Source organism: Xiphophorus couchianus, chromosome 3, assembly GCF_001444195.1.
Source record: "Xiphophorus couchianus chromosome 3, X_couchianus-1.0, whole genome shotgun sequence".
NCBI lineage: Eukaryota > Metazoa > Chordata > Actinopteri > Cyprinodontiformes > Poeciliidae > Xiphophorus > Xiphophorus couchianus.
In genome coordinates, this window is record NC_040230.1 from 23,495,530 (window position 1) to 23,636,811 (window position 141,282).

Sequence of the window (141,282 nt, forward strand, 5' to 3'; positions counted from 1 at the left end):
TTAGACAGTTATGCAGACTATAACCGAACGGCTGATGTGTGAATGAACAAACCACTCGATCACCATGACTGTCTGGGGAAAGTGGAAGCATGGAAATAGTTGAAACATTAGTTGTAATTCCTCCGAATTTTAATCACAATGCATCTGATTTTTATCCATCCATCCATCCATTTTCTGTTCACCCTTGTCCCTAATGGGGTCGGGAGGGTTGCTGGTGCCCATCTCCAGCTACGTTCCGGGCGAGAGGCGGGGTACACCCTGGACAGGTCGCCAGTCTGTCGCAGGGCAACACAGAGACATACAGGACAAACAACCATGCACACACACACTCACACCTAGGGAGAATTTAGAGAAACCAATTGACCTGACAGTCATGTTTTTGGACTGTGGGAGGAAGCCGGAGTACCCGGAGAGAACCCACGCATGCACAGGGAGAACATGCAAACTCCATGCAGAAAGACCCCGGCCGGGAATCGAACCCAGGACCTTCTTGCTGCAAGGCAACAGTGCTACCAACTGCACCACTGTGCAGCCCCTGATTTTTTATATGTACATATATTTTTTTTATGCAGATCATGGCTTGCAACACTTCCTCTTTTTCTCGGAGTTTTCATTGAAAGCAGCAGAGAGCACTGAAATAAAGGACTTGCAAGAGGATTTACACCACAAAAGTTTACGCTGCGTAACTGTGGCAACACATGAGTGTATTCCTGGTAGAGTGGCTGTCTTAAGTGCGTTATGTCAATAGATAAATCTGTTTGGGCTAAACTCTCTCATTGTTTGAAAGCTCAGAGTGTGACCACACGGCAGCAATCTGTGTCTTCAAAATAAACTGACCTGAAATAGCAAGGATTACAGACGTCTGTGGTCCATAAATCCAAATTGCCTCGGCTTTAAGGGTTTGTGGAGCTTTTGACACAGTATAGCTCAAATCATAACCCATCTCTCTGGGCAATGACTCACTCCATGGAAAAAAAAGAAGAAGAAGAAGAAGTCAGTGGTAGAAAATCATAGGAATTTATCCAGCTTTGTCTGACTCTTCTCTGGAAGTGAAGCTTGTTTTGGGCTGTAAGTCTCAGCAAGCTTAGTCAAGCACAGAATTGCCCCGCCGCCCCCACCCCCACCCCTCCAACCCCAGGGCACCAGCGCGAGGCCATCTAAAGAGAAATGACAGAGTGACAGGCCGGTGCACATGCAGCCCAAACTTCACAACGGAACAACAAGGAGGAGATTTTTTTGGGGAGAAACCGTGGAATCGGAGCAATATCTGGTGCTGCGAGGCGTGAGGAGGCGCCAGCGGCCATTATCGTTTCAACAAAGAAGATTTTAATACCTTTTTTTTTCTTCTTCTTTTTACTCCTCTGCAGAGCTGGGAAGACTGATGAAAATGTTCTTCAGCAGTTTCCCATTGATTTAATAAAAAGGGCCTTAACTGAGCAAACACTGATGAAAGGGAATCATTATCCGGGCTTGTATGAGGTCCAGAGCGCTCCGATTCTTCCATATTTATTGCCAGTGGTTTGTCTCATCTGCAGCCCTCGAGATGTTTTTGGAAAACACCACACACATTTTACAGGGGGTGAGGGGGGGACTGTTATAAATTAAACTAAGTATGGACTATTTACAGTGACTTTCAAACTATTTCCTAGCACTTGTTGTTGAGATTGACCAACACAACGCAGTGCACCATGGGGTTAAAGGAAAAAATTGCATTTCAAAATTATTTACAAATAATCTGAAAAGATACTTGTGCAAAAATCATTCAACTGTATAATTATGAAAAAATTTGTGTCACCAAAAGCTCATTTAAAACTTGTAGTTATAAGAAAATGGAAAAAAAAAAAAAAAAAAGTGAAAACGGTACATTTTTGCAAAGCCCTGAAAGGGGAGCAGTTACATAAAGTTAAGCACAGACTGAACTCTCAGTTACTTTTGAAAAGACATTTCACTTTACTAAGGTGAAACATTTCCCCTCCCATTCACCACGCACACAAATCAGTGAGACTTAACCCCCTTGTGTATTCCTTCTATTAAATCAGGAGAAGATAATCATTTGGTGATACGAGGGACGCAACAATGGTAGTGGGCGGCAACGGTATTTTTGATCTTTTCTCTCTTTTTTTCTCTTTTCTTTTTCTTTTTGCTCCTGTATGAAAAAAAAAGAAGCTTTGCAGCAGCGTCGACTTTTAATATAACTTGTTGCCTGCAGGCAGACATTAATGAGTCCTTTTTTGTCAAGGTGAAGGAACAGAGACAGCAGGCAATATGCCCAAGCTTAAAAGGATGCAATCACAGAAGTGAATGGGTGTAATGTGTGGGTGATGAGTTGAGACTGCTTTGCGTTCAAAGCAAAGACGCTAAGCTTTTTCTCTCTCTCTCTCTCTCTCTCTCTCTCTCTCTCTCTCTCTCTCTCTCTCTCTCTCTCTCTTTACAAAACAAGATCTGTGACACAGCTGAAACACGCTTATTTGTTGGGAGTCTCAAAGTAAAAGCTAACCAGCAGCGTCCGCAATAAATCTATTGTTTGATTGCTGACGATAAAAGCAAATCAAACTTTCCAAGCAGTTTTGCTTGGTATGTTCTTGGTATTGGTTTTTGACGGCGCAGCCACTAGATGGTGCTGTTTAGTTGCTGCTCTGTGTGAGAAAGTTTTCCTGGCTGCAATGCCGGGATTGTCATCACTTATCATCTATTAGCCGGCTAATATTTAACCTTAACGTTAGGGCGCTTGCTTTTGCATCAGACGCAGCACGCAAACTGTATCGTTTTGAGACTAAGCCGCGGATTCACACGCTGAATAAAAGCCTGTGCCCACGTGTAGCTCAAGCAGCGCATTGTGTCTGATTTGCCATGCTCGGTACAAAAGCTGTGGTACAAGGAAAACACGGCTTATCTGTAAAACTCGATGGCTGAAAGCGCTTTTTTTTTATTGTTTGTTTTTGTTGCTTTTCTTTTCTCTGCCCACATTTTCAGGAACACGCTTTGATTCCTCTCCAGCTGTAAAGGGGAACGAGCAGACAATCCCATTGCCACCTTGTGTGGACGTCCTCCACAAAAAGCCTGAGCAGATCGGGGCCTTTTTCTACCTCAGGGAGGGAAACACAAAACAAACGGGGATGGAAATTAGTTTTTTAAAAAAAAAAAAAAAAAAAAAAGCGCAGCCGAAGGGAAAAGCGAGCATCTTTTTGCTCAATAAGAGTTCTCATGAACACCATCTGTAAAAAAGTGAGGCCAGATCCTTCATTTCTTTTTTCCTCAGCTTGACTCCCAAACATCCCAATGAACCTGAAGCGACTTGTTTGTAAATCAGAGCAAGAATATTGTGTCCCTTCTTGTTGAATGCCAGGCTCCTAATTTCTCTGTTTATGTTGCTTCGACTGTAACATAATCTTGTTTTTTTTTTATACCCCTGTGAGCTGCTGCAACCAGCCTGCCAGAGCGAGCAGACAGCAAAAAAAGAGTGTTATAAAGTACTGATACAGTCATGTACCGTGACAGAGATACAGACGACAGAAAGGCAAGCTACATAGGTGAAAGGGGAGATCACGTCAACTTGACACAGACATTGAGGAGGAAGGTTAGAAAGAAAGACGTTTAGGTGATGGAGTCAGTCGGATTCTCAGAAAGTTCTCTTCCATGTCACATGCGAGTCTGCGGCGCTGTTTTCCAAAGAGAGCGGCTCTATTTTTAGGGGAAGGAATGCACGCAGGCCTCGCGGAAAGAGACCGTAACAACAAACAGTGTGCAGCACTCTGCCTGCAAAGAGAGAGAAGCACATGCAAGTCGCACAGCATCACCACAACAACGAGGAAAAGAAAGTACAGCAGAATGCCAAGATGTCTTTTTTTTTCTTTAATCTGACCTTGTTTTAAAGAGGGCACCCTCTGCAGAAAACAACCAAGACAACAAAAATACGAGGAGACAGGTAAGAGATGTTTGGGAGGATGGTTTTATGATCAGGAATGTGGCATTTCATGTGTTTTATAGAGAAACTGAATAATTTTTTTCCAGACAAAGTGTAGTACTGATGGATTGCATTTTTATTATTATTTTTTATTTGCATAAAACAACACGTTCCTGCATTTTAATAAAGCATAAAATGAAAAAGGCAGAGACATTTTGAAACACACCAGTGACAGTGTTTAAGCCAGAAATCCGGATGAGTAACTCAGTCTGATCAGATATGCACAACCACTTTAAAAATATATATATATTCAGTACAGACCAAAAGTTTGGACACACAGTTGTGTACAAACTTTTGGTCTGTAGCTACTGTATATACTGTATATCTTAAAGCAGAAGTGCTGAAAGTGCCTGTAAAAACAAACTACAAGACTGCAAGTGTTTTTGCACAAGCTCAGCGGTGTTCAAGACGTAGTTAAAGCACCACAGGTGGGACTTAGGTTATTTGGTAGCTGAAATTTAAATGCTACATTATCTTAGCAGAGCTTAAAAGCACCAACGGTCAAAATACTGATTTGATTAAGCAAATTAGTATTTGCCTCAACAGAAACTAGTCAAGAGAGAAGTGCAGTGGAGAACAGGAACTCCATGTAAACTAAAGCTGACCAGTAACAAGTGCTGTTCATGTTCAATGTGCTTTTGAAGATTAAATATTGGAAATGAGAATGACATTTAGGTCATGTTACAAATCAAAGTCAGAAAAACATTAGAATTTGCTCATTTATACATTAAGTAGCCATGCTAGTTCATGTTAGCAATACAAGCTAATAACCAAGAATTTTCTTCTTTACTTACTTTTTTAAATTGCTTTGGCAACATGTTCAACACAAGTGGGTGTGAAAAAAGAGAACTCTTCTGAAGGGCAAAAAAACCGTTTCGGAAAGCAGCCATCTTGGATTTTTAAGGTTGATAAGAAACCTCTGACTTTCCCACATTTTGTTAATTACTACAATTTGAAACTTGAAAACGAGTGAACTGGTTAAACTCAATTCCTCACACAAAAACATTTAGCTCTTTTTGGTTTACAGCAGCTTTAAAAGGCCCGTCAGAAAGGGGGTGCTTGAGAAACTTGGTAATTCCTACTGTGGAACTTGTCATAAAAAATTTGAAAACCACTGTATTTGACATTTGCGATGAAGATACAAGGAATCCAATAAATCCAGGTGACTGTCCAGAATGCTGGTTAGTTTAGGAAACAGGCAGTGAAAAATGAAGGGATGCTAGCATGTTTCTAAGAATGAAGTTCTATTCAGTCTGTTAAAGTTATCGTAATTTTTCTCTAAAATTACATGAATTATTTAATGTCATCTGCAACAATAGGAAAAACAAAATCTTTACCATCAAACTTTATAATTTAAGCTCTGAAATGCTGAGCAATACCTCAGAACAAGCGTGTGAAACCATAAGGGCGGAACAACACATACAAGCATGAAACCAAATGGGTTGGCATGATCTGTTCTCAGCATGGATCCACCTGGTGCTGAGGTCCTTCACTACAGTGATGAGGAACAGTCCTCCACCCTGCTTCTGCAGCTGCACAAACTGAGGGCGGAGAACATCCTGACAGACGTCATCCTGTGTGCTGGTCACACTGAAATCCCCTGCCACCGTAACGTCTTGGCGTCCAGCAGCGCCTACTTCCGAGCCATGTTCTGCAACAACTTCATGGAGACGCGACAAACCAAGTTTGATATGAAAGGAGTTGGACCTGTCATTCTGACCAGTATTGTGGACTATGTTTACACAGGACGCATTAGCATCAGCCTGGATAATGTGCTTCATCTAATGCAGGCGGCGTCCATGCTGCAATTTGGCCGTCTTTTTGAGGCCTGCTCCTGTTTCCTTCAGTCACAGCTGAGACCGGACAACTGTTTGAGCATGTTCAGACTCTCAGATGTGATGAACTGTGACAGTCTGAGAAAAAAAGCAAAAGAGATGGCCATGGAGAGCTTTACTGACGTGTCCTCGTCTGAGGACCTATGCGAGCTTTCTTTACAGGAACTAATGGGGTACCTGGAGGATGACAGCCTTTGCGCTCAGGAGGAGCAGGTTTTTGAGACACTTATTGGTTGGATCCGTCATGATCCCGTCTCCAGGCGGGGGACCATAAGCAGCCTTTTCAAAAAGGTCCGTCTTCGACATTTACACCCTACCTACCTCTTCCAGTTCATTGCAAACGATCCTCTGATCCAGTCCTCCACCCTCTGCACCGAGATCATTGAATCTGTAAGGCGTCTCATGTTTTCGATTGGCACAAGAAGCATCAGGGACTTTGTGGTTGACTTTAAACCTCTCTGGGCTGCACCACAGCGCTGCAGCTATGATGACACCTTGGTGGTGGTTGGAGGAAGAAGGAATAACGAGCTGACTTCGAGGGAGGCGCTGGTTTTCGATGAGAAGAAGCAGAAGTGGCAGCGGCTCACCAAGCTGCCTGTACGTCTTTACAAAGCCTCCTACGTAGCCCTTCACAGCATACTGTACGTTCTGGGAGGCTTGACCACAAACACAAGCAGCAGCCAAGTCAGCCGGATGGTGTACACCCTCTCCCTCAAGACCAACCAGTGGAGGACAGCAGAACCCATGCTGGAGCCTCGCTTTGCCCACCAGAGCGTTTTCTACCTGCACTTCATCTTCGTCCTGGGTGGGCTCGGGTCTGATAGACAGCTGACAGCCAGTGTTGAAAGGTGAGACCTTAGTCAAAGCCTTCTGGTGGTAATAAAAGTGAGGTGTCAACAGTAAAACCATTCACAAACTATCTCCCAACATTGTTTTAAGGTACAACAGTATGTTCAACCAATGGGAAGCCGTGGCACCAATGCCAGAGACGGTGCTGTATCCTGCGGTTGCCGCTACCAACCAGAGAATCTACATGTTTGGAGGACAGGATGCCACACACAACCCTGTCAGACTGATACAGGTGAACTTAGGGGACAAACTTCTCCTTGTTACTTTGATTTCTCCTTTTGTCCCCATTCATCGACTCATCTATTGTCTCTCCCCTCCCTCCAACCATAGGTATATCACATTGGCAGGAACATGTGGTGTACGATGGAGAACAGAACAGTGAAGAACGTGTCTGCTCCTGCTGTTGTTCTGGACGAAAAAATCTACATCATTGGCGGTAGGTAAATGGAGCAAATACTTTTTAAAACCAAAAACAGAAGATAGAACTATACTTTGGAAAACATGGTTTACAAAAATAGTAAGGCTTCTGTAGTTAGAATGACTATAATAAATGTTTGAAAAACGTCAAACATTGCTAAAGTCGACAGCAACCTTTGGTCTGGGAGCGTTAGCAGGGAGCTGTCAGCAGGGGACCTTCTGGGTCAATAAGGCGACGATGTATTCAGAGGCCAGGCCATTTAAACCTTTGAAGGTGAGAGAGAAGATTTAGAAATCAATTCAGAATCTATCAAGCAACCAGTGAAGGGAGGAGAGCAAGTACAGCTTTCATGTCCTTTAGACCTGTAATGAGTTTAGCTGCAGCAGGTTGAGGCAGCTTGGAGAGAGGGGAAGCAGCTTTGACTAATATCTGAGTAAACTGCATTTCAGACTTTAAGGTGAAGGGAGACGCAACTGTAAAGCTGAAGGAAATGACCGGATATTTGAGGCTGCCAAGGTGGAACCAACAAGGCCGAGTGACGGCTTTAAATTAAGAATCAAACTTAAGCTTAGGATCAAATATGGCTGTTTGATTCATAGCAGCATGAGCAACTTTAACTAACAGATGATATTTGATAGAATAGCACTGAAATAATTAGGTGGGACAACCAAAAATCACATTGATAAAATTTAGGAAAATTTTGGGCCAGTTTAGAATGTAATGGCAAGAAGACAAACTGCAGCTTTTATTTCATGGGCATCCAAGTATCATCCTCGTGAATGGTGCACCATCTAAATACTAACAAAAGGAATAATGTAATGGAGAATAGAATTGGCCCAAATATTGGTCCCTGAGGGACACCAGAACTCAATTCAGCTACCATCCATCCATTTTCTAACACCCTTGTCCCTAGTGGAGTCAGGAGGGGTGCTGGTGCCTGTCTCCAGCGAACGTTTTGAGCGAGAGGCGGGTTCACCCTGGACAGGTCGCCAGTCTGTCGCAGCAATTCAGCCACTAATGTATGGTTAAAATGAAGAAACCCAAAACTGTGTAAAGTGATGTAAATCAATAGGTGAGTCCTCGATACCATTGCACAGCTGTAGAAACAACAACACTAGAGTTGTAACTGAACGAATCGAAACTGATGCACCAGCCCCAAATAATGGACACTGCATTTTACAGAGTTCAATAACGAGAAAAAAGTGCAATTAAATCCAAAATTACTCAGAACCCTAATAGATTTAGATTTGAATTAACCTATTAATTTTACCAATGAAAAAAATCTCTAAAGAACCTTCTTACAAAGTTTTCTGGCATTTCGCCAATAGAAATAATTCCAGTAATTTGAACTGTCCTAAATCAAGAAAAGTGTGGTCGGGTTTAACTTCCGGCAATGAGAAAAAAAACAAAAAAAACTTGTATGTGTCCTTTTATTCTGTGTATGTAAGTATTTGCTTTCACCTGAAATTGTAGATGCTTATAGTTGTTTCTGAAATATGTTTGCCCGTTTAAAAACGATCTCTTGGGGTTCAGCATACGAAGGAAAACATATTACGCGCACGTTTGGTTTTAAATGCCTCTGTGGATTGCGACACTGTCCTGGAGCGCCTCGTGCTGCACCTCTCTCTCTCATATTAATGCCTCTGCTGTCACAGGATACACCAGGCGAGTGATGGCCTATGACACCGAGGCCAACAGGTTCGCTAAGTGTGCCAGCCTGAAGGAGCGGAGGATGCACCACGCTGCCACCGGCCTCAACAACAAGCTCTACGTAACAGGCGGACGCTACGTCAGCGGCCATGACGCTGTAGAGGACACGGACACTTTCGAGTGCTTTGACCCAAAGACAGACACTTGGACATCTAAAGGGAGGTTGCCCTTTAAACTGTTTGACCACGGCTGCCTGACTCTGACATGCGTCACGCAGAATTGGAAGAAATCATAATGAAGGCAGAAGACTTTTTCAATTTTTTGAGTAGTAAGATATGCTTATTAAATTGATTTAAAGCGCGTTTATTGAAAAAAATTGACCAACGCACCCTTTTTTTAAAAAAAAAGAAAAAAGTCTGGCATCTCTTTGCGAGAGGTTTCTTTTCAACAACTGCACCTTTAAAAGAGAAGTGATCCGCTGTTCTTAACCTGTATAACTTCACAAAGGGTGAAAGTGCTATTTTCAGCACCTCTGAATCATGAAATGTTTGTTTGAATCCCGGAGGCTCTTTGGTTTCAGCTCTCAGGTCCCTCTGACTGCAGCACATGTGTCTGGCAAAGATTATCCCAGCCTTTAATGAAGGCGGAAAATCAAATGGCTGCGATAAGATTTTTAACGTTTCTTTTATGAAACGCTACGAATAACCAAAATTTAAGTCAGTCTTTGTTCAACAGAGGCTTTCAATCTAGGCCCTTTGATTTTTGATGAATGGATGGATGGATGGATGGATGGATGGATTTGATTTAGCATCATTTCTTTCCCATTTGAAAGCTGTTTTTATGGAAATTTTCTGTTTTTTTTTTAAATTTTGTTTTGTTTTTAGCTTTGAAATAATAAAATTTGATTCCAAACATGCGACTTCTCTTTATGTCTCAGCGTCTCACAGAGAAATACAGTGACTTGAAAAAGATTCTCAGCAGTAAGTGTCTGTTTGATCCTCTGCTTCACGCTCAATGCACATGTATCCATGTTCTGTCCCTCCCCACAACTAAAGAATTCAAAAAGTTAAACGAAAACGATTTCTCTCTGATACGCGTTCAGCATCAGGATTTGTTAGTGCTGACTTCACAGAATCTGCAACAAATATCTAATATAAATTACACCGCAAAGGCACGATTAGCAACATGCGGTGTTCATCCCCATAATTAAGCGTCAATCAGTCAATCAGTTTATTAACTCAATTTATCAAATTTCATCAGTAATTAATTCACAAACATATTCCCTTACAACTCAACAGATGTATTGTCACAAGTAGTTATTTATATTTTAACTAAATCATATTTAAATTTCCATGTTGTGTCTTAGAGAAGCACTTTCTGATCTATATCTGGGGCTGTACTTCCTCTTCCCAGCCACGCACTGTTTTATGTCGGTCATCTCTAATAAGATGCATTGAAGTTCGTAGCTCTTATGAGAAAAATGTGAGAAGGTTTGATCTCTGTGCGCACTTAAAGCTGAAAAAAGTAAATATGAACATATTAGATTAAAGTCTCTGTCAAACCGCAACTCACGACGTGTTTCTGCGACGCGCTTTCAGGAAGGTGAGGCCAGACCGCAGTCTGTGGAAGGGCCAGCAAGGGTGGGGAGGAGAGCAAGGCTGGAAAAACTACAGGTGATCTGACGTTATTTTGAGTAACAAACAAGGAGGCAAATGTTACACCATGTGAATCATGCGGCTCTGACGGTGAGCTGGCAGATGTCAGAGAGAGAGCAGAGACAGAGAGAAACTCATGAGCCGTGTTTCACAACAGAGAATCTGAGCGAGTGATGAAACTCAGCCACAAGACGCAGCAACAGGTGTATGTTTGAGCAATCGTGTGCGGGTGTGTGTGTGTGTGTGTTTGTTCCTGTGATTAAGGTTCTTAGCGGGTCGGGCAGGACCGACCAGCTGTTGTGTCTTATCAAAACAAAAACAGAGATAGTGGAAATGAGAGCCAAAGTGATATTAGAAACAACCTCCCAGAATAAAGTTCATACACTCCTGCAACAGGGTTTAAATGTTTATCACTGATTCTACATTACCTATTTTAACAGGCTGTAGGTCAGGGGTGTCAAACTCATTTTCGTTTTGGACCACATCAAGAAAGGGTTGTGGTAAAGAGTTTTTGTTTTGTCAAAAATATTAATAAATGTCTGTCTCTGCATTTGATAAGAACCTCTTGAAATTAAATAATGTTAATCGTCCTTTGATCTTGATCTAATTTGGCAGAATACGGATAAAACTACTGATTTGACTAATGAAATAACACTTAAGCACACAAATGTAATGCTAAAAGTTTTGTTTCTAGTGTCTAGAGAGCCACGTAAGAAACATCTGGTGGGCACATGTGCTGAAGGAAGATCTCAACTAAAATGTTCCTAACAGCAACAAAGTCATAAATACCACGGTGAAAATATTCCAATTATTAGTTTGAGTTAAGAATAGCTGGTGCTGAAGAAAGTAAACAGTGTTTCCAATTTTCAAAGATCTTCTGACACAATGTTTTCAAAATATAAACAAAAATAAAAAAAAGATAATTAAAGCCACAAAACCTGATTTTGTAGTGGTGCGGCAACAAAATCCAAAGTATTTTATGGCAAAAATTCCACATTTCAGTTCTGGACACAAGAGGAGTGGAAAACACATTGCTGTGAATGGACCATCCTCACCTGTAACACATGGTGTTGGCAGCATTAGGCTGTGGGCTGCTTCTCTTCAGAAAGAACAAGGAAGTTAGTCAGACTTGATAGGAAGAAAAATAGACTCCAATAGAAAACCTGTAAAAACTGATCAAAGCCCAAAACTGAATCCAAATGAGAACTTGTGGTAAAACTGGACAATTTATGTTTACACTCAGTCTGATCTGAAGCTATTTAGATGTGTAAAGTTTTGGTTTAGCTTATTCTGAAATGCAGTTTTTTGCTAACAGACACTGCTACTTGTTTATGTTATTTGAAGTTGAATTAGGTTGTTTTTATGGAGCATGAAATCAAATTGTGCTCGTTATTCTCTAACCAAAAGATAAATAATCTCATGTTGGTCCACTTCGTAAACAGGAACTATTCAGTCTCTGAGAACATAGCTTAGTCACCCACTGACCAGAAACTTGCTGGGACTTTCAATGTCATCCTTTTTTTTTTTTTTTGAGCCTGTTCCATAAATAGAATTAAACTGTCCCTAGGAGCAGATGGCAGCGTATTATTTACTAAATGTTCTTCAAGTTCTCACTGTCATGCATTGTCAGCCTTAAAGTTCTCTTTTTTTTTTTCTTTACAAATATAACACCGTCTCAGTTAACCACAAAGGAAACTATTTCAGCCTTCTCCATCTGAAGTGTGAGTGCAATCATATGTAGGCGGTGGACTGCATGGCCACATACAGAGCGTACAGCGATCTTTCTTGTTTTGTTGACTCCTTATGAATATTATAGCACTTCATGAAAGTATACACACCCCTTGGAAATTTCATCATTTAAATTATACCAATGTACTTAGCAGGGATTTTGCGTGACACACCAACACTGAGTACAATATGCATTTGTACTCAGCCCTCCTGGTTCAGTTCTTTGTAGAACCAACTTTGTCCTCAGCCTCCTCAGAAGTTGCCTTGAAAGTTCGTTAAAAGTGCCAACTTTGCATGAAAGTGTCATTATTTACAAAATAATGCAAAGTTGGCACTTTTAATGGACTTTCAAGGCAATGTCTAGAGCAACTTTGCATTAAAAGTGTCATTGTTTACCTAATGACACTTCATGACAACAGTCATAGACGATTCCTTCATGACACGTGTTATGTGATGTTTATGACAGTGTCATGTCAGTCTTATGCACACCCCATCAAATAAAGTGTAACCAAATAACCTGCCAGTGGAACTAGTACTTTTTTTTAAAAGTCAGTATTAAGGAATTACTGATTTAAGACAAGCTCTGTGTTTTTGCAGTGCATCAACTCTGACCAGCTTCCTGCTAAACAGTAGCATCCCACAGCATGATGCCGCCACTCCCATCTGCCACAGTGGGGATGGTGTACGAAATTAACTGAAAGCTATCATTTTCTGCTCTTTTCACAGTGATGCACTTCTTTATGTCGGCCATCGCATAAAGTATCAACAAAAAAAAAACATTGAATTTTATGTTAGCAAAGTGACAAAATGTGAACAAAAGTCAAACACGTCACTAATGAAGCCCTGCAGAAAAGGATGCAGCCACCAGTGCATTGTGTGCAGTAAAAAAAAAACCACGTCAGCCACATGTGCTAAACTGGTCGCCCTCAAGAGACAGGACATAGCACAACTCACACGCAGAAGGTGAGCTAAAAATTGCCCGTTGCTTCTTGTAAAGGTTTATCTGATGTGCACAGTGGCTGACATGTTTTCGTGATCACAGAGTGTGCCAGGAGTTAAGGGGAAGAAGAAACATTTACTCGTCCACTAGCCTGTATTTCAGTGCCACATTTTCCCTATGCTAACATTCTTAGTTTAAAAAAAAAATCACATCGTCCTTTGTGGCCTTTTGACCTGAATGAATGAATCAGCTCCATTTCTGATGTGCAGGATGACTTTGAGAACGTAGCTGAAGATGAGGACAGCTAGACTGTGTGCATTTCCCTTGATTGAGATAGTAAAGGCAAAGTTAATGTTTATTAATAACACAAGATCGAATAACAGTGTAAATTAATCAACAAACACTTGCAATTATATAATTAAGTCTAATGACAGAGGTCAAAATCAATCAAGCAGCCCTAGACGGGTTGTTGTTTTTTTCTGGATCATTGTTAAGAAAAAACTTCAAATATCACAAAAATAAAGTGTTGCTACTTTCTCAGCACTTAAACAACTTCTGCATTCGGTTCTGTACATATGCACACAGTCATGCTCACTAAATTAAAATATGCTTTCCATTGAGGCTCATTTATCAGATTAAAAGTACTGTTTGAAAACTGACAACCTTGAAGCAGGCATTAAGCATACTTCTCATTAAGCTCTGTCATAAATAGCTCTATTAACAACGTTTTTGATTGGTCCGATGTAACATTCTAATTCTAAATATCTTGCTTTCATTAACTGTCAGCGGAAAATCATCCAAATGAACACAGATAAAGGCTTCCGAACATGAATAATCTATATAACGTGTTTCACTTAGTGATAAAGTTCTTGATGGAAATGGACTTCTCAATAATGTTCAAATGTATTGTATGTATTGTTAATGGGTGTGCTGGGACACATGAACATACCAACCCTCACACACACTCTCGTATAATGCGCCCAACATGGATACACGGGTGCAGGCACAACATGCAGACACAGAAAGGGAACAATAAAAATATGCCTGCTAAATAAATAAATAAATACACTAGAAACCCTTCACTCAATAAAAGCACAATCTGCATTGCAACCAAATGCTCTGGAAGAATCTAAAGCACAAGTCAATCTATTTATAAACTCATGATTGACAAAGAGGACTGGCGGGCTTCACTGCCAGTTCACTGGATGTGTTTTCATACTAATATTTACACTCGTTTCCCCCTAACATGTATACATGATGTGTTATAAAAATGTAGCCAATCACGCCTCAGTAACCCCCAGGCAGGGTCTTATTGTGGAAATATGCATTAATCAGAACTGGATTCTGAATTTAATCCCAGCCGACATATGCATTTAGGCCAAAGAAGAGTCTAAATAAATTCAGCAAAAATAAGATGGGACTTTTACATCTTGTATTAAAAATAGCATGAAAACTAAAACGTCGGGACAAAATGCAACCCGCATACTAAACTCAACTGCTTCTTCCCAGACAGTAAACATCATAGTAAGTATGTGTTTCAAAACATTCATGCTTCGACGCGTTTTTTAAAAAAAAAACACTCTCAGATGAATCTGATCGGTGTCCTGTGCTCCTATCTTTCCATGACATCGGAAAAATCCTCGCTCCTCCTCTCCTTTCTCCGCGCGCTGTCGCAACGCTGAGGTTGATAAACAAAGCCACGTGTTGCGAGGAAGTTTCCAAAGTGGGCGGAGCTTCGCTGCTTCCGGGTTCTGAGTCGGAGGATAAAAGGCGAGCTGCGCAGAGTCAACACAAGCACACAAACGCACTTAACATTAAGCAGGAACGCTCAGTTTAGCCAAGCAGAGGCCTGCGTGTCTTTCTACGGCTTTTCTCTTCGACGTGCGGCTGTTAGTAACCAAGCCGACATGCCTTTTCTCGGACAGGACTGGAGGTCACCGGGTCAGAACTGGGTGAAAACCGATGAAGGATGGAAAAGGAGGACAGCAGACGACAAAAACAACAACGTCTCTGTGGAGAGGTTGGTTGTTTGAACGGCCTGGCCTGAGAAAATGTAGCAGTCTTGACAGAGTTAGTTTGTTGCTTAGTGTTAGAAATATGACGGGGCGGGGGAGGAAGATGAGGGAGATGTTTTGAAACGGGTCCAAACTGCATTGCAAACAAAAGGCAGAGTGAGGGGCCTTCGTGTAAGTTTCCATCAGTGTTTTTTCTCTCTGGTTGCCAAGTTCCTTTTCAGGCTAATCACCGAGCTAATAATAACCTGACAACAAGTCAGGGGATTAACAAACGTCTGCTGAACCTGGCCACTTTCCAAAATAACAGCATTCGCTTTCTAAAACACACACCCCCCCAAAAAATAAAAAATCCACATTTGATCATGGGCCAGCGTTGCATCCAGTCAGAATTAACTTCTGCATCATTCTCTTCACTTTTGTGTGGCTCACATGTGAACTCTGTTCCCCTCCCCAGCTTCTGCAAGGACAACGAGCCGGAGTGTTTCAACAAGGAGAACCTGCTGCTCTCGCTCAGCTATGAGATGTCTGCCAAGAAGAGGAAAAAGGATCTGATGAACAACAACGCCAAGGTCCCCTGTGAGTTCCTGCGAAGAGAGACCAGAATAAATGAGTTGTGTAATAAGGCGCGAGAAATGCGGTCCAGATCAGAAGCAGAATGTGTCAGGGCTTTTTGTTTTTCCCCTTTTATTTAATTTTGATACAGCGGCGCACAAGTTGTTCAGCCAGAAATCGAAACATTCAAAATATACTGTGTCTAACAATATCACCAGATCAGAGGCTGCACTTTGTTTTCTTTTTTTTCCACAATGGTAAAGTAGATAATTTATAGATTGGTTCATTCGATTTGCCTTGAAGCCGGAGCTCAGGTCTAGGATTAGCAGGGACACTCCGGTGGGATTTGATATGAATTTAGCACTACTGGTTTAATGCGACGAGTTTATACCTGCAGCTTCAATCAGTTTTTTTTTTTTTGGTTTGTTTTCTGCAACTATACAGGATGCTGACTTTTTATAGAGTTTCAGTTTTTCCAGCCAACAAAGCATTTTTTTTACCCCCCCTTTTCTGACATGGAACCCGGATTTTCGGACTTCCAAGAACAAAGGGCATAAATCTCAGCCTCAAAAGTTAAAGATATTTACTTTAATCCCAATGTGATCTCTTGTTATTTATCCCCAGAAGCAGTAGTACATTATTTTATGTGTTCTAGTCCTTTAGAAATAAAACCGGCAACCAGAAATCTGTACCGGCTGTGAAAAGCGTGCTTGCTGCATCTCTAAATTTGGAGCATTTCATTACCATTTTGTCAACAACTACACCAGCTCTGAAACTGTATCTTATTTGCGTCGCGTGCTCGTGCATTTATCCCAGAGCTTATTAGCAGCTCTCATAAGCAAGGCCACTAACGTAAAACACTTTCTTCCTGGTTTCTCTCCGTCTTCCAGATTTCCATAGGGAAAAGTGGATTTATGTTCACAAAGGAAGCACCAAGGAGGTAAGACCGCCTCAATTAGCTCTCTATCAACTTTCGCAATCACAGTTGCTAATGTACACAACTCGGCGCTCTTGCGCAGGATTGCAGCCTAATACTCTGATAATTAAATTCTCCCAGCGCCATGGATATTGTACGCTGGGAGAGGCCTTCAACCGCTTGGATTTCTCCAGCGCCATCAAGGACACGAGGAGATTTAATTACGTTGTCAGAGTGAGTCCTCCTCTTTTCTTTGCTTTTTAGTCGCTTCTGTCTCTTTGTGTTTGCCAGGGGAGGTGTTTTTTTGTCGTCAGGCTGAGAACAGGGCCGGGGGAGGGTTAAAGTTAAACAGGGTGGCTCTTATCAAGGCTCTGCAGACTGTGGTGATGATACTGAGGAAAGTTTGCGTTATTTATGATTACTGAAAACTCCCCGTCATCCCCTACATCTACTTCAAACAGGGATTTTATAAAAAATCTGGGTCTGTTTTTCTCAAACTCATTTTTATTTCCCACACAAACCGTCAAGGTTTACACTAGGAATGGCAAACGGCTCATCCTTGTTACATTAGTGCAGAAAATTTTGTTTCATTTCCACTTTTTTCCCCCTTCTTGATGCTGTTGCACACTGCCTCCCCCCTCTTTACCCGTTATGTGAACATGAAGTGTCACCCTGTGCTGTGCAGTGGGGGGAGGAGGCGTGAGGACGTTTGTGACAGCTGTGCGGTGCGGTGAGGTGTGAACCCCCGTCAGGAGTTTATGAAATCAGACCTGATGCTCGTCAGGTGATTCAGACCCCTAGACACGTACACACACTCGAATCTACCCGATTAGGCCTGCTGTCTCCTCTGTCCCGTCTGGTTTTGGTCTCATTCTCATCGGTCACTGGTGCAGTTTGCCTGCTTACTGGGGATGCAAGTTATCGATTTATACGTTGATTTAAAGGAGACTGAATCGATTGACTGACGATTAATGTATAAGAGGCCATTTTCTTAAAAACCCGAGTTTTGTATCAAGAGGATCCATAGCAAAATGCTACATTTTTTTATAATATGGAGAATAATAAAAAAAGAAGCAAACAAATATATTCTAATGATTTCTTGTATTATGGTGATAAATTAAGAAACTTCTCGACTGTTTATTTCAAAACAGAACCGCATAAGTACATTTTATGTCCCATACCGGACCGTTTCTCTTTCCAGTTCTGGTATGGCGCCTCCTTCTTTGTTTCTATACCAGCAGGCTCTGCTCAAGAGTACTAGTGGTGCCCTCTTCTGGATGGCGCCCAAACTACAACGCTGAAAGATCTGAGCTGACATTCTTAATTGACTGGAAGTCATTTTGATCCAATAAACCTTTAATCAGCAATTAGTCATAAGTTGATTGTTTGCCTCATTACTGCTTACTCAAGTTTCATCCCAATTAATCTCAAACTCGCAGAATTTAAAGATTTAGCTGAGAAAAAGTCATTAACATGACGGTTCTGATTTTGTTTGTCATTGATTCAAATCGGCAGGGTTCTTTTGCTCGGCCACAAGTAGTTCTGGAGCTGTCTGGTTTTGAGCGGGTTCTAGATAGCCGTGTGTTAGGCCCACAGAACAATAAGAGTGTAACTCTAGCATCCAGCCGGTGTCGGAGCCGGGTCACCGCTCCTCGCCATCTGATGACATTTTAGGGTTCGTTTAACTCGTTCTCAGTTACACAGATCATCTTCTTGTTCAGCACAGATGAGATTCTTTGTTTCCAAGTCGGACAAACTAAATGAATCAAACTAAACCTTTTAAAAGCTACATTTGGCTCTTTTGACATCGACTATAATAGTTCTTAAATGCTTTTTAACTTTAATTCCTAGATGTGTATCGACTAAAACTACAAATGTCAATTGGAAGTCTGGGGTTGTTTTCTCAAATAGTAATTGTGTATATATAGAATGTTGATAATTAAATTTGGTGATTGGTCATGTATTTCTTGTCATCTAATGGCCCCACTCCTTTAGCTGAAAAGTTTTGTATGAATCTGAAATATGGTGAGAGAGAAATTAAGTTTAAGATTACTTCTAACCCAAAGTTTGGTTAAAACCAAAAGTACTTGAGGTTTTTGCAATCTGCATTACGGGTCTAGTTTATCTCCATAGAAACGGCGTGCATAGGGGTCAGAAAGTGGATGCGGAAGCACACGCCGTTCTGCCCGACTGAACTCTTCTGAGCAACGAAAAGAAGGGGTATTAGGAATGAAGAAGAATGGCATGTGGAAAGTTTGAATCTGCCAAATCTACAATTTGTTATAAAAACACTTTTGCTACATTAGGAGCCCGTAAAACTAAATCTGACATCAACGTTATGGGACAAAAAGTGGCTAACTTTTCTGTTTATGCCTCGGATGTTTTGGGTCAGATCTGAACATGGCTCTAATTTGAGTTTCTCCATGACGTCACAGCACCTGTCAGATGACAGTCGAGCCTCTCTTTATCCCACTGTTTGTCTGTGAGCCAGTGGCAACAACTACACACACACACACACACACACACACTCTGAGAAGTGAGTCGGCTAGTTCGCAAGGCTGGATGATCAGGGGTCAAATAACTTCAAGCTTATGTTTTCATCAGCCAACGTTGTTGACTCCAGTCTAGGCTGTTGCCCAACACTCTTCTAGAAGCTTCACCTCCGCAAGGCGACTGATCAAAACAAATCAGAGCTGAGGCTAATGGTCCTTTAGTCGAGAGCAATAACCAGGTGGACAGCTCCCAGTTTTGTTACAAATGTTCAAGCGTGGAATTTGTTTTTCTAAGAATCCAGCAGCCTTACTAAACACAAAGTAAGGAGGCGGTGGAACAGAGCGTCTCGGAGGCTGACGGGGAGAAATTTATGATTCTATTTTTTCTTTTTCTGCTGCAGCTCCTGGAGCTTATTGCCAAGTCGCAGCTCCCCTCGCTCAGCGGCGTGGCGCAGAAAAACTACATGAATATTCTGGAGAGGGTTGTTCAGAAAGGTGAGCCCCGTCACGCCTCTGGTGCGTGTGTGTGTGTACATCCGTGCACTTGGGTCTCTCGGGGTGGGGGGGAACATTAGTAAAAAACGTCGCACAAGCAAACGTGAAAATCTACTTTCCCTCTTTGCCCTTTTCCGTTTCCTTGTATCTGTATCTCTTAGAATTTATCTTGACTATTTTTGACCTGCTTCAAAGTGACTCCATGTATTTCTTAAAGGCAATAAGTGAAGCGAAGTTACTTCAAAGGAATTTGCGGAAGTGTCACCTCTTGAAAGGTTTACTGTTTTTATCGCATTACAGCCACAAGCAGCAGCTGTAATTGTGGTGAAATGGGGTTATGAGAAGCATCAACCTGGGTGGAGACTTGACTATCAAAATACATTAAAGTTTGTGCTTAAAGTGCGACAAAACATGGGTTGTGAAGAATTTCTTTTGTGTTTATTATTGTAGGTGAGAAAATGAGCCAGGACAGCTTGGACTTGGCTCTCTAACTTCGCTGTGTAGATCCCTGACAGTCAGCAGACCCCTCTGCAAGCTGCAGTGTAAACTAAATGTTCCTTCAGCTAAACAGACTTCGGTTGTTTGGGGAGCGTCGCAAAACCTTCTGGCCAAATCGCATACATGCAACTGAGAAGATCGCAGCCACTCTAAAATGAGTGGCTGCGATCTGTAGTTAAAAATCTGTTGTTTTTTTTATTTTTAGCTTCAGATTCAAACTATACTATTGAATTTCCATGCAACATCCTAAAGAGCATCCTAAAGATTTGAATTATTTATCTTTTTTAACATCACGATTAATGATCCGTTTCAGTTCTCAACGACCAGCAGAATGTCCGTCCCATCAAAGAGCTGCTGCAGACGCTGTACGTGTCGCTGTGCGGCCTCGTTCAGGACATGGGCAAGTCGGTGCTGGTGGGGAACATCAACATCTGGGTCCACCGCATGGACAACATCCTGCAGTGGCAGCAGCGGCTGGACAACATCCAGATCAACAGAGTGAGCAACTGTCTGCGTCGCACATCCCGACACGGTTGCGGTCACGACTCTGTTTCTAACGCGTCTCGCCCTCCTGCAGCCTGCAGCCACAGGCCTGGCGCTGACCGACCTGCCTGCCAGTCTGCAGCTGAACATCATGCAGCGGCTGACGGACGGCAGGGACCTGGTCAGCCTGGGCCAGGTGTGTCCGGAGCTGGGCGCCCTGACGGAGGACCGCCTGCTGTGGAAGAAACTCTGCCAGTACCACTTCACAGACAGACAGGTACCAAGACGACGAGGGGAGGAAAACATTTGACTGGCATTGGTATGGAGGACGGGTTCTGACATGGAAATAAACAGTCTGATAAAGTCGTTTGTGGGCCAGTTCGCAGATAAACAGAAACTTAAAACTTATTTTTATACTACAGCATTTAATAAAATCTACCATTTTATTCCTTCTTTAGTTGTTTTACTTATTTTGTTTTTAGTATTTTATTATTTACATTGGGGATTTGTGTTTGATCTTCTGCTCTCTTTGGTGCAGTTGCATACTGTTTGTAAAGAGTTGTGTAAATAAATTTGACCTGACTAATGGACGGCGGCAATACAGGAGAAAATAAATAGATGCATTAAAAAGGTCACGGTAAAAAGAGATAAATATTGGAACAATAAGGAAAAAATGACTCCAAAAAAAAGAAAACTAATAAAATCAAGAATGGAAATAAAGTGGAAAATTAAACGATTATTAAATTAATAAACAAATATGTCACACTAATCAAATACGTTCTCTATTGGATTCAATATTTGGCACATGAATTACCCGATCAATTTATTTCTATGCTTACTGCGTATTGTCAGGATCCGTCCTCCATGCATTGCAGTTTATATTGTAACCTTTAGTGGAAGGTTGGCTGTATTGGTGATCTTATTAAAACAATACACTGACAGGCAAAGACGGGAAATCCTTCATCAGAAAGATAGTAAAGGAGTCCAGAGTCTTTACCAAAGCATTGCAGGTTCCTCCTGGTTCTCTACATTCAACATGTATGTAGTTTGGCAAAAAATATCTTAAGACTACTACCAACTTCCTCCTGGGTTTTTGTAGCTGTGAATCTTTTCACGTTTTCTTTAAGCAGTCTGCATTCCTCCTTTTAGATCCGCAAGCGTCTGATGGTGTCAGAGAAGGGTCACCTGGAGTGGAAGAAGATGTACTTCAAGCTGAGCCGCTGCTATCCTCACAGAGAGCAGTACAGCGACACCCTGCACCTCTGCACACACTGCCACATCCTCTTCTGGAAGGTACATCTCCGTCTTCCACTCTGATTCGGAGCAAAGGAAGCGTTTTGACTCGCCGTCTAACGTCTGTCTCCGCTTTTGTTCTTAGGATACGAACCATCCCTGCACGGCCAACAACCCCGAAAGCTGCACCACATCCCTCTCACCTCAGGACTTTATCGATCTGTTTAATTTCTGATCTCTGCAACACACACACACACACACTCCCCTACTTCTTCAGAAAACTCCAGAAGTACGGACTGGACTGTACATACTGTTCTTGTACATAGATTATTTTTTTTCTTGTTTCATCTTGTCCTGGATGTACATTTATTTGCACGGACCTGGAGAGGACGCAGGCTGTGGACGACTATGCAATTTTATTTGGTTTGAATATTTGGATGAGATCAAATGAAGCATTTGAAAGTGATTGAATGTGATGGAGAATGAAAAGACTGTAGTGAGGAGGGGGGGAGGAAATGAATATTTGGCTGAAGTTTATAGTTTTAATATGGTCTATTCCCTTCTTTGTGAGATTTAAGTTCTATTTTTGTTAAAATTTAATAGTTAACTTTTTTTATTAAATCGGAAAGGGATTAAAGTAGTGATGTTAAAAGGCCTCCATTCTTGGGAAGGTGCAATATGTTTCATGTGGAGCTGCGGTCTGCTTTAATTGGGAGGCGGAAATGCATACAAGAAAGAGAAGCCAGATGTTTTGTTTTTATGCTTTTTCACTTTTATATTGATTTGTTATGTTTTCTTTTATTCTGCTTTGGCAGTCATAGCAGCAGCTAAGTGCAGTATTACCAAACGTAACCAAAGCCAGTGTAACTGTGGTGTGCCTTTACAAAACTTGAAGCAATACCGGCAAAATGTCTGTCTTGTTTGCATCTTTTCTAAACCCTGATTGTTGTTGTTATATTTTTTCTGTGTTTAATTTTACGGAGGAGTTAATTAAGGTGCGACGCTCTGAAACCAAAGGTCGATGTTTAACTTTTTTTTTTTTGTGAAGACTCCTGCATGTTTTCAAACACCCAACTGATTGTGTTATTTACATATTTATTTCTTGAGACTTTTGGTGACTGGTTGAACTTTCACACTTTAGGTTTAAAGAAGTGGACGTTTTGAGTGTGAAAGGGGCCTTTGTCACTGCTCAGACTTTGAGGAACGATGTACATGCTATGCAATGCAGTCTGTTTTTGTTTAATAAATAAACTGATCAGTGCTTTCTGTTTTGTAGGACTGAGAGCTTACTTAAAAACATGAATTCATCAGTATTATGCAAAGTTTAATAACCAAACACTTCATTCTGTGGTTGAAAACATGGGACTTATCGGCGTTGAACTGGCTTTAGAAGTAGTTTGTAACGGCAAAAGTGTGCCATCTATCGGCCAAAGGGGGAACTGTAGCACTGAATTGATAGGTGTTGCTGTTCAGTAAGCATATTGTGGTTGTCCAATTTTTTATTTTTTTTATTTTTAAAACAATGCAAAAATATTAGACATGTTTCCTTTTTTAAGCACTACTTTTTGGGTTCAGATATGAGGGCCATTATCAAAACGGATGTGTTGCAAATATTTGACATAAGCTTTGACACCAAAAAAAAAAAAAAAAAATAGTATTGCAGTTTTTTGATTTTTATACTATTATTTCACTCCGTCACAAAACATTTCAAACTTTGTGGCTTGCAAAAGATTTTATTGCTCTTACTGAGGTAGGAAACCTGTCATTCAGAAGACTGTGCTCATACGTCTGTGGAGGCGTATTCTATTTATCTGCGACACTCTGCGGGTCAAGTTGGGATGACTGGGTCAGGCTTTTATGCTGCAGAGATGTGCTAATCTCTGTGGAGCCAGCAGATAACTCTGGAATGGAGCACAGACATTCCCAAGACACATACACACACACACACACCCCCACACAGTCTCTCCTGTATCTCTCCAGCAGTTATAACGTCCCGTTAGTCTTGGTCGCTGTTTTAACCTTGTGTCATCTACTGTATGTCGATGCATCTAATGTCGCTGATTCGGAGAGGAATCAGCGAGTCGAGTCTCCCTAATCGAAACGAACACCCAAATACGCGCTTTTTTGAATTTTTAACACACTCGAGCTCATCACACCCGATGTCAGAACCATAAACTTCACTTGCCGTTCTTTGTCAAATAACAGCTCCATCTCAGTCAGACTGGAAGGACGGCATCGATAAACATTTTCAACCTTTTCCTGCAAATTCTCAATTGGACTTTGGAGTGTTTTAACACCTACAGTATCACTACAGACAATGGAAAGTTTTGAATGTAATATTCAAAACTTGAATATTACATGAGATCAATAACAAAAGATACTTTAAGTAAAAAAAGTATCTTTTTGTGTCAGGCTTCTGACAGGTATGTTCGTTCCTACGCACACACTATTTGGTTGGTCCTCCTGTTGCATGAATTACTGGGCTGCCCCTAATCTAATCTACCGGTACATTGTAGCCGTATGTTTGCTTAAGAACAGCGATGGGGGTGGTGTGTTTAGGGTGACGTGTGCTGCTAGTTTTCAGCCACATGCAGACTTTTCCTTGTAAGCAAGCAGCTCAGTTTCAGTCTCATTTCATCTCTACGTTCTCACTGACCTGTCTGGTGTGGCCTTTGGCTTACACTTTTTCACTATTTTATAGTCAAACCATCAGTTTGGCTTTGGGTCAGTGTTCATACTTGCTTTGTTTTTATTTTTATGTGTGAACAACTGTTTTATATTTCAGTAAAATTGGAACTCATTATCTTTTCGAAACGACAGGCCGGTTTCGATCAAACGTCACTCATCGTTTTCACTTCTGCTTTAATTATTTTAGCGTCTCTTGCATTGCAGCCAGGCAAAGGTTGCGCTTCAAAACAAAAAAGTATACAATTTTTTTTTCTATGCAACACAAAATGAAAGCAGTAGCATTCACTAAATACATTTTTAAAATATAATTTATACAAATATGCTATATTTACTGCTATCCAGAAACATGTTTTAGCACATTAGTCAGTCACAGTGTGCATCACCTGCACATACAGTACTGCTCCTGGTCTCCAGGATACGTAGGTTGCATCTATGGATAAGCGCGTCGTTTGGAAGCATGAGGTGTATGACTGGCAAAGGCATGAAACCAAAACACTGGTGTCGCTTTAAGGCCAGTTAACTGCGAACATTTGCCCACCTTGAACACCACCGTGTCTTCCTCTTCACCTGTTCTTGGTAAGTTTCCAAAACGCTCATTGGTGTTAAATATCAGATGAAGGCAATGTTGATGGTACAGTCCGGTATTTCATTCATAACCGTTTTTTTTTTTTTTTAGATCCATCATATCTTTTTTTTCTCCAAAGTCCTTCATGTTTTGCAAAATTGTGCAAGATTTGTACTTTCCATGTTGGTTTCAGACCTGGATGACCACATATTGTTCTATTTTCAACATATCCCCTGGGATGGTGCATAATCTAAGCTGTATTGGTGTGACTCTACAAAGGTGATCTTAAAATAATCTGCCTTTCAACTTGATTATAATCGATAAGCGTTAAATTTATTATTCAGGAGGAATATTTGACCACTCAAACTGGTGGATTTCCTGAGACAGAGTTAGCTTTTAAATGCATCCTATCCATTTTTTAATTGTGCCGAGGCTTAATGCTAAGCTGTTCTAGCCATTTTAAAACTACCTTTAACAGAACATTCAACGGTGTCCAATTCGGACATTTGGGTGTTGTGTCAAGACATAGTTGAATAATTCGAAGATCACGTCTTCCGACAGTTGCATAAAAATACCAGTGGGGGAGGAGGGGCAAATCAGTCCCACAGCATGATGGTACCACCACCCTGCTTGCAGTGTTTTCAGTTACGAATGCACCATCTTGGCTACTTTTTGTCATTGTGGCCAAATGGGTCCTTCTTTGTCTTATCTAATCATATTTATTTTGTATGGGAAACGATTGGATTGTCCGAGCAGCTGCAAAATTCAGTCGAGTGTCAATTTTGGAGAAGTAGTTTCTTTTTGAATAAATACTATTAGATAAGACAAAGATGGAGTTCTCTGGCCACCATCTTATTAGTGAGCTTGCCTCATGTTATCCAGTGACGCTGGTCGCAACGTGATCCAAGCTAATCAGAACCAAAACACTGACGCTGGCGTGGCTACACTTTAACACTAGGAAATGCTTAATGTTGCTGAAGACTGACATATAAAGCTGATGTTGCACATGAAAAATATTGGCGATCCAGGACTGAAACTAATGCAACAAATGTAAACCATGCCCAATCCGTAATATAACATTTTTGTCCAGTGTAACACAAAATAAGCACCAGTAACGTCTCCATATTTTAACCCGTTTCCCACTGTAGGAGTTTTCATATAGTATCAAACTAGTCCAAATAAAGCCTTTGAGACAGTTGCATAATAACAATACACTGCACCTTGTTTAAGAAAAACAAAACAGTGGTGTGTACCTCCTTGTTGCGTCCGTCTTCTATGTTGAGGATTTTTCTTAAAGTGTCACTTCATAAGTACAATATTGACATTCAAGATAGCAAAGTCTGCTAAGTTTGTTTTAGTTGACACAAGTCTCTGTTTTGTTGCCATGTGGTTTAACCGTTATTGGATTATAAATGATGAGCTAGAAATGAGTCACAACCGCCAAACCTGGCAACGCAGTCCCAGAAAGTTTCAAGAACTGTTTCTGCTATGGCAAACGTTTAGTTTCCTTCACATGAAAGAACCATCTGCAGAGGACCGGAAGATGTTGAGACTCTCCCCACATGCCCTTTCAGGTTGGAGGAGCAGCTGAGGAAAGCAGTCGTCAGTGGATCTGGAGTCCTACGGTACGAATAACAGAACATGTTTTATGCTTTCTTTTGGGGATCCAGTAGAAAATGTCTAAAGGAAGGGAGAGTTACCAGTGTTAGTAAATGTCACAGAGTGGTACATTGTCCCCTTCAGAGTTCTGAATCACCCACTCAATAGCGTCCCAGCCCTAAGGATCGACAAAAGACAATGAGCACAAACATACAAAATACTGTAAGAAATGCTATGAATATTAATGTTCCCTTCTCTGGCATCTAAAGTGTTGCTGCAAAAAGCAAAGTAACCAAAACATGACTTTATATGTACGCAAAAGTCATAGGGGTTAGGATAACACATCTTTATTGTTTCATGTAATGAAGTGACAAGTATCACCCTTTCTAAAAATTCTCATTTTTAGTTCAAGTTAAATCTTCCAGTTCTCGTGTGGACATTTTCATCAAGCAACAGACGCCTATCTCAGCAGGATTATTTAGCTCTCCTGCACACAGTGTGAGTGTCTAGTGATGAAAAGATATTAAAACTGGAAAACTGTGAGAGCCATGTTCATCTTACACCTCTCTGTGGAAATTATGCTTAAGATCGTCTCAAAACTGCAGGAGTCATTTTCAGTTTGTTCATAAAATAGCGCCACGTTTGCCAGGAGTATGTTACTGCATTTATAAGCATCTGCATAAAATTTTTAAAAAAATGCTCCGTGTGCATCTGGTTATGAAAAATGTCCAAACCATGATCCATCCACCCTCATTGGAGAAGGGTTCTTTGTTTTTCTTCTTCCAAAATAATCACTGTTTTGTGAACATTTTTGCTTCAAGAGCAGGATGATTGACTTATCTGTCCAGCAAATCTTTTCAACAAAACAACTTGATGCACAACATTCTTGCGAGCTGATTGTTGGGAACTGTGGAAAAAGCCTCCTGTCACAGACCTAAATCCAATTTTTAAATCAGTGGCAGGACTGAATATTCAAAGCCTGAATAAATGAATATCAGGCTTTTGAGTTTTGCAAACCGTGTCTCCAGACTCTTGTCTTTCAATTTTACAAATATGTGACACATTCTGTTGCTCTATTACATACAATCCCAATAACAAACATAAAGTTTTTGGTTGTAGCGTTACAAGATATGAACAATGCAAAGGATGTGAATGCTTCTGCAAGGCAGTATTTAACTAAAGGCCTTCATTCAAAGAGAAACTATAAATAAAAAGGATTTATTTTCGTCTTACCTTCCGGGCGTTGGCAGACATGCTCCTGACCATCAGGCCCTCCAGGTAGCTGCTCAGACTGACTCCCTTCACCGTGATGATGGCTTCCTGTGTCAGTACAGTACTGCGGAGCAGACACGGACACATGCAGAAAGATCAAGCATGGTCACTGTGACATCTTGGACGATGTCGCATCTTATTTTCGTCCTAAACTTTGTGTAACATGCACTCTCTGACAACAATCTTCAAGAAATTAAGCGAAAAATGGAGAGACGATCACTTACACCTCTGGGTTTTCTGGGTGTGGTGTGTAAACAAGCCTCTCATCTACGGATATCAGGTTGGTGAGAGTAATCTGGGGGATGCAATTTATTCAAAATATGTTACAACTGCGACATTTATATACATTTTTATACTGGAGAAATAATGATTGCAAAGAGGTGCAAACTATGCCACAGTGCGCCCACTCAGATTGGCAGATTTTCAAGTTCAAAGGGAGGATATTTCTGAAAAAAATGTTGGTACTGACTCACATTTGTTGAGCACAACTCCATCTTTTTCACCTCTGGGTCGACTATAGAATGCTCCTTCACGTATGTCTGTGTGTGGTTGGTCCCCAGTATCTACACACACATAAATAATCAAGCCAGTTTGAGGGAAGATGCTTCAAGAACAGTGATAGGACTAATGTTGATCGTGACTTAACTCCCTGTTTATGACCTAAATGTAGATATGTTTCTGAACATCTCTGTGGTTTTGACTGACCGCTCGTACAATAGACGGTAGCCCCCACTCTGTGCTGAGGAGTCTGTGGCTGTGAAGGCGTCCCTCTGAGTCCAGACTGCGATCCAGCACATCCACGCCAACCACATTGGGATTCATGGGGTTGGGGTATTTCCTCATGGCAGCTTTGATCACAGTCTCCCACGGGTAACTGCACACGAATCGGGGCATAATTAGTCAGAAGCTAGAAGATGGAAGACATCAAATATGTGCTTTTGTGGGACAAAATAGGATTTGCTCTGTGTTGAAGGAAAAAAAAAAAGAATTCAATCTACCTGTGTTACATAAAATGATGCAAGCACATCTATAACATTCACAAGTCTCTGATGCTTTTGTCCATCTTTGGGTAATGTTTATGTTACCAAGATGGCAGCCTTGCCCTGTATATACCCATTTTCTCCTTTTTATAATATCAAATATCCAAAATAAACCAAACTAAATTTTCCTTTTCCCTGCTATCACATCTTTGGGGGCTCGTCCGGGATGCACCACAACAAATCAGGATGCTAAGGAAGAGCTTGCAAGATTTGTGCAACATACTTCAAATCCAGATCATGTTATTTGCAGCAGCTTTGCTATGTTTTTTCAAAAGGGATCAGAGATAACATTACGTCCATTGAGAGGTGACGTTAACAAAAATGATTGTTCATTAGTCATGACACATGTTAGTGGGCGGGCTCTGTTACAGCCTCAGAGAGTGACAAATGACAGTGAAAAGTGACAGTTTTCCACCATTTGGGGTGATCCCAACACACGAGACACAATAGCGATGGCGCCGTCAAAAGTTGAACATTTTTCAACTTTCTTGTGTTGCGTCGCTTGCCCACCTGTGCACCTCCATATGTACGAGCACGAAATTTCACACGCACAAATTTTGTCCGCCACTTGACAGGAGGTGGGCAAATTGTCGCCTCATCACTCAGGTTCCATAGGAAATGAATGGAGAGGTAGCGACATCGCCTCCCGTGACTATCCCATTAGTCAGCAAGTGAACATTGTGTCTTAAAAGCTGTTCTGTTAAAATCAGGAACAATTTAGATGAGTGTAGGGATTTGAGCAAGTTTCACAAATTGCCTGTACACTTTGGCCCATGCAGAGTCAAATTGTAACAACTGGATGACTGGGTCACATCATCTGGAAAACTCCAGCTCTGCCAGGGGTTTCCTGGTCTGCAATGTATTTATAAAAGTAGGTTTATTTTGTTGTTGCTTCTTTGTTTTGTTGCCAATATGGATTCCCTTTTTTGGTTCAGAAGGAGGGGCTTGCCCAGGGCATCATTAATGCAAAAACCGCCACTGCCCATTGGTCAAACAGGACTTATTGACTGAAAAACAATAATTATGAAGCTACATATTTCACAATCGCAGAACTACAATAACATACAGATTCAACCTGCTTTAATAAAGCTCCAAACAACAAATCTCAGCGGTGCCAACCTGAAAATATGCTCGGTGCTCCAAATCTTCATCATACCAGGGATCGTGTTCTCCTCACTGTTGGAAAAAAGAAAATCCAAAACTACACCTTATCGGACCATCATTACCATCACATAAGGAAATAGATCCGAGATGTTGGGACCGGGCCTGAAAAGCTGTGGATGAGCTCACGACAGGCAATGAGACGAGCCCAGAGGATCCATCACCGTGGTTCCTGTCATGTCTGGGCCGTGTAAAAGCTGCGCAAAAATCCTCTGCTGATTCACAGCCAGAAAACAGATAAAGGGATAAAGAATGGCTGGGGAAAGAGCCGGTGCAGGAGCCGATTAACTAAGTGTCAAGAGTCACCGAGTAACATGCGGCATTCTACTCAGCAGTGCCAAAATAAAACGTCGCTGGCCTCTTTAATCAACGTTTTATTGAAATGTCAAGCCCAGAAATATCATTTGGATTCAAAAAACAGACGGATATCAACCACGCGTGATGCGGCTACAGCTCTGAATGATGTTCATCCCAGTAAAACGACGTCGCGATACTTTTACTGTGGTGAACCCGCGGACAACTGCCCCACTGCTCCTTCCTGTCTGCGCCGTCCGGCTGACGTGATGCAGCTGATGCTTTGCTGCTGCATCCGCCTCCCTTTGTGCGCATGCGCATAGCATCTTCACTCCCTCTCCCTCACTCAGCCCGGCACGAGTGGAAGAAAAGAGGCGCGCGGTGTCAAGTCACTCAAGGACAACACGAACCGCACCGGAAATTCATCAAACGACCTTCAAATAATAATAAAAAAATAAAAATATAAAAGGTCACTAGTGATACACACGCACGCCCACCCCCACCCACACACACAAACATTTCTAATACTAAAATCTGGACCTTAAATTGACAAAAGCATTGTCCTGAACGATGAAACCCTTAACTAAATATCACAATTATTATTATTTATTATATAATATAAGATCAAAATAAATTAAATAAAAATTCTTTCTACTTAAGAAAAAGAGTTGGATTTCCAATGTTTTTTACATATGGCTGTAAAAATGATCTTTTTCCTACAGAGTTGAAGGAGATTAAATCAAGTAACAAAACACAGATTAACAAGTGTTTACAAACTGTTAACTCAAAAGACTAAATTAAACTAAAGAAATACCCAAAAACTGTTTGGTAGCGCAGAAAAAAAAATCTGATGGTAAATAAAATATGCATTTAAAAATTATTTAAAAGGAAAAAAAAATGTATTTAGCAAGTTTATCTCCCTTGGGAGATTGCTGCAGATCAATTCTGCAAGGTCCAAAAATATCAAACCTCTTTGGTTGTCAGATGAGAGCATAGCACAACCAACATGGCTTTGGATGAGGAATTTATTTGGCCAGGGACTTATGGTGTTAGGAGATCAGAGAGGTATACATTGGTGTAAACTGTTAGTCATCAACAAGATCTTATAATCAAGTAAAAAAATTACCCCTAACTAATGAAGAGAAGCTAAACTGTGAGTAATGTGCTCTCTTTGGATGCCTAGTCTGTCTTTTTGATGTATCATCTGGTAATTCATCTCTGTTCCCTTGTTCTCCCTATAAAACACTTTAAATCACCTCATGTATTAATATGAAACTGGATACCAACATGGTATGGGTATTAAAGTCGCACTATGGGTGCAGACGGCATCCCTCAGACTTAAAATCTGCAATAAAAACTGAAAAGGATCCAAGTGCACAACCCTGAGATGCGTGACACTTCATCTTTCTTGACAATACTTCTCAAGGATCTTTCTCTAAGTCCTTCAAATACGAATAAGTCGCCTAAAAACCGTAACACAAGAAACAACCCAGTGAGACACAGTGATAGTATAATAAAATGGATTCAGAGAGTTTCAGATTTCATCATAAAAAGGCTCTGTATCTCAACCACCTAACAAGCAGCTTTAGGCGCCTCTATTTTTTATTATTTCCAACAAACGCCTGTGCATTCTTTTGAAAAATAAACCGGAAGTGTAAGATAGGAGGGTGTGTGACTTTCCCTCCCCTTCCACGGGTCTGCAATTCTTAGAAGCAGCCTCGCATTGGAGGATAGGATGGTACCTTGAGGAGAAATTCGCTGTTGGACCAGCGGCCCCGTCCATTTCACTCTGGGTGCAGATTCAATAGTTTGCTCTGAGCGGGATCGGCAAACAGTAGCGTTTCCAGCTGCATCTGCGTGACCTTGCGCTGACTGTAATATCAGAGGGATTTCAGAAAGCAGCCGCGCGGTAAGGTAAAGAGCATCCCTACAGGCGCAGGGCAACAGAAGGCGAGACCGACTGTTATTGTGTTTTAATGCGTGCTTCACACACATAGGCAAAATAGTGAAAAATAATAATAATAATAATAATAATAATAATAATAAAAACTATATATAGACCGTTTGTTTTGATTCGGAAGTTTAAGCTTTTGGTCACTCTGGGATGAAATGTAAGGGAATCAGATTGGAAGCAGGCCTGCTCCTGTATTGCAGTTTTAAGGCCGCGCTGCCTCCCGCTGAATGTAAATTCTAAGACATACAATAAAGCTCCTTCAATATATATGAGCCAAACATATAATATGACTTTGCCACCCGTTTATTCAGATGGTGATGAGGATCCTGTGCTTAGTTTATCGGTAGAGCGCATGGTGGATGGCAGATGCTGCAGTAGCGCTTGATCCGCTCGGGAGAGGAGGAGGAAAGGGCTGATTCTTTTTTTTTTTTTTTTTTTTTTTGGTGAACCAAAAAAAAAAAAAGAAGAAGCCCCTTGTGTGTGCTACGCAGTGTTTTTTTTTTGTTTTTTTTTCCAGTTTGACTTGTCGGGATATGATCTGTTTTACTGGAGCCTGACACAACCACCCTCCACCCCAAACCCTTTCTCTCCTCCCGCTGGTGGTCGTGTTTAGGCCAGAGATGCGCTGACACATGCGCTCTGCAGACCGGGGTTCCCGTGTGCGCAGTGAAGTCTGTGGGTCATCAATCAGAGCCTCGTGGGACAACAGCCTTATTAAAAAGACCACCTGATTGCCTTTGACTATCGGACACCTATTAACGGGTTACTATTTGAGAACAACGCAAATGGAAAACAGAAGGAACCAAACGATTAGATTCAGCGCGACATTGGCAACGACTGCTCTTCAGACTCAGCAGATTATGAGCTAAGCTAAAAAAATTTTCTTACCCGTCTCTTTGATTGCAGGTCGTTACCATGGAGATTGTCAAGCATTTAATAAACGACACCATAGAGTTCTACAAATGGACCCTGACTATTGCAGGTAATACTGAGCAGCATGTTGCCGGCTCCGAGGGTGGGATCCATGATAGAGATTCTGTTTTGTGAATGTGCAGGTGTGTAGGTTTGATTTGATTGACCCAAAAGAGTCATAAAGAACCCACTGAAAGATTTTTTGGGAAAAAAAGAAGTTAATGCTGGGGCTTTGTCAGGTGTATGAATATGATTGGGTTTAAGTGGATATATTTTGAAACCCCCAAAACCCGTTGGCCCTGGAAAGTCATTGTTGAAATCTGCACCGCAAATAAAAACCGTTTCTAATTTACGGTAAAATACCGGCAACTGTGGTTGCCATAATTTTACCGTATTCCGTAAATTAGAAACGTTTTTTTGTTGTTGTTGTTTGTTTTTTTTTGCTGTGTGGGATATTTACAAAATATAATGTGAACAAAGTAAACTTAATGTGATGCTTACAGTCACAAATTAGATGGTGTTTAGTTAAAATACAGGAGGAAATCATTAATTATTTTTAGGCTGGTTCTTTAAAGCAGATATATTTTAAAGTGAACACAAGAGGCAGGCTGCAGGGAAAAGTTATTTAAATGGGGGAAAAAAAAAAAAAATCAGGTGAAGAGATGGCAGAACTGACCCATTCAGTAACCTGGCTATCAATGCGTCTCAATGTTTGTGTTTAAATTTACAAAAGAGGTCAGTTAAATTTATTGGGAGACACATTGGTATCTGGTAAAAATATCATAGCTGCTGCTAAGTTTTCATAAAAAGCAAATACGACCTAGACTGGTTTGGTTTTACTACTGAACTTATCCTCAACATTGTAATTATTTATTATAGAAAGAACAATACAATGGCTGACTTGTTGAAGACGTGATGCTCAAGAAACTTTATGGCGGACTTCTCAAATATCGTCTTGTGCTGCTAAAAATGTAAAATGAGTCTGTGACACACGTCACTGTTATTTTCTCAAGGACAACGTCTAAAGCTTCAGCTTTCAGACTTGGTTCATGCTTGGAGGAAATCAGCTGGTGATGGCACTGAAATTAAATCTTATGTTACTGTAAGAAAGATGGGGAGGAAAAAAAAAAAAAGAAACCTCCTGTAAGCTTTCTGACAGCAGGTCCTATAATGTGAACATTTAGCATTTAGCATGCTTTATGTGTAAGCGGGAATGTGTGTCCTGCAGATAAGCGAGTGGAGAAATGGCCTCTGATGGACAACCCGCTCCCCACGCTGGCTATCAGCAGCTCCTATCTGCTCTTCCTCTGGCTGGGCCCCAAATACATGAAGAACAGAGAGTCTTTCCAGCTCCGCAAGACGCTCATTGTTTACAACTTCAGCATGGTCTTCCTCAACTTCTTCATCTTTAAAGAGGTACATGCTACCCATTTTTGTTGAAACAGATTTAGCCGAAAATTGGTATTGCGCAGCGATGATGAGCCTTTTGCTCTCTTTGTTCTTTCAGCTCTTTATGGCAGCTCGGGCAGCACAGTACAGTTACATATGTCAACCTGTGGACTACTCTGACGATCCGAATGAAGTTAGGGTGAGTGTTGTGGAGTCTTGAAAGCTGAAAAACATTTTTTCTTTAAAACCAACCACATGCACGCTATCTTACAAAATACTGTATCTTGCTAATGTATTCCCACCTCTATTCTACATGTTGTTACACTTCTACCACAATTCTCAGAGTTTTTATTAAGATTTATTGTCATACACACACACACACATGCACACCCCCACACACGCACACACATATAATATAGAGTAAAATGGAAGAAAATGGATCATTGGTTTTCAGAATGATTTTGCAAATAAAAAAGTTGTGTCTATTGGCAAGACTTGCTAAGTCTTTAGTGGTATGTCTATAGCATCTTTAAAGATCCAGAGGAATTAGCCCATTTTTCTTCGCAAAACATCTTGAGTCCAGACAGAGCATCAAATTCCCCCTCTTTCCCCTACTGGGGTTTAGGTCAGGGGTTTTACAGGGTCATCCTCACAACATGAATATGTTTCAAGTTTTCCTTCCAGGATTTCTCAGAATTTACTCCACTTCATTGTCGAGATGTTGTGCCCCGTCAGTTTTCCGTCTGTAATAGCATTTTGTACGTTGGGCAAGATGTATCGACTCAGCTAGGCCAAACACAAATGCATGCTTACACTTCTGAAATTTTTTTATTTCTAAAAAATATACAATCTTTTAATTCTCCCACCTTAGAATATAACTGCATGCACTGAAGTTTTAAGCTGCCACAAAAGGTCAAACAGTTTTGAATACAGAGTACATTTAGTCTCTCAGAATTCATTCCAACTGTTGAATAACTTACTTGCAAGCTTGACAAAGTTTCTAAAAGGTATCTAGGACTAATTTTTGCACATGTTTTGACATTTGCTGCATACAAAGTTCTAATGTACCAAAAGTGATTAGGATGGCCAACGCGAGCCTCTCATTGTCACTTCACTTTCTGGCGTTGGAAACCCGATTAGCGTCCGTTCAGCTGGACTGCGGAAGAGCGCGAGAGCCGACGGAGGAGTTGGTGTTCTGTTTCACCTCACTCTCTGTTGCTCCATGACATAGATACAAGCTTGACACAGAACCCGTGAGCACATTGTTCTCATGTTTACGCCGAGGTTAGGATGTCAAAGATGAGAGGGAAACAGAAACACGTTTCCCTCACACACGTTTGGCTTCCAGTTTTATTAAAGTCGGGATCTCTGAATACAGTCTGCATTTGTTATCGCTTTAGCTCCGTTTGTGTTCAAGTGTTTTTTACCTTCACCTCCCTGATTCGCCACGTGTTGCTGTGGGAGACAGGTGGCAGGAGCTCTCTGGTGGTATTTCATCTCCAAAGGCATTGAGTACCTGGACACAGTGTTTTTCATTCTGAGGAAAAAGTTCAACCAGGTCACCTTCCTGCACGTCTACCACCACTGCACCATGTTCACGCTCTGGTGGATCGGCATCAAGTGGGTGGCCGGAGGACAGTGTGAGTTGCTCACAACGTCACGAGTTTTTGCAGTTAATGCAAAATCCACACTTTTTAAGCAATTCATAAGTAATGATTATGTCGAGCTTTTAAAAATAATGACTAAAAAGCTTCTTCAAACTTAAAGCGTCAGTATTTGACTTAGTAGATCGCTGCGGAGGAAGACGTGGAGTTGCAAACGGAGCTCAACAAATTGTGAAAAATTCAGTATGTTGGCCTTTCAAAATGATGGTCACTCTTCAAAATAAAAGTTTTTGTAGCGTTTATGATTGCGACACATAGGTTAAACATTACTAATGGAACTAAACTAATCTAGAAAAAAAAATCGTGTTGATTTTTCAAAATGAATTCAAGATTGCTCTTCAAAACAAAAGCCTCAGCATTTTGTGGGATATATTACAGCAACAGGATATTACGTTAATCATGAAACTGAACCAGACATGAGAAGGGGATTATGTTGAGTTTTGAAAATGAACCTTGAAGATATTCTCCAAAATAAAAGCTTGGAGATCTAATTGAGTAGATTACTGTAAAACAACATCCCACGTTACTAATATAACTCATCCAATCATTAAAACAGGACTATACTGACCTGTCTGAATAGAGCTGTGAAATGACTAATGTTTTTGTAAATGAATAAAACGCAACAAAAATACTGAAGAGAGACAAAATTCAGTCATATCGGGTGGAAAAGTTGGGGGGAAAATAGCCAGACTTAATCTAAAAATGTTTCAAAAGATAATACAAAATCTATTTGCTTTAGAGTGAAGCTTAACTTTAATTCAATTCCATCCTTTGTTATACATGTCATCAGATATAAAAAATACTTCCACAGAGATATGAGGCCTTAAGAAATTAGTTGACTAGAACTAGGCTAAAACTAAAATGATAAGAAATGGCTAATTGTGATCAAAATGAAATCAAATTCCAATTAAAATACTTCGACTCAGTTTCAAATAAAATATGCTGTCTAAATGAACTCTGCTCCAAAGGGGCCTTTTGCTGAAGTTGTACTAAAACTCTTTGTTGCGTTAATGGAAAAGAACAAGAAGTGTTCATAGATACCCTGACTTTACTTTGCTTATGTCCCTGCAGCATTCTTTGGTGCACACATGAATGCACTGATCCACGTCTTGATGTATCTGTATTACGGCTTGGCCTCCTGTGGACCGAAGATCCAAAAGTACCTGTGGTGGAAAAAGTACTTGACCATCATTCAGATGGTAAGAAACAAAGGCCTTTTGGGGAAAGAATATGTAGGTTGGATTTCATTTTATTTTTTTTAGAGTAATGGATTTTTTTAAACAAACGCCTCAGGTCCAGTTCCACGTCACCATCGGCCACACCGCCCTGTCGCTGTACGTCAACTGCGACTTCCCCCACTGGATGCACTACTCCCTCATCTGCTACGCCATCACCTTCATCGTCCTGTTCGGCAACTTCTACTACCAGACATACCGCCGCCAGCACCCCGCACGCCGCGACGCCGCCTCCTCTTCGAAGGCGGGCAAGGCCGTCCCCAACGGCAACCTGAACGGCCTGAGCCGAGCCGCCAACGGAGCGCCGCTGATGGGGAGCAAAGAGGAGAAGCCCCAGGAGAACTCTGGCAGGAGAAAGAGGAAAGGACGTGCTAAAAGAGATTAGACAGGGGAGGTGAGGCGAAAGGTGGGCTGGGGTCTCTACTCGAAACATGAAACACTTAATTTGAGGAGGATTTAGACGGACGTGTTCGGGTAAGGTTTATTTCTTTAAGTCATGTCGACCTGAGTTGTTCTTGATAAAAATAATTTTAAAAAAAAGAGATCTTCTGTGGGAGGAAATTGATCTGTCTAACAGTAGGGGTCAAAGGTCAGACGCGAGATGGCCACTAATAACCCAAAAATATTGTCGAGGGGGGTTTGGATATATCGTATTATTCTGTCTTTTTTATCGTGGTTTAGATCTGGTACGAAAAGGAGCATTAAGTTTCCCCGACATAGAGAATGAGAAGGAAACGTCTCACGGATCCATCTCGGCGGTGCCGCAGCAGCTCCTTCAGAGGAAGTCTGAGGCTGTAAATAGCAAACACTGTAATGAGACAGGAATACAGATGGCAACACACGCACAAACGTTTCAGTTTCTACTTGAACTTAGAGTTTGTTTGTTCATCGTCTTTTTAGCTATAAAAATGACAACAATGTCGTTTTGTCCTCCTTTTCCAAGCTCGTTGAAAATGAGACATCTTTAGATTTATTTGTTTAGATGTGTTTTTTTTTTTTTTTTAAATCACTGTTCACTTTCATGTGGGGAATCTAACTTTGAGAATGCCATCTATTTACACGCAGCAAAGAGTAAAAATGTACATAGAAACAAAAAAAGAAACGAGAGCGGGATGAGGTTCCGTCTTTGCTCACCAGGCGGGATAACGATCGTCTGCTTTGTCTGTATATCACTAGAACTGATTTTTGTATATCCATACTTGTTTGTCATGTGATGAAATGTTACCAATGTTCTCTGATGAGATTCTCTGTCCCCCCCTGTTGACAGAAAAACGGGTGGATTTTTGTCGTTTGACATGTTTTCCTGTCTTTTTTTTTTTTATATTATAAATTTTCCTCATCTCGCGGTTTTGTCTTGGAACCGGGAAGGAAGGCGACGTCGCGGTTCTGGGTTCGCTTTTGCGTTTACACGGATTTTGGGTCTCTGTGACTACCTTTTAGCACTGCTTCTCTTCTAATAAAATATCTTTGAGCTTCTCTTCTGTTTGCAGCCAAACGCTCAGGCTTCCTTTCATGCCCTGAGCTAAGTTGAATGTAAATTTATCTACAAAAGACTCGGATTGAAAGAGGCGGGCAGCCCTTTCCCTCTTTTCAGTCCAAGTCTGTCTTCTATTTAAAACTAGAGCTGGTGACAGGTACGTTATTTTACTTTAAGGAAAAGAAAAAAAACAACAACTTTGCATTGCCTGTCAGATACAGTGTACATCGGCTCTATATCAGCAATCAGCCAATGCATTTATTATTATTTATTATCAAATATTTAATCTTATGTAAATACCTGTTTCCATCTAGTTGAGCGTGATCGTCTGTGTACTTGTCTAATTTTTGTGATGTACATATTTCATTGTGATATTTTGTACTCCGCTCATTTAAGAGTGGACATTTATGCGTGGCACATGGCTAATGTTTATTTTTATTTTTTGCTTTTCTTTTTGAATCATATCTTTGAACTTTCTTTAAATTTAATTAAAATAAACAACTTACAACTGTACAACGTATTTACCCGTCTAGATTTTGTGTAGCGCAATACATTTTCACGAACACTAGAGGGCACTGTAGCAACACAGCTATCGCAAGCTGAAATTTCATAAACAAGACGCTGAATCCCCGCGTTTAAATCATTTATTGTAATAGCGGATTGGACTTTTTCATTAAAAAAAAAAACTTTTCATATTAGTTTAGTGCAATATCTGTGAATGATATGATGAAACATTGGTTCTCTAGTCTTAATGATGGAAGAAAATGTTTCTCAAACTGTTTTTCAAATACTACTTGGGTCACAAGGTGATATTACAGGTTAGAAAAATACATGTAATAATTCACACAATCTATCTTCAAAACATCCAAACCCTGTACAACTGAAAGTTGTGAACAGACTTTGACTTCCTGCCTTTAGAAATAAAACCATTCCTTGATTCATTGAAAAAGGTGCGCTGGTCATTTGATAGTGTTTGTTAAACGTAAGTGGATCTTTATATTTTTATTACAGGAAATACTACGCATTGTCAACCTTTAAAATAATTCACGGCAATTAACAATTTTATCATAAGAATTTTTATAACACCGCAGACAAACATTGAATCAACATGCTCTCTAAAACAGGCTGTGGAATACTTTGTAAAATATTTAATACGATAAAAATTGCTGAAGTGCAATTAAGCTTATCACTACGTTATACAGAGAAGACTCCAGCATTTCTAATTGGATTTTAATTGTTATCTGTCCCCTGATTCTTAGACTAAATATGGAAAGCATATACACCACGTCCTTTAATTAGTAATAAAATCTCAATTGATAATGTTTATGTTTTTTTTTTTTTTACCCCTTTCTTATATATATAACAAACTAAGCAGGGCCAAAATGTATGGAAACATGGTTGCACCTATAAAACTTATACTAAATAAATAACGAGTCCTATTTTGCGCTATAGTTCCTGCTGCCACTGTGTTATTTGTACAAATGAGCTGAAAAAAGCCATGTGTTTCAAATTAAGTTTATTGACTTGCTCTTGTGCCAGTCCCAAATTTAGACGACTTGTTATTTCTGAGGTTTGTTGTCAAATAACACCCAGGTGTCTGATAGTGGTCTGAATAGGTGGGAATTAAACACGATCGCATAAAAACACGCATGGCACCGTGAAAGAAATGAAAAACTCTTTTGTGTCTTCTTTCTTTTTTTTGTTTTGTTCTTCCAAATGCCCCTCCCATTTTGATGAATTTAGACAAAGGTTTCCATGGTTACTTCACACAGCAGCTGTGCGCCTGCCCCCACCTCACGGGCAGAAAGAAACCCTCCCTACCCAACCCCTCATCGCCTCTCTCCTACAAACCTTTTCTCCCTACATCAGCTGGCATCTACATGGGAAAGCACACCAGTGCAATAAACTATTAAAAAGGGTTCGCGTGTGTGTGTGTGTGTGGATTGGTGGGTGGGTGTGCGGTTGGAGCAGTCAGAGAAGGTATTTTGTTGTGTGTTAGATTGTGAAACTTGTTCTCCATGCATGTTTGCCCTGCACCCCCATAGAGTTTCAGAGTGGGAGGCCTGTGATTGCAGGGCTATTTTATGGATGGTGTTTGCGTTTTAGTTCAGATTTCACAACTTGTTGATTCAGTTCCACTGTTTCAGCAGCAGCATTTTTTTTTTTTTTGGACTACAGTCGTGTCTCTTTTCCCACAACCTGTTTGGGTGCAAAAAATAAAAATAAAATAAAAAGACATTTTAAAACCTAAAAACACTATTTCTGACCATAACTAATATGCTTAAGTAAGTATGAATGTAGCTTTTGCATGCAGATAAATGAAGTATACTTTCCCAGAGGAAGCGGATGTTTTCAATGCTAAGTGTAAGCCTATTAGAGTGAATCGGATCTAAGCTTATAATGCAACTTCTTTTTGTTGTATGAACCCATCAGATTCATAAACACAGTAATCCCACAGTTGTTCCTGCCTCAAAGTTGGAATATGCAGAATAGAAAAAAAAACCCAACGTGATCAGCCCAAGCAAAGCTGTTTGATGTATCTGACTAAAAACACGTGCATGTGATTAAAAAGAGAAATCTCAACACGTCTGTTTGTTTCACGTGGTTGAAAAGTGAACGCTAAAGTCCTCGTGCGGTCTAAATGTGGTTGACGAGCTGTTGATGAAATGAGGCTCACTACTTGTGGTTTTGTTTTTAAAGGCGTCACAAAACCATCTATCTTGAAATATTTGCTTAGTGAAATCTTTTCCCCCCTTTTAGCTGCTTTGAAGGGTTGACCTCGCATGTTGCGCTCCGTTTCTCCAGGATGAAATGAAACACGTTTGTCTCCGGTCTTTGTTGACCTATACGCACAGCTTGTGGCAGAGATCTGTGCCGATACAGTCAAATACTTCAAATGATTTCCATCGGATCAGCACTGATGGACTCGTTCTGAGTTCTGCTGAATGGTGTGCGCTCTCTGTCTTATATTTATTTACTGGGTTTATGTTAGTCCTCTTAGTTAATGCAGTGTGTGAACAATTCCACAGCTAATTTTGTTGTCATTCCAGACCGGGATTAACACTAAATGCCATCTTAATGAGATGAAGCTCGAGCTCATTAAGCAACACATAATGTAATAATTAACATCTTACTGTGTGGGGTTTCTACACCGGCTGAACCTGATATTTGAAAGCCCCTGCAAGGAATTTCAAAAGTTAAAAATCCTTAGATAAATGTTGAGCTAAAAGATGCTGAATTAGCAATGAGCTAAAATAGAGCTATGCGTGGGAAAACACTTTTAGATTTTTCTGACATTATCCTGCTTTGAAAGAAAAAAAAAGAAAACACCAAAATACACTGGCACTACTGTGTGCTGCCAGTTGGGTATTTATTTTTTCTTAAAATACATTTCAAGTTTGAATTTAGCTTTTGTTCCAAAATATTACCATGCTACTCCTAAGATGGTTTTGAATAACAAAGACATCTTAAAGCTCTTAAATATGCTGTATTGTGTACATCATATCATTTCTAAATATCCCCGTAACACAGAGTATTTGAGTTTAGTAAGTGAGAAAAATCTGCTTGATCAGTTGAGAAGTCTCACTCAGTTCCCTTTTTGGCAATTGTGTGAAAGCAAGTTATGTGGGGCAGAACAGCAAACCTTTCTAAATAGACACAGTGCATTATGGGGAGGAAGGAATGACAGATACACTGTCTGAATACGGTTTACTTGAAAATAAAAATCCACTCAGAGTCGGTCCTACTACATTAACAGTGAACACAGAGCAAGTTGAACAACTGTCGAGAACTGAGCTGCATCAGATTAGATCTCTGCAAAAGACACAATTTCTCACTGTGGTAGTTTCTCACCTGCTAAACAGCAGTCAGGCTAAAACAAACACTGTTCATGAATCCATTCTCATGCCATGAGTCAACATGATCATCTCTGATTATGCTACGTATAGGGCAGGCTAGTAGACAAAGGCCTCCGTGATGCAGACATCTGTCCCTGAAAATGAATGAATGGCCGCGGTTTAAATGTGGGGGATGTGGCCAATGTGCAATGTGACCCCGAGCATCTGTCGTCCTATTCAAAGAAAACGGATCTTCATCCTTACCCAAGATCTTGCTTATTGGTCCTGCAACATTACCCCCCCCCCCCCCCCCCCCCCCCCCCCCCCCCGCTAATTAAACTGAGATTACAAGAGAGAGAGAGAGAGCAGCCTGACTTTTTCACAGATAAGGATAGAGTGTTTCCACAATCTGCAGAGACAGAAGGTAGATGGACTACAAGTCAGTACAGGGCCAAGAGGTGTGGCCTCACTGAAGCCTTGACAGGAGTTAAAATCTAAGCTGTAAAACATTCGGGGCAGAGCAAATCCCAGCTGCAGACTTTGTTTCACTCACACACACGAAGCAGTGAATCGTGTGTTCAACAACAAGCCAGCAACCAAGAGTAGTAGGCCTACCTATCAACCATGAGTAATGTGGCAAACTCTTAGTTGGATTATCCCGACTCAGACAGTCAGGACACATCAATCAATAAAAGTGACGGACTCTGGTCTGTTTCCAAACGCAATACAGCTTCTTGTTTTTGCGACATTTGCTGCGTGTAGCAACACTAAACAAGGCTTTATTTCTTTGTTGACTCTTTGACACGGAGTCATTTTGTGCACTCTGAGATTCCAAGAGGAAACGTAAGGTTGACCGTTGGTTTGCAAAAGTATTCATGCTACCTGAAATGTTTGCACGTTTTTCACATTGCAACCATAGACTCGGTGTGTTTTGGAGGGAATTTCATCTGGAAGTGAAATATAAAGAGTAAGGAAAACGATCCGTGAGTTTCTAAATCACTCACAATTGAAATTTAAAACGTGGCTATGCATTCAACCCCCTTTACTTTGATACCCCTAAATATAACCCAGTGAAGCCAAATATAGTCAGAAATGACCTAATTACTAATTATTAGACACCATTTGTGTGCAATCTCGGTATAAATACAACTGTTTGGAAAGTCTTTAGTGACGTCACCTGCAGCTGTAATTGCAGTGGTTCGGAAATCATTTTCCAGAATTATGACTAATCAACTACACAAGACAGATGTATTTTCTCAGCGTGCTCAGTACTTTTATTTCTTTATTTTTGTAAATATTCTGGCCTTCCCCCTCTCCAGCTTCCACCCAGAGCCTCGTTAGGCTAAAAGTCCTGCAGTTGGGAAAATGTCAGAACTCCATGTGTCCAACGTCAGTGCGCATCTCGTAACAGTCCGCCGGTTCGGAGCAGCGAACGCTCGCGTCCAATCAGGATGGGACAGACACGGAGGACAGCAGGACCCGTAACGTCCCGTCTCTCCTTCCAATGAGAGCAGCCGGCCGCCTGCGCCTCCATCCCCGGCCGCGGCCCTCCCAGTGATGATGTAATGTCATGAATATTGAACCAGGTTGGCTGGAGCTCGGGAGGCGCTCCAGTCAGCATCTCCTCTCTCCTCTCCATCGCCACTACCTGCCCGAGAGTCGATAAAGCGGAACAGAAAAGGTAAGAAATTGATTCCCGGATGACTATTTTCAGAATTAAAGGTTTTGTTTGTTTGTTTTGTTTTGGGGTTTTTTTAAAAAGAAAAGAAAATCTAAGAAAGCACCCAGGTTTTCCATGAATTAGGCAGCAGTAACCGGGATGAAGGACAACGTTGGACTGTTGTCCATATTGTTTTCTGTAGCTGCTGTCAGGCCGGCAACGTGGCTGGTTTGCTGTTGCTTCTCCAAGTATGTGCAACGGAGTTGCGCTGTCTCTTTATTCAGACTCATGTAATGTCGCTCGGTTGATCTGCGCTGAATCAATGGATAAGACAGAAGCTCTTCATTATTAGAGCTTTAAAATACCCCCCCCCCCCCTCTCCCCCTCACACACACACACACACACACACACACACACACACACACACACACACACACACACACAAACTAAATAAATCATGTTCGCAAGGAAATAGACTAAAAACAAAAAAAAAAAGATATTTGTTTTCCCATCAAGTGGCCACTTCTGTTCATCTGCTCCTCCATCCATTCGAGTCGGCTTACTGAGTCATCCGGCATGTAGGATGTGGCGGATAAAATGATGGCTGACAGGAAGCAGCTCCACTCTGATGAGTTGGTGCTTCTTGTCCAGCGTCGAGCTGCTTTGTTTGCCGTCGAATCCGATCGGAGCCGTTTCACTGACATCAGCGCTCTGGTGTCAGGGAAATGGCAGCGAGGTTTAACTGGCTGTCTGCCGCCTCAGGTCAGTGACATTACATCTCCCTCTCTCTGCCCGCTCATTGGGCGCATCTGACGCAAACGTCTAATTACCCGAGCCGCAGCTGATCTCACACAAAAGGCAGGAATCAAACGGGACCCAAAAGGGCTGACTGCATAATCATTGGTGATCACATTGATCCCCCCCGCCCCTCCGTCTTTTGCTGGCAACTTTCCACTAACAAGAGCCCAACCTTATTAACTTCGATTGGGTTCATGGGGAACCATTCTTCTTCTTCTTTCCCTAATTCATTGTTTTCCACAGGGCAAGACAAAGAAACTTGGCAGACATTGGTGGACCTGTAGAGCGATCTCTACAGATTCTCATTAATCTGGACACAGATGGAGAGGGTGGATCCTCCTGAGAATGAACTGATCCTCTGACACCATGATGAACCCATCCTCTGCCGACTCCTTTCGGCAGCCAGACAATAGCAGCCGGAAGCAGGCGCGTTCGTCGTCTCCGGCCGGCGTCAAGGAAACTGGATCTAAAACTGCGCAGAAGGGCAGCGGCTCGGCTAAGCCCGTCACACCAAAGCAAGCGGCAGCAGGAGGGGGAGGAGGCAGAGGTAGTCGAGGTCACTCTCCCGTTTCCACAGGCAGGGAGCGGCCGGCCGGAAGCGCTCCTCCCAGCAGAGGCGCGGCCGCTGTCCAGTCTGCTGGTGCTGAAAGCCCGACACCGAGCAGGCCCGCGGCGGCGCAGGCTACAGAAGACTCCGCCCGCCCCACCGCCGCCGCCGCCGCCGGCGACGCCTCCTCGCCCTCCAGAGCCGATTCGAGCCGCGTTGTCTCCGACCAGCCGTGCGCATCCAAGTCCCCGAAACTGAGGAGCAAAAACCCGAGAGGCGCAGAGTCCGCCTCAGCTGGAGGCGGCGGCAGCAGCACCAGCAGCAATAAGAAGAGCTCTAAAAGCATTGTCGGATGCGGACCCGGTTTCTGGAAAGAGGGATGCTTGCAGTCCGAGCTGATACAGTTTCACTTGAATAAAAGCCTGGGGAAGAAAGGAGCCAAGATGCAGGCGAAGTCCGCATCTCCGCCAGCGTCGGAGCCTGAGCCGGAGCTGTCCCCCGAGCCCGCCGCTCCACAGCCGACTGCACAGCCCGACGAGAGGCTGCAAGACGAAATCGAGAGGCTGGAGGACGAAAATGAAGATTTAAAGGTACATATAGCTAAAGATGCACACACACACACACACACACACACACACACACACACACGAGCCGCAGCATCAGCTACACCTGTTGTATTTGCATGCATGCTGCATGGGCAGCACCGCGCTAGCACTGGCTTATTTTCTATATGTGGGGGGCCTTGTCATTTTTATTTGCTGGATGTAATGATCTAATAAAGCATTGATTCGCTGTTTTCTAGACTGAGATTGAGGAGATGCGGGCAGAGATGGATGAGATGCGGGACACTTTCTATGAAGAGGACGCCTGTCAGCTGCAGGACATGCGCAGAGAGTTGGAGAGGGCCAACAAAAACTGTCGCATCCTCCAATACCGGCTGAAGAAGGCCGAGAGGAAGAGGCTGAGGTTTAATGACGGCGGCCAAGTGGATGGAGAGCTCCTCAGAAGTCTGGAGCAAGACCTGAAGGTAAGTCCGTGGTGCCTGTAATCTGCCCTTATGTATGAAAAACAGCTTTTTGCCCTTAAACTTATACTGTTTATTCATATTTTTGCCAAGTTACACCTGTTTAATGTGACAGATCAACACAAAATAGTGTGTTATTGTAAAGATTGTGGACTGATTTTCACAATTTGTTACAAATTAAACCTTGCAAAGAATCACATGTTTTGTATTTAGCAGCTTTGCTGAGTCACTTCTGGCTACATTAACATTTTGGACTCAAATGTATCGAAGCAGAGTCCTAAACCAGCGCTATCGACCGTGGTCATCAGGGCCCAGTGTCCTGCATGTTTTATTGATTCCCTGCTGTCACACACCACCGGACTTAAATAAACGACCGTTAGCCTGGCGTTTACGAATACATTCAAGGCACTGTGTTTTCGTCCTTCTTGGCCTCTTCCTGCAGGTGGCAAAGGATGTGTCAGTGCGCCTGCACCACGAACTGGAGAATGTCGAGGAGAAGAGGACAAGGACGGAGGAGGAGAACGAGAAGCTGAGGCAGCAGCTGATAGAAGTGGAGGTCACCAAACAGGCCCTGCACAATGAGCTGGAGAAAGCCAAAGAGGTGAGAAAGAAAGTCAAGGCCACGCGTTTGTTCGTTTTTCTACTTCAGTGGGTCGGTCGGTGACGCGGAGGAAAATTAAACTTGATCAAAATCGATTTGGATGGCAACGGAGTGGGAATGGGGAAAGACAGTGTGTAACAGTAAAAAAAAAAAAAATTAATAAATAAAAAGCAGATAAAGGGTGCAATTTCAAGTATGATACACAAAAGTGACAAGGCAGGATGCAGTGAAGGTGGCTAGAAAGAAATGTTTCATACTGTAATAAGCAACTGTAGAGCCCTGAAACTATGCTAGGAATAGGTATGTTGATTTTATTGGTCAAGGATTTATTTCATTTAGCATTTGGTTGAACCATTCATTTAGAACGAATGGTTTAATTATGAATATGTACTATTTACCAATATATATAGTACATATTTATGGCTAACTAAAACTACTTAATTTTTAAAACTTATTTCATAGATTTCTGTGGAAATAATCCCTCCTGAAGAGCGACAAAATGCATGATGGGAGTATAGAAAGTTCATGACCCGTGATTTTGTACTGTAAAGAGAGAACTACACACACTGTACGCTCGAATCGTGGATTTTGTTTAATAAAGTTGGACAAAGGCGAAAATCTGTATGCGTGTTTAAGATCTTTTTAAGGGTGAAACACAACCTTTCACTGGTTTATGGGACTGAATTATGTTTTCAAGGATTTTCAGTAAAGCACAAAACCAAAAATGCATAAAATACGTCAAACTTAAGTAGCATCGCCTGCTTGTTTGTGCATTTTTCTTTTCCAGAAGAACTCCTCTCACTTAATTGTAACAGAACACATTTTTTGACCCCGTAAATTGTTCTTGGGGATGTTTCTGATTGTGTGCTTCAGAAACAGAAAATAAAATCTGAGAAGCCTGATTTATATTGTAAAATTTTGCCTAGTGATAGGAGGTATTAATTGGGGAGAGTTTTTTTTCTGTAAATAAACTTGGTATTGTAAAAATCTGGATTAAATCACCACTTTCAGTTTGAAAACAATATGATATAATTGCCATTGCTTCTGTGTAGCTCTCCCTGAAAAGAAAAGGAAGTAAGGACGCACAGAGAACTGAGAAAAAGATGCCGCAGACGCCCGCTGAGGTGAGTCATGTCTTGTGTTTACTCAACCACTGAGTACTAAACCTCCATGGATATTTTATAGGACGGTCTAAATTGCACAATTCCCAGACAATTAGTAATCCCCTATAAGGTGTTTCACATTTTGTTCCACTGAATCTGCTGTATTCACATTTAACGTGACCAACAAAACAGCATGGTGTAATTGTTCCGCAACGAGAAGAAGGAAGCATTATTTTTAAAAGCTTTTTCCAAATAAAATCAAGTGTGCTGTGCATTTGTATTTTGACCCGAAGTCAACTTTTTCTAGAATCACCAAGCGTTTGGGGTTGTCCGCCTGGAAAGTGAACCTGTAACATTTTCTTATGCCTTTTTCCATCCATCTTTCTGAAAACTCCCTGTCTCTGCTGCAGAAAATAATCCCATAACATCACATTGACTTTACTGTAATGAAAGTTATAGGTGCTTAAGACAAAAAGAAGTCGTAGAAGCCAGAGCAAGTAAAAAGCAACATTACCTTTGTGCAGGAAGAAAATGAGGACCTGAGGTGCCAGCTAGCCTTCATCAAGGAGGAAGCCGTCTTAATGAGAAAAAAGATGGCGAAGATCGACAAAGAGAAGGATCGTCTTGAGCAGGAGCTGCACAAGTACCGCTCCTTCTACGGGGACGTGGACAGCCCGCTGCCCAAAGGCGAGGCCGGGGGGCCTCCCACCACCCGGGAGTCTGAGCTGAAGCTCCGCTTACGCCTGGTGGAGGAAGAGGCAAACATCCTGGGGAGGAAGATTGTGGAGCTGGAGGTGGAGAACAGAGGACTGAAGGCTGAACTGGATGACATGAGAGAGGACAGGTACCCTCATTTCAATCAACACTCTAGATGTTAAAAATGTGATGGGAATTTGAAAAGTGAAGAATTTTATTTGATATTTGAAAGGTTGTCCTTTTGATTTTTTTTTTTATTTTTTAAATAAAGCCAGCACACCTAAACTTATATTTACCTGTTTTTTTTCAGTCTGGCAGCAGCAGGAGGAAATGGCACTGGCGGCGGCGGCCAGCAGAGCAGGGAGCAAGGCGAGGCTTTGTCTGAACTAAGGCAGCAGCTGCAGCTGGTGGAGGATGAAGCAGAACTCCTCCGCAGGAACTTAGCTGATGTAGAAGAAGAAAACAAAAAGGTTTGTTGGGCAGGTTGGTGCTGCCAACTGGTGCTGTTTTACACCAATTAAATCCCAAACCTTCTGCTGTTTCACCAGCCACCTCACCAAAGATTGCATTTATATTTCCTCAGGTAACAAATGAGCTCAATAAGCTCAAATACAAGGCTGGGTCCCATGAGGCCGGATCAAGACATGGAGGAGGTTTGTTTTCTTTTCTAAATGAAAACTACGTTGCACGGCATAAAAAACTTTTCACTTGAAAGTAGGGCTGGGCAATATGGCTGAAAAGCATGTCATGACACAAGCATTTCACATCAGGTGCCGATAATTATTGATTTGTTTTAAAAATATGAATTACTGCCAAACTGGTTATGTGACCTTTCCTGTTTTAGCCACAATTTCTTCTGGAGCTGTTGTATTAATTTTCACCTGAAACTGCTGCTGTGCAAGTTATTCAACAGGTTGTTGCTAGGTAACCAAAGAGGGAGTGAGTTAGTTGATGCCACTCTTTGCTTAGCTGACTTTGAGAGGTTGAGCAGCTAAAGCCTTTCTTCTGCTTACATCCCCCATAATTCTGTTCTGCGAAATTGTTTAACATAATATCCGATGTACTTTCTATTGATATCGATCTCGTGTCTATCACAATATATATTGCTATCGATTTATTGCCCAGCCCTACTTGAGAGATCACTTCCTTGCTATTTACCAGTGTAGCAGTAGGAACGATCCCATATGTCTTCCAATGGCATCATTGAATTATGCTAATGCTTGAAGTTCATTCTCACCTTGACTCGCCTTCAGGTGGGGGTGATCAGGCTAAACTGGAGGCGCTCCAGGAGGAGCTGAAAGCGGCACGCCTGCAGATCAATGAACTGAGCGGCAAAGTCATGCAGCTCCAGTACGAAAACCGCGTGCTGCTCTCCAACATGCAGCGCTACGACCTGGCCTCCCACCTGGGCATCCGCGGCAGCCCTCGGGACAGCGACGCGGAGAGCGACGGGGGCCGGGACGACGACACCCCATCGACCTCCGCCGCTTCCCCTCGCCTCCTCCCGCCGCACCGCAAGCGCGAGGGCCCCGTCGGCGGAGAGAGCGACTCCGACGAGGTGAGAAACCTCCGCTGCCTCACCCCGACGCGCTCCCTTTACTCGCCAGTAGATAGCCGTTTTTTATCCAGAAGCCTGCGGGACCGGCAGCAGATGATAGATATCCGCATCGAGGCCGAGAGGCTGGGCCGGACCATCGACAGGCTGATCGCTGACACCAGCACTATCATCGCTGAGGCCCGAGTGTACGTAACTAACGGGGAGCTGTTTGCCAGGCTGGATGAGGATGAAGAAGGTGGCAGGTAATAAAGAAATCACTAGATTGCATTGTGAAAGCCCTGGATTCAGCTTTTCCACGTTTGCTCTGCAGGATTAGAGAGCATGAGCTGCTGTATCGAATCAATGCCCAGATGAAAGCTTTTAGGAAAGAGCTACAGACCTTCATAGACCGTCTGGATGTCCCCAAGCAGGACGACAAACAGCCAGAAGAACCGCTGTCTGTAAGCCACCGCAGACGAATGCCATCTCTGTTGTTTCCTTGTAGAGTTTTCTCATTCTGATCACCTGCAATCCTGCTCTTCACCCCTTCACATCCACCCAGATGTTTCAACCCATTATTTTGCTCATCCTCATCCTCGTTCTGTTTTCCTCACTCTCTTATGCCACCATTTTCAAACTGGTATTTCTTTTCACCCTGTTCTTTGTTCTGTAAAGCACACGCTCGAGATCTCACAGTTTTCTTTTTCATTTTGCTTGCTACATTACTCATTCAGTTTAAGTTCTGTTCTGCTACGTTCGACGCATCGCATAAGGTCACTAAAGGTACAGGACAGTTCCACTTCCCAACTACAACTGCAATCATCCGTCTACTGCGAAGGCTTGCCGCACCCTGGACGCAGCATAGCTTAGGAGTGATGCTGGAGAGTTAGGTGAGTGTTGTCGCGTATGATTTCACTTTCAAGCACACACTGAAAAACTCGAGCCCACTGTGTTTAACGCAAGCTCTGGGATCGTTGCAAGAAAGGGAAAAAAAAAAGAATCTGTTTACCAAACTGTGAACAGCTTGAAACCACAGTGTGTAGACTGTACTCGGTTTATTTTTATGTAGTTCATCCACTGGGGGGTTTTGAATGGGTCGACAAAACAACAGTTTCTGAGATTTTCCCAACTCGTCTGACATTTGCTGTACATCTGGGTGCGGACAGAGCTATGAGGGAACGGTGCATGCTGAGGTTTGGGTTGCAGCAGCAGTGGTGCGATGCAGTGAAAATGCATCCAGTAACTCCAGCTCATGCCCACAATAACAGTGACGGTTATTGTCAGTGCTACATTTGTAAGGCCCAGGTTTCCTGAAAGCTCCTCTGTGCTGAGTCAGTCAGCTGATGATATGATGTGTAACTCATCGTCTTTTGTAACACAGTAGGTTCAAAACACAAACATACAGACAGACCACACAATTTGTGGGGTCTTCGTGTACTTGTCATTCTTTGTAATGTTCTGCTCAATGTTTCCCTCTGTAAAAAGGTTTTAAAAAATGGCTCTCTTCTTACCACTCTTCCATAAAGGTCATATTTGTGGAGTCCTCTGAAGTCTTCACAAAACAGTTTAATCCAATTTCACACTCCCTATCAATTAATTCAGTGACTTCTGACAGCGACTGGTTACGCCAAACTTTAATTCAGGATATCATCAGATTAAAGGAGGCTGAATTAAAATGGATGCCACACATCTACTTTTTTTTATGTTATTGTTTTACAATTGCAGAACCATGTATCGCTTTCTTTCAACGTCCCAATCATGTGGCACTTTTCATTTGGCTTATCACATGAGATCCAAATATAATGTAATTAACCATGGTTGTATTTTGACAAAATGCAAATAGAGAAAAAGAAAAAAAAATCTATAACTTTGTAAGTCACTGTGCGTTTGTTGAAAGATTCCCTGTGCCGAGTCACTTAGCGGCTGACCTTACGTACAAGAAATTGTCTATTGGTCATTTACAGAAAAAAAAGACAAATATGTCGGCATTGTGTGCAGATTTTTTCAATTTTTTCTTTAATTATTCTATGTGTCCTTCTCTTTTTGCATCACGTTATGGTATTTGTCCATATCTTCAAGGTCACTAAACCTGATGCTACCCCTTGATATCATTTTTGTTTTTTGTGCATTTAAAAAAAAAAACCAAAAAAACATTTTTCCATTCTCATTCTCTAAAAGCTATGCATTTTGTTATGAGAGTACAAGTTCATCATTACAAAAGCTTTCAGCCCTCCACATAGTCAGAGAGACTGGCGTTTTACCTATTTGGATTGGGGGTTTTTGCAGCAATAGACTCTTTAAAAATAGCCACGGGTGGGGTCTGCAGACCCAGCACAAAAATGTGCAGATGGGGGGACTTGTCTGGCCACCAGGATGGGAGGTGGACTCGGTCCTCTTCTTTTATCCCACCGGTGGGATGTTGCACGTCACACACTGTCTTAGGGCCAGCTGTGGGAGGAAGAGGAGGAGAGACACGAGTAGGAGGGAGAAAGGAAGAGAGGAAGGGGAATTTTATTTAATGAAAGCATCATTTTAACTGCAGGCACTCCCCTCTCTGCAGTTGTTTTTAACAGTGCTGTTGCGTCCCGGCCCAGACCACGTTCAAGTGCTTCAGCTGTCCGAAACGTAGCGGGGCAATTGGTGGCTGTTTTTAAATAAGGACGACCACTTCCACATCCCAGAGTCTTGCAGGACGCACGGTAAGGCTGCAAGCAACGTGTGCTTCGTACGAGTGAAGACTTTAGACCGCGAACTTTAAAGGCAGCTAGCTGGTCTGTTGCTTACGAGGTTACGACTCGGATAAGGTGACGGTTATGAACGAATGAATATCGTTTTCATGTAGAGTTGTGTGGCTGTCTGCTCTCTAGATTAATAAACGCCCACCCGTCTTTGCTCTCCTCGTGACAGTCAGCCTCCTCTCAGACTCCAGCTAACAGCAGAAACAAACCCGCGTTGTTTACAGCGACGCTAAAGATAATTTGCTGTGCAAAAGTAGCAGCTTGTTAAACGCTTCCCCTTCTTGGCACTCAAAATGGGTCGTTTGCGGCCTCTTAAAAAGAACCGACGGGCCACATTTGGCCGTCGAAGTTGCCGCGGACGCGGTGCTGGAATTGACTCGTTACCATGGCTACGGCGCAAGGTGGCGACGTAATTAAAAGTCTCCGGTGTTGATTAACGGGCTCGTCTTCTTCCGCTGTCGCCTCTAGGCGTCGTTCAGCCTCGGGGAGAGAGAGAGAGAGAGAGAGAAAAAACAACTCCTGGTTACAGAGGGGTAAAAATACTCTCCGCTGCTCTTACATCAGAAGCACTCCGTGGTATTTTTGGGAGCTTCTCCTTTTTGCCTCGGAGTGTTTACCGGGCGCCTGTCGCTCGTTCTTGGCTAGAACGCGCAAGAGAAAAGCAGCGCAGGTGGACAACCGAGAGCGGGTCTGTAAAGGACACGGACTGAGTGAAAGTGGGGGACCGCAATGGGATCTTGACCTCATCTTTGTGAAGACATGGAGACGGCTGAAGCATCCCGTCCCGTCCAGAGTGTCCCTGCGACGGTGACCAGGGGTGAAGCTGTGCGCCCGAGGCGGGATTTGGCCGGGTGTGGATAACTGCTAAAAGTTACTCAAGTTGATGTTGATGAAGGAGTCAGTGAACTGATCAAAACTTTTCAGAGCAGAAATGGCTGCTTACAACATCGTTTGGTGACTTTCCATTGCTTATTTGAGTGTTATATGTGCATGCATTTGAGAGATGTGGAGCGCCTTTATGAATGGCGCAGGGCTGCAGGGAGGCGGCGGCGGCGGGGGCTATGTGCAGTCCCAGGGGTGGGAGTTTGTGCCTCGCTCCAGGATTGAGAAGGCTGACAGGGGCCGGGGCAAAAACCGCAGCCCGCTAAGGAGGATCTCCTCCCCGCCCACCGTTTTCAGCCACATCCAGGAGCCCCCGATCGGCGCTTCGCAAACTGCAGGAGAGGGAGGGGCAGGGACCCAGCAGCTCGAGGTCCTCAGGGGACAAATGTGGCCGGGCCCCGAACCCCAGCAGCAGCAGCAGCAGCAGCAGCAAATGCAGAACATACGGCTTAAAAAGAAACTAGAGGATCTGAAAAAGCGACACGTTCAGGATAAAGAAGAATGGATGCGAGAGAAGGAGTCCTTATTGAGACAAGTTGCTGACATCCAAGTAATAGACTAAAAGCAATAATTTATTCAGCATGTCTGTACCAATATTTACCAAGGAGTTGTTTTTTTAAGTATGGCTCCCCACTCAGGGCACCTCTCTAAAAAAAAGCTTTGCCACAAGCTTTTCTATTTCCTATTGCTCATTAAAAGTCCAGTCAGTGGCAAATAGGTAAGCGGTGGTGCTAACTGTAGCAACTGAGGAGAGCAAATTGGCTTTTACAAGCATATGATATCCAACCAACATAAAAAGCAGTTTTATAGTCTTTGAAACATCATAGTCCTGCATTTGACCACCTCTGGATAAAAATCTAAAACGTGTCATCTGATCAAACCTGAACTGGGTTTTTTTTGTTCATGAACGGAAGTCAACTAAAAATTTATCAATTGGTTCGTAATATGCGGAAAAACCTTTATTCTATTTGTGCTCTCAAAAGGGAGCACTTTCAATGTTTTATCATAAGGTTTACATTAGATCAAAAAGTGAAGCATCAAAACATCAAACTAAATGTTTTAGATAAGTATTAGAATATATATATATATATATATATATATATATATATATACACACATGCATACACACACACGACACTAAAGGACTTGCTCAGAGTCATGTCCACACAAGAACCACCACTTCCTGGTCTTTTGGAGCGTCAAATTCAGAATTTTAGAAGGTCAAACATGTGATCCACGTTTAACAAAAAAGCGGGATGCCGTCTGTGTATCAACGCAGGGTGGGGAGAACAGGAGGATTCTGCTGGACCTGAAGACGGTTCTGGAGGAGGTGCAGGCTGAGGTGAAGAAAGAGGAGGAGAAGAGGAGCGAGCTCCAGCTGCAGTACACCAGAGACAGATGTGCCTGGGAGCTTGAGAAAGCTGAGCTCAAATGCAGGATTGCACAGGTGAGAGATGACCGGCCCCGATAATCAGACTGTAGATTGTGTTATGCACATTCAGTTCTCTGCATGCTGAAAGTGTTTGAACATCTGCACGTACACACGCGTCTCCGTACAGCAATATTTCATGTGTAGATTTTCAGCTACATGTGTGGCTGGTTGGCCATTTCATCTAGTAATCCAACTGGAATTGCCAAGTCAGTATGCTATGGCCTCTATCCAAGTTTAGACAAAAGGTTTTCACTCCTGGGACATACTCTGTTAAACCCTGCTTAGAAAGACATTGATACTTTTAGCAGCTAGCCCTAAGGAATATATATACTAGCCTACTTAGGTGGACAGCTACTGGCAGAAATACTGAGGGTTTAAGGGTTTGCATGTCAAAGAAAAGCCAAATACGCTTCTCTTGAAAAAGTGCTTTTTTTCTCTTCAAGGTACTGCAGCTTTAGGGATTTAGCTCCTTTACAGATAGGATCAGAAATGGGATTTATTTGACTGCTGCAAGTCCAAAACTGATTGGACTTTTCAGCCTTTAGACAAAGAAAAACAAACTTTTAAGCCAACAAATTCTCATTTATTAATTTGTACATTTAGACTGCTTCGCTGTACTTGTTGTATACTTTCTCTATATTGTCTGTCAGTTGAGCCTGGTGTGATTTGTATCAAAGACTTGAAACGGATTCTTTGAATCCCTTCTTTGAATCTAGAACCAGAAAGAAAAAGTTGAGAATAGTGGTTCAATAATCCTGTAGGCTAGTCGTGTGAAACCATTGATGATGAGATAACAGATAATATTCTAGCGTTGCTAGAACACATAAAAATCACAATCCTCATCTATGTTTGTGTTGTTTTGTGTTAGAAACCGCTCACATCTAGCTTTTATTCTTAAGATTCTGTAAATAGAGCATGGAAATGTGACTTGGAGTGTGGCCAGGCAGAGCAGGATTAGTCCCATTGTAAGACTTGTTTTGTCTGGATGCCATGTCCAACCACAGATGACACTTTCGCCTGCATATGTACTAAGTGATAAGCTGAGTCTTTTTATGAGGTTTAGAAAACAATGCCAGGAATTTGAAGTTATACTCAAGACAACTATAAATTTACACAAGTAGACTTTACACACTAGCACTCAGCTCGTCTTAAAGATTTTGTAGATAGGCACAGAGAAATGAAACAACATCCAGCTTGATCCAACCTGAGAGATATAAAGATTTCTACAATATTTCAGGACTGTTCTGTGGTTAATTCAGGCTGTGAGAGAGAGCAAAACTTTAAGCAGACAACGGAAAGGCTGAACAGTATACAGCAAAGTTAGTCTATTTTTATTTTCTATACACCACTTTATAAAATAGAAAAAAAACAGTTTTTGAATGCTGTTCTGATGCCTTCTTGAGGTACAATTATTATAGAGAAATCAGAATAATGAAAAAATTTAATAAGCCAGTTTGAAAAAAGACTTTAAAAAATGGAGATCACAAACTGGCTACAGACATCTGATGGGTGGATCTCAAATATTGTATCATATAATATTCATCGTCCAACACTCCAGACTCCTTAAAAATAGATAATTTTTAAAAATCTTTTCTGATCAACTTACTTTGAGATGTTTTTGATTTGTCGATGAAAAAACACAAAAAATACTTCATAAAGTAAACAACCACATTCAAAACATACTACTTATATAGTTACTTTCAATTAAAAGATGAACAGTTGAAGATGCAAGAACCTGTCATTTTTCACATGTTGGTGTTACTGCACCAGCAAAGCTGAGAGTCTATATTTAGCTTCTGTGGAGGGAAAAGTGCAGGTGTTAAACAGCTAACGTGCTAGGGGCAGTTTGAGTGTTAGCACTAATTGTCATCCAGAATAGTACCGAGTTATGAAGTAATAGAGGAAAATTGTAGTGGGTTTCGCTGAAGTGCAGCCCTTTAGTCCAATCATCTGAGTCATGCAGACAAGGCAGGCTGAATTGAGCTCCTTTGAATAATTTTCTCTAATGATGCCGTTTGCATTCTGGCCAGCTAGAGCTGCTCGCTTTTATTCCTTTTTTTTTTCTTCAATTCGACTTCGGATAAGTGTCGGAAAGTTTAGGAACACCAGATTCACTTAAAGTGAAACGTTTTAAGTGTTTGTTATCCAAGCTCTTACAGGAATGGCATCTGGACAATGTCACAATGAAACGTCTAGAAGTTAAATATCACATTATCACTTAAATTAGCCAACGCTGTTTACCCCCACGTATGCGGCCTGAATTTGAATGCGTGGATTCCCTTTTGGACACGTCCAGCACCAAATACCAAGAAAGCATCCAAGCTCTCTGGCTTCAGCTCAGGCCCAGTATTTCCAGGCATGTTTCTCCATGTGACTCTGATTTATGAATACTGCTGGCAGCTAGGATACATCTCATTCCGCCTTAGCAGTCAGCTCCCCTTCCTCTCTTTACCTCGGCATCCCCCTCCCACCTCCTCTCAGAATGTGACATTGTACAGGGCTGGGTGTCCGCTATTAATAGTGGGTCACCCTGGTGACACAGTTACCTTTATAAACCCTGTGGCACTCAGAGGAGCCCAGGCTGGCTTTGAGTGTGCAGAGGTTGCTCTCTAAACTGACTCAGTGTAAAGTGTTGATGTGTAAATACCTGAGCGTCTCTCCAGGAGCTTTGTCGGGATTTTCACAATCTGTTCCCTGGACATCTTTAGGGGACGAACCAACTTTCCTGTTCCAGTCATTTAAAACCGAGATTGTTTCTTTAATGCGAGTCCAAGCATCTTGTTTTTGCATCTCGAGCCATGTTTACATTCGAAAGTTTATATAGATTGCGGACAGCAACCGTCGTCGTCCGTCTCTAATTGCGGAGGCCTCTGAGAAAAGCCGCGAGCAGACAGAAGATGTTGACTTGTTTTTCTACACCATAATTTCTTGACCCCGGGCCACAGTCAGAAATAGCAGCATGGAGAAAGGCTTTGGTTGGTGTCTGTGGCGGAACACAGAAATAACACGCTCTGGCAGGCGCGTACGCAAAAGCTGCGTCCACCTCACTCGCACAGAGGGAACACATCAACGTACAGAGGCGTTGTCTTGGGAATTCTTCCAGTTCCGATCCCAACATTTTTCCAATTTTTTTAAACTAGCAGCAAAACTTCATACATACCACAGAATGTACAAAGTGTGCACTGAAATACACAATCATTTCAGGTCTTCAAAATAGTATATTGGCTTGTTTACATAATTCTATGTAAAATTCATTCCAAGCATTAGTTTAAGTGCAGATAGTTTTTCAAAGAGTGCCCTACAAAAGTATTCACACTCCTTGTACCTTTCCACATTTTTTCGCGTTAAAAATCACAAACCACAATGTTTTTTTGTTTTTTTTGGAATTGCATAGTAGACTAACACAGTGGTGATAGCATATAGGTGTAAAGTTGTAAACCGGGAAAGTAAGGACTAATTTTTTACTTTTTTCAACAAATAAAAATTTGAAAAGTATGAAATCTGTCTCTCTGTCTCTGGCTAGACAGCTAGCTATCTATCGAGCTAGCTATTCTGTTAAGAAGAATAAACAAAATTGTTTACTGTCTAACACTGCAATGTTTGTAGATTTGCATTTTAGTTGCCGAGAATGTAGTTTTTTAACAATATTGACTCAAGAGGAGCTGAACAAAATACGCTTGATAAGTGCTTTCTTTGTGAAAGCCATCTATCATTTTCCTTTTATGTTATAATAATATACTATTTCATCATGATTTAACATAAAATTCTAACAAAATATACATTTTTAGTAGTAACACGTGTAACTTATGTAATAATATGGCATGTTTCCCACTTGGCAGGACTTTATTTTACTCTAAGACCAAAGATTTCAGGGAAAAATCCCAGGTTGTTTAAAAACATGTAAAATCTCTCTAACCTAACCAATTAAACAGTTTACAGTTTAATAGAGTGGTGCATCAGCAGCAATAAAAAAGTTTGGTCCTCATTTGCACACAGAGATCATCTGTATGTCACAAATCGTTGTTTTTCTTGAAAGCTTAAATTAGGTCACATCTGCAGACATATGCTGCCCGGCCTCAATCTACCATTTCCTGCCCTGTATCCTGTGCTGAAGCACCATAGAAAATAAACTTGAACTTTGCATCTCTGAACCATCTGTGCGAGTTCTAACAGGATACACTCAGTGTTCAATCTGTCTCCTTCTTCCCTCCTGTAAACCCACTCACACTCGTCCCTGTGGTACATTATTTCTCCACTTTCCCCACCTTCGCTTCCTGCCGCTCCTTCATTCCTCCAATTCCACCTTCAACAAATTCTCCCACCACCGTCCCTACATGCCTTATCATCTGGCTCTCATTTTTTGGTCCCCAACTGTAATATCCCATTATTCTCTATTCTGTTTCTACCTTTTTTTTTTTCCTTGCCATCCTGCTCTCCAAGCTGGAAGCTAGAGAAGCCAGAGGATTAGGGAGCGGAGGCCTCCAGTTGGCTGCGGGTCTCGGATCGGTGACGTCACAGAGTCCCCGCGAATCGAACAGCGAGACCTCGATGCTCCGCCGGGAGAGGGAAGAGCAGCGGAGGATCCTGGCCGACACGCACTCTACAGCCATGGACCTGCGCTGTCGTCTGGATCACAACGAGAGGGACTGGCTAAGAGAGAAGGCCGAGCTGCTAGAAAGGTTCGATGTGGAGAGGAGAGAGTGGGAGTGCCAGCTGAAGGATATGCAGAAGAAAATAGAAGAGGTGAGATGCTCTGACAGTACACTTGTAAGATGGTTAACTAATGTAAGACAAGAGCATGAAGAAAAATGCTCTAAAGTCCTGATTTACATTTATAAAGAGTTCTGTTTAATCAATGCATTTTAAACTTTCCGTCAGTCTTGAAGATGTTTCTATGCCTTGAGAGGCCTGCATTTTGTAACAATACTCCTACTCGTCCTGTTCAACATCAGCCCTGTCAAAACCATTTTTGATCAGTGACACTGCAGCGATTAAAGAGCGGAAAGAGACAGCGGAGTGAACAGTTGTTATTTCCTTTTATCTGTGAAGAGAGATTGAAGCTGTCTACAGTACAGCTTGGGTTTACATAACATAGCCTTTAACTTTAAAGTCTTTTAAAATGATTTTCATTTTTCTTGCACAACTATAGCTCTGACTGTGAGCAGCGGATTCATCATGTTAGCTAAACATAAATCATCTCTACTCCCAGTATTTGACTATAAATCTGTTGTCTTTATAGAAACCAGAAGATGACAATTTGATAACTAGGAAGCTGAAAATACATTGAGTAATTAGACTCAGTCATCAGTCTGTTCATCACCACATATCCACAAAGATTTATATGTTTATAAGGTTAAATGCAGCCTCGTTGAGGAAGTTCAGCTTGTGTAGGTTGGCACAGAAAGAAATTTAAACCTAATTTCCCTAAAATCTCTTATGTTTGCTGCATTTTTACTGTATTATTTGTAACTTTTTGCAGCATAAAGTAGGATTTTTTGTAGGCATGCACAGAAATAAAAAAAAAAAAACATCTACCAATGTCGATATCTGATGATATTATTGTTATGGTCAAATACAGATAAATTATATGTGTATGTATATATAAGGCTCATAATACCAACGTTGGTGCCGATATGTATGCATCCCTAATTTTGTATCATCTATTTTTCTCTTTTGTGTTTCCAGCTGTACTGCGAGGTGAGATCCAGTCGAGGGGGTCCGGCCCTGGACAGCATGAAGCAGGACGACGACGCGGTGCACCGACTCAGCATGCGCTCCACCAGCACGGGCTCCAGCCTGCTCAGCGACAACTCCCGGTCGGACCTGCTCAGTAGCAGCACTCCGTCAGAACCAACCAGAAACCCACCTTCACCTGGATTAGGTTTGAACAGAAACATCAGCACCGACGGCGACAGCCCGTGTGGATTTAACGTGGATGTGCGGTTCAGTCAGAGCGATCCCTTACAACCCGAGCTTCTGGTTGAAACTAGATCCAGAGAAACCTGGAAGCAAGACTCATTGGGTGATAATAAGAAAGCTGGAGGTATCCCAGAGCTGGAGGCTTTTTACTGTGGAGCGCCGGATAGTGGGACGCCACAGGAATACGTTTCCATAGGGAGTGATGAAGGTCTCCAAGGAATTCCTCCGGAGAGTCCTCTCTGGGCCAGACTGAGTTATGGGAGTGACAAGAAGAAGAATACGACTGCTCTCAATGCTGTGAGTGTTTAAAGCTGATTTTCAACATGTGTTTGTTGATATCAGGACACTATTTGTGTAGTATTTATTACTTCTCAATTACAAAACGTTAATCTTGTCTCATTCTCTTTCTGTTTGTTGTGTCTTTCTTTCTCAGGCTCTAAAGGAAATAGCCCGCGTTAGCGAGGAGCTTTGTAGCTACCAAGACGAGATCAGGAAAAAGAGCGGAGATAAGAGGTGAAGTCCTTTTTGCAACCATCGTGATAACCAGAATCTGACGAGGCTGACATAACAGGCACAATTAATACCATACGTGCCTCACTGTTGGAGAAAGGCAAATTTTATGTAGATTTTAATAAGTCCACAACTTGTACTTGAAACCAGATGTTTGCACAAAAAAGACACTTTTTTTCACTTGATGACAATAAATCAAACTAAACTAGGACAGCCAGAATTGCTTTTTTTCTTTCTTTAAAATTTTAAGTGTACCGTATCTGAAATTTGACGTGCACTTATTTATCTCGCTTTATTGTGGCATTTAGCAAAACAAATAATCTCTCAACTGACCTAAAACAGGAAATATTTGGTCTGATTTAATGTTTGACTGAGGAAAAAGAAGATATGTGTCATTTTTTTACTGCATAGTGTATGTTAATATTTAGTTTCAGTTGTTGGGATTTCTCAGGTTTGAATTATAAGGAAAAGTGAAAATAGAATGATTTTCTTTTTCTTTTTTTACCAAACTATTTGCTGTTTCATTGCCTAAATGCTGCATGTGTCTATTCGTCCTTCTTTTAGTTTTTTCCTTAATTAGTAAATCAAGTAAATTCATAGTGAAGACTTGTATTTGTACTTTAAAAATGCACCAAAATGCTTAGGCTGAGTCTGGAAAAGAATGGAATCTGCACATGGAAAACTTTAATTCTTGCTTGTAAAGAAGTGAAATTAGACAATGCCATAATGGTGGGTAAACGTTGCTTCCTAATTTCTTCTAGGAACCAATCCGAATCCTTGTGTCCATCTGAGGGATGTGAAAAAAGCTTTCTGCAGGTAGAAGAGGCTCCTTGCGACCTTAGCCAGATCTACGATGACCTCCGGGCTCTGCAGCGAGAAAACTGGATCATGTTGTCACCAGAAAGCACCTGGAGAGCCAACAGAAGTTCAAGCGACACCTGGATGACAAACACCTCTGATCAGTATCGCTACAGAGACGCAGAGACAAGTCCTGAAGAATCCTCTGACATGGAGACGGCGGCTCCACCCATTCCTCCTCGTACTTCCTCCTGGAACCTAAACTCCTCTAATCCAGACACAGAACTGCACATCCCAGAGTCCCCTATGGCAACAATGAGGAAGTGCCATAGCCCCTCTGTTCTGTTGGACAGAAAATGTAACAGCCCATCCATTGTCAGGAAGTTTGAGGCCATGCTTCAGGAAAATGAGGGAAAAGTCTTTAAAGACGGCATGCTAACATCCTGCTCTATACCTTCCAACTCCATCTGCAACACGGGCTGCTGCCACAATCGCTGGTCCTGTGACGCCAGCAAGTTGACCCACAATAAACAGTTGACGTACGGGACCGTCCAGAAAAGCTTCTCCGAGGTCAACATATTGACTGCTGGGAAAGATCTGTGCCCAGAGAAAAACTCTGATGTTGGAAAGGTCCAAGTGTTTCCAGTTATCCAGGAATTCCCTGTGGATTCGGTCTCACAAGGAATCCAGTCTCTTAGTCCCAGCCTCCAGGGCTCCAGAAGAAACCTGATGCTGGAGCGAAAAACAGCCGAGTTCAACAGAACTTTGTTTCAGGCTGAGATGGGCCGGGGCGTGGATGTACAAGAGACCTGTTTTGAGGAATGCCAACCAGTGTTTGGAACATCAAGCCACATATTACCACCCAAGGACGCTACAACTCCATCCATGTGCCCTGATGTTTCCACTGACATCACAGATTCATATTTTAAAGCGTCACCATCACCCTCTATCGCAACTTCTACCAAACAGAACACTGAATCGGAGCCAGTGCAGATGAGGTGCGCTTCCAAAGAAACACCTTCCGTCCTCTCACTGGAAGAGCCACATCCTGGATTCAAGGACGCTCCAAAACCCTCCCAGAGTGAGGTGAAGCACAAACTGCAAAAAACAGGCAGCTTCTCCAGGAAATCCCAACAAAGAGCAACCCACGAGCCTCCTTCGTCTGTGATCACCCAGCCAGATGAATCTGTGGAGAGTTCCAATTCTAACAGGGAAAATCCCCACGAAACAAAACCTCAGCCGGCCAGAGGCAGCGTCTCCCCGCTTCAGCCGTCTGTCGAGAGCAAGAAAAGACATGTGGCGCAGCCAAGACAGAGGTCAGACTCTCCTCACCAGCCCGACTCCTCCAGACCCATCCCTCGCATCATGAACGAACATCCGTGGAAGCCTCTCACCCTCGCTGCGTACCCTCGACCAGAGGGTTCCAGATCCAACTACGGCGCCGTGGAAAGGATTCTGAAAAACTACGAGAGCGCCGCACGAGCGCAGCAGAACGAGATGGTTTCCAACCCCACAGAACTGGACATGCTGGACATGGACCCTCTGCCTTTAAGTCCCACTCTGAGACACATGCACCCATTACCCACTGCACAGGTCAGCCTCCACAGCATCAATGAGGTGCAGCTGAAAGTGCAGGTGAGTCAAGCCTTGCCCTTTCTTAGCTGCACAGTTCAGTGCTGAGGTATTTCAGTTTGTACATAGATTAAAACTAAAACATGAAATCATGCATAACATTATGTCCACCTGCCAAATAGTGTGTTGCCACTGGGCTTCAACTTATTATTTTAGTAATCGAGTGTTTGATCAACTATTCTGCTGATTAATCGATTAATCAGATTATAAAAATCGGCACATTCTGCAGATTTTTCATTTAAACCTTTTTTATACATTGGAAATACATTAAACGATGCAAATAAACATATTTAACATATTTTTATAAACATGTTTTTATTCGTATGAAAAGGAACATTTTATTGCCTAAAAATGCAATAACGTGGAATTCCTTTAGCATAAGATTGATCAGGTCTTTCTACTTGACTTACCAATACCAGGTAGAGCTAATATGTTACTTTTTTGAATTAACCAATTAATTGGATTGCAAAAGATCCTTAATATGAGATTTATTTAACAGAATTTGAACCAGATGAAACTAAAACTGCCACTTGAGGAGTTCTGGCAAGAACATATTTACAGATGAGGAAAGTATTTTTTTAAATCATAAATGCAAAATGTAATTTTTTTTTGTACCATTTAAGCTTAATTACTGCTCTGCTTAGGTTCTTTCAACAAATGGCCTTTTTTGAGACTGCATACTCCAGTTAACAATTAATCGACTACTAAATTAGTTGATGATTATTTCAATAATCAATGAGTCACGGTTAATCATTCCAGCCTTAGCTGCCACTTCCCCTTTTTGTAGCCGTAACAGCCCTGACCCATCAAGGCATGATCTCCACCAGACCCCTGAAGGTGTGCTGTGGTCTCCAGCACCAACTTGCCAGCAGCTGATTCTGTCCTGTAAAATGCGACCATACAACTCAGGGATGGGATCTTTGAAATGAAAACCTCTATTACTAAATATTTATTTGTAAATATTTACTTCTACTTCAGAGAAGAAAGCACACACACACACAAAAAAATCAATTAAAATTGGAAATCGGATTTGATATGGAAAAAGTTTTAGATTTTAATTTAAGACATATCGCCCAGCTCTGGTATGGAAGGACACAAGTCTTTCCGGACAACCTTCCTGTCAGTGGTTATAACGTTATGCCTGATCACTGTTCAGTGAGACTATGTCCTCAAAGCTTGCTGTGTCAGTGGACATGGAGGATCTTATGCATTGCTTTTTGTTCCAACACTTTGTTAAACAGTAAGTAATTGCCCTCGACAGAGGCCGGCTCTTGTGGGAATGTTGTTTATTTCTGGTATGTGCTAAGAGATAAAAGCAGGCCAGAGCCTCCATTATAATCTGGGCTTCTGGGCCACTCCATTGCCGAAAGGCTCCTGAGGAGCTGACAGTGAAACGTAGAACCAGGGAGGGGACCGGCAGCCCGCACCAGCCTGATGTTGGATTCTAAGTCCTTCCAGAAGGCCCCGGTGATTTCTGGCCGTTGTGCGGTAATTACTAAAGTATCTGCAAGAAGCCGGCTGACTAACTGGCCTTGGCAGACCACAAAAATGAGAATGCTGAAGTAATTACGTTGCTTTAAAGTCATGCTAATCTTAAAGATGTTGTGGGAGTCATTATGAGGGCAGCTTCGAGAACCTCATGAAAAGAATGAAATAGGAAGGACCACATTAGTCGAACTGTCAGAGATTAAACGTTGGTGATTCAGAAGAGTTGGCGAAGGGAAGAAGTGCCTCACATGTCAGCTATCTTGACTTCAAATGTTTTTTTTTTCCCTCTTAGGGATGAAATCAGTCAGAGCTACTAGTGTGACCTTTACGCAGGAGCATGCCCATGTGTTTAGAGTTCCTGTTTGAAATATGCCCGTTATTTTCCCCAGGCTCAAGAAGACAACCGCTGGAACACGTGAAACGATGTTAAGTAACTGAGTGCGTCAGCTTGGATGCAGACGGAACAGCGGGATAATCCTAAATGTTAACTCTGCTGCCTCTCTACAGGAAGACGAAGAGTCCTCGGTCACGCCTCCCTCCGTCCACAAGAACTTTTCGAGGCCCGCCCGTCCTGCCAACCGTCGCCTCCCGTCCAGATGGGCCAGCCGTTCCTCCACGTCGTCCTCCTCTCCCTCATCCTCTCCGTGCACCACGCCCGTCGTCCCTGCTTCCTTTCCTCTCCAGAAACACTCTTCCTCCTTCACTTACACGCACAGCTTTCACCTAGAGACCGTCATCATTTGAAACTCCACGTTGTTGTGTTTCGGAACCAACCAGAAGCCTTCGCTGACAAACTCCGAAGATTTTATCCTCTCTTTTTTTCTCTTGTATACACCAAATCAATACGAAAGACAGAAAATTTATTCTGAATGTATTCATCGACAAACTGTGTTTGTGGCATCCTGTGAAACATACCTGAGCGAGGAAGGCGAATAACTCCAAACGGCTACAAGTACTGTCATTATGGCCCAAGCTAACCTGCCAGGCGCGACGGACAGCATCTGAATGAATATTCTGCTCAGGTCTGGATTCCTGCGTTGACCACTAGCGTAGCTTTACAGATCTACTAATAGCAGCTTTTCACTCATTTTTCTCTCATACAGACTGGATTTGCAACCTGAAAATAAAGACTCTAGTTTCCATTAAAATGTATGCTATATGCATCACTACGTCCAGCTCATGGAGAGATGGAGCAAAGATTTATCTGCGCATGACTTCCCTACCATAAAGTACCCTGCAGCACATGACTGGACTGTACCTTGACTGTGACCAGAATATTTTGTTTTTCATTGAAGTTTGACTTTATGTTTATTATTGTGAAGCAAAAAAAACAACAAAAAAACAAAACATATTTACTTTTAGTAAGAGCTGCATAAAAATTGACCTTTTTTAATATGTACCAAAGGCTGGTTTCTTGTGCATTTTCTTGATTTTTAAGTGCATTGTTTGGAATAAAATGTCTTTTTTTTTTTGCCATAGCTAACATTTTTTTAAGGTTTGTGTGTAAACTGTATTTACAAGTCAGATTTTTTGCATAACACATGCTCCTAAAAAGACATAGCAAAGCCTTTTTTTTTTACTCTGAATAACTAAAGGCTCATCTTTGAGGATGTTACTCTGCTCAGTAGTGTTTTTTTTATGGCTGAAAGGTGGTGAAACACGATGCCTTTGCTCTTGGTTTTGTATAATAAACAATATTCCAAAAATGCCTCAGCTTGACGTTTTTCACATTTCATCATGTTAAAACCACAAAACATTAATGTACTTTATCTATGATTTTAAGCAGAAGACTGAAATAAAGTAGGACCTAGCTGGGAACTTGAAAAAAACTGATTTGTGGTTTTCACTCTAAGAAAAAAAAAAAAAAAGATCTGAAAAGTGTGGCTTGAGTGAACATTTGTAATCCCACCTTTCAGTGCAGTGACAGCTGCGGATATTTGGAGTCATCTAGAAACTGAAATGTCTGCCTACATAAAAGCTTGTGGTTGCAATTCGGAGGAAGTTGAAGGAGTTTGGATGCTTGGAGAAGATGCTGAGTTGCTATGTAATGTTTTGTAGTTCTACCTAAAAGTGTAATAATCAATAGCCTGAGATTTAATTATTAATGTCACTTGAGGTCTACGTACTATGCTGACAGCAGAGGTGCACTGCTCCCTCACTCCTAAACTTTGCAACTTTCACATAAATATTCCCGTTAAACTCAGATGATTTGTATGTGACACTGCAGTCGACAAACTGAAGCACCAGAACCAAACGACTGTCTGGCTTCCTTTGCTCTTTTACCAACTTGCAGATGTCTTCGGTGACACCCTGACCTGCTCCTCTAAGTAATATCTGCACAGTGACGAAAGGAACTAAAATATGGAAGAAAAAAAAAAACCCTAACATTTTTAAACCAGCATATGATTTGATAAATCATCACTTTGCTTTCTTTATTACATTTTTCCAGGACTGATGAGAAATTTAAAGAGACACGCTACCCTGAGTGGGACAGACACCCACCGCGCCCTCACTCTGAAACCTGGCACCCTTTGCTGATGGAAATAGCAGGTGTGGCAGTGTTGTGGAGCCAGAAATCTTACCCCTCTCATGATAGATATATAAATATTTTCATTCTCTCCTGAAGCTCGCCGGAGCTCTGCGCCGAATGTCTCATCCTGGTTTTCTGTGTCAAGGTTGGGAAAGAGGGTTAATTCCCAGTAAAGACCTGTGCTGGTGTCTGAAGGTCTCCAGATGGTGCGATCATTATATAACAAGTGCTGACTGCCTGCAGGCTGAAGCTGCTTAAAATCACAGCACTGGAAAGAATTTCTGCAGCGATCTGCGTTTGATCAGCCCAGCAGAGTGACAGCGGTGGCTTATTTTCTAGACACAAAGTGTGGAAGCAAACGCTACCGCAGGATCATTTTGCTGTTGGAATAATAACCGCGTCTCTATTCCTGTTTTTAATCTGTGGGGTCAGCAGTGTTTGTCCAGCTGATCACAATCATACCGGTGACAGTAAAAGTACGGATTTCATTTCTCCAATATGGCTTGGTAGCGCCGTGATATGCTTCCTGCCAGTTGGACCGTGTTTTTGCTCTAAACTAGAACCTTGTGGATCAAGTTTATTTTGAAAAATCCTTATATACATTAACCAGACACTTCTTTTTTAGGTACAACCTAAAGTCCATTTTTTGTCTTTAGAACTGCCTTAATTAATGACATAAATTCAACAAGGTGGAAATGTTTTGTATATATATATATAGATATTTGCCTATAATGAGAATAGTACATCACTGCTGCAGCAATTTTAATCTGCACATCCACAATGTGAGTCTTCTGTTCCACTATCTTGGAGATGCTCTGTTTTTTTTTTATTATTACTTAAATGTTTATTTGATTTTTAAAGATTATCAAACGCAGCATATATGGTGATCATAAATTCACATAATCATATACATAATTACTGTAAACTTCACAAAAACTATACTTCCTTTATAAAAAATAACATTCATACAAGCCTGTATTATTCTTGTTGGTCGTTTAATTTGACTATCAATAATTCAAAAGGTGCAGTCTCAATCATGAATTGATCCATTCCCTATACTCAGGCCTGTCTTGGCTTTTCCGGTTACGAAGCTGCAGCGAAACCAGTCTAAAGGAAATGCATGTTCAGAGATGCTCTGTTGAAACGAGACCTTCTTGCAGCAAGGTAACAGTCCCACTAACAGCTCCACAGTAAAACTAAGTCATGTTAGAATTTCTTTAATAGATTTTAGTGGTGATTTGGCACTAGATAAGTAAACTAAGTTCTCCATGCGCGTGACGTATCTGATCTAAGAGCTGCAGGCTGACTGCAGCACATTCTCAGGCTTCCTGTGAAGGACAGGTCCTTATTGATCGGCACATTGTGTATCACTTTACTGACCGCCTACAGCACACTCGCAGTCACATACGGTCGTGCATGGGGCGCCGTTTGTGCATGCATGTGTAGCTCTTCCTCTGTATCTTCCACTTTGTCAAACTGCAGTCTCAGACAGGCCTCCATTAGCAGCTGAATTATCAGTCTGCAGTTGCAGCACTGAAATCCAAAACGCAGTTAGACACAGGACAGTCTGTCAGTCTGTCCCGCCCACCTCGAATGCGGCTTGTATCATGCAGACATCACAAAGCCACTGGATCATGCAGTTTCAGCATCTAGCAGAATAATAGACATAAATGTGATGCAGCCTAGATGTCTGAGCTGAATGTCTAGAGCCGGAAGGGGAGACAGCCCGTCTGGGAACATCCCAACTAACCTTTCTGAATTCCTTCCCCACTTTTAAATAGACCAGCGACGTGTTGACCGTCAAACAGAGCTCACTCTGTTGTAGCCTTGGATACAATGCAAAGACACCTTGTTGATTACCTTGTATGTTTACACTGCAGAAATAGTGCACCTCTCTCCCCCCCCCAAACACAACACCAAATGTAATAGAAGTTCTGCACAGAGTTGTCATTTGAGTGCCAAAAAGTAAAGAAAAACCTTTTGTCTTTAGTTTATGATGGTTTTTAAATAGCAGCAGAGGAAGTTTGGATGGGAAAAAAAAAGATTTATGCCTTCAGAAGACATAAATCAGAACACAAGAGGCAGACATGTTTCCATGTTTCACTTTTTTGTGTCATTTCCAAACAATCTGGCTTATTTTTGACCATATAAAATTTACTTACTTATATGCAAAGAATGTTAAAGTGACGTAAAGACTTACCTACAAATTACTTAGGTCTGCCTCTACTATGAAAAGAAGTGACTTCTCCTTAGCTGATATATTATATACTCAATGTTCATGTGAAAGACCAATGAGGCCCACTCTTCTGTAGCTCAGGAGAAAAAACAAATCTATCTTATTGGGAGCAGAGAAAACGTGAAAGACAGTTAATTCTCTTGTCAGATGATGAGAATTTTAATTGTGTTAGAAAACTACAGGTAAAAGTATTAACTCGTGTTAGGCGCTGCAGGCTTTTACTGGTAAAACAAATAATAAAAAACAGGGGTCATTTTGATTCCACTTCCGCAAGAGTGATTTAAAATCCGCTGCGGTGCGCCATCGTGTGGCGGAATTTGGAAACTAAATACACCGTCGCCCAAGCGGGCCTTGTTTCTCTCTTGCTCTTGTTCCTAGTGGTGCAGATTTAACGGCGACACCACACGGCTGTACAAGGTTGGTGCGGAGAATGTACGTAATTATTATTTGGGTGGCCTCGGTTTTCCTCTACTCTTTGACTGTGTAGTAACATTGTGAATAATTTCTATGCGATAATTTCTTTTGTGTCAAACGTGAAACACAAATCTCTGTAATACCCATTAATTTAAAGGAGAGTAAAAACGGCTTTTTAGCATTCTTCAGAATTACAAATGTAAACATTACCGTGCATTAGCATCAGTTTCTCTGAGTAAACACCATAACCACTTCTGACTGTACATCTTCTGCGTTGTGGCTTTACCAGCTTTGCACATTTAGAGGCTTAAGTTTTGCCTGTTTTTCTTTAAATTGACTCAAAAACACTCAAATTCGACGGAGAACATCTTGACACAGATTCCCTGTTCAATTTAGGTTTGACGCTTGGCTGAATATGAATTAACTTCACTCACCCCCTCCCCCAAAAACCCATTGTGAATAGTTTTGCAAAGCGCTGCTCTACACGTAACATATATCCCTTTCATGCATGAATTATGATCCTTTGTGTCAGAATTTTTTTTCCATTTTTAAAATTTTTTTTCTTAAAGGCATAAAAAAAAGGTAGGACATTTTTTTTGTAAAAATAATTTTTTTTATTTTTATGTGATCAATTGTAATTTTGTCCAAACACAAAGTTGTTGTTTGAAAAATACATCAGTAGTATTGTTCCTTAGGGGTTATCTGATGTCACAATATTTATTTTACTTGCAAGAGTCGTCTACAGTAGAAGGAGGGACCGGGTCGGTTCTCATGCTTTTTAGTCTGTCGGCCATATTGTATTTAACAAAAATAATTTCTTGCATTTGCAGCTGATGGCCAGTAGTTGATGGTATATTTTATGATGCATTAGTGTCCACTTCAGTGGTCTGTGTGCATTTATAACATAAAAATCCACAGGAAGCACAAGAAAATGGCTTTTAGATAGCTGTCCACTGTAGTGACCACTATGCATGAAAGGGATATACACTACATTTTAAAACGACAATATAAAACCAAATAAAAATCAAATTGCTCGTATCACCTGTTTCAACATGATGTTTTTGTGAAAGTGATCCGCTGCAGGTAAACGACTTTTTCTCCCTTTTCAGTCATCATCATCATCATCATGGTCCTCTGCGCCCTGAACACACAGCTCCTGAGGAGCAGCAGCTGTTGCGCTCTCATGGCCAGGTAATGAAGTGAACGAGCTCACCGTCTTAACCCGTATTTGTACAGAAAATGCATTCACCCCGGGGAGGAAAAGGCTACAATTCGGCGATTTCCAAAGCCATCTTGTGCCCACCACTCACACTGACTCCTGTCCGTGTTAGTTTGTTGTCATTGACTGTAGCTTTAAAGCGTCTTTCTGGCCGGAGAAGTGAGGGTTTAAAGGGCGCCTCTCTGTCCCCGCAGGTTGCCGACCTCGGGCCGCCGCCGCTGCTGCCTTTACTCCAGCTCCCAGGCCTTCAACCAAGAGGAGATCAGACAGAAGCTGCGGGCCTTCCCTGGAGGCTCCGTTGACCTGCTGAAGCAGGACTCTGGTGTGGCTGTGCTGACCATCAACAACCCCGCTCGCATGAACGCCTTCTCCGGTACCATCACTTAAATGTTTGGTGTAGGGCTGAAATCGATTAATCTATCAGTTTTTCTGTCGATTAACCAGACTTAAAAAAGGGCAGATTCAGCTTTTTTTTTTTTTTTTTTACACTTAAGATTATTTTATACAATATTAGGATTAATTTAAAAATGCAAATAAACAAATACATTTATTTTTTAAAAAGGAAAATAATAATATTACTGCCTAAAATGTAATGATATATTATTCCTTTAATACATGCTTTATGGTTTGTAGCAAAGGATGCATTTGCAGCTCAAAAAATATTTCTGACATCAGCCTGTAAAATGTAAAAAGCTCAACCCCTGCTTAACTTATCAGTGTAGTGCTGATGTGTTGATTTTTTTGGGTTATTTGATAATAATAACTAATAATTGGATAGCAAACAGTGCTTAATAGGAGATTTTTATAATTATTTTTTACATAATTGAACCAGGTGTAGCTAAAACTATGCCACTTCAGGAGTGAGAAGTTTTATTTATTATATTAAATTTACATAATCAATTAGTGCGCTGAATTTTCAGAAAATGGCAGGTTTTTTTTAGTCCAATTAACGATTAATTGTTAATAAGTCCAATTAACGATTAATCGTTAATTGGACTAACGTTAATTGCTAAATTAAATGACAATCGTTTCAATAATCCAATTTTTTTTTCAGCCCTAGTTTAGTGTGCTGTTTCAAGTCGTAGTCTATACGGTCCAGTCTGGTGTTTTAGGTTTTGTTCCTCCTGCCAGGCAGCATGATGGTGGACCTGGAGGAGAAGGTGAGCCAGCTGGAGAACTGGACTGAAGGCAAAAGCCTGGTCGTTCGGGGCGCTGCCGAGACATTCTGCTCCGGGTCCGACCTCAACGCAGTCCGAGCGATATCCAGCCCCCAGGTACCTCTGACCGGCTGCTTTGTTTTGGCCGTCTGGACACATCTGAATGTGTCCGTTCTTCTCTCATAGGACGGGATGAAAATGTGCATGTTCATGCAGGACGCTCTCACAAGACTGCTCAGGTAAACGTTTGCTCACGTTTTGCAAACTGCAAAACTGAATCTTTTATTTTATTGTTTATTTGACTCAAAACAATTACAATATTTAAGAACGGGCTTAGTCCCGGTTCATTTTTACCCGATTCTTAAGCTTCGAAGGAAATATTTACAAAGCTGCAGAGCACATCCGTGTCTTACTACCGTACAAATCACCATAGATTTGGCCCATTTCCATCAAAGTTTAAGTTAAATGTGAAATGCTACTGTTCAGTGATGCATGGTGGTGGCAGCGTCATGCTGTGGGGTTTCCTTCAAGGCGCTGTTTCTCATGTGTGTGCTGACAGAGTGGTGTTCTCGGTGCAGGCTGCCCCTGGTCTCCGTTGCACTGGTGGAGGGCAGAGCCCTGGGAGGAGGCGCAGAACTCACCACCGCCTGCGATTTTAGGTAAGGAGCTTCCACTTTTGGTTTGTTTCAAATATATAAAAGAAAATGCTTTTTCATTTAGAAATGAATGAATAGGGCACAATAACATTCCAACATACATACATTACATGTTGTACGTCTCCATACACATTTCTTCTGTTGTTGCTTTTTTTTTGTCACACTTAAATGTTTCAGATCATCAGACATGTTTGGATATCTTTCAAAGATAACCCTAGTAAAAATATAATCCAGTTTTTAAGAAATTATTTTTATCTGGTAAGGGAAAAAGGCTGTCCATATTAAGCTGACCGAATGTGAAATGAGCAGGGCCGATGTTGTTTTGTGTCATCCTCGGCACTTGGCTAAATGTAAAGTTTCAGTTGTTGACTGTGTGTTTTTATTTTATGATGTGAAGCACTTTGAACTGCCTTGTTGCTGAAATGTGCTACACAAATAAACTTGATTCATTGGTAGATGATTTCTACATGAAAAAGAAGTTATTTATGCCCACTTAGTGATTGACAGCACTAAGACCCTCTCCCTGGGTCTTAGTTTTCAGGGGGGGCACAATATCAGTCACAAACACCCAATGGGTGTTTTTTTTATAAGTGACATACTGCAGCTTTAATAAAATTCAATCATTGATTGAAAACTTTATTTTTATTTTACTCTAAGAATAAAATTTGAGTATTGATCAGAAATATTTCAATAGGACAAAAATAAGCAAAAACAGAAGAAATGTGTGTGTGTGGTTTTTTTTTCATGAAAATGTATCCTAAATGTACCAATCGTCCTAACAGATTAATGGCAACAGGCAGCGTGATCCAGTTTGTCCACAAACACATGGGTCTGGTCCCAGGATGGGGCGGCGCTGCGCGACTCGTCCACATCGTTGGAAGCCAGAATGCTCTCAAGCTGCTTGGCGGCGCCGTGAAAGTGGACCCTGAACGCGGCCTAGACGTCGGACTGGCAGACGGAGTCCTGGAGGCCGACGAGGACACCCCGGGTGCCGGCACCCCCGTGCAGCAGGCCGAAGACTGGCTCCGCCGCTACACCGAAGGACCAGTCCCTGTGATCCAGGCGGTGAAAAAAGTAGTGCTGGCAGGAAGAGAACTCCCCCTGCTGGAGGCTCTGCGGATGGAGAAGGATGTGTTTGGGACTGTGTGGGGTGCTCCGGCTAATCTGCAAGCCTTGGCCAGCAAGTCCAAGCACAAATAACTTGGCCCCAGCATCCTGAGATTTGTCCAGATTAGCAAAGATCAGCGTGTGCCGTTTCTGGGTTGGATTCAGTAAGAAGAGGCTGATTGGTGTTTCCAAACTTTGGTTCACTGAAACCATTTTAAAGCTGCAGTATGTCACTTTTACAAAAAAAGAACAACACTTTTTGCATATTTGTTGAAACTGTCACCATGTTATGAAGGTTTAGTATGAGACAGATAATCTATGAAAAAATCGAGCTCTGTCCTTGTCCCATTCAAACAACCAATGAGAGCGAGGAGGCGGGTCTTAGTGCTGTCAATCACTGCAATGTGCGAGCATGTTGCGAATGCTAAGGCTAGTTGGCATGGCCAGCGGATGACAGTGGTTTTCCTGTAATGGTAAGGTGTTTCTCCACCATTAGCACATTTAACAGCAAGTACATAAGGTTTGATTGACAGCGCTAAGACCCTCCTCCTGGCTCTGGATTGGTTGTTTTTGACCAGAATTGTTACAGTTCTTCCAAGGCAACAGGTGGAAGAGATTGATTCTTGTCACAGATTATCTGTCTCATACTCACAACATGGTGATAGTTTTAAAAAATATCTTAGAAAAACATTTTTTAATAAAAACAAAGCACTTTCATGTTTAAATGGATAATACAGAATGACAAAAGTGGACTTATTGGGGGTTTCATATTTTGTTTTTTGAAAATCTGTTTGCTTATGCTATTTGCAAGGTAATACCAGGGATAAACATCATCGACATCTGCATATCATTCCACCTACATTAGACCAGAGTAACCTTTTAACTAACAGGGTTTGGATTGTGCTCTGAGCATCATCAGATTTCTGCAACGAGCCACAGTGAAATCCCAGAGATGTGTGTGTGTGTGTGAATAATTTTAATTCGCGGATCTATCCAAGCAGTGCTGGAAAACCACAGATGTGCTCAAACTGCAGCAGCAGGACGGACCCCTGGAGGCCGGCAGACTCTTATCTTGTGCTGCCGTTGCAGAGGTCGCGCTTCCTGGCGGAGGTCCCAGAGAGAGCGTTAGAAACGCGCTGTGAGCGGAATACCAAACGCCTACCAGGTGAACAGAAAGTCATGGTGAATAGTAGCCCACCATGGAAATATCCTCCCACAAAAGCTGAACAATGTAGCAATGATAAACTTAAACTATATGAATGCATCAAGACACTTTTCAACCTCGCGCATAAAATGAATCACTCTTATTAAAAACATTTCCATTTTATTGGAAGCTACATATTTGTACCAACAATCGCAATGTTCACACTTCGACCAAAACTGCATGATTGTTGGGGCTCGTTAGTAATTAGTTAATTAGTAATCAGGCTCCTTATTTAATGTTCTATTTAAAGAAATGGAAACAAAACAACATGAACTCTTAACTACGGAAGAAGCTTAATGTCTACGAGGATCAGAATATTAGCCGATTATAAGTCCTTATCAAGTGGAAATCAATTAGGGATGGGAATTTATCATAATAATAAAAACATTCATAAAGAATTTGGACAATAAATTCTAAATGTTGGATAACCCCAAAAACTACTTTTGTACCTTTTACTGTTTCATGAGTAGATCACACTTTACGTAACTGGTGTCCTGAAGAAGCCTGTTTAAAAATGTTTTTCTAAGAGCAGTATTTGGGTATGTGGGCCTGTGATTTTTGTCGGGCAGTCAAGGATGTACAGTTACCTTAAAAAAAATGTTTCAGGTAGTTTCCCCCTTATAATAAATACCACAAAATCAGCTTTTAAGTCCATAATCACCCATCCTGCCCACCTCTACCATCAATTTCTCTGGCTTTGAGCTGATTTAGTCCTGAGGGAAAAGTTTGGATTAAATCCTTTTAAAACTGGAAGACGGTAAAGGATGCCGGAAGGCTCTTGACTCTGAATCAGTTTGGTGGTTCTGCATATTGAATTTGGATCCAAGTTGCCAACAGTACAATTAGTAAGCTTGCTGAAGGACCAGACTGGTTGATTTCCATCTTTTATAATTATGACAAGTTTGCTTTACAGTTTTAACACATTAATCTCCATTTAAAGCTTTGAATGCTATTACATAATTTCAAAAGTTTACGGAGCCCTAGACAAATTAGCTGTTTTTTGTCAGACGAGTGAAATGTGTGTGAACTATCAGATCCTGACATATCTACAATAAAATACATTACATCAGTAAGAGACTAAATACTAAAATGATCACAAATATGTTTTTAGCATGATGAAATGAAAAAAAGTTTATTCTTAAATTAGAAACCATGTAAGTTTGAAGCCAAAACACAAACTTTATTCTCCAGGATGGAAAGTCAAAAAAAAAAAAAAAAAGCAGATGATCTAATAGAAAAATAACATCACTTGAAATTTCTCCAGAATGGACAAAAACTAGAGCTTGTTTTGGTCTTTTATGTCCTCTGACATACATTTAACCACCATAAGAAATAGAGCTAATAAAAACCAATCAGTTCTCCACATCCTCTCAACAGACCGTAGTGTTCAAATACAACTCTCTTTAAATAAAGGACAAATCACAAAACTTTGGGCACACTTGAGAATTGATCAGTCAGGGATGTTGGAAACAGTAACAGAGCTGCTTTAAAGTAAAAAAAATAAAAATACAAAAACAAACACCAATATTTCACATTAAAATGCCAATTCCTTAAGGCTGGGCACCAATAAAACAAATGACCACAACTTCTAATGCTTACATTCATTTCAAATACACATCAATCTTTACGATAAGTTTGGGTTTCAATGAATTAATCGGAAATAAAAATAAATCGCAAGGCAGCCACACATTTACCTGCCTCCTAAATCTGCATTGTTAAATATTAAGCAAGTAATTTAGACATCAAAGCAGCTTTAGAAGCATGATGGGAGTTTGTTTTTTAGTTTTCTATCTTAATGTACATAAAACCAGGCGAGGTTTCTCCTTAAGGGAACATTAGCTCAGTTAATTATTTAATTATCGGCCCAGAGAAACCAGCTGATTGGGTTAGAAACTAGGATCAAGTAGATCAAGTTCAGTGCAATGGAGGTCGAGTCAGGTGACATTTCTGCATCAGCCAAACGGTTATTAAGATGATCACAAAGCAGCCATTTATGAAGATGACCGCTCTCTGACTCGGCCTCACAGAAGCCTTCAGGGTTCTGGACAGTAGATGTAAATCAGGCTTAGATTTGGGCAAAACGGGTTTGTGAGTAAAGTTCACAGTGTAGCTTCAACGTTTTTTGAAACCTAAACAGAACACAATCTATAGGCATCAAATTAAAGTAACGCAAACAACTGACAGGAAGTCTTTAAATTCTCATGATGATGATGTGTTAAATATAAACTTGTAAGATCATTTACATCCCACCCACGTCGTCTCTGTCTCAGTTTGAGGGCATGAGCGGCTGACAGGCGGCACTGATGAAGACGCTGAGAAAACAAATTAAAACCAATAGACAGAAAACGCTAGAAAAGAACGGCGGAGCCGTTTGTGTGTGAGCGTGACATGCCTCACTTCTCCCACCTCAGATCTGCATCTGAGCAAACTGTAGCATAAATTAAATTGAGTGGATTCACACCTCAGTCACTGTACACTGGCCGTCTGGCATCCTGGACCTCCCGCTGCTGTGGGAGGACGGAGGGGGAGAGGCCGACGCGGCGCGGGGTGGTGCCCTGTCCTCTGGGGGCGGTCTCCGTCTGCGCGGCCAGTCCTCCCAAGGCTCCGCGTGGTCGCCGTCTCCCCGCTCTTCTTCCTCCTCCTCTTCGTCGTCGCTCCAGTCTCCGGAGGCGGACTCCTCCACGGAGGTGTGAGGGTCTGAGGACCTGGAGGGGGACGTCTCTTCCTGGTCATCATCCTGCCCCTCCCCCTCCCCACCCTCTAACCGGTCGTGAGGCGGGGCCGACCTGGGGCTGATCTGCAGCTGGGAGAGAGAGTCCTCCACCGAGGGGCTGGTACCGGGCCCTGGCTGGTCCCCGAGAGACATGGGGGGCCGGGCGGCAGCGGAGGGGGCCGGAGTGGCGGCGGGGACACCAGCGGCCTGCGGCGGAGCGCCTGCTGTCGTGGTGTCGGCGCCATCTGCAGAGTTCTCCCGACCTGCCGAGCTCAGCGCCCCGGCGACAGCATCGGTGTCCAACCGCAGCCCGGCCACGCCCTTCTTGGGAATATCAATAACGTCTCTTTTCATCTTGCGCCGGCGGCCGTGCTCGTTGCGCCGGTACTGCACCATGTTCTCCAGGTCGGCGACGTACAGGAAGCCAGCAATCAGCATCTCGGCCGTCTTCTTCCCCTTGGAGAAGGCGTCCTCCAGCTCCCGGCTCGTCCTCTCGTCGTACTGCCACCAGCCGTTGCGGCCCTCGTAGTACCAGGCGTGGTCGCTCGCCGCCCCGCTGCGGCCGCCCGCCGACGCCTTCAACTCCTCCGGAGAGAGGAGCGTGGGCCTTTCTAGGAAGTCGTCTGGCACTTCCTGCCTGCAGAGGGCACAGCGCTTGCTCTGCCAGGAAGCGCCCTTGACACACAGGAAGCAGAAGACGTGATGGCACGGCAGCTGGACGGGGTGGACACAGCTCTGCAGACAGATGGCGCACTCCGGCACGGACAGGGCGGGGGACGAGCCGTTGGAGTCAGAGCAGGACGATTCGGCGCCGCTCCCGCTGCCGCCACCTCCACCGCCACTGCCCTTCTTACTGGATGGGAGCGAGCTCACGGAGTGGTCGACCTCGCCACAGCTAGCCATCCTTATCGAGCGCTGCAGAACAGGAGACGATTAAGTTCCCCCACAATAATCAGATGTTTACATACACTGCCGCAGCTGCATTTCCATTGACAGTAAAATTGCACCAATTGGAATTACGAAAAAATTATTTGCCAAATGGAAACACGCCAATTTCAATAAAATGTTTTTGCACTACAATGGGTTGATTATTATTTTTGGCTGTATCAAAATTTGTGTATTTCAAAAAGCCGCAAAAGAAACTTTTTTCTCTTCACACGAGTCGTGATCAACAAGATGATGTTACTACAGTCTAATAACTTATCATGCAAACAAACTTCGTCATATGCAATTTTGATTGCATTTCCTATTAAAGGGAGACACCGCAATTACATAATAGTGTTTTCTCAACATGAAATATTGGCCAAGTTTAAATCCAACATTAAATCACACAAACAGGGTTCATACCATTTTCTCATGGTGAAATTAATGCACTTTTCAAGCATTTCCAAAGGGGCTTTTCAAACTTTTTCAGCACCACATGGAGATAAAAATGCACAAATAAATGAAAAAAAGAACTTTCATCAGAGTGAGCACTCTTAGGAGCAAACTATCTTTGACATATTCTTCTTCGCTAACCTTGTCAACAAGAACTTAGGAGAAAGTGAACACATGAACACTGAATGTACTTCATGCGCTTTGATCCATGGAAAACCTTCGTCTTTGTAAGTATTTATGGCGTTTGAACGACAGACGTGTTGGTTTTTAAAATAGCACATAATCTTTGAGTTTAGCGTTAACTGTATTAGCTGGTTTTCTTTCCGTTACATTTCAATTACAAAAATGTTTTTAGTGTAGCATTAAGATGTTTTTATTAGCTAGCTAAATCCATTAATTAAAAATGTTCAGTTAAGAATAGCTAGGCTTGGGTTGATACCTGTTATTAGCTGTTCGCTGACTGTCTAGCTACACATAGCCAGATGTTGTGAGGACAGCACAGAAACATTTAACTGTTGCAGTGAGTTTCTTGCAGTACTTCTGAGCATTTAGGCTCAAAAAGTCTCCAAAACAGGATGCTGCCACAGCCTACTATCACTACAGGGACAGTGTGCTCAGGGTAATTTCCAATGCCAGTTCTCCAACGACAATTTTTTTGCCTGCAGGTCAAAAAGTTAGAACCGTGGTCTAGTCTGACTAAAGCACTTTATTCCACACGTTTGCCAAATCGCCAACATGGCTTGTGGCAACTTGTACATCTTATGGTCGTAAGACATAAGACGTACAAAGACCGAATTTGTGGACTGTACAACTAGTTGGGTGACTTCTGAAGGAAATTTGCTTACAGAAGAAGAAATCCATGTACTCCACAATTTCATACTACTTTCCACTGATCTAGCACAAAAACACCTTTTGTGTTTGTTGTGATGTAACACGAGGATTACGGTAACATGTGCCTCGCTTTCACACACATGATTTTTAACACTTACCTAAAGTTGTCAATGCAGATGAATCATCGGGAGAGCTTCTGAACCTTCAAACCACCCACTGGAGAAACAAACAAACAAAAAAAATAAATAAAAACAAAACATAACAGTCAGATAAAACTTGAACAAACTAGAACATAATATCAATATTGTGGGGGGGTTTTTCACCCTACGAGGCAAAGAGGTGGATTCTTATTCTTGCATTTACAGTGAAAAACTTCACGTTAACACACTGAGCTGTGTGTAACATGAGAAGGTACTGTTCGGGAACAAAGGGATGCTCTGTTTACTGGCGACAATCAGGGGACTGTGCCACTTTTTGCTAACTTAATCTCAGCTGTCCTTATGATAGGGCCATGTGATTGAAATAATAACAGAGTTTGTTGTAACATACACATGTAACACTATATTGCGGGCAATTTGAAAAGAAAGGGTGCTTAGTCAACAAATAACAGCTGCGCAACACCGTGTCATTGTTGTGTTTAACCCCGAGAAGTTTAAACAGAGGTCACAATGTAGAGTTCAAGAGCGGTAAAAGCCTTCACATCAGTAAAAACCTGCCGTAGCTAGCCAAAGCTATCTGGGCTAAGTGGTCAGCCTCCAGTAAATAGACGGATCTCATTTGACGGGCGCTACCTTCTTCCAGCAGGGCGATATAAACAGGAGAGGGGAAAACACAAGACACCACAACGATTAAATACCCACCATGTCTTTAAAACTGTTCCCACTGGCCTTCTTCACGGTCGAAACTCGTCGTATCAGAGCCGTATGAGACGCAAGTACATCGACTTCCAACGTTGACTGGCTTTGTTTTCCTCTCAAAGGGAAGCTGAGATAATCGAGACAACGTAGCAGAGCGACCTTACGTCACTGGACGTCCAATTCATACGGTCCAATCACACGAGACGATGCATGGAAACAGAGGGTTCTTTTTTTTTTTTTTAAAGGAAAGACTAAAATAAAAAATACAGTTTTTTAAAATGGTAAGTTAATGGAAAATAAAACAAAATTAAATAGAACATATTTTGTAAAAACAAACAAAAATAACTCTGAATAATAAAACAAATAGATAAGGTTGAATTGCTCTGGGTTCTGTGACAATTAAACTAGGTATTTTAACAAAATAGGTTCTAAATACAGGATACGCTTGCTCGCTGCAATTTTCAGATTTTAACATGCAATTTTTTTTAGAAAGCTATTCATGCATTAATTTGTATTAAGCTCACGCAGAAATCTCAATAAATTATAGCCTATTGAAGAATATGGTTGTAAAGTGACAAAATCCTATTTTTTTAATATTATATATCAAATCATTCTTTACCTTATTGACATCATTTTTGGAAAGTAACGTTATAAATTCTTTTGCAGGGCACTGTGTGACCGATCTGATCTACACTCCCAAACAGTAGATGGCAGTAGTGCGCCATTAGTGTCGACGCCGACCGCCGCTTAACAGCAACGAGAAGAAGAAACCGGAGTGTTCCTGTTCGCTCGTGGCTAGAGGACGTTGGTGTCACAGAGGAGAGCGGCTCGTCCACTATTCTTATTTCCCCCAAACTAACCTCGAAGAAGAACCGAAAGGAAGATGTTTTCCCGTGCAGTGAGACCCACCGTCGGCCTGGCTCGGAGCCTGTCCACCTCCTCGCAGAACCACGCCAAGGTGGCGGTGCTGGGCGCTTCTGGCGGCATAGGCCAGCCGCTCTCCCTGCTGCTGAAGAACAGCCCCTTGGTGAGCCAGCTCTCCCTCTTCGATATCGCCCACACGCCCGGGGTGGCCGCTGACCTCAGCCACATCGAGACCAGGGCCCAGGTGAGCGGCTACATAGGCCCCGACCAGCTGGGCGCCGCTCTGAAGGGCTGCGAAGTGGTGGTTATCCCCGCCGGCGTGCCGAGGAAACCCGGTATGACCCGGGACGACCTGTTCAACACCAACGCCACCATCGTAGCTAACCTAGCGGACGCTTGCGCACGCCACTGCCCCGAGGCCATGATCTGCATCATTGCCAACCCCGTGAACTCCACCATACCCATTACGTCGGAGGTGATGAAGAAGCACGGAGTGTATAACCCCAACAGGGTGTTCGGGGTCACCACCTTGGACATTGTCAGAGCCAACACGTTTGTGGCGGAGCTCAAAGGCTTGGACCCGGCTCGGGTCAACGTCCCGGTGATTGGCGGTCACGCTGGGAAGACCATTATCCCTCTGATCTCCCAGTGCACTCCTAAGGTCGAGTTTCCTTCCGACCAGCTCACCGCCCTGACCGAGAGGATCCAGGAGGCCGGTACGGAGGTGGTGAAAGCCAAGGCGGGGGCGGGGTCCGCCACCCTGTCCATGGCGTACGCAGGTGCCCGCTTCACCTTTTCTGTCCTGGACGCCATGAACGGGAAGGAGGGTGTGGTCGAGTGCGCCTTCGTCAGGTCCGAGGAGACGGAGTGCAAGTACTTCTCCACGCCGCTGCTGCTCGGCAAGAATGGCATCGAGAAGAACCTGGGGCTGGGCAAGCTGTCTGCGTTTGAGGAGAAGCTGGTGGCCGACGCCATGGGGGAGCTGAAGGCTTCAATCAAGAAGGGCGAGGACTTTGTGGCCAAGATGAAGTAATCAGGAGCCGGTTGAGTCAAGACAACCAGCTGTGATGGATAATTTGTTCGGTCTTACAAGGCATCAGACTAACTAAAGATCCATCAGTGTTTCCTCTCTTTTTCTGTTGGCAGTTGGGTGTTTTTCTTTTATTTTGTTTGACTTTTATTCCTCTTTACCAACCACAGCTTTCTTCTGTGTGTATAATTCGTGCCCATTCTCTACCGTACTGTGATTTGTTTTTCTGTTGCTAATTTAAGTGCAGTCTGTATTTGCATAGACTTTTCTGCTGTGAGGAAGGAGGGAACGCTGTCATATGTCTACTGATGCAAAAACGGTTGTTATTACTGAAGAGCAAAATATTCACTCCACCAATAAACAGATTAGCTTTAAAATGCTTCCTTTCCTTTATCTTTCTTGCATAATAATGGTTTAAAAAAGTGAGAAGGAATTTACGCAGGGCCGGACTATAGCAAGGACTTACCAGGGGCAGAAACCTGGGGACCCAAAATACATGTATTCATAGAACTAATGTGTTGCTAAAGAGGTGTTATACACGGTTGAAAAGCTCAAAACACTGAGATTTTTATGTACATAATCTGATCATGAGTGAATTAAAACATTTGAAATGATTCGAGAATGTTGTCACAAACCTAATGTGCGTCAGTGACTGCGCTTTGTCGCCACACACAGGCCTGGGGTGGCTACTGTAACATTTTGCATTTTTTATTTTTATGGGTTCTAGAAATAATTCCTTTAACAGTTAAGTTTTGTTTTTGTGGTCTTTTTTCAAAGTATTAACAGAGAAGAAAAGGAGAAAACGTCCCAAAGTCAGAACATCTAATAGCCTACTTTTATGGGATATCTGCTATGCCCTGCAGCATGCCAGGTTATGAAGACATTTTAAGAAAGTACAAAAACAAAGATGAATTCACGAGAAGGTTTACTGTTATAAAAGGCATGAAAACCACTAAGTCAATGTGTACCTTTCAATCTGTTGCATACATAGACTGGTATAGATGGGGTACCAAAAACTGGGCTCATTTTCTTTTAAATCCAGCACTGAGGGTGGTAGCCAAAACTGGGGTCCCAAATCAGCAAGATATGAACTAGAGTTTTTTGGAAATTCAGCTAAATAATTATAAATCACATCTGCATTGATCACATGAAGACGTATACAAACAGTACCTAAAAAAAGATCTGGCAAATGTATCATATTTTTACATTATTTCACTCCACCATAGTGGAAACAAATTCTCAACCAGAGGTCATGGTCACAAATCAGAAACTGAACAGCTTTAGGAGCCACAGTTTTATGATATGTGCTCACTCTCTTTTGCTCAACCACTCAATGAATCAACAATTTACACATTTAACTTTTAATATCTAAAGCTGCTGAAATTTACAATGACTAATCATAAATTATTTCTTGGAATTTACACTAGTTGATTATTAAACATGGCAGGCTATCAACCACTTTATGACACCGCTAGATAACACAGAACCATGTTTGTTTCCAGTTTCTCAACAAGCTAACTCTGGACTGTCCCAGCAGTTCTTAGGTGATTAACATTGTTGCTAATCAGCTAAGAACTAATCAGGGTTTATGGAGCTGGACAAACAACACGCACAAATAGAAACCATTACAGCTTTATTTTACATACAGTTTGTTTTTTTTGTTCTGGTTGATGAGCTTTATTTGGAGCACAGAATCTATTTACACAAAAGGAGGGGAGAAAAAAAAAAGTGCTCCAGAAGCTTTAGCACTTCTTTGGATAAACTTTGTTTTCATCCCAGATGTACATATTTCAGTTTTGGACACGGCACTCAGCTTTCCCTACATGTGTCAGTATGAAGCTGGCAAGAGCTAATACTCATATTTTTGTTCTTTACAAAATTTGCACCAGATAGATCTACACAACAAGTACAACAATAATAATAAACTGTTCTACACACAGTCTCTTGCAGAAGTATTTACGCACTTTGAACTTTTTTTTTTACATTTTGCCGAGTCACCAGCACAAACGTCCAGATATTTCATTTGGATTTTAAGGGACAGCCCAACAAGTGGTGAATAGTTGTGAAGTAAAAGGTAATGTGCTAAAAATGTTTAACTTTGGTCACATCCAACCAGAGCACCTTTTACCACAGATGTGTTCTGTACCTAACATGGCTAAAGGTTTGTGGTAAACAGGACTCCTCATTGCTTTGCTTCAACAAGTGTTTTCTTCTTGACACTCATCCATTAAGATACATTTTTGGATTTACCTTTGTCCTCTTGACTGCGTCTTAGATTTATGTTCTCCTTTTCTGATAGGACACCCAAGATATGGGTGTCCTATCAGTTAACATGGACACCCATATCTTGGTAGATTTGCAGTGGTGCTATACTTCTAATTTTATGATGGCAAACTAAACAGCATGTCATGTGATTTTTAAAGCTTGGTTTACTGTTTTTGTAACCTAACACTCCTTTAAAAGCCTCTACGACTTTATTCCTGACCTGCTTGCTGTGCTCTTTGTTCACTAATGTTCTCTAACAAACTTTATTATAACCTATTCCTGTGTTATAATCAGATTAAGTTATGAAAACCTTGAGTTTATTTACAAATCAGGTGACATCTGAAAGTAATACATTGTTTTGGACAATATCTTGTCCAAAGAAATGTATTGTTGCTTATGGACAAAGCAACAATTGGAGACTGATGTGTCACATCAGTCACAAATATGTGACTGATTTCTAATATATGCGACTGATGTCACACATATTAGATTAAAGGGGTTGAATGCAAGTCGCACTATTCAAATTTTTATTTGTAGAAAAAAGATAAAATTATAGATTTTCTTTTCATTTCACAATTTGAACCACTTTCTGTTGTTCTGGTACATAAAATCTCTGTAAAATACATTGAAGTTTATGGCTGTAAAGCAATAATAAAAAAAAAAAAGTTCAGTGGATGTAAATGCTTTTGCAAAGCACTGTGACGCTGTAAAATCAATCTACATTTGGAACCAAAGATACACATCGTTGTACCAAAGCTCCATTAAATAACCGTATGAACAAGCACATATGTCTCCATCTTAGTCAGTTTGTCTGACAGTCCTCTGCAGTCGCAGAGTGTTCCCAGTTTCCAGACAGCAGTGTCTCCGTAAAGCTTTCACGTGAGACACTTTGAACGGTGATGCAGTTTTTGAGATCAAAAGGGCTTATTACAGTCCATGAATAACGCTGATGTAATAAGGTCTGTTGAAACCATACAAGTAGCAGCAACACCCCTGTAAGGCGGGGTCAAAAAGGGGAGAGATAGTGGGTGGGGGCAGGGGGAAGGAAGGGTTGGGATGTCATGGAGCAGGAAGGAAGGGGAGACAACCAGAGGGGTTGGGGTCGGTCGTCCTCTGTCCCCAGCTTTATTGCACGAGGCCGTCTTCAGGAGAGATTGTCTGTGAGTCGTGGCCTCTCCGGTGTCGGGTCTCCGTTTTGTTCCTGTTATCAGAGTCTTCCCGTTCACCCGCATCCCTGTCCCGCTCCCGCTTCCTCTCCCTCCGTCCCTCCTGGCTCTCCTTGTCCTTACGGTTGTTGCGATTCCTCCTCTCTTTTCGGTCGGACTTCCTCCGTGTTCCTGAAAACCGAGGAAATTTGACAAGGGAGACGATTAGTGTCGTTCAGTTGAGTTCATTGCTAGTCATACTGAAGTTATTTGTTGATAGGAATTTTATCAGGATAAAAGTCATAAATTCCTCAGTGCATAAATTTGGTCTTATTAAAGAATAAAAAGGAAATGTCTCGCAGTTAAAACCAGAGCGTTTACATACACTGTAATTGCAACCAAGAGTAAACACTATGGGAATGTTCAGCCACCATACTGCTAAGGAAGAATCAGGTTCTGTTGCTTTCAGATGAATAAACATCTCAAAACATCAGACAGGAAGTTAGAATTTGGGCACAAGTGGTTCTTCCAAATTCACAACACAGTTCTTAGCTTAGATATTTGTGGCCAGATTTGTGTAAGCAATGTGGCTGTTAAACCTGATTCAATTAGGCCAGTTCTGCCTGGAGGAACAGACCCAAAGGTCCGCAAACTATTGTGGACATCTTGGAAACCAAACATGTTTTGCCCAACGTATAAAGTTTAAAAGACAATCTTAAGAAAATGTATTTCAACTTCTGAATGTAAAGAAAACAAAAAACAAAACAAAATATATATATATATATATAAAACAGAAGAAACTCTGCTAATCTCTGATTACATAAATCAGGAGAAATTTGGTCATATTTATTCTTAGGCAGCAAGTGAAAAATCTCATCTTTTACACAGTATTTGTTTAAATCTGATTTTAATTGTAAATCCCAATATGAATTTATATGAACATAAAGTCATATTTCATGTCATATGAATTTAATAAATCTTAAATAAAATTCCCGTAACTGCAGGAACCACAAAAACAGACTGAAACCCAGTCCTAACTCCGAATCAGGATCACTGTTTATTTTTTTTACCACTAGGTGTCAGTCTTTGTCAAGAAGTAGCTGCTCCGCTGTCAGCCTGTCAGCTATTGTGGCACTCTGCATGTGATGAGCAGACCTTTGTCGAAAATAGAAAGCCTTTAAATAACACCCCCTCAAACCTCCAACCCATCACCCCCAATTTTATCTGTTCTTGCAACACTGTCTCATAAACAAAAGTGGGAGTTTTTGGAATGCTGAAGGTTTTATCTCTGCCTGAGCCGTGGTTATTAATGATAATAACAAGATATACCCTCAGGGAGGTTGGAGACGGGACCTACGAGTGAAAGCAGAGGAGGCCCTTTCCTGTTGTTGTACGGGTGGCGCTCATGTGTGAGTGGAACGGAGCAGCACGGCCTGCTGTTGGCCGCCTGTTTGGGGATTGTGAAACTGCTGAAGTAGGCAGTGGGCTCAGACACAGGGAGAGAGAAAAAGAGAGATCTGTCTCTCCTGTCTGCAAGCTTTTTTTTAGGATCCCGCCTCACCCCCTACACGCATTAATCAAGGCAGGTCTCTGGTTGGACCTGAAACCAGGTCCGACTTAAGCCTTTTACACTGGTGTTACAAGAGTCTCCCTAACTAGTGTGCAACGTTTCCTGCTAGACTTTCTGAGGAGAAAAGAGGCCTTGAGATGGAAACGGGGACACAACAATGTTCAAGTGTTGACTGCAACAGATGGCTTGTTTTCAGTACAGCAGAAGTGATAGCAAAGGGAGCCGGTTTCATGGATGGATGAGCCGATGGATAGATGGATGGACGGGGTAATCTGGTCCACTGACTCATCCAGGGTATGCCCTCATCCTCTATAAACACAGGAAGTCCCCTTCGCTCTCATTGTTTTCTCTGTCCTGACACTATAACTATTTACAAGTTCAGTGGATTAGTCATACTGTAGCCCCAGTGCTTTTGTTGAACCAGAGCAGAAACCTAATCCATGCCAGTGTTGAGATGATTAGCAGAGTGTTTATCAAGCCAACATGCATTTGGTTTGCTGGAACAGTTTCCGACAGGCTAAACGTAAACTGTGAGTGGACGTGCGGATAACGGTCCGTGAATGGGACACCTGTGTTGTTTTACAACATTTACCATAGACACTCTCAAATTTCCATTTGCTATGAGTTGCTATCAAAAACCTAAAGTTACAGAGAGCTCGGCTTGTTCAAAAATAATAAAAAAAATCTTTATTTTTCGCTCGAAGGTTGAAGTTTGGGATAATTAATTTTCTTGGAACCAATGTCTGTCTCACAGGACTTATGTCTGCTTAATGATTAGGTGGCAATGGTGGAAGGAGTTCGATTCTGCGGATGAAGCAAGACACTTCATCCACCTTGCATCACCAGCTTGTGAATGTGTGCATGAATGGGAATGACTGATTTCATTGTAAAGCGTCTGTACATTGCATTAGTGCAAAAAGTTGTGAACAAGTTGTCTTGGTCATGCGTAATAGTAGGATAGCTTGCGAGATGTGGTCACTGATCTGGTCTGTTGTGGTGACAAAAGATCTGATCCAAAGTTAGTCAATTTACTGGTTTGTACCTAATGACCCTTAACCTATAAGGTCATGAGATGTGGACTGTAACTGAAAGAGCTGAAAGGCTGAAAGGAACGCCCTCAGTACGGTGGTTGGATGAAGAGCGAATGTAAGCAGCTTGAGGTGGAATCACTGCTTCTCAGCACTGGAAGGAATTGGTTTGGTTCAAGGATATGATCTTTGGAGGTTTTCCGTGCAAGTAGCACTCGGAGAAGACAGTGGGACAGAATTTGCTGGAGGGTCTATAAGTCTCTTCTGACCTGGAAACACCTTGGGAGGAATAAATCCACAATCCATTTTTTTATTGACGTGAAAAAATCGATATGCAAAGAAAATGGCAAAATTCCAAGTGAAATGTCTGCTCCTAAATTTTATTTGTAGACATCCACAGTTTTTTTTGACAACACAGTTGATAAGTGTTTAGGATTGAATTTATTCCTGAGGCAGATTTTTGAGTGATCAGGATAGGATGGTTTTAGGCTATGGTCAGATATGTTTTGGTCAAGATGGACAATGTTGATAATGAAAAGGGAAGGGTCTGATAACAGAGTCTTTAGGTACCCCTAGTTTGACAGAAGCTGTATTCGGAGTGTTATCAAATGTAACAAACTGCTTCCTGTTAGATAAATAGTACTTAAATCAGGAAGGAGTTGTACTGGTCATACCAGGTAGGGGATAACAAGAGATGTCTGAAAAAAAACCCCTGATTGGTCCAAAGTTTTGAAGTAAGAAGTAAAACAGTGTGTGGGACAGTGTGCTCACACAGAACAAGCCAGTGCTGTGGTTCTCTCAGAAATGATGAATACCAGTTGCAAGAACATGTTGCATTTTATTTTCTTGTTTCCCCACATAAGTTTGTCTGTAACAGCAGCTTGTAGAAATCAAACACAAAGACACAAAGAAAAGCTGCAGTGAAAAGAAACACTCAGGGAGGTAATAACTGAAAAACCATCATGTTGTGTGTCGCTGACAGACAGAGAATGTTCAGATGGATATTTAAAGAGACACTGTGGGTTTTATGTTGTTACATCCTCTGTGGCAGCCGTTCAGTCGGTGGGGGAGCTTTTGGCGGGAGACAGACCGGGATTAAAGGCCTTGGGCTGTCCCATAAGTGGAATGCCTGCTGCATGGCTGCCAGGATGTCACCGTGGGGGTTGTGGTGTGAGTAATGCTCACTCACTCAGACATATACATACATACATGCTGAGTGGATGACTGGCGGTAGCTTGTATAGCTATATGTTTCTCAGTGTGTCTTTTTCTGCATGTGTTGAGCCCTGTAGACAGACAAATGGTCCATCTGGCTACAGAGACCTGGAAGGTGAAGCTTAGTACCACTGAAGGAGAAATTAGTCAGAAATCATTTGAGGGAAGACAAAAGAGGATGTGTGGGTATGTGTATTCATATTCAGTGGATTGTGATGAAGCTCAACTGGATGTCAGAGCTGACAGATCTGCACATAAAGGCCTGTGGGATGTCAGCAGGAGGCTTGAGAGGATCCTTATTATAGCTGTTGATTAACTATGCAAAATGAGATACTCAGCAGTTTATATAAAGATTAATGAAATACTACAGATGTCTGATTTTTCAGATTGTTTCATGAGTTCATTCTCAACTTTCTCAAACCGCATATCACTCAGCAAGAGGTATGCAAAGTAAATACAGAAACAGTATCACCAATACTAATCCCAATCCCAATATCAATACCAATACCAATATGCTCAAGTATGACATATCATCAAGATACTAACTTTTAAGAGTTTTTGTGTTTTTTTTCTTTGGAATTATTTTGATAATATCTGAGACAGATTTTAGATAAAGTTTAATAGATGGCTACAAAATACTTTATAACAAAACACAATAAACAGAAACAATAGAAGAACAAAAGAAATATTATCAATATTTTGGATCAGTCTGCTCACTTCTAGTGCTTTGATGCGGAAATGTCTAATAATTGAATTCCCCCTTTTCTGTTGGTTTCAAAACCACAAACTCCATCAAGGGACCAGCGGTACATTTATTTTCTTCTTGTGAAACAAAAAAGAATGTACAGAATTGTAAAATAAGGTGTCAAAGAAAACTTGAAGTTGGTATCACTAGGGAAAGCCTGATTGGTGCACCTCTAAAGAAGTAATAGGAATAAAAAATGCATAAAAAAGGAGAAGAAGATGTGAAAAAAAAACATTTGCCAACTACAGGAAGAGGAAAAGGAGACGCAGGCTGTGGGAAGGGGGGGGAGGAATATAGAAGCTAAAGGAGAAAGCACAAAAAGAGGAAGAAGGGAAGAAGGATGTGTCAGTGTTGGAGGGCTGCTGGAGGATTACTGGGGCTCTCTGAGGTCAGGCCACTGACCCCTTAGCGTGTGCAGAACGTAAACACCGAGGAGAGGATGCACCAAGGCAGATAATTAGCCTCCATTCACTGTGGAGTCTCTTGGAGATCAGGCAACTGAGTAATCATGAGGGTAGCACTGATAAGCGCGGTCTGCTCTCTCCGTCTCACTCTGGTTGCATCAGTTTCAGTCAAATCCAAATTAAAGTCCCAGGTCTCGGTCTGAGTGAATCAACGTGCCACTGCAAAGCTGATGGCTTTCCTCGGCGTGTGTCTGCATGAAGGTCATGTGTGTGAAGGGATGTGCATTGAGATGCTGACAGACAGTGATTAAATGCGAGACTGAGGTTACATTTCCCAGTCCAACTCGTATCAGCTCTAGAGCGCTGGAATTTGAGCGTCTAGAAGCGTGTGCAGTTGTCTGGCCTGTTTAAAGCACACACAGCCTAGCTTTAGCTGGGCATATATATCCTGCTATTGTGTGTGTGTGTAGGGGTGTATGGAGCAAATTATTGTGTGTGTATTAGCAGCTGTGGGGATAACCCAATACTGATCCCCTGGTCGCCTCGTGCCTCCCAAGAGGAGGATGTTGATGTTGAGCTCGCTGTCTCTGCTCCAGAGCCAACTGCTTTTTGCCGCATCACACACACACACACACACGCACACCCCAACACACACCCATACAAGCACAAGCACAGTGTTTGCTCTGTAAGTGCGAGGCCCCAAGGGACTGGATCTCAGCCTCCTACCCTGACTGCAATTTGTCATGTAAAACTGCAGAACCCCCAGAGAAAAAAAACCCACAACGAGCCGTAGCCAACAACCGACCACCTCGGTACCCACAATTGCACCAAACTCCCCACCCCCCAAAAACGTTCAAGTGGTTGTAAAAGTGCCGCAGGCTGCAGATTTCAAAAAGACAAGCCTTGTCTGAAAGCAGTTTTCACACTGTTCATAAGAAATCATCACGCTATTCCCTGTTTACTGAGAGCACAGAGAGAGACTTTCACTGTTTCAAACCTAAAGTGGGGCCTGGAGGGGAAAAAACCCCCCACAAACTATACAAGGTGAATATTGCAACATCCTGCAATGGGCACCCCTCGTTTGTGCTCCCCCCGCTGTTCTGACTGCAGCCACAATGACAGTGGTCTGAGTAAACAGTCAGAGTCCTGAGCGGAAGACAGGCTTATTCTGGTTGTACAAACTGAAGCAGACAAACTGGAATGCATAGAGCTGAAACTGAGCCATGTATTCCAAACACAGCATTGGCAGTGAACCTGAAGGATTGGGAGCCATTACCACTGGCTGGATTGGTGGCTTTAATCGATACGTACAGCTTTTAGCGTCACATTGGCCCGAAGGGTTCTTTAATGAGGAGAGAGAAACAGCGAGGAGGTTTTATTTACCTGGACATCTCTTTTTCTTGACCAGACACTCTTTGACCTCAGAGATCTCTGGGCAGGGATTGCCAAACGGAGATGGATACTGCAGGACCTGCCTTGTGCGGGTCTCCTGGCCCCGTCTGAAGCCGCAGGTTCTGCCCGACCGAGAGCAGGGGCTCCACTCACTCCACTCGCCCACCTCACAGTGCACTAACAGAGGAAACGCGGAAAGGGAGAGGTGACAGTGAGGACTAAGTTGGTCTCCGTTTCTTAAGCACAAAGTATATTCATTCATCTAAAACATTTTCACATATTGAATGTGCTTTAAGGAGATTTGGCATTGGCACTGGCAATTCACTATTCTTTGATCTAAGCCACTCCATTCAGCTTTCTTTCAGCATTACCCTGGATGCATATGGAACGTTATGTCTTCCAACAATGGCTGTACTTTCTCCATTCTTTCATAAAGGCCAGATTTATGTAGTACACAACACAAGCCCCCCGATGACATATTCTCCTACCTGAGCGGTAGATCTATACCGCCCCTCCACAGTTACCTCTCCTTGCTTAGCTTGTCAGTTTAGGTTGACAACCATGTCTTAGTGCATTTATACACATACGACTAGACTGAAATTATTAGTTAGAACTTAATTAGAACCTAGGTAATCAGTGCATATACTTTTTTTTAGAAGTATCTGAGTAAAGGTGGCAAATATGTTGAAAACCATGTATTATGTTTCCCAATCAGGCACTATTATTGTGGTTGTTTATGCCCAGTCTCAATAAAAGACGCAGGTGCATCTCAATAAATTAACAATTATATTTGTTTCAGTAAAAAGTTCATTAATTTGACTGATATTTTCAAACCTTTATTTCTGATGATTATGATAATTTTCCACTTAAAGTTGATGAAAACTCGACATTTAAGATTTGAATATAACATACGGTAACACCAACAGGAAACACTATCAAAAAAATTGGGGCTTAATGTTGGATCAGTCTGAAGCCTGTAAAATCTGAAAAGTATATTTAATACCTGCTTACATTTAGCTGTTTTGCTGTTTTGGTTCTTTTGGGCCGAGAAATTAACCTTTTCTTAACCCAAATTCCAATTCACTGTGGTTTATGTTTTGTAGTTAAACATAATTGTGGATGAAAACACAAAAAAAATCTTATTTGATGCAAATTACAGACCAAATACTTGGAAAGAATCTCCATAAGGTATGCTTTGGCCTTTAGGGATTTTGACTTGCTCTTGGTATTTGCTATCTTTTTGATTTAATTTTTTACTTGAAATTACAAAATCTTCACAGATTAATGTATAAAAAGAGGAAAGGAAGCAAACTTAATATTTGTTAATGCTACTTTATGGAGATGGGGTGACATAAAGTAAATCTGTGTTTAGTTACTGTCACTAAGCATACATATACTTTACAAATTTGTAAATTCAGCCCATCGTTTATGTTCCTTTTATATTGCCCAGTTATTGAAGACAGTTTTGGACTGTTATTCGTGCAGATGCGCTAACCCTCTCACTCCGGATTTACCTTGTGGTGTGCACTCCATTAGTTTGTCATTGGGCTCATAGTCATCAGGACAGATATGGTGGCACCTTCCATTCAGCTGATAAAGGCCAGGCCGGCACCGGTTGCATGTGTCACTGTTCACACACGATTCACACTCCGCAGAACATCCTGCAGGCACAGTCACACCACTGAGCTCAGCAAACCTCAAGAAATTCCCACTAATTTTCCCAGAAGCCTTGAAAAAAGTAAAAAATGAGACACTCACTGAGAACGCACTCCCTCTGTGCGTCACTGTGGACCATGCCTACAGGGCAGCTGTCCAGGCACTTGCCCAGGTGAAGGTAAAACCCCATTCGGCAGCGCGTGCAGAAGTTCTTGTTAAAGCACGAGTCACACTCTGACTTGCACTCTGATGAAAAAAACAAAACAAAACACCATCAATGATTATTAAAACATCCGTAGGTAAGTTGATGTTTCGTAGGTTGATGTAGGTAGGTTGATGTTTCGTAGGTTGATGTAGGTAGGTTGATGTTTCGTAGGTTGATGGCTGGCTGTAGCAAGGAAGCAAGTTTTCTCAGTACATTTCTTCATATTGCCATGTTGGAGTAGTCTTAGAAGTAAATTAGAGCGAATGCCACTGGTGTAACTCAAATCTGAAATGCCTACAGAAGTGTTCGTAGTACTTGAACATTTCCTCACATCACTACCAAATATAGAGTGATGTGGTCACGATCATGTGAAGTATTAGTTTACCAGTTATTGGACACCTGATGGCAATTGGTTGCACTGGATTTACTTAGAGTAAACAGAGCTGAATAAAAATGCAAACTATAAAATTTCAGCAAACTTCATCATACTCCTTTTCAGACTCACAGTCACCGAATAAGTGGTGTATTTACATGTATTTGAGTATGTAAATTTGATAGTAAGGTATTGTATTTACACTTAGAAACATGAAAGTCTTTTTTATTAATCATCATAATGTTCAATATCTAATGTGACAAAATGTAAAAAAAAAAGAAAAAAGCTTGGGGTTTGTTTAATGATTATACTATCCCTTTTACATAAAAAACATAAAAGAAAATCCAGCACAATATTATCATTCAGTCAAAGTTGGGTTTAGACTTCAGCTAAAGCACTCCATTGTGTTTCTCTCAATTTGTTGCTAGCTTTTTACTCACTCGTACACGTGTTTCTCTCAGGGGACCGGGTGCCGTAAAAGCCAGCAGGACAGGAAGTCATGCACACCCCGATCTGTTTCATCCCGATCCTCTCCAAATGCATGAAGAGACGAGGCTTGCAGGACAGACAGCCATTGTAGTCCGAGCAGGTCAGGCAGCCACTCTGCTGGCACCCCGAGCTGCCACCAGTCATTACTGTAGACAGAAACAGACAACTTTCATCATGATAAATGAAACACTAAGATTATATCTGAGAAAAGTGCAGCTCCCGGGGTTAGACCAGCCACATGGCAACTTGTTGATTGGTTTTACAAGTTCTATGACAGGCAAAATGTGTCATAATTCAGTCTCACACTTTCAGATGCAGTTGATGCTGGCCTATTGAAAAATGCATGACAGGGTAAGTCCTGATTTTGTCAAACATCAAATAGTTTTAGTCAAAACTGAAATAAAAAAATAAATGGTCTTTGAACGCCCCTAACCAGACAAAAAATTACAGTGATGATAGTTAACTTAATCAGAACATAATCAGGCATCACAGCTATTAGCTGTAGACACTTTAAGCATTTGACATACCGAGCTGAGTAAAACATCGCAAACAGAACATCTGCATAAACTCATTTGTTTAATGTATATATGGCATTTCTAAGCTATGTTTCAAAAAATATATTCAAGTCTTTCCGAAATGACACTACTGTGCACATGAGACCCCTCTGCATTTCAGCCTTAAACACTGCATCAAACCTATATAACAAAATAAAGACATATTGGTGGATTATTTGTTGGACAGCTGCCTTTAGTAAACAAATAGAATAAATGGACTGAACCTTACTATGGATTTTCTAATCATACTGACCAGTCAAATCAACCCTGCAACAGAGTTTGATTCACAAAGCCACAGTGTTCATACTCTCATACATTGATCAGCTGAGCAGTAAGCAAAATTAGGGCTAAGTGCCTTGCTCAGTGGCACATCGATATGTGTTAGGGAGAAGCTGAAGTTAAAACCACAACTCCCCTACTTTGTTAGAGCCACCACTAAAAACATGCAGTTTCTTCAACATCTGCATCTCTTAAGTCTGTAACAAGGACTCATGAATCGAGCTTTATCTGTTGTTTTCAACATAAACATCAGAAGAATGAACAATAATTAGCAAAAAAAGCTGAATGTCAAACACTTCACTATGGGTGTTATTTACGCAGTCATGCACACCTCGAACTCTTACATCAACAATTGGACATAATAGTTTATTCACGTCGACAGCAGCTTTTAGACCTCTGTCTTAAAATTTCAACCTTGCGTCGAACAGATCAGTGTAGGTGCTACAAGTTATGTCATAAAATCAGGCTGAGTACATCGATCATGCAGGTCACGCCGTGCATAATGCAGCATTTCAGCAGTAGCTAGCATTACAGTAATGGTTTCCTCTGTTGTTTTCTCTTTACCTCAAGGAACATCCCAAACCTTAGATGTCAAAATAACTAAGCCAGGTTCAGATAAATTACGGAGTAAAAGGAAGTCCACAGATCTTTTTCATATTAGATAGGAAAGCCTTTTATTGGTGTCAATAAGGTATACCAAGATCAAAAAATGTTATGATTTTAAAACAATTGAACCTTTATGTCATATCCATCCTTTGATTTGATGCCACAGAAAGAGTCAAAGGAAACACAGAGGGACACACAAACCCTCATCCCTTCTCATCTCATAAGGGCTATTTTCCTAAAAGTCCTATGGGACAATCAAGATGTTTTAGGTAAATGTGAGATGGGCCTTTTACCTTCGTTATGGTCAGCGGTTTTTTCGCCTATAACCTCTCTCAAAAATGTTAATTTTCCTCAGTCAGTCTGTCACTGTAATATGATGAACACTGACACTATCTGATATATGTGAGGTCTGAAGTTGTTTTAATGTTGTTCTGGATTCTGTTGCGACCTCCTGGACTCATCATCCAGGTGCTCTTGGAGTATTTTGGTATGTGGGCCATTCCCGAGAAGCTTCCTACTGTACTTTCACTTCACGCCATGATGAATCTGCACATGAGTCCCTCAAAAGTAAGCTCAAGCCAAATCCAAAAAACAAATCTCAGCCTTTCCTTTAATATTTGCATCTACAGATGCGTCCAATCAGAGCCACCTGCAGCATCATATTATGTGCTAGAACTGCAAAAAATACTTCTCCCATTTCATGTTACTTGACCTAGTTGAGGTAATTCTCCATCCCCATCCCTAAGGATGTTTATAAGGTACAGCAGTGCATCATGGTAGGGTTAGGATTAGGGTTTGGTTTTCCTCCGTCATCCTAGCATCACATGGAAATGCCTTATAAACTTTGTGTATTTCTCAATTCAGGCCTTAGCTGCCAGTTCATCATAGATCATAGAAACTTTGTTTGAAATATCTTGTCTGTCTTTACAAGAGCCGTCCACTGGCTGACTTGCATTCCTGCTAAGCTGCTCAGAGACAGGAATTCAGCCAGGCTAGACCTCAACTAGTCTGCCTGCATCTCTGTAGCGCACCAAGGAAGATGAATACATGGGAAATGAGCAGGTTTTCATCTTTGTTTGAATTATGAAATGACAGAAGAAACACTTAAGCAATTGTGTTAGAGGGGCATTATATGAAACATGTAAACCTATTTATCTAGGATTGTTCACATATTGATGTTTAATCTTATATTTTATTCATATCTGGAAGATAAAGTGATCTAACCACATTTCAACAACAACAATGAACCTCCTTTTATTCACAAAACATGTTTTTCTATCTTAGGAATAACTTTAAGATCCCCCAAAAAATTTAGGATTTGTAAATGTCTGAAATAACTTCAATGAGACACTTATTGCAGCGATAACAGGTCTGAAGTTTGCACCTCAATGAGATTGAGGTCTTGATTTCGATTCAGTCCAGCTCTACTATTTCTTAATTTGGGTCAGTTTTTATTTTTTTTACACATGGTTCCCACATTTTATAAAACCATGCGCTAATGTGATAAAATTCATGGTGGACTATGTGACGGCAAACGGTCCAGGTCCTGCTGCAGCAAAACATCCCCAAACCATCACACTTACACCTCTACTTTGTTTGTGGCAACATCTGATGTCCAGATGTTTGACTTCCAATTAGTCCTCATCAGAAATACATATTTTGGAAAAAAGATATCACAAAAAGTTTTTGATTTGTTTTTTCTTCAGTCTTGTTATGGTTTATTCATCCTACTTGGGTTATTCTGCATTGCTATAGTTCATTTTAAGTGTCCAAACGTGTCACAAAAATGAGTTTTTTCACATGAGTGAAAAAACTCTCTTCTACATTGTATCATGCAAACATCACCAATGACACACACAGATACCCCCCCCCCCGTCCCACACACACACACACACACTGCTTACGCCCAGAATTAAAATAGTTTTTGTAGGCATCATCATCATCATTGCACACCGGAAGTTTGTGGCTTGGGTTCTGTCTACTGCTTGGCAATCCTGCTCTGTTAACTGAGAGGTCATTGACTCTTCTTTGAGTCCTATCCCCCTTTTTGTCCCTCCTGGTCTGTACTCATTCCCCAAAGCAATCGCTCCAACCTCCCTAAAAGTGTAGGATATCTGCATCTTTGAAGGGAGTTTGTGGAGATGTTAAATTAACTATTTATTGGACCATGGAAAGGTTAGGTGACTGCACTCTACTCTATGTAAGAATGAAGGTGATGTTGCTCTCTCATCTACGAAGCAGAGTCACATGGACCAAGGGATGCTTTGAAAGGCAGCTGAATGGGTTCAGACTGAAAGCACACTTCGTTTATTTGTGTTGGACAGCGGTCGCCTGACGGGTGCCTTAAGATTTGTCTTCTGCACAGAATGCCGCCAGCATAGTCTGTTCTTGAGGAAAACTATCATAAACCAAGGTTTTGTCTAGATGACCTTCCTGTTTGCATCCTGCCAACCCTGTTCAGAGGGAGGTCTTAGTGCTGGGTAGAGGAAATAAACAGCTAGGGGTCCTGAAACTTCTAAGAGTACAAAGAACGCCGCATATTTGCACACGCAACACGGTTTATGCACCTGGAACTTTTTTTTAAATGTTTGTACAGTTTCAGTCAGTAATCATTTTCATTTGGATTTTACTGATAGAGCTTCACATGGTGCACCGAAGAGCAGGCCCCGTGTTTAATTTATTCTCAGTAGAAACATTTATTGAAGAACATCAGTGACCAAACAGCAACATGAACACCAGACAGGGCAGGGAGAAGCTTAGAAAGAAATTAAAATCACAATTTGAGCAATGTTCCAATCTTTGCACTTCAGAAACACAACTTTTTACCAAGTATTTTTGGTCTAGTTTCTAGTTTAAATATCTTAGTACTCTTGAAATAGACAAAAATAACTTATAACAAATTTTTCTACAAGCAACGGGAACTTGTTTTAAGTCAATTCTTCTGTAGTATTTATAAAACGTGCTAGTTCCAGAACTTAATTGCCTTGTTATAAGTGAAATAATCATTTCTCTTTGATGAAAAAGTGATTGATACTTTTTCATCAACATTAAGAAACCATTGGTTTAAAACAAGCTTTTATATTATGCTAAAAAGTTACTTGTAAGTTAGTATAGACTTATTTTAAGTTTACTGAGAGTTTTGCACTCAGAACTAGACCAAAAATACTTGCTAAGATTTAGTTGTTTTTTTTTATTGTAGTTAGTTATTAACTACATGGTTTCTTAATGGAGACCGGCAGTAGTGGACTTCTTAAATCGGGCTTTTATGAAAGAGCAAAAAGTTAAAAGCCACAGCTGGAAGAAAGAAATAAAAAGTCCAGTTGGAAGTTTGCGGTAAGCCATGAGGGATACAGAGAACATGAGAACATCCTGCATCCACAATCCCTGTGTTTAAACTTGGTGGTGGAAGCATCATGCTGCGGAGATGCCTTTCTTCTGCAGGGACGTGAAAAGAAGCTAGAACTGTTGAGAAGATGCATGAAGCTAAATACAGGTTAATCCGGGACGAACACAAATGGTGGACTCTGAAAGACGTGAGACTAAAGTAGATGGAAGCATATTCACATGTTAGAACGGCTCAGTCAAAGTCCAAATCTAAGGGTGACTGGCAATGTGAGATGGCATTCGAAAACCAATGTTCACCAAAGATTTAGACTGAGCTCGAGCTATGTTGCAAATAAGAATGAGCAAAACTAAAAGGTTCTTGAGTGAGGGGAGCGGAATACAAATGCACTCCACACTTTTCAGTTTTTGATGGACAAGAAATAAGAAGGCATGCATAATTGGGAACAGACGAAATGAGATATGGCTAGTTGTGCACTTTTGGCACTCCACTGATGTCATTACAGAAACATTTCAAATAAGGAACTATCCCTGCTGTCCAAATCAGAGCTTTAATGTCAAATCAACTTCTCCGCCCCAGGTGGCATGGATAAAAACATCACTCCAAAGCTCTGTCACTGCAGATCACAGACAGCTTTCAGATATGCTGACAAGTGATACGTGGAATATTCCAGTTATCACTGCTCTCCTCAAGCAGAATCAGTCACAGAGCCCATCTGGAGACCCTGAGTGATGCAAAGTGCGTGGGCAGAATAGAAAAGAAAGAAAGAAAGTAAAAAAAAAAGCTTTATTTCATACTTATTTCAGAGAGGAGAGACCTGGTCAGAGCCCAAGAAATGAGACATGATGTTGGACTTCTGGGAGATAGATGGGAGAAGAAATGCCAGCAGAGCCTGGATGGAACATCTCCTCACTCCTGCTGACAGCTTTGCATTGACAGTCACAAGACGAGTTCAGATTATATGACTGCAGCCATCATCTGGAGAAATGTCTCCCAATTTAGAATAACGAGATGAACAGTGGGATATTCAACTCGTGGTGTCTGGACTGGATAAAGTTTTTTTGCCTGAAATTTGCTGCGCTCACCGCTAGAGAGCGACGCAGGAAGCTGGAGCTCCAGCTCAGAGCGGCAGCTGCTGGACTGCAAGTGGCTCCACACTCGTTAAATCAACCCAATTAAGTTCAATCACAAGAAAACAAAGATGATGTAACGCAGAAAGTTGTGCAAAACAGAAAACAGTCTCCAGACGGAAACGCTGCAGATTTCATTGTTAATATTGCATAAAACACAAAAGAAAGAAGACAAGACGGTGCATTTCAGACACGTCTCAAGCTTATCCAGTCCTGTCTGTTACATCGGCGGCTATATTAAGCGGGAAAAAAATATTGTTGAATGAGTTACAAGTGTAAAAACCACACAAACCGAAATAATAAGCGCTAGTCATCTGGACCTGGAGAAGGTACGAAGAAAAAAAAATAAATAATGAATGTTGGTTAAATTTACAAAAAGTTAAGTGATGATGCGGAAAAGGTTACCATAGATTTCTAAGTTAAAAACACGGACGAAAAAAAAGGAAGAATTTGAACAGCATTCCATAAAGGAATTAATAGAAATTTTTTTTTTTTTATTTCTTCCAACCATATTTTGACCTTAACGTCAGACATCACGCCGATCTACTCACCTTTGTGCTGCCGGTGCCTGGAGGTGCTGTGCGGCTGACAACCAGAGTAATCCATGCAGTTCCAGATTATCAGAACAAAGGAGATCAGTTGTAATTGCATAGTAGCCCAGAGGTGAGACTCCTAAAGCCAATGTCAATGTTCACCAAAACAAGTTGGCGTTTCTTCTTCTTTTATTTGTTGTGTAAATGTTTTCCTCCGCCTAAAGAGGTTGACGCTCGGAAAACTCCTAAACGCAGCAGGACACAGCCAAGTTGTGGGGTGTTATGTGGTGGCTGTAGCGTACCCTGGCCCAATGATGCCTGGGCCGTTTAGACTGTAACATCCTGGATAGGGTCCACATATGTGCCGAGAAAACAAGTCCTCGTTAGAGGTCCGTTATCCGTTCAGAGATGGGAAACATTTCCTTTAAAAAACGAAAAGAGAGAAAGAAAACGCGCTAAAAGGAGCAAACTCCAATTTCATTTGTTGCGCATATACGCAGAAACAGAATTAAACATCAGCATGTGAGTTTAAAAAAAAAAAAAAACATGAAAAAAGAGGTGAATAGATATGCTAGGAAGGCTTTAGTGGAACACCGAAGAAGCCTGAAAAGTTAAATCCATTCGTCCGAACTCAAAAGTAGGGAACCCTCTCCTCTCATCTGGTGGAGAGATGCGCCGTGCGTCCCTGAGTGTGTGGCTACGTTTACTGCGTCAGGCGCGCTTATTCAGCTCAGCATCACCTGGAGCACTCACAGGCGCAAGAAAAATAAATAAAGTAAAACAGACAAACAAAAAAACTCAGACAAAAAAATTTAAATCAATCTCAATCAGTATGAGGAGTCATTAAAACTGATCTCCCAGCAGAGAGTTTCGCAGTTCTTGTAAAGCCGACACCTCCTCCTGCTGCTGCTTCACCGTGTGTGAACCAAAGTAAATCTCCGCAGTTTCAGCGCGTTTCTGCTTTGCGTGCAGGACCCATTCACTCCCTTGATGACTTCAGCCTTCTGCTCACTCTCTCTCTCTCTCTCTCTCTCTCTCTCTCTCTCTCTCTCTTTCTCTTGTCTCTCTCTCTCCTCTCTCTATGAGCTCTAAAGTTTATTTAGAGGGCATGCCCCCCGCGTCAGAGAGAGAGAGAGGGAGACGCACTGAACGGATTCAGATGCCCGCTGTGCTTTCTCTTATTCCTCCTTTGAGTTTGTTCCTCTGGTGGTGCTCATCCGCAGTCTGAATGTGGAAACGATTGCTTGGATTATTGAACTATTTATGTTGTTCTGTCTTTAAACCAAGAGCAGCTCAGACCGATACTAACACAACATTTTACCACAGACAAAAGAAAAGAGAAAAAAAAGTAAAGGAATCAAAACTGTCTGATTATTCCTTTTAACTGAATGACGAATTGATGCTGTGAGCGGTTTATATGGACAGTGCACATCACCATTAGGAGCGCGTGTGAAAAAAAAAAGAAAAGAAAAAAGTTGTCAGCTGCACATCCGGTCAACGCGGAGTCTGCACCCCCAGCACCTGCCCCCTGAAGCTAAAGTTGGTATGTGATTCGCAGCTTCCAGTTTGGTGTTAAACACTTGACGAACTAAAAATGTTGGTAGCTATTGAATTCTGTAAAGTTTTGCTTTTAATTTAGATTTTTCTTTTCTTTTGCTGAAACAAAATCAGAGGGACTTACGTGTGTGTGTGTGTGTGTGTGGGTGTGTGTGTGTGTGTGTGTGTGTGTGTGTGTGGCTGGTTTTGATGGCTCAGAAAGGAGGGGGTTACCCACGACTACAATTATTCAACAGCTGTCTGAATGTTGCTGGGAGATTTGGGGAGCTTTGATCATACATTTGTTCGAAAAGTAATGGCGTATTTATTTGGGTTAGAGAAAAGACATCATTCTGGACAGATGCTGTGCAGGATGATGCTCTCTAAAGATGTTGGCACTCAGTGGCTTGTGTTACTGACTGTAGTTCACAGAGAAGGAGTTTATTACATTAGCCTAATGTATCCAGGCCTCAAACTTTAGGCAAAGAACTGCTCATGGAGTCGTTATGAACAGGCACCATGTAACACAGTACGATGTGCTAAGTATATGTAATGTTATTATACAATTTAATGTCAATGTAAGTCTTAATAAATACTGAAACCATTGACCTGAGCACAAATATAACAAGTTTAGTGATGCAGGTTATATATTGCTTTGTTTGTTTGTTTGTTCAATCCAGGATTAGATTGGTCCATATTTCACTGGGTTAGCAAAAATAACCTACTGCACCGATGTTGACCCAGCAGTTTTTAAAGTGCACTGTCCTCCAAAGTAACACGAGCCGACAAACAAAAACTCTTTTATGTCATTCGAATCTACTTTGTCATAATTACCTTCATTTTAATGAATAAAATGAGCGAAGACAGTTCAATTTAATTTGATGTTTACAAAGTGGGATTTATCTCACAGATGAGTCCCCGCCCCCCCCCACAGATCCACCGTATTTATTATTTCTACTACTATTCATCTTCACAATCATTTATATAAAGTTACAACATCATCTAAGCGACTCTTATGTGATTATTTTTTGGGGGGTCCAGAGCAGCATGGCTCATAAATTGAAGAGAGGAACAAAAACTTCATGGAAGCGCCAGCATTTCCCAGTACCACCTCTAGAGGGGGTTATCTCCATTAAAAGCTTGAGATGAACTTCAGCTCTTGATCCCTTCTCTGATGATGAGTCCAAAACGTGGCGTTGTCTCTCACATCGGGCACAGGTAAACCGATTCCGGTCTGACTAGAGAGAGCGGAGGGCACAGGTGAGACGAGGCACTCCAGAGGTGAAGTTTCTAGAACGTGCAGGGAGGGACTCTGCAGGTCTGCTTCTGGAGAGGAGACGAGAAGAGACAGGGAGGGCCAAAGGCCTCATCTGTCTAACTAGAGTGTTGATGTTTAGGGGGAACAGTATGCACGACTCCAGTGCTTTTCCTCACTGTGGCTTCTGGTCTTCCATCAGTCACCGTGCTGAGGAAAGCAATGCAAACATTGTGTGGGTTTTCTTTTTTTCTTTATGGGAATACTTCCCTGTTTGCCCTGTGCTAACTCAGGACCAGGACACCGAGACACAGCAGAGATTGATGCATTGTTTTAAACTCCTTCACCTCTGCACAGGCAGACCTCTTAATCCAAACTCTGCCGAGGGATATTAAGTGAAGTATTGTGCAGCTAATGCACACTGAAAATTACAAGCTGCTGCTTCACTGGCTTTAAAAGTAAACCATAGCTCAACAAACCTCTTAAAATGCGTCACATTGTGGAACATAATGTTCCGTATGAAGCTAAATTGATTTTTGCTCAGAAAAGAGAAGAAATTTTAAGATAAATTCTCAAACCTCCGTCCGTCTTGCCGCCGTCTACGGTTCGGTGGAGGGGATGTGGAGGAATAATGCTCGTCTTTGTGCCCTAGACTCAACCAGCTCCACCAGCCCCCACTGGTAGCAGTATTCATGTGTGTGTGCGTGAGGGGTGTGTGTGTTGGGGTGTGTGTAGGTGCGGTGAGGGGTGTGGAAGGTTAAGGTCACTTGGTCAGTCCCTGTGACCGGCCCATGAGAGAATCAGTCGACACCTGTAAATGAAGTCTGGCAGGTGCATAGAGCCGGCCGACCAAGGATGGATACACGTTACAAGTTTTTTTTTCTTCTTTTTTTTTTCTTTCAAACTACACCTTGTTCTATTTTAGCCCTAAACTAATTTAGGTGTTGTTCTCACAGACTGGTACGTATGTGGGGGTTCATACCAAGAACGCCAATGACAGAGAGACAAAGATGGTCGGGGAAAAACATAATGTCAAGTTCACAATTGTTTCTTTCTTTTCTTCAAAATAATCCATCCCTCCCTCCATTTTCAGTATTAACACTGACTTAACCCTTTCAGGATGTCTTTCTAATGGTGAGAGACAGTTTCACTTTGCCAGCTGAAATAATTTTAAGGGCATGTGAATTATCAAGAGGGATTTTATTTATTAATTTTTCCTGTTGCTCACATTAAACAGTGCAGTTTGCTACCTACATGTAAAATGTAGTGGAAGGATGACATCATATGCTTTGCAGCTCAGGCCCTGCCCGTTTTTTTCAAACTGTAAATTATTATTATTATTTTTTATAAATCTCAATTTTTTTGTGTACTCATGAAATTATCATAGCTTGATAACTATAAGTGAAAATGTGAGAAGCTTATTGATTTCATCAAAAACAATATAAAGAAATTTTTTTTCTTTTTCTACTTGTAACATTATAATACTTGAAGATCAACAAGCTGATGCTGGCCAGTACATTAGTTGGGCAATCTGCTTAGTATTTTAAAATCTTCGCCTAGCGATGCTTTTGAATCTTCTTTTGAATTTTTCTGGTGTTATTGTTGACATTGCTGCCACTTACGAGTGCAGCAAATATCCTACGTCGCGCACGATTTGAATCCCGGAGAATGCGTGGATGAAAAAAGGAGGGGAAACGTGTACATTTAAAGACGCAGTCAAAGCTAGCAGAATGACAACAGCAAAAGTTAGCTTTTGCACTGCAGCGATGTTTTATCCTAAATCGTGTCAGGATGTTTATTTGTGATACAGTAACAACATCAATAACCTTGTAAGGTTCTGAGTAATTTCATTACTCATAGCAGGTCTCATATTCACATGGTTTCTGCTTCATCTTTCAATACAGACTCTCATCTATCTTCATGTCGACTCAGCCTTTTATTTTTTCCCCAGTGCGGTGTGGATAATTTGCTGTGGCATTATGAAAACAGCAAATTATTGCTGTTTTAAACAGCAATAATTAAGCATTTTGTTTAATGTTTTTGTTGACATTAAACAAAAAGGACACAAAGAAAGTCAACTGTTGGAAAAAAAAAGAAAGTCTTCACGGCCTAAACGATTTGGCCGTGATCTCTCGTTGATGTTAGAAAATGTGCATGCAGCCCTTCAAGAAGAACTAAGACGGCCATAAAGCCTGACGTGTAAAACACACCAGTCATTCCCCGTGTTTCAGCTATTTATAGGCTGCATGAGATCCCTGTGACATTGCAAAAATCCCATAACCTCAACATAAACAGGCATGCTACTCTTCTAATCCTCGGCCGCCTCGGAGCGGTGAACATACAAGGACACTGAAAAGCTCGCGCCTCTGATCTCCAAACTGTTCATTCCTCCCCCCCCACTCTGCTCATGACTCATAAAATTCTCAGGTGACAGTGACAACCACCGCGCTGTCATCGGCTTACGAATTAGGCCCGGCTGAGTGTGGACAGCGACGGACGGAGCGGGCCTCACCGAGGTCTGTGAAAACATTGGAGTCTGTGGCATTACAGCTTGTTTTCTTCTGACCGTGCAACAGCTAAAGAGGCAAATACACCAGTGGCCATCCACACACAAGAGTGTCGCAGCAACACCAGCAGAAGAAAAACCGCAACACTGAAATTCACCTCGATTGCTGTCGAACACGGTGGCATCATGTTGTGTGGCTGCTTCTTGTCCCCAGGGAAAGAGAAGATGCAAAAAGATAAGACAACATGTAGATTGATAAAGAAGTGGAAAATTGACTGAATTCCTTTAGCACATTTCAAGTCATACTCACCACTCAAATTGCTCTGCACTAGAGCCACATTAAGAAATAACTTAGGGTTAAGTGCGTTGCCCAGGGCAACGTCAACATGCGACTGGAGGAAGCTAGAACGAAACCAGCAAGACAACCACTTTGCCCAAATGAGTCACGATTGTTCTTCACAGCGACAAAAGAGAGAATATATATAAAAAAAAGAGAATATATATATATACATGTATATATACAGTATATATATATAAAAATATATATGCATTAATCTTTGTGATTATACGGTCACAGAAAGCGAGAAGCTTCAAGGCCTAGAGTCACTTTTGCTAGACAGCATAACATACACACAGTCAAGGGGCTTAAAGTAATGCAAACAGGGATCAGACAGGTGTGTGTCATGGAGTAAAAGGGGGAACAAATCTTCTCCTATATGTGTGTGAATGTAATCTGGGGTAATTGAGGGGATCACTTCTCATGGGGGGAGATTGAGAAGGTGGTAAAGGACAAATAATCACTGTGAGCAAGTGCTGTCAGCTGTACACACAGAGGGTAAAGCTGGACAGAGATTTAAACAGAGAAGGTCAGATGGATGAAGACTGGAAATGAGTGTGTCTATGCATATTCAGGCTGGTAGCTCACATATGCATTACTATGTATGGAACTGCACATGACAACAGGAGCAAGTAGAAAGTGTCTCAGAGTGATGGAGTTGCATGGTTTTGAATGCTGAAATTGCTCATCAGTGGTCGTTATAATGTTCTCCCAGGACAAAACTGACAAGAACACAGTTTCCCGCTTGAATGTTAGTTCAGGTACTGGAAATTCATGTCTTAGTTCATCCAGTGAGGAAGAGGAATTCAGAAAAAGCTGCTGTCTGAGAACACCTGCTTAGAGACCGAGCAAACTGGCACTCTTTGGAGGGATTTAGAAGCACTCCAGGGTGAACGGCTACTGTCAACAATTGAACACAGAGGAAAAACCCATTGTAGTAAAAAGATGTCAGTCCTCCCATTTATCAAAAAAAAAAAAAAAATTGTCAACAGGATCCTTTACTTTCAAAATGTTTTCAGTGATTGTGCTCATCTCACCATTTTTTAAACAATTCGTCCATGTTTTAATATGTTTTTAAGGCCCAAAAAACATATTTAGGGCTCTCTCTTTTGCTGATAGAAAATAAATCCATCCTGCCTACCTATGCTAACACCCAAAATGCTCATTCACGCTTCCTGTGTCACTAACAAGAAATATAACAACAAGCTAACAAACAAATTCCCTTTTGAAAGCCATTTCTAGAAAAAAGGGACAAACGTCAAGACAGTGCAATTGTTGACAAAGTATTTTTAAAATTAATTTCATTAGCAACCAACATAAAGACCTATTTGGTATGTTTTTTTTTTAGATTGTTTGCCTCTCTAACGTGATGTTAAAGTTTGTGAAGGTTTATGCTGTTTGGAAAAACCCCGTGTGGACGTAAACATCTCCTCTACAACGAGCCGCAGCAGGATTCCCCACTGGCCGGCTTTACTGATTTTGCAGCGAGTGTGGCAATAATTACGCATTCCATCCAAAATTGTGTCTCTGCTCTCCACGGCCCCCTCGACAGCGGCTCTTCAAATAAACTAAGCCGTCGGCTTTTAAGTCAACGTGACCTCGACTGATATATTTCCACCTCTTTTCTAGCTTCCCTTTCATTGTGTAGCAATTTGCCAAAGTGATCTTCACGACTGCGGAATGGGTTGAGGAGTAGGTTGAGGGGAGAGAGTGGGGGTCAGGATGGGGTGGCGGGATTGCTTAGTTAAGTTAACTTGAGTGAAGAGGGATGAGGGGGGCGTAGTATTCTCATAAAATCGAAGAAAAAAAAATGTCAGTGAGCAAAGCCAGTTACCGCCTGACAGGACTGAGAAAGTTTATGTGATTTCTTTCCTCTGTTGCTTTGCAACCTCGACCTTGCTGTTCTTATGAAGCTTCGAGGAGACAAAGGCAGCATACTGGGGATCTACCACTGCTTCCCAGGAAATTTTAATCATCAGGGCACTACTGGCTCCCGCCTCTACTCCCCCCCACGCACCCTGCTTTGTTGTTTCCCAGCAACATGTGGGGTAGACCTGGGGATATTTTGCGTAGGGGGTGTCTTGAATTTCTGTCGAGGGAAAGGGGAGGGTGCATAAAAGCACCTCAGGGTTATTTTATTAATCCTCATGGGGAGTCTTTTCCTTTTTCTCCCTGATAAAATCCTCCATGCTTAATCTTAATGGAAGGTGGCCCTTCTCCTCTCCACCTTTTGTGCTGTGACGGCTGCGCTCTGCAGGGACCCGTGTCGGGACTCACACCCCTGACCCCCTTCACCCCCCCCACCTTTAATGAGAGCTTGTGCGGGGAGCGAGGTGAAGGTATGCGTGAAAAGATGCCTTCATCATCATCATCATCAGGGAAGTTTGCAAAGCTGCATGTCTTTGAGCAATTTAGTTTTATCATTCAAATACTATAAATCATTTTTTGTTGACTTTTGACTGAACACATGGTTTAGGAATAGCCCCCAAGAAACTCCACCATTGCTTGAAAGAAGGCAGATGGCTTGAGCTTTATTTTTCTAGTGAACAATTTCCTCCTGATCGGAGGGGTTGCTAATGGAACGGGCCTGAATTACAACATGTGCGAAAGCAATATTTCCGCCTTTCGATTCTCACCCAAGCAGAACAACCCCGTGCAAGGAGAGTTGGACTTTTCATGAAGCAAATTAATGGGGATTCTTGGTTCAAGTAGTAAGTGAGGGTGGAAAAAAAAAAACCTATTTCTCTATTACAGCAGAGCTGTGCATTGGCCACATCTGCTCAGCCAGAGCTACAAGTGGCTAATATTGGCTTGTTTATCTCAAGGACTGTTGAGACAGTGTGGTTTCAATAGTCAACAAACAGCTTCTCAGATGATCTAAATATTATGGCTATGGAGTGATGTCTCTTTGCTCCAGAATGTGCTGTAGAGCGAGAGTCCTGTTACCCATTTCCAGAGTGTTTTGAGTTCATTCAGTTGCTTCGTATTAAAAAAGGAAGTACAAAGTCAAAACTGTATGTACAACTGAGTACACAAAAACTAACTGTTCCACACCGAGCCAAGAACATTTATCCAGAGAGATTTAACCCAAAACAAACAAAGCTCACAAGTTCTGAGCGGGAGTTTTCAGTCATGAGAGTGGCCCTGTAGTTGTGTTGAAAAATATTACTCACCATGCACAGCAGTGCCAGCGTGCTGATAGCATGTTTAGTTGGAAAAAAAGACCTTAAAATTAGCAACTTCTTAATTTAGGGTCTTAACAGAGACGAATGTCATTCAGTTATGTAGATTTTTACTGGTTTCTTAATTTAAACTCACAGCATTTAATACAAACAGGCTGGAGATGAACAGCCATGTTGGCTCAGATTGGCCGACTTAGCCATGCATGCACGCCTGCAGGATTTTTACACAAGGGGGAACATGTACACTCCTCACAGAAAGAACACAATTCAATTATTTTAAATGGATAGTTTGGAATTTTATGAAGTGAGGTTTTGTAAAGTCAAGTCAAGTTTATTTGCGTTGCCCATTTCAGCAACAAGGCCGTTCCTGAAGTGGAAAAATACAAAAAACAAAACAACAACAAATAAAACACAGTCGTCAATTATGAAACAAGTAGCAAACAGGCCTGTAAACATTAATGTCCCAGGAAAGTGCATAAAACAGGCACGGTTTTATAAACAATACAACTGCATCTCATTGTTTTGTAGACTTTGTAGGGTGTGGCAGAGACTTCCAGATTCTCCAACATGTGGTTTCTGACAAGATGCAAAGCTTTCACCCAGGGTGAACCTCCACAGAGCTGCCGCTGCTGCTCCACACATGTTTAATGCATGTGAAAAGCATGAGGCCAATAAAACATAACTGATCCTGCATCTGACCAGCAGAGAGATGTAGCGACAGACTACAGTGGCTGTTTACAGCCCATGATAATGGCCCTCGTATAAAAGCCACAGTGGGATCATTTGCCGGAGGGCTTGGGACACTGGGCAACTACTCTGCTAGCAGGGTCCATGATGCAAAGTAAACTCTGTTAACTGCTGGGTAATGTGGACACACATCCTCGTTACTAACATTTATAGCACCTTGCAAAACCGCCCGTCTAGCTTTTTCACACATTTAGGATCATTACAACTGCGAATTTTCATGCACTTTTGTACATTTCATTATGATTTTCTGTGACAAAATCGTCACTTTATCACAGAGTGGAAGAAAAAGGACAAAAATAAAAATAAAATAAAATCATCGTGTGGCATGCCTGTATTCATTCAACTTTAATGGTTAATGGGAAGGTTGTTACCCAGCTGCAAACCTAATCATATAACAGGACAAAAAGGACAGCAGAACATTTTAAATTCTCGTCATGTAATTTAGAAAATGTTAACTTGATTTAGGGAAGAAAAAAAAAACTCTTGACACTAGAAACCTAAAGACGCATTGAAAACACAACGAAAGACTGATATCATAAAACGCCCTGATGCATTTTTTGCAAACGGGTCTTCATCTACAACAAATGTAACTGAAGAGCTGGCAAAAAAAAAAAAAGATTCTCTTTCAACATTTGGCTAGTAGCCATCCTCAAATGTTTTTAATTTCTTTTAGAGTCATCAGTTATAATTTGCGTTTTGGTCACTTTTTTGGGTAACACTTTACTTGACGGGGTGTGCATAAGACTGACATGACACTGTCATGATATAACACGTGTCATGAACATGAAGTCTTCATGAATGTCTATTACTGTTGTCATGAAGTGTCATTCGGTAAATAATGACACTTTTAATGCAAAGTTGCTCAAAAAGTTGCATTTAAAGTCAATTAAAAGTGCCAACTCTGCATTATTTTGTAAATAATGATACTTTTGTTTGAAAGATTTATATGTCTGTATATGCCAGTCAAAATCACTGGCCTGATTTTAGGACTTCAACAATAACAATGATCACATTATGAATGCTATAGACCACTCTATCCACTTTAATTTAACACAATTTCGACGTGTTTGTTAACATTGAACTGTTGGAGAACTCAGTTATGTCCATATTTTAACTTTCTGAAGCAAACTATCACTCTCTGAGGGAAAGAAGTGGATGAGCAGACTCCAGACCAACAGAGTTCACCAAGGATCAAGACTTTTAAACACAAAGATGCGAGGACAGTAGTGAAATTTGCAACTTTCTGCAGAAACAACATGGATGCCTTCTGGGGATAAATGTCTTTTGGTCTCGTAAGTCAAAGACTGAGCTGTGTTGTAATGAAACGACGAATGCATGGTAGAGTCAAGTCTTTCAAATATGGTATAATGGGATTATCATGAATGCAGACTTACTCCTAATTTTTCGCCTTCACCTCCAAACATCAGATAAACATGTGAACTATGGACACAACTGTGTGTTCCAACCTGGTAGTGATCAAAACTCGGAATGCTTGGAATGAATAAGGCAGGCTAAACCTCAGTCCTATTAAAATGCACAAACTGTGCTTAAATGCAGCCAACATGGCAGGAAACTAACCAAATTAAATTGGTTCTACATACTATATTGTCCAAAATCTCCTGCAAAGCGTTTGTAGTTTGTTTGCCAAAACCAGGTATTAGAGAGAATGTGTTTTTATGGCACATTTTGAGTCATTTTTTTTGGACAAAATCCACAAGAATTTTGAACTTGTGAGTAAACAACATGAGTCCACCCTGATGAAAGATGAAAGACTAAAATTAATGCAACGTCCATACGCACAGTTATTGTATGTAGCCCTCTGACTGGCCCTATAGATACAGTATATTTATTAAAAGATTGTCTTGAAAATGAAATACAGGTGGAGTTTCTATCAATAAAAACCAAAGTGGCTTGGCTTTTTTTTTTTTTGCCAACTTCTTTGAGGAGGTAACGTTTTGGAAAAACAACACCCTTTCCAGATTAATCAAAGCAGTTGTCCCGCTTTAGACTTCAGCTGCAGCCTGACATTTCATTTTTTTATAGTTTGAATCCAGAATGAAATGAACAAACAGTTTGCAGATTATGACATAAAACACTCCTCCATCTGCTTCAAAGCAGACCATGTTCAGGGTCAAAAGGCCCACAGAAAACTTACAATGGACAAAGACAAATTCTTTGCAGTGACTCTCACCGGGCCCCAGGCCTCGGACAGCGTAGCTGGATCCCGGTCTGCAACCTGAACCGATTTCTGCTGTAGAAGAATCCTCCGATGATTCGGGCCTTGAAGTATCACCCCGGACGATCACACCTCTGCTACTTTGACTAAACCTTTTGAGTGCTTGTGACGCCTTGGCAAGGACTTGGTTTTCATTCAGCAGGGCCCGGTTGTCCTCAGAAGAACTCTGCTCCAGGTCAGAGGACAGCGTTCTGCAGACACACGCAGACATGCAACACCGGGCTCGGCTGTGGGGGGATGCCTAATGCAGCACAGATTTGGGAGCGCAGAGGGACCACTGATGTGGACAGGTTTGTTGTACTTGGATGAGTCATTTGGCAATATCTGGTTCCAACATTGATTGTGACTAAAATGAGCTGGCCCAGATTCTTCACACCAGGAAATACTACTTGCTGTATGCTATCGTAGGCAATAATACATGATTAATACGCACGCATTCTGAAACTTATTTTGGCTGTGGTTAACCAGGGGATATCGACTTTGCAAGGAATAACAACAAAATTATTGGCATATTTAGAGGATTAGCAGGTGGTGTGTGTCTGTGTGTGTGTGTATTTGTCTAGCTATCCTATTTAGAACCATCGTTTCTGGAATATTTCCTAACCCTCTGCAGCCCAGCAGGCTTTATAGACACCAAAGCCTGGTCTGGACCGCTTTGTTTATGGGGTTATGGTTACGTCTAGGTATAGACTAGTAATGGCTAGGGTTAGAAAAAATGTCAGGTTTAGACATAAGTGCAGTTACTAAAATGAGTGGAAGTCAATGCAAAGTCCTGTCATGTGCAGAAATACAAACTTGTGTGCATGTACTTTAACTAGGACCATTTTCTGGCATATCTGCTAACCTTCTGAAGACCAATGGGTCTTTTCAGGACCAAATCACGGTTCTAAAACAATGTGTTAGGTTTAGAGGTTTGATGCGAATTAGATTTTGATTAAGATTAGGGTTAGAAATAGACGAGTAATAGCTAGGGTAAGGGAAAATGTTTGCATTAGACATAAATGGAGTTACTACAATGAATGGACGTCTATACAATGCCCTAATATGGGTAGGAATACAAACTTGTGTGTGTGTGTGTGTGTGGGCGTGCGCCTGATTGTGTGTGTGTTATCTGACCCTCTGAATCAAACTTGAGATATGAGTTTTTTTAAACCACAGATGGCTGCAGCCTGAAAGTAATAATTTCACCGTAGCCATAGCTGACAGCCGCATCTTCAGTCTCAAAAGGATTAGAGTCATTGATTTAAAAACTTCCTCCGTCTTCTGTCAAATAAATCTGCAGTTTTCTCCTCTAAAGCCAAAGTCCACACTTAAAGCATCCCCCAGTGAATTAGGTCTTACCACAAACTGTTCAAAGAAGAAAAACAAATTATCGAGCAAATAGTGGCCAGCAGCTGGATCCCAAGGAGAATATGTTGATTCATGCATTCACTGTAAACTGTTAAAATCAGAGTTATTAGACTATAATTATTTTTTATGAGAAAATAGCACCTACTCGATTCCCGGCTGCTGTTGTTTCACGTGGCCTCCGCTTGGTGCGGAGAGATAAAATCATTTTTCCCCCCACATGTGCTTTGCGCCGGGAGGAATTTACGGTTTCCAAGGTATGTTTTCTGCTAAAAACTGGGCCGCTGTTTGGACACCAGCTTGGACAAATCAGTATTATTGGCTCCCTGGAGAAAAGATGGAAAATTTGTGGTCGTAGTGAAATATTTTAGTCATGAAAAGCCTTCGCACCGCAATGTTCAATCAACAACATCCTGAGAGGACCCAGGAGGGGAGAAGACGAACATGGAGGGAAAAAAAAGAATGTCTTGTGCAAATAAATCAACAAGGACAGTTTTCTTGTGTGGCAAAGTCAGCAAAGACAGGGATGTTTAATAATGGAGACTAGGAACACTAGTTACCTTTAGACACACCAGGATGAGGGCATGCAAAGTGATTGCAAAGAGTTCTGCAGAGCAAAGATCCAAGCTTTTCACAGGAGCATTATACTGTCAGTCAGACATGGTGGTGGTAGTAGGACAGTCTGGGGCTGCTTTTTTCTGCTCCAAAGCACATCAATATTCCACTCCAGCTCTGAAAGCCTCAAAGCTGCCGCAGAGAAAGAATTTAGAACAGCCTAATCAAAGTCTGGACTTAAGTCAGACTGAAATGCTTTAGCACGAACCGTTAGTCTGCAGAAATTCCTTGATGGAGATGTTAAAGACTCGTCCCGGGAATGGCAACCACTTTATGGAAGTTTTCGCTGCCATCAGTGATTTCTCATACAGAGCCAGTTTGGTTTGAGCAGCATTTCTCCAAAAATAAACTAAATGAAACTCAAAATGATAGTCCACTCTTGGAGTATTAATAATCTCTTTATACAACCACAACAGTTACTGACATGAATATTGATGTTTTCACTGAATATATACTTGTAAAAATCAAAACATTATTACATTAAAGGTAATAAAATCTGGGTATTTTTTTTTTTTTACTCTATGAATAAAATGTAATATGTCATAATGCTTGTAGGGGTGTGTGTGTTTGTGTATTTAATTGGTTTGGAAGGAGATTACCTTCAGTTTGCAGAAGGAGTTTCCACTCTCAGGACTTATAAACACCTCAGCACGGGGGTTTGTGTGTGTGTGTGTGTATGCACACCGTGCTCTGTTTACACACCCGTATGAACACCCCTCCTTTGCCCCACACATGCCCTCAGACAGAAACACACACCTTGCTCTTGCGCACACATCACACACACACACAAATGCGCACTTTTTATGAGCTATCTAGAAAAGCAAATAAACAAATCCCACAGCGCTGCAAAGAAATGACACACACACGCATTCCCCAGCAAAGGCATGCACTTTCTGACTGCTCAGTACTTCCAGGTGCTTTGCTTTCTGTTTCCTGCTTTTCCGAACGAGGTTTACCACATTACGTGTGACCGTGCCCTCAGGAATAACTTTGCCGGCGTATAAAAGTCTTATTTAGCTCTGTTTTCACCTCTGCAACCAGTTCAGTGAAAATGCAGTGACACCCTCCGCTAATCTCTTCCCCTTTATCTCTTCCCAGCCTCCTCTCTTCTCTCATCCCACTCTCTGCTCCTCTTTCTCTCAGAGTCACGGCTCATTGGAAGACAAACATCCTGACCCTCTGCACCCCCCACCCCCACCTCTCTGCCTCCCTCTATCCCTCCCTCTTATCCCCGCTCCTCCAGCTCAGCTCGTAACCGTATCCTACCTGCAGAGGATCCTTTCCACGCATTCATCAACGTCAGCCGTTCGGACGAGCTCTCGGAGAGCGGGGCGGGGGGGGGGGAAAAACAGAACATGAAATTAGTTTGAGAAAGGGAGAGAGTTGGGTGATGTGAAAAAGCAGGCGCCCTGGTGAGAAGGCATGCTTGGAATCAGCGGTATTCGACTCCCGCCACCTTACTGAGACGGAGAGTCACTGAATCAGGACAGTACATTGTCAGCTACAGCTGTGTTTATCATTAACCGCTCAAAAAGTCAGAGACGGAGTGATTTCATAGGGCCTGTGAATGAGCGACATCTCATGCACAACTCATGAAAACTCCCAAGTTTTCATGAGTCAAGGCTGCTCTGACGTATTGATGGATTTTTCTCGGAAGCCGTTTAGAGAACCTTGCCGTTTTTTTTCTCGCAACTGCAATGAATGAAGACAGCAGGTGAATCTCGATCAAGTAGAATATTATCAAAACATTTTACACCAATATTTTAAAGCCTTTATTTGTGTCAATTTTGAGTATTTTTCGCTTACCACTGACATTTAATTTCTGAAAAAAAAAAAAAAACTTGTTTACAGATTTTTATTTCCAAGTGTTGTTTTAATCTGACAAATAAGCCTCACCAGAATGCATGTTGTAATTTACTGAGCTGTAATTGTCTATAAACTCATATTTGATCAATTACAAGGTAATTACATCGCGGTTCTGAATGGGGTCTAAAGGTTCTAGAGGTCTCTATACCCGCGAAATCACAGACTTGAAGGGGGTGAACAGTTATGCAATCATTACTGCTAAGTTCAATATTTTTTTATTTACCCTAATTGACATTATTTTGTAGAACTCAGTTTTCACTCTGATATTAAAGATTTTTTTTCATGTTTTTTTGTCAAAAAAAAAAGCTAAACTGTCTTGTTCACAATTGAAAACATCCAAGGGGGTGAATAGTTTTTATGCTCACTGTATATTATTTTCTGCTACACTGCAGATACTGCAGGTTACCTGAATCATGAAAGATTGAACTGATTGCAAATCAGCAATCACCTACCATCTTCAAAATCAATTGTTACTGTAGACAAACCCGAGTTATTATTGTAAAGAAATATAAAAAGGCAAAAAAAAAAGGTCCACTGATTTAAAACAAAAAATTACTTTACTAAAGACTTTAGTGTGCTGAATGGGGGGTTTCTAATGTGCTAATAGCTCAGTAGAAAAGATTAAAATCATTACATTTTCAGCATTAAGCAATAGTTTGGGTTTAAGAGCACTGAAGTCGACTCGAATTACTGTTGGTAGACATAAGAACCAAAGAGATTTAAGCCACCATGCCTCTTAGCTTCCCGGCTCAGTTGAACGTTTCAGAAACAGACCACACAACCAGGAGGGAGCCTCCATGCTGGCTGATGGGAAATAATCAAAGTGAAGGTGATAACACAGAGGAAATCACTTGAGCTCTGTGTTTGGGCAAATAAGTGTTTGGGTTTCTAGCTTTTGGTGCTGATATTTAGACTGGATGTGAGCAGAAATGAACAAAGTGAAGACGCGACAGCAAGGAAGCAGAAGGACTTGTAAACAGACCTTATTGGACGGGTGGACAGTTGACACAGTGGTGCCTGGGTCTTGTCTAACTCAATGAAAGTCGGTCTGAATCACTGTTTCTTTCTTTGTGATGGAAACCAGTAACCTTGCCATGAATAAAACAGTTGCTAAGGATTGTAGCGAGAATGAGATCATCATTCATTCATGCTGGGTTTTTTTCTGAAACCTTTAATCATTGCTCCCGAAAACACAGGAAATAGTTGGTCGCAATAACTTTTGCCAAAGTTCCCAGTAGTTTTCTTTTGCCTTCTTTAAAAACACAAACAAATGTATTTTCTCAGGGGCCGACATTATACACTGTCGCTTTGCTGCTGCTTGAAGCCTTTTGACAGTTTAGAGCTTGTCTGCAAACTGGATGTATTGTTTGTAAAGAGAAGCCCCTCTGTTTCATGAACTGTAAGACTCTGACAGGATCGAGTGTCCCTCGGTGGTGCTTCGACTTCCTGTGTTTTATTTCCATGGTTGGGCCAGGGCTGTTTGAAGTCAAAGCCCTTTGCTGATTACTGGAGAACATTGCTGAGAAGCTCTCTGGAGCGACGTGTCACTCTTTCATCTTTCTCCTTCTGTCTATCATGTGAACATGGGTTCCACATGACAGGAGAATCTACTGAAGGAAATCAGAGGGGACATTGTGGAGATTTTTTTTTTTTTAGGTCACAGAGAACAATCAAAAATTGACCGAAGAAGTAGCCGGTAGGAGAACGAACTGTGTTTAAAACTCCAGCCTCATACTTGAACCTCAGTGAAATATATACTGTAAATATATATATATATAAATTTATAGAAGCATGGTATGTATGTTCAAAGAGGCCAAATTGGCTTCATGCAGCTGGGATTACCATAACCAGAATATTTTGATGCTTCTTTTTGAGACGTTTGACAGTGCAGTACGCCTGTAGTAGTAAAAGACTGATCAGGGTTTTAGAGATGTGTTGGCAAATTGGACAAATTTGAGCTTGATAACCATTGATGAGTCTTTAGGCGGTCGGAAATGTTAAAAATTCAACCTTTTTCTGCAATGTACCACATCTAAGCAGCAGCAGGATGCGCTGATATCAACACTCTTTACCGTGAAAGTTTTTCCTGATGGAAGAGGACTCTTTTTACTATCAGAAAAAAGTTAAGAAATTAAGTCAAAAAATGAGCACAGAAAACTTTAGTGGCGCTTTAATTCCTACAGGAATTAAAGGAAGAGAGTCGACTCTCTTGTAAAAGTTTCTCTATTTTATCTGTTTGAGTCTTCAGTGTATGTTGTGGAACATGGTTAGGGATTGCTGGCAGACATTTGAACATGTAATAGTTAAAGTACAGCTTTACATTCTCTATGGAATACGAACAATGACTCTAATAGGCGACATAGGATGCTAAACACAGCATTCAGTTTTCTACGTTTCTGCCTAGATATATTTCTTCTTCAACAAGGAGGTTATGTTATGGGTTTTTTTCTTAACTAATATGAATCAGGAATTGGAAATAGTTCGAGCTGTTTTACAAGGTTATTCAGACAGTATGCATGATCAATGTAAAGCACAGAAAAAGCATCAAAAGCAAAATGTATTTTTAAGACGTGACAATAATTAATGTTCCACAAAATCCTCTTCATTGCCTCTCATCTGGACCTATGCGGCATGTTTTCCAATTACAACAGCACACATGGCAGCAACATAATGTGCAAAGTGCTCAATATTGTTTTCTAATAAATTGTGAGAAAGTTTGTAACCAGAACAGTTAAAGAACAGGTGTTGCTACTCATTACACGTTATCTACTCCAAAACTCTCATCTGTCAGATTTCTATGCAAATTGAAGAAATCCTGTCATTCAGAGAATTGTAGGTTTTTTAGTTATTCTGCCTCTTGCTACCTCCTTCCATATGAAAACATAATGAAACTTTCTATCTATAAAACCTTGTAGATCACTACGCTGGTTAACCGGAGCACCTGCATCTGGGATTGGTGGATTTTGTTTTTTTAACATTTATTTTAAAAAACATCCCCCAAGTTTAGCTTTTTTCTTTTTTCTTTCTGGAAGCTGATTACTTTATATATTAAAGAGACAAATAGCTGTCTGCACCATCTTCCATCTGTCCTGATGAGCAAGAGGTGAATCAGAAGAGGGGAATGTTGGCTGCCGTCTGCGTCAGCTTCTGCGTGGAGCCAAAATTTTAAGATGATGATGAGACTGTCTGCATGCGTGTGCTCTAATCTGTTGTCCCGGGAATGTTCCAGGAAGGTTATTTGTGTTCCTTTATTTCAATGTTCCAAAGGGGGTGACACCAGATTTTAAACTATAACAAAAAGAACATGAACATTCAGTGTCTTCCGAAAGTATTGAAATCCATCACGGTTTGTCTTGTTACCAAAACGTCACTATGATGTGACTGTGGGGATAATGTTTTGAGTGTTGTGCCTCCAAATATAGTGTTTTGTACCATCCATGCAGGGCTGTCTTCCATATCCCCTACATTGTTTGTGGCAAACTGTAATTATGATTTTTTTTTTTTTGTGCCACATCTGCATGAGTCAGATTTGTTGACGTAAAATGAACAGCTGCAATGTCAACAGATTGTCCCACAATCATGGGCTAATTTGTGTTTTGTTGAAGTGATTTGTTGCGATATAAAACTAAAATCCTTTGCTTACATAACTTTATGAGAAACCCCATTTTTCTATGTTCTTCATTTAAAAGCCCGTTAGCAGGATCTGCTTCGCTAAGAGCTGAAAATAGAAGCCGAAAAGCCAGAGAGTTTAAGTTTTCCATCTATTGAGAAGGAGCTCGTATAACCAGGTAAGGTTACATTAAGAATTCCTGAGCTCCTTCCAAACTTCCATCCCTGCATCAGCCGGCACATGCTTGACTGACGATCTGGAGGACTCCCGTGTGACTGCTGGAGAAATGGCACGTAGGAGAGCGGAGAGACACGGCGTAGGTACGAGGTGGGGGCGAGAGGTAGGCTTGCGATCTTTCACTTGTTTGTTTCCGCTCGTCGTCGAAAGGCCATGCTTTCATCTCCGCTCATACACCGGGTGTTTTCGTCACACAAAGGAAGCTCACAGGGTTTTATCGCAGGAAGATTTGCAGGGAATGATGGGGAGGCGCACTGTTCCCAAGTGTTTAAGTAGTCTGACTGATAACACCTGCACAGATCTCTGTCTGTGGTGAGATGTGCGGTGAGCAACTTCTGCTGGATTGTAGCAACAGCTCCGCGTCGTACAATGCCTCAGATTTCCGATAACGCTCCACAAAGTAGCAAACTCTCCACATTCAGAGTTTGATGTGAAGGGTCAATAGTAGGCGATAAGCGGGGTCTGTTCCAACAAAAATATAATGACATGCTTCCGGACAATGTTGTGGTTTTGTTTATTACGGGATTTTATCAACATCTCTGTTTTAATGAAATTACTATAATTGAAGGAATTGCATATTAGGGCTGGAACAATAACAACAAGGGAGAAGAAACATGCTCTTTGCTGCTATTGAGCTACTGCATTCCTTCCAGATTTAAAGAAATAGATTTTATAATAGTGTAAGTAGTAGCAGGATGTTTGGGAGGTGTGCATGTCTGCACGGCCGCCTCCGTCACCCTCCAGAACCTCACAATTGCATGCATTGTTCCTGACGACTCTTCTTATCAGTTTAAGGTTGGAGAGACGGGAGGTGCAAGACTTGCTGGGTGGGGCTTGGGACCCGTTAATAACTACCTGTAGTTCTAGTTTAATTGCTGTTAATTATACAACTGCTGTCCATGGTGCTGAATTATAGCCATATTGCAGCAAACAGCTGATTTTAGATTTATAGACGGACACCTTATTTCCCTCCAACACTATTATAAAAGGCATTATGTGCCAAAATAGAGTTCCGCTTACAGTGTCTTGGTACAACGTTGTCTATGCAACACTGCTTCCGAGGTTTCAAGCCAAATATCGTCTTTGTTGCTGAAGTATGTGAAAGTCTGGATGAGCAAAAAGCTATCGTTTCCTGCAGTTCCGATGAGTTATTTATTTTTTCAGACTCTCAGAGATAACACAAAAGGAATGTGTAAATAAAAAGGATAAGTTGTTTGTTTACGTGGCTCGTCGCGGCTGGAGGTGTGCATGTCTGTACGGCTGCCTCCGTCACCCTGCAGAACCTCACAATTGCATGCATTGTTCCTGACGACTCTTCTTATCAGTTGAGGGTTGGAGCGCTTGTGTAGAGCCGGTGCAGGCAGCAGCCCTGCTGCAGGTCGCGGTCCGACTCCGAAGAAATGTAAACTAAGTGCAGTCACCTGAAAAAACTTAGCACATGAGTCCATGAGGTGGAGAGGTTTTATTCTGGATTTAGATGAGTTGTGTTTTTTATTTTTATTTTTTTCGTGCACTGGAAATTCACAGATTTACTGTTTGAATTATGCTAATGGGTGATTAATGCTGGGCCTTTCAAGTGTTGTCCAATGTCTTTTAATTCCCCCATTTTAACGTGTTACAATCACAAACATTGCCTTTTCTTGAGATGTGTTGTAGTAAAACAGCACAAGAAGATGAAAGGAAGACTAATAATTTCTACAACCACATTTTCCCAACCTCCACCCTACTCTTAAGTATTTTTGCATCCTCTAATTCCTTCCAGGGCAAACCTGGAACTAAATTCAGCTGTAACCTTTCCTCAACTCAAACTCGAACCTCTCTGTCCCTGGTAAAGGAACCCCCACACTTGTCTCAATGATGCTGCCACTATCATGGTTCATTCAGGTGATAGTGCGTTTGGTAAGACACGCTGCCTGATTTGTCGAGTGCACACCTTTCTGTCCTTTAATGTACATCTTCTTAGTTTTCAGGGCAAACCTACTGGAGTTTTTTTCTTTTTTCTTATGTGCAAGGTAAGGGTGGCATTTCAGCAGAGACAAAGATTAATGTTATTGCTCTTTGTTCTAACAAGATCACATTAGATTACATGAACAAGCATTGTGGTGTTTACACAGAGCAGCTCCGATACACAAGTAGACAAAAAGATGGATGTCATTTTTCATAACAATGGATCAAACACCGCCGAAGAGCGGAGCGGTCCGTAAACCAAATGTTCACGTCACTGTGGTTTCACTTGCCTCATATTTTCTAATCTGCAGCAGACTTCTCTAGTAAACAAAGATACGCTGATCCTATGGACAGCTCATACACAGTCCTAAGTCAATATAAACCATGCTGTGTAAACACACAAACAGACTCGTGACCGCTGAAACAAAAATATATTTCAGCGCACAGTGTGAGTTATTACAATCAAAACTGTTCCACAATTCCTGTGACCCCATGTGAAGATGTGTACAAATAACTAAAATTAAATGGTCGTTTTGGAAACTCGGTTATCTGAGGATGCTGCTCTTTGTTGCAGCTCTGCAGCGGGGAATTCAGACTGTGATTTTTACTGCCGTATCCCCCCGTTGTTCGAAGGGAAACTAATCTGGTTTCTTTTCTTTTTTTTTTTTTGGTCACACTTCCGGCTGTTCTGAGGGCCGTAATTGCTGCCCTGACTGCAATTACACTTTTGTAATTGCACTTTTACACTTTTTGCAATTACACATTTCCGGAGTTGGAAAAGTCTGTTGCTGTTTCATGATTTATGAAGTATAACACGAATCTCCTTTAAAATGAAAGTTCTCTTGTCTTTCTAATTTTTGGAAGTGACAGAATGACTCATTAAATGTACAAAGAGGAAGTTAGATTTCAGAGACGCTCCGTTGATCAAAAGTACCGCATAAAGCCTTGTATTGTATTTATTTTAAATAACGGGTGCACAAAGTATGGTCCTACCATCACAACTGTTTTTATGGGATTTGTTTTCTCCAGTGAATAATTGTGTTTAAATAAAAAATGGGATTCATCAGAGGAAGATGATGAAGATGAGGAAGCTAAGTCTTTATCTCCACATTTGATCGCCACCTTTTATAAAGGAACGCCTTTTAAAAACTGGTTGCAGACGAACCATCACGATCACAGAGGAACTAATTCAGATAGCCTGTTAGTAGCCTTCCATCTGATTGGATAAATACCTTTTGGGCACGGCCTCGTATTCTACACCTAATCAATTCAACAAGTTACCGGTGAGTCAAGCAGAAGGACTTTTTAGATAATTGGACTGCTGCCTGGAATGCACATATGGATAAGTTGATTTTTACAGAAGTGCAAGAGCTATAAAAGATATTTATCACATTCCTACACTAAAAGGTATCCATACCCACAAGGTTCTCTGGCAAGGTGTCAAAAATGTCAGCACTTAGCCCTGTTCTCCGGAGATGTTGGCACTTATGGAGGCTTAATATCAGCCTGATCTGTAAAACAATGCTGTGCTCCTATGCCAGCCAGCCAGCCAAGTCCAGATTTAAGACGTTTCTGCCTTTTCCTTAAAATTGCAAGCAGGTGTTCGTCCCCTGCTTTTCTGCTCTCCTCCTGCTCCCCCCCCCCCCCCAAAAAATAAAAGTAAAAAACTCTCCCTACTCGGCTTCCCCACCTCGTGTGTAGGCGTGTGTAGGCGTGTGTGTGTGTGTGTGTGTGTGTGTGTCTGCATGAAAGTGTAACTGGAGCTGCGAGCCAAAGCTTCTCGGGTTTCAGCAAATTTTCACAACTAAAGGTGTCATTAAGATGCTGACATGATCACGCACGAGGCGGAAATAAGATTAGCATCGTTCCCTCTAATTCCTCACTAATTGTTCTGAGATGTTTTCCTAAACGAGTGTTGGAGAGGAAAGGGAGCTGCAAGCCCGGCAAGGAGGAATTTGAGGGTCAGCCAAACTGGGATGCAGTTCATTTATATTGCAACTAAGGGGAGCGTTTCAAAGCAGTTATTTTGAAAAATGTGGTGGAAAGGAGCGATAATGAGATTCTAGTGTTCCTGAAAATACGACTCCATAAAATTACTTCCCTTTTATCCAGCTGGTTTTGACACATCGTCTTAATTTCCTTACAATATAAACAGTTAGGATGACAAACCGCGTTAACAATTTAAAGTAACTCCACCGAGAACACTTTTAATTTCAAAGATTTTTTTGTGGTACTAGTGGCCTTAATTCACAGTAATAACACATGAAACGGGCAGCAAGGCGGGGTGGGAGAAGTCTCATTATCTGGATATGTGAAGATAAGTTTTAAAACACCAGCTCTGGATGAGTGACATGGCAGAGAACAGCTAATTTAGCTACTTTTAGGCCGCTGGTCGTGTCAGTCCGTACAAGGCAATCAGGAATGTGGAACTTGTGTCTTCTTCCAAAGTCACTGCGTTAATCTCCCGGTTTTAATGAGCACTTAGGAACCATGCAGAATGTTCTCTGTATTCTAAACAGACTGGCGAGACAGTGGGTACCGGGACTTTGTGGTTCTGTCTTGTTTGCGTAAGATCGCAAGTGAGATAATGCTTTAATAAAGCCTTTGAGAGAGAATTTTGCAAAACACCTCCACTTTTTTTCGTCCTCTTCCTAATTTCCTTAACAGTGCTTTTGCAAAAGTATTAACACAGTCTTGAACTTTTTTTCTTTTACTGCTTGTCAAATAAAAACCACAAATGTCAGCGTGTCCTACTCAGCTTTCACGTGCAAGAGCAACACATATTATTGAGGTGGGATGAAAAAGCAATTATTGCTCTTTGCAAGCAAAAAATCGAAAGAAAAAAAAAGCTTTTTTTGGCCAACTTTGTAGAATTGCCGCTGGTGCAACTACAACAACAAGACACTCGGTTTGTACATCCAGCTTAGCCCAGACATGTTACGTCTGGACTAAGATTGGACATTTTCACTCATTCCTCTTTGCAAAATATCTCAAGCTAAGGTAGATTGAATGTAGACAATCAGTTTTGCCACAGATTCTTAATCAGGACTTTAACTGAACTGATATAAAATAAAACATGAACATGCTTTCATCTAAACTATTCATTGTGTATATTTAGTTCTGTTGTCCTGGTATAATATGACCCTCTGTTCCAGTTTACAGTCACTTGCAGCCTTGAGCCATGTTTTTTTTTCCTTTACAGGATTGCTCCATATTTAGCTGCATTGGCTGTCAACTCTGACCTTCTCAAGAAAACAAAAAGCTTCCCCTCAGCATGACACTGCCATCACTGTGTCTCATGAATGACGACGGCAAGCATTGTGTTGCCTCCAGCAGGATTTCTTTTGGATCTCTTTGTCCCTCTCAGATCCTCACCTCCTCGGGTACTCGTTTTATTTCGCCATGCGCGCTTCCTCCATTTTTCTTTTTATTTGCAGTGCTTTCTTTCTTATTGAAAGAAAATACTGAAACTCCTGTTTGTGGTCTGAAAGCGGAAGGTGAAACCAAGCGCCATGGTTATGGAGAAGGTTCTTGTCTTTGTTTTCATCCCTGGCAGGGAGAGATTGATGGGCCCTGTAAGTGGTCTTGTTCTGCTCAGCTATTAAGCACATCCATCAAGTTAATTTTCAATTATTACGATGAGTTAAGGAGCAAAAGGGGGAGTGTAAGGGCCAGTCGGCGTGGTTACTGCTGCTACTTGAGGTGATTAAACAGCATTTAAGAGGTTCGGGCCCTTCACTCGTCTCCTCCCTTGGATGTTGTTCTGATATACCAGATTTCACAGGAGTGGTTGTGGGGATGTCTGCCTGCGTCTCTGAGCGTTCGGTACAAATGTCATCCTGTGTTGAAATACTGGCGTTGAGCTGAGTTACACCACTCAAACTCTTGATGAATGGCTGAGCAGATTGGGGCTGTGGGAGAATAATATGCTGCTCTGTTCGGCTCATTTCCTTTCAGTTAAATCATCCAAGAGAAGTATTCCCTCTCGCCTTCGGGACTGTATATTCTGTCTATGTGGGAAGTTGCAGTTATTGGAAACTGAAAGAAAGGAAGAAAAAAAATGGAATCTGTGTGTTAGACATCTGTTTGTTGCCATAAGCATAGATGACATTTACACTAAGTCATCTGACATTTGAAGTGAGGAAGTGCAGAATGAATTACAAAACAGAGTTCAGATGGTTCAGCGCATGGAGCCATATTTCTAGTTGTGTTGTGTTTTTATGAGGAATGTTCTGAGTTGATCCCAAGTATCATCTCAGCATCCAGACAGATGCTCTTATAAACAATTCCTACTGTATTCACTGAGAAAATGTGATCCCAGTACCTGTTGTTGGCGTACTGTCTGCGATTTTCTCAGCAATACCTTATTCCGTTTGTCTAGTATCAAACTAATGGTCTGTGGGCCAAATATGGTCCACCATCACTATTTCTGTGACCCTCCAGACGCCAGACTAAAAGATGTTGTGTGCCAAATTTTTGTAGATGTGCTAACATTGACTTAGCGCTTCTGGAAATTCCTCCAAATGAAAACATTGTCAGCAGGAACGAGACGCATTAAGGAGCTATCCTTATCCTTATTACGAAGAAAGCACTTAAACGCAGCGCATTACTTTACTGCCTATGCTTGGCATTTATTTTATTAATGAATTGCACTGGGGCAGATTATAGGCAAATGTAGACAAATGTTACACATGTTCATTTACGATAATTAAGTAGTTCGAGTCAAACAGGAGTTGGAGGTGCTTGAAAGTGTAATTTGCACTTTTAATATTAACTATTTTAAATTCCTCTCTTTGTTGGCAAGGTTATGTTCAAGAATTTAAATGTTTTTGTAAGACCGTGTTATGGCAAAAACAAAACCTAACAAAAAAAAATCACGCATTTGTGTGCAACTTTTTGAACAATTGTAGCAAAATCTGTAATTTTAGGCTGCAAAAATAACCCCCCGCACCCTCACAAAAAAAAACATCGCCACATCCTGGAGTGACTGAGTGTCTGTCAAGTAGTTGTGCAATCTTTTCTTTTGTCATTTATCTACTTTGATCAGCAGTTTGACAGGAACACAAAGTCTGCTGCTTTCAACAAACATTCAGTTTTGCTTCTTAAGTTACATTTGCATGTGTGTACACCCTCGTGAGCACCCGCGCATACACACACTGTTGCAAATGGTTGGATTTCATCTGCTCTGTGTGACCTAATGCTTGGCATTTCATTTCTGAAACCCAGGAGAGCAAGTTATAGGGTTTCTCCGAGTTCTATAGCGAGCATCTACAGTAGATGCATGCTCTATATTTCCCAAGATGCAAGGCCGCCTTTCCCATTGTCCAGGATATGAGTTGTTGAACCTACACCCCTCCGACCCTCACACACACACACACACACACACACCCCACCAACACACCCCTTCACAAACACGTGCAGCTTTATCAGTTCCATCTGCTCTTGAAAGCTCTGAAGGCGAGCAGCAGCTCAGTCTAATTGGAGTGTCATCAGCGCTGAGGATTTTACATTGAGAAATATTGTTGTGCTTCAGTTTCGCCTGAGCCTGAGCTTTCTGCAGGGTAACCGTACCTGCAGCATCCAGAGTCTGCTCAGGAAATCCAAAGAGACAGATCCCTTCCAAGCCTGGAACAACAGGAATGTATGCTTTTTAGGACACCTGTTTTCAAATCGTGGAAAACAAAAAAAGGTACATGTGATTGGTTTTTGGATCAGAATCGAAGTGTCTTTCATTTTTCAGCTGACTGAGAGCAGCTTGGCCCTCTGAGTCTGCTCCTTTTTCACACTACAACCATAAATGTCTATATACTTCAATGGGATTTTATGTCACAGGCCACAATAACAATTTTTAAGCTGAAGGAAAATAATGCGCACTTTTCAAATACTTTTTTTTCTGATAAATATCTGGAAGTTGGCAACATCGACTGGGCGTATTAAGAACCTCTGAGTCAATACTTTAGAAAACCAAAATAACTCTTTGGGCAATATGTAAAATGCATGTGACAGAAAAATGAACACTGCACATCACTCTTCTCACAGTGAGACATGGTGTTGGCAGTATCATGCTTTTGTTTTCACACATAACCTAAAAATGATACAGCTTCGCCTGCAGTGAGAGGCGGCTAATTTTGAATTGAGCTCAGATGCTAAAACATACTGTGTTGTATTATAATGTCTTCAGTTAACAGTAGAATGAATTCAAAATGCATTTTGTTATACAAATGAAATGGTTCTTTCCAAAAAAAATCTTTAACCTCACATTGAGAAATTGTTGCCTTTAAAAAAAAAAAAAAAAGACAACAGAGGAAACTCAAACAAATCATTTTAACACACGTTTTTGGGTGGAAAACTCAACAAAGTGTGCTGGGTTAAACCTTTAATTCAACTCTGTAATGTTAAATGAACCCAGTGCATCTGGAACCTCAAATGGTCTCAGTTTCATTTAAATGAATCTGAAAACCCAAAAACCTTAACAGATTAATCACTAAAAGACGTGTGTATATACATATTGCAGGAATAAATGACTTTGATACCGCGTTGTTGTCAGGCTGTAGCACTTTGTAAAATTACTTCTCTCATACATTTCATCCGTTTGTGTTTGTTTGACGTAGCAATCACAAATCCTCGTGTCGCTAACCCTGCAGATGTGCGTGGAGTAGAGCTGTGAGGGAAACATCTTGGGTGTTGTCGTCTTTATTTTAGAACCATGTTGCACACATCTTGTGAGAGCAGCTTCGGGTTGCTCCATGCAAACCATGTGCTTCCTTCCCCGACCTTCCAAGTAGATCCTAGGATAGTCACAGAATATCTGCAACAGAAGAAGATAACCAAGAGCAACGAATTCCAAACAGGACAGAAGAATGTGGAAACCACACACAAAACAAAGGCAACAAAAACACCAAAGAAACATGGGAACAAGTAAACAGGTTTGCTTAGTAAATTAGATTTTTGCATAATGCTCTTGAAGAGAGCAGAATGTTTAGCATGTTAAAGAATAGACATGATCAATAAACTGTTTTAATGTGGTTTTCTTTGTGGTATTCATTAGTACAACATCGTAACCAAGACAGGCTTTAAACACTTGCAGGTTTCCCTTAAACGACTATCGGTTCTGTTTAATTTTACATCTATTTGTAATACATGGTGATAGCATCTCTAATCGCTACATCAGGATAAGCCATGAAGTGCAGAGTCCTTGTATCTCTTTCCTCTGAATCATTTTTAACGGCCTGGGGGGGGTTGACGAATCTGCCCAGCTGTTTCTTTTACCCTTCATATTCTTGCAGGAAAGTGTCGATCGAAACCTGATTCACTTTTATTCTGCTATGAAATGTTTCTCCTTCAATAATGGTGATTTCTTTCCTGGATGACACGAGGCCTAAAGTGGAAACAGACTGAACTTAAACAGCACTTTTCTTGTGATACAGGGCACTCTTTTCCTTCTATCTCTTTTAGCTAGTTGCAAAGCTAAAGCTTAAGGAAATGACATGTTAGGAAATGCCCTCAAAGCTAGGGTTAAAGGATATGACACACTAGGGAACTGCCTCTTTAGGGCGTAGCTTAGATAGAGGCTAAGAAAGGGAATGGAAAACTTTTGTTTGATGTCATTTTGTCCTGCTAGCTCCTAAAGGTGGCACGAGAAATGGACCAGCTGTATTTTGGTATTAATAAATGGAATTCATGAATTCAACTCACCGACTCTTCTTCAACCTCATACATCAAGAACGTAGCATGGAGAACGGATAAATTCTCAACACCACTCAAAATGTTTTTACACTCCCAACTCTTATTAACCAGCTTAGCTCACTAATGCTCACATATTGAGAAATTCAGACCAGTAGGCATTTGGGGGTTTAAGTGCCATCGACATAACTGGAATCAAACTACTTGCTGATTCCAAGATGACTTCTTCCTTTGAGCCTCATCCATCCTAAACGCTGCACAGGTCACTGCTTGGCTTATCGAGTCTTGGATGCATTTGAATCTTCTGCTGCTAACCAGGCTAAGCTAAGGTAGTGTTTTTAGCTGAAAGTACAGATGTCATTATTTGTCTTGAAGATTTAAAAGACACAAAAGCATCTGAGAAAAGTAATTTATCCATGAGTAGCAACAATATTCTGTATGTAGGTTAAGAACAACTTGAAATTTCTAGAACATCACATACTTCATTAAAATTAGTCACCAAGAATGACGGTGTTGGTGCTAAGCAGGTGCAGCCTAAACCCAGGGAGGCTAATATTAGCTTGGTGTATGAAGCTGATTGGGCGACGCTTTCCAAGCTGTTCAATGTCCATTTATTGATTCAGTTTTATGATAAACATTTCAACACATATTTTAAAGTTCCAGTAAGAGGGGATCCTGAATGGTAGCATAATTAAACACGTTTGTTTTTTTAATAATGCAATTGTTACTTTACTTAGTAAGTAGCTATTTTTACATTATAGCTTTCTAAAAATGAGAAAATGGCCCATATACATTTTGTAAATGATTTCTAATTTCATCCATCCATCCATCCATCCATTTTCTTTACACCTTTGTCCCCAGTGGGGTCGGGAGGTGCTGGTGCCTATCTCCAGCTACGTTCTGGGCGAGAGGCGGGGTTCACCCTGGACAGGTCGCCAGTCTGTCGCACATTTCTAATTTCAGATGTTTGTAATTCTTGATCATTCTGATTTGTCTTTAAGAATGGTAATACAAGATGATTTACCAGAGCAGAACTAAAAATATTTTTTCTAGCCTTCCTGTCATGAGCGGTCATTCATTATTTTTATTGGAGCAGAGGGAACTAAAGAGAGGTCGGCATAAATCAGGGCTTTACTAATATTTTAAAACAAAGACAACACACTTTAAAAGTCGACATTTTTGACCAACGTTAGTTTAAGCAGAAATTAGCACGGCTAGCCTCGAAAAAAGACGTAGATAATTATTTTAACTCTGGTTTCCAAAATGCTGCTGATATTTCCAAATCCAGCATGATAAAGAACAGCGGTGGAAGCTTAAGAAAAAAAGAAAAGAGCAACTTTGCTGTTCTCCAGTTATCTGCTGAAAGTCCTGCTCTCTTTCTCATTCTGCTTCTGTTTTTGTACCACGTATTCCAACCAATTCTGAGAGCACTTATGTAATTACTAGGACTTTGTTTTTTAGCACCTCACAAGCTAGATTTGAATCTTGCATTGGTAACAACATCCATGCTGAAGGGTGCGGTTGAAAGTTCCTGCCTGTTGAGCTTTGCTGAATATCCGCTTTCATGTCTGGTGTACAATAAAGGCCACTAGAGCCAAAAAAACATCCTAAAAAAAGAGTAGGTTAGTCGTGTTGTATTTATTCTGATACATTAACTAAAAAAATCTGTCTTTTTGAGATTCTTACTAGTTTCTTGGTGCCTCTCTGCTTAAAAAAAAAACAACAAAAAAAACCTTAACCTGAACTATACAACTAAATAAAATGAATCATGAAGTAAAGGCATAAATTAAGACTTTAGAAAATGTTTAGGCAGAAAAACAAAAGAAGCAAAAAGTTGTCCTTCATTTACCTGAGACTGTATTAATTTATCAAATATTTCATGTGGTCCAAATAAAACCTGATTTTTGCCATCTGCTTCTTAAAGAGAACATTCATGCCTTATTTCAAATCATGTTGGGTTTTTTTTTCTTTCTTTTTGCTTCGACTTTTGTTAGAGGCACTTATAAACACAAACAGCAATAGGCTTGGAAAACAATAAAACTTAATCCAGTCTGTTATTGTTCCTTGAATGAAGAGAACATTTTGAGCATTTAATTTGGAGTATATGGTTTCAATCACAGACAGCTCAAGCAAACACAAATGGTTTTGTTTCCTAAAATGTAAGATAAACAACTCTTTGGTCTGGAAGGTCAGCCAAAATCTTCCACATCTCTGGCTTGGTTTTTTTCTAATCTTATTGAGTCGGTAAGTAAAACTGTGCGCCGCCTGTGACTTTCTTTCATGTTAGCAAAAGAAATTACAATCACTCACATTCTAGTTCTGATATCGTTTAGATCTATGCAAAACAGACATGGCCAGATGCATTCAGCTTCAGGCTGAAGCTTGTATGTCTCATTTTATTTCACAGTTCGATGTTGAACCATTTTTATTTTTTCAGATGCTGTAAAAGTGTTTTTCAGGGATCTCTCTTTATCAGTAACGTGTGTGTTTCTGTGAATGTGTAGAAAGAGTCAAAACAATAATTGTTCCTCATTTCTTCATTGACTAATAAATGTCACATATCCTTGAAGCTTCCTGCACACTCTTCTTATCTGAAGGCCTCTTTATTATAGTACAGGTAACAATTGACTGGGGAATATTTAGCAGCCATTATGACTGAACCTATTGCACAGGTGGTGTCCTGTCACCAAGCCATGTGAGCTCCTGAGGGCGACCCGTTCTTTCACAAATGTCCCTAAAAGCTGTCTGCTTTCCTTGATGCTGGATTTCACACATCTGTCACCAGGGAAGTGATTGGACCGCCTGAGTTTGGGCTGTCCTGTAGAATCTGAGATAATATTTGTTACTGTCAAGGGAAAAAAAAAATGCGGAAACAGTGAATTGTTATTGGTACATAAGTTATCTACAGATGTTGTGTATTCTCTTGTATACTTAGAGCCACTGATGGTAATCAAGCCTCTTACAGGGAAGCAGTATCAGCTCATCTATAAGCGTAACTCACCCAGATTAGTGTTAGAAAATGCTGATTAGCCCATCCTACGCATAAATCCATTTTATAATGCAATAAAAAAACAATGAATGGCTATGTAGTTTTTTTTTTTTTTTTAAGGTACAAAAGCACATTCTGGTCTTAAAATGTGACACATAAAACCAAACAGGTGACCAATATAAAAGTGGGTAGAAGAAAAATCTTCCACTTCTGAGATGGTCACTTTGCAGTTCAAGACCACATCGAGCTTGATTCTTCTTCTACTCACTGTACAACGGCATTTAGTGTCATGTGGAGCAAAGTTCAACTAATGAACATTATCAGTCTGAAGAGTAAACACAGAGACAAGCCTGAACCCAGCTAGATGGACTTCTCCATCCTGTGGCTGATAAGGGAGCTGGGAGTGAAAGTGCATACAATCATCAGACACTCACAAATGAACTGCCAGTACGGCCAGCGGATTCAGTTTGTTTGATAAGGAGTCGTGCGTTGGGTTTTCAAACTTCATTTAGATGTTTAGATATTCATAACAGACAACCATACGTCACTGACGATGAGTTAGTTGAACTTATGAATACTACAAAGTAGATTGTTAAGAGAATCTTTTTAAATCGTGTCGTGCGTGAAATATTTATTCCAGAGTAAAAAAAAAAAATCTTGGGGCCTTTTGTGCGATTAGCTCCATCCATTAGAGTGTGCGGTGAAAACTTATCAGATTGCCTGAGCGAAAGAAAGCAAACAGTCTGATGGGTGGCAAGTAAATGCACAGAGTGATAGATATTTGTTTACAACAGCTGTTGGAGCAGCGCAGGCAGAATTTCAGCTTCCTCGGCCAATCAAGGATGAGCAAGTGCGTTATCTGCATTGCCATCGGGTTAGCCATCCGTGGATCCAGATAAGTCTTTTTCCCCATCCCACACAGGAGAAAGTCTGAGGCATATTTGGATTTGGGACTGTGCTAAACTTGGACTTTACACTGAGGAGGTTCTACAAACTGAAAAATGACTGTGTACCTTCTCCGCAGCGAGAAACAAACGAAGCTGACGGAAAACATCTGTCAGTGGTTTGTTTAGGAAAGTTTTGTGCTGGAAAACATGAAAAAAAAAAAAATGAAATGAAAGATAAAATCTGAAAGCAGCGTAAAAATGCTAATGCCGACTTTCGGAATGTCAATACATTCAAGTTTAGTTCAGAGTTGAAAAATAGATTGAATTTATCAGTAATAATCATAAAGTCTATGTGATTATAATTACAAATTGTAAAAACAAAAAAAAGGTTGAAATGTTTAATGCAGAGTTAGTTTATGAAGCAAAATCTCAATATTTGTTCATGGTGGAGGTAGCATCATAAAGGGGGGGGGGAAGCAGGCACAAGGCAGCTGGTCAGAGTTGATTTGTGACCAGCTGACCAGAGCTAAAATAATGGCAATCCTGGAAAAAAAAAACCTGTTTGGGACTGAAGAAGACTGAAGAAGACTCACTTTTCATAAAAACATGGACTGTAAACATGGCAGCCAGAGATAAAAAAAATGGGGAAGGTCAAAGCATATTTGTGTTCCAAAGGTTCAGTAAAAACCTAATTGAAAATCTAGTAGCAGGAGTTGCAAATTTCCACAAAGTGCAAAAGGATTTCAAAGACGGAGGACAAACATTTACAGTTGCAAAGCTCTAAATGTCAAAAGCTGCAAAAAGTGGTTTGTAAAAGATATTTTCTCAGGTTTCCTCACCTTTCAGGTTCTAATTTGGAAAATTTTTGAAAACCATTTTAGGATTATACAATTTTTTGACTTGTTCTGTCACCCAAAATCACTCCAAAAAAACAACAAAAAAAGACGTTAAATTTTGTGATTTTACCTTGAAAAAATAATTTAAAAAAAAGATTCTATGAGTAGGAATTGTGTTGTAAGGCACTGGATTTGCAGGGTAAGTCTGGAGAGTAAAATGAAACCAGCTATAGCATCAGCCAATAAAACATTCTGACAACGAATCACAGGACACAGAGAACAAACAAAAAAAAAACCCAGAGGAAATATGTTTCACTTTCTAGTCTCTTGAGCTGATTTTTTGATCGCCAGTGTGTCCCAGCCTTGCAGAGAAAAGCAGAACGATGTTTCCACTTTGAGGAAAATCCCATCCATCTGTGTCTAAGTACATAAGTGGACATGTGGATCAGCATGGCTATGGATCTATTTTTCTGCATTCTCTCTGTCATGACCTTCTGTGTCTGACTGGAAACTGCTCCTCGTCCACTTTCTCCCCTCCTTTCTCTTTTCGCAAATAACGCTCGCCCGCTGGTCCAGGAGAACAGAGAAGATAAAACCCCCTTGCAATGATTTGGGCTACCCAAATACCCTTTTGTTCCTCTCTTTTTGACGCACAAACAAAAATATGAAGTAAAAACAGATGTAGTGGTTTGTTTTAGACATGCAAAGCAGCTGAAACCAACCCCAGGAGTGGGTGTGACAACGCATGAGTCTTTGTCACACATTCTTCGGTTTGAGAGCAGATACTAACGCTCACCTTTAATTAAACTCTCTGCCCAAGCGCAGGCCGCTCTGTAAACACATAGTTTCTTTTCACCCCCCCCCCCGTCTCGAAAGATTAGAGACATAAATCATGCCAGCATGTGGACTTTGTGGGACAATTTTCTTTTTCTTGTCGAGGATAAAGAAACAAACTCTTAATGTTAAAAAAAAAAAAAAAAAAAAAAAAAAAAAAGAGACAAAAACTCATTGGAACTGTTGAATCTGCAAAGTGCCAAGCAAAACTATTCAGCACAACCACAAACCTCCATGAAGTTGCTGGAATTTTAAGTGATATGTGTGAAGCAGGGAAGAATAAACTGATCCACGTTTCTCTGCCAGGCTGAAATGTTTCCCGTTCTTCTTTACGCAATAGCTGAAGCTCAAACACGATAGTATTTAGATCGTCTATGATAAGCGATTTCAAAGTATTTTCAGCTTTTACTGGACCATCCTAACTTATGAATGTGCTTGATGCAAACCTTTCCACTATAACTAGCTTCATTCAGGATTACCCTGTATCGATGCATCACTTATAACCAGCTTCCCGGTCCTATTCGAGTAAAAACATGGTGCTGCCACCCAGCCAGTCAGAGGGGATCTGTAATGTTTTGTTTTTATCTTCTCAACATACTACTTTACACATACACTGGGCCAAAACGTTCAGTGTTGGCCATGTTTGCTCTGTTTCATTACATTACCTATAATGACTGGAAGTTCTGATGACTTTTATTCAATCATTGCTAAGTTGTTGGTGCTTTTTCACAAAGGACAGATTTGTAGAGTTCATGTCTAATCCAGCAGATTCATCCACCTGATCTGTGAATCTTACACAAGACTTACTCTGAGCCTCTTGTATGTTTGCTTGATGTTTAGCTCAGAGAGACAGTCAGTGATTGGGATATGGTTTTAAAACCTAACTTCGTCATGACTTTAATGATGACCAGTTTGCTGTGTTGCTTGATCTTCTTCCTCTGATTTGTTTGCTAATACTCTAACAAACCTATGAGGCCTCAGCAGAACAAGACTGTTTGTGGTTGCTACTGCACTAAATAACATCTGAAGGGCCATGTGTTGTTTTAGAAAAATCCAGTACGTTTGGGTGTGAATTTTTTGTCTGTTTTGTGCTTAATCAGCTAACATTTAGCTCCATAAAATCAAAACAAAGGAGGGTGGCTGTGTAGTATCTCTGAGCAGATAAACGTTTTGCGCCAGCGCACAATATCATTGTTACATTTACTAAATTCTACTTATTTTTATTTTATTTTTTTTACCTTTTAAACATTCATATTTATGACAGAGCAAACCGAAAGTCTATTTGCAGACTTGGAGAAATGTTGTCTTTCAGTTTCCACCTCGCAGTTTCCATGATGAGGAACACGTAGGCCACAAAAGACGTCAAAAGACAACCTGCTCGGTGAGTCGCTCCAGTCAGGCTGTTGTAGCAACTCCATATTGAAAAAGGTGACAGGAGGAGTTCGGTTGTGATGACAGAGTTGACTGCTGTTGTTACCAAGAAGCGGAGCTGTCTGAGTCATCAAACAAAGAAGAAGTAATTATTTACATAAGTCGGTTCTACCGCGAGTCCACTCAGCGGCACTCGGCAGCAACCGGGTCAGATCTTCTGCAGAGAGCAAGCGATTGCGGCACGACTTTTCAACCGCAGCATTTAATCGGTTAAAGAAAAAACAATGGGAGGTAGGTGCTGACGAGAAAAACAAAAACAAAACGTTCTACATGTTTGGCTCCGTAGTCTCATGTAATGTAACATAAATGGATATTGTCAAAGCAGATAGTTTATTCCAAAACAAAAAAAAAAAAAATTATAATAATAATTTCAGTACCAATGTGTATAATTATCAAACTTGACAAGCAGGAAATTGAAATCAGATTTACTCTATAAGTTCAACATCTTTGAATATTTAAGGCTTGTATGTTTTTTACTGAACATAATAACGAACAGGCATCAAAATGATCATTTTTAACAGCTTTCAGAATGTATTTACAAAAACGATCCTGAGTGAATTTTCTCAATTCTACGTTGTGCACATACAATTTTCTATATGTATTGCTTAAATATATTTAAGTGAGTGTAAGTTGCCTTCTTTCACAATAATTTATTTCATTTCCGTTTTGTTTTGATGCACGGCCTTCATTTCTGTCTGTCTGTACCGGTTTTTATCTGCAGTTGTTTTATTTTGTGTCCATTGTGTGATTTGCTGTGTACTGTGTAGCTGTTCATTTCAAACGTGTGGGACCAAGGAAGAGCAGATGCTGGGAACTGCAACTGATGGGGATCCAGAAGAAAAAAAAAACAAACGAAAGAAACTTTACAGAAGCTAAAAAGGAGACAGACGCAAAACCACTTTGAGACAAGCACATTAAAAATAATCAAACTAAGTAAACAGAATGATGCAGAGTGCTTCGCCGGAATGAAACATCGTCAGCATCACTAACTGCAATAATAAACCTTCATCTTCAGTGTTGGTAAATAACAAGCTTCCTTTCAAAAAAGATGTAGTTCATAGAAATTTTGTCACATTTCTTCCGCTTATTTTTCAGTATAAATACTTTAAATGCTATTCTGTTAAAGTGCACGTCTATTAACATACCGTTGAGCGAAACAAGAGTTAAACTTGCAACGATCTGATTGACAAAAAGCTACAACTCTCTCACACCTGAGCAACCAATTAGCTGCTGTTCGCCAAGTGAGCAAATGGCAGCGGATTGATCTGGAGATTGGTTTGTAAAACAGGAGAGTCAGGCCGGACTTTCTGAAGTAACACTTCCCCTCTGCTGTTCTTCGGTCTCCTGGCTGATAAAAAGTGAGCTGGACAGAGAGAGGAAGTTGTCATCTGGATCCAATGACCTTCCAAGTGAAATGTGCTTGTTGAACTTATTGAAGGGGCTCCTTTAAAACAGCTACACAAACGTGATCCTGTCTTTCTATCACTCTCTTCCCCCCTGCTCCCTCTTTCTCTTTTCCAAAGCCTTTGTCTGTTTTCTAATTCGTTCAGGCCTGCTGTCCTTGTGCTCTCGCTGCCTCCTCTCCTCTTTGGGGTTTTGCAGCGATGGGTCTTGCGACTGGTACAGAAAATGTGGCGATAATCAGAAACTTTACTGAGCCCAACCTTCCTCGCCAGTCGCCATCCAAAGCAGCTCAGGGTTTTTCTGAGACGTGTTCGCAGATCACAGGCTGTCTCTAACTTTGCAGAGAAGTTTCACTGCGGTATCTCAGAAAACAACAGCAACTGTCCTTCTGTTGTCTCAACATAGTTTGATGTAAAATTGCTGGTAGTAGTTGAACAAGTAGGATAAGTAGTTTATAATAAAAATAAAACACATACTACTTCTTGAATAAATTAATG

General features: G+C 41.3%; 9 protein-coding genes across 22 annotated transcripts; 6 read left to right on the plus strand and 3 right to left on the minus strand.

The window, feature by feature from the left end:
• Window positions 1–3,502: 3,502 nt before the first annotated feature.
• Window positions 3,503–9,687, plus strand: LOC114139082 (kelch-like protein 38). 2 transcript variants are annotated; one of them, XM_028008741.1, is made up of 5 exons: window positions 3,503–3,925; window positions 5,427–6,647; window positions 6,739–6,880; window positions 6,979–7,084; window positions 8,722–9,011. In XM_028008741.1, exons 2-5 carry the CDS (start codon window positions 5,428–5,430, stop codon window positions 9,009–9,011), a joined length of 1,758 nt encoding a protein of 585 aa, XP_027864542.1. In that variant the 5' UTR covers window positions 3,503–3,925; window position 5,427. The 2 variants fall into 2 exon arrangements, with proteins under 2 accessions (XP_027864542.1, XP_027864550.1); XM_028008749.1 differs by lacking the exon at window positions 3,503–3,925 and having other exon boundaries at window positions 5,428–6,647; window positions 8,722–9,687.
• A 5,126-nt stretch (window positions 9,688–14,813) lies between these two features.
• fbxo32 (F-box protein 32) lies at window positions 14,814–22,998 on the plus strand. Of its 2 annotated transcripts, none has more exons than XM_028013462.1 (9): window positions 14,814–15,059; window positions 15,509–15,630; window positions 16,497–16,546; window positions 16,664–16,756; window positions 19,416–19,509; window positions 20,321–20,505; window positions 20,585–20,767; window positions 21,640–21,783; window positions 21,869–22,998. In XM_028013462.1, the coding sequence occupies exons 1-9, from the start codon at window positions 14,947–14,949 to the stop codon at window positions 21,956–21,958; spliced, it is 1,074 nt and encodes a 357-aa protein (XP_027869263.1). In that variant the 5' UTR covers window positions 14,814–14,946; the 3' UTR covers window positions 21,959–22,998. The 2 variants fall into 2 exon arrangements, with proteins under 2 accessions (XP_027869263.1, XP_027869264.1); XM_028013463.1 differs by lacking the exon at window positions 14,814–15,059 and adding an exon at window positions 15,077–15,225.
• A 1,570-nt stretch (window positions 22,999–24,568) lies between these two features.
• On the minus strand, window positions 24,569–33,251 carry prelid3a (PRELI domain containing 3A). The gene is made up of 8 exons (XM_028013467.1): window positions 33,185–33,251; window positions 30,007–30,063; window positions 28,553–28,721; window positions 28,321–28,410; window positions 28,072–28,142; window positions 27,809–27,911; window positions 26,677–26,753; window positions 24,569–26,596 (listed from the first exon to the last, which is right to left on the minus strand). Exons 1-7 carry the CDS (start codon window positions 33,244–33,246, stop codon window positions 26,682–26,684), a joined length of 624 nt encoding a protein of 207 aa, XP_027869268.1. The 5' UTR covers window positions 33,247–33,251; the 3' UTR covers window positions 24,569–26,596; window positions 26,677–26,681.
• On the plus strand, window positions 31,980–38,972 carry elovl4a (ELOVL fatty acid elongase 4a). 3 transcript variants are annotated; one of them, XM_028013465.1, is made up of 7 exons: window positions 31,980–32,256; window positions 33,203–33,278; window positions 34,437–34,624; window positions 34,716–34,796; window positions 36,066–36,237; window positions 37,333–37,460; window positions 37,555–38,972. In XM_028013465.1, exons 2-7 carry the CDS (start codon window positions 33,212–33,214, stop codon window positions 37,879–37,881), a joined length of 963 nt encoding a protein of 320 aa, XP_027869266.1. In that variant the 5' UTR covers window positions 31,980–32,256; window positions 33,203–33,211; the 3' UTR covers window positions 37,882–38,972. The 3 variants fall into 3 exon arrangements, with proteins under 3 accessions (XP_027869266.1, XP_027869265.1, XP_027869267.1); XM_028013464.1 differs by having other exon boundaries at window positions 31,980–32,251; XM_028013466.1 differs by lacking the exon at window positions 31,980–32,256 and having other exon boundaries at window positions 33,253–33,351.
• A 4,181-nt stretch (window positions 38,973–43,153) lies between these two features.
• Window positions 43,154–67,882, plus strand: mtcl3 (MTCL family member 3). Of its 7 annotated transcripts, XM_028013459.1 has the most exons (12): window positions 43,155–44,490; window positions 45,511–46,404; window positions 46,617–46,841; window positions 47,281–47,439; window positions 48,492–48,563; window positions 49,067–49,386; window positions 49,549–49,708; window positions 49,822–49,891; window positions 50,492–51,038; window positions 51,107–51,236; window positions 51,338–51,665; window positions 55,675–55,802. In XM_028013459.1, the coding sequence occupies exons 2-11, from the start codon at window positions 45,634–45,636 to the stop codon at window positions 51,446–51,448; spliced, it is 2,565 nt and encodes an 854-aa protein (XP_027869260.1). In that variant the 5' UTR covers window positions 43,155–44,490; window positions 45,511–45,633; the 3' UTR covers window positions 51,449–51,665; window positions 55,675–55,802. The 7 variants fall into 7 exon arrangements, with proteins under 7 accessions (XP_027869262.1, XP_027869260.1, XP_027869261.1 ...); XM_028013461.1 differs by lacking the exons at window positions 51,338–51,665; window positions 55,675–55,802 and having other exon boundaries at window positions 43,154–44,490; window positions 50,492–50,796; window positions 50,868–51,038; window positions 51,107–51,222; XM_028013460.1 differs by lacking the exon at window positions 43,155–44,490 and having other exon boundaries at window positions 44,910–46,404.
• Window positions 67,883–71,328: 3,446 nt separating this feature from the next.
• On the plus strand, window positions 71,329–76,820 carry echdc1 (enoyl CoA hydratase domain containing 1). 4 transcript variants are annotated; one of them, XM_028012901.1, is made up of 7 exons: window positions 71,329–71,372; window positions 72,467–72,545; window positions 72,768–72,946; window positions 73,705–73,847; window positions 73,917–73,969; window positions 74,309–74,389; window positions 75,169–76,820. In XM_028012901.1, exons 2-7 carry the CDS (start codon window positions 72,481–72,483, stop codon window positions 75,584–75,586), a joined length of 939 nt encoding a protein of 312 aa, XP_027868702.1. In that variant the 5' UTR covers window positions 71,329–71,372; window positions 72,467–72,480; the 3' UTR covers window positions 75,587–76,820. The 4 variants fall into 4 exon arrangements, with proteins under 4 accessions (XP_027868702.1, XP_027868703.1, XP_027868705.1 ...); XM_028012902.1 differs by having other exon boundaries at window positions 71,331–71,372; window positions 72,464–72,545; XM_028012904.1 differs by lacking the exons at window positions 71,329–71,372; window positions 72,467–72,545 and having other exon boundaries at window positions 72,833–72,946; window positions 73,709–73,847.
• Window positions 76,821–77,991: 1,171 nt separating this feature from the next.
• LOC114141954 (E3 ubiquitin-protein ligase rnf146-like) lies at window positions 77,992–82,648 on the minus strand. Its single transcript, XM_028012900.1, has 3 exons — window positions 82,479–82,648; window positions 81,777–81,834; window positions 77,992–80,325 (listed from the first exon to the last, which is right to left on the minus strand). Exon 3 carries the CDS (start codon window positions 80,311–80,313, stop codon window positions 79,153–79,155), a length of 1,161 nt encoding a protein of 386 aa, XP_027868701.1. The 5' UTR covers window positions 80,314–80,325; window positions 81,777–81,834; window positions 82,479–82,648; the 3' UTR covers window positions 77,992–79,152.
• A 572-nt stretch (window positions 82,649–83,220) lies between these two features.
• Window positions 83,221–84,746, plus strand: mdh2 (malate dehydrogenase 2, NAD (mitochondrial)). Its single transcript, XM_028012683.1, has one exon. It carries the CDS (start codon window positions 83,359–83,361, stop codon window positions 84,370–84,372), a length of 1,014 nt encoding a protein of 337 aa, XP_027868484.1. The 5' UTR covers window positions 83,221–83,358; the 3' UTR covers window positions 84,373–84,746.
• On the minus strand, window positions 84,597–104,313 carry rspo3 (R-spondin 3). Its single transcript, XM_028012684.1, has 6 exons — window positions 103,319–104,313; window positions 96,807–97,001; window positions 95,891–96,034; window positions 95,647–95,793; window positions 94,124–94,309; window positions 84,597–87,971 (listed from the first exon to the last, which is right to left on the minus strand). The coding sequence occupies exons 1-6, from the start codon at window positions 103,416–103,418 to the stop codon at window positions 87,760–87,762; spliced, it is 984 nt and encodes a 327-aa protein (XP_027868485.1). The 5' UTR covers window positions 103,419–104,313; the 3' UTR covers window positions 84,597–87,759.
• Between the last annotated feature and the right edge of the window lie 36,969 nt (window positions 104,314–141,282).

Bases quoted from the DNA above. Each gene is read 5' to 3' on its own strand.
- elovl4a (XM_028013465.1), top strand. From the start codon at position 33,212: ATGGAGATTGTCAAGCATTTAATAAACGACACCATAGAGTTCTACAAA. The intron at 34,797-36,065 runs GTGAGTGTTGTG...TGTGGGAGACAG, and splicing joins ACGATCCGAATGAAGTTAGG to GTGGCAGGAGCTCTCTGGTG. The intron at 37,461-37,554 runs GTAAGAAACAAA...CAAACGCCTCAG, and splicing joins ACTTGACCATCATTCAGATG to GTCCAGTTCCACGTCACCAT.
- rspo3 (XM_028012684.1), bottom strand. From the start codon at position 103,418: ATGCAATTACAACTGATCTCCTTTGTTCTGATAATCTGGAACTGCATG. The intron at 95,794-95,890 runs GTGAGTGTCTCA...CTGTGCCTGCAG, and splicing joins ACAGAGGGAGTGCGTTCTCA to GATGTTCTGCGGAGTGTGAA. The intron at 94,310-95,646 runs GTAAATCCGGAG...TTCCTCTGTTAG, and splicing joins AATGGAGTGCACACCACAAG to TGCACTGTGAGGTGGGCGAG.
- mtcl3 (XM_028013454.1), top strand. From the start codon at position 54,517: ATGTGGAGCGCCTTTATGAATGGCGCAGGGCTGCAGGGAGGCGGCGGC. The intron at 55,843-60,267 runs GTGAGAGATGAC...CTGCTCTCCAAG, and splicing joins TCAAATGCAGGATTGCACAG to CTGGAAGCTAGAGAAGCCAG. The intron at 60,571-61,512 runs GTGAGATGCTCT...TTGTGTTTCCAG, and splicing joins TGCAGAAGAAAATAGAAGAG to CTGTACTGCGAGGTGAGATC.
- prelid3a (XM_028013467.1), bottom strand. From the start codon at position 33,246: ATGGTGTCGTTTATTAAATGCTTGACAATCTCCATGGTAACGACCTGC. The intron at 28,143-28,320 runs GTGAGTCAGTAC...TGCATCCCCCAG, and splicing joins TGGAGTTGTGCTCAACAAAT to ATTACTCTCACCAACCTGAT. The intron at 27,912-28,071 runs GTAAGTGATCGT...TCTGCTCCGCAG, and splicing joins CACCCAGAAAACCCAGAGGT to TACTGTACTGACACAGGAAG.
- LOC114141954 (XM_028012900.1), bottom strand. From the start codon at position 80,313: ATGGCTAGCTGTGGCGAGGTCGACCACTCCGTGAGCTCGCTCCCATCC.
- fbxo32 (XM_028013462.1), top strand. From the start codon at position 14,947: ATGCCTTTTCTCGGACAGGACTGGAGGTCACCGGGTCAGAACTGGGTG. The intron at 15,631-16,496 runs GTGAGTTCCTGC...TCCGTCTTCCAG, and splicing joins CAACAACGCCAAGGTCCCCT to ATTTCCATAGGGAAAAGTGG. The intron at 16,547-16,663 runs GTAAGACCGCCT...AAATTCTCCCAG, and splicing joins ACAAAGGAAGCACCAAGGAG to CGCCATGGATATTGTACGCT.
- mdh2 (XM_028012683.1), top strand. From the start codon at position 83,359: ATGTTTTCCCGTGCAGTGAGACCCACCGTCGGCCTGGCTCGGAGCCTG.
- LOC114139082 (XM_028008741.1), top strand. From the start codon at position 5,428: ATGGATCCACCTGGTGCTGAGGTCCTTCACTACAGTGATGAGGAACAG. The intron at 6,648-6,738 runs GTGAGACCTTAG...CATTGTTTTAAG, and splicing joins CTGACAGCCAGTGTTGAAAG to GTACAACAGTATGTTCAACC. The intron at 7,085-8,721 runs GTAGGTAAATGG...CTGCTGTCACAG, and splicing joins AAAAATCTACATCATTGGCG to GATACACCAGGCGAGTGATG.
- echdc1 (XM_028012901.1), top strand. From the start codon at position 72,481: ATGGTCCTCTGCGCCCTGAACACACAGCTCCTGAGGAGCAGCAGCTGT. The intron at 72,546-72,767 runs GTAATGAAGTGA...CTGTCCCCGCAG, and splicing joins TGTTGCGCTCTCATGGCCAG to GTTGCCGACCTCGGGCCGCC. The intron at 72,947-73,704 runs GTACCATCACTT...TCCTCCTGCCAG, and splicing joins TCGCATGAACGCCTTCTCCG to GCAGCATGATGGTGGACCTG.